General features: G+C 39.3%; 7 protein-coding genes across 20 annotated transcripts; 3 read left to right on the top strand and 4 right to left on the bottom strand.

The window, feature by feature from the left end:
• Nucleotides 1–30,137: 30,137 nt before the first annotated feature.
• mapk13 (mitogen-activated protein kinase 13) lies at nt 30,138–40,154 on the top strand. The gene is made up of 12 exons (XM_067527837.1): nt 30,138–30,359; nt 32,357–32,486; nt 32,629–32,687; nt 33,876–33,981; nt 34,826–34,855; nt 35,813–35,860; nt 36,459–36,573; nt 37,216–37,287; nt 37,698–37,777; nt 38,648–38,726; nt 39,251–39,424; nt 39,759–40,154. The coding sequence occupies exons 1-12, from the start codon at nt 30,247–30,249 to the stop codon at nt 39,842–39,844; spliced, it is 1,092 nt and encodes a 363-aa protein (XP_067383938.1). The 5' UTR covers nt 30,138–30,246; the 3' UTR covers nt 39,845–40,154.
• Nucleotides 40,155–42,509: 2,355 nt separating this feature from the next.
• On the top strand, nt 42,510–52,364 carry brpf3b (bromodomain and PHD finger containing, 3b). Of its 5 annotated transcripts, none has more exons than XM_067527824.1 (13): nt 42,511–42,848; nt 44,311–45,860; nt 46,124–46,280; nt 46,435–46,566; nt 46,892–47,020; nt 47,503–47,815; nt 48,119–48,421; nt 49,102–49,686; nt 50,447–50,528; nt 50,609–50,697; nt 50,944–51,038; nt 51,218–51,372; nt 51,537–52,364. In XM_067527824.1, exons 2-13 carry the CDS (start codon nt 44,335–44,337, stop codon nt 51,718–51,720), a joined length of 3,750 nt encoding a protein of 1,249 aa, XP_067383925.1. In that variant the 5' UTR covers nt 42,511–42,848; nt 44,311–44,334; the 3' UTR covers nt 51,721–52,364. The 5 variants fall into 5 exon arrangements, 4 of the variants coding, with proteins under 4 accessions (XP_067383928.1, XP_067383925.1, XP_067383926.1 ...); XM_067527823.1 differs by having other exon boundaries at nt 42,512–42,848; nt 49,099–49,686; XR_010916409.1 differs by lacking the exon at nt 51,537–52,364 and having other exon boundaries at nt 49,099–49,686; nt 50,944–51,125; nt 51,218–51,359.
• A 634-nt stretch (nt 52,365–52,998) lies between these two features.
• Nucleotides 52,999–65,247, bottom strand: nr1h5 (nuclear receptor subfamily 1, group H, member 5). 4 transcript variants are annotated; one of them, XM_067527834.1, is made up of 11 exons: nt 65,088–65,247; nt 61,597–61,732; nt 57,457–57,855; nt 57,222–57,362; nt 57,016–57,140; nt 55,926–56,024; nt 54,525–54,621; nt 54,300–54,416; nt 54,048–54,137; nt 53,823–53,936; nt 52,999–53,530 (listed from the first exon to the last, which is right to left on the bottom strand). In XM_067527834.1, the coding sequence occupies exons 2-11, from the start codon at nt 61,691–61,693 to the stop codon at nt 53,328–53,330; spliced, it is 1,482 nt and encodes a 493-aa protein (XP_067383935.1). In that variant the 5' UTR covers nt 61,694–61,732; nt 65,088–65,247; the 3' UTR covers nt 52,999–53,327. The 4 variants fall into 4 exon arrangements, with proteins under 4 accessions (XP_067383935.1, XP_067383937.1, XP_067383936.1 ...); XM_067527836.1 differs by having other exon boundaries at nt 57,457–57,820; XM_067527835.1 differs by having other exon boundaries at nt 57,457–57,820; nt 61,597–61,736; nt 65,088–65,241.
• Nucleotides 65,248–66,310: 1,063 nt separating this feature from the next.
• Nucleotides 66,311–72,328, bottom strand: slc66a1 (solute carrier family 66 member 1). Of its 2 annotated transcripts, none has more exons than XM_067527839.1 (8): nt 72,184–72,328; nt 70,138–70,331; nt 69,917–70,046; nt 69,450–69,537; nt 68,413–68,567; nt 68,217–68,309; nt 67,530–67,715; nt 66,311–67,159 (listed from the first exon to the last, which is right to left on the bottom strand). In XM_067527839.1, the coding sequence occupies exons 2-8, from the start codon at nt 70,326–70,328 to the stop codon at nt 67,067–67,069; spliced, it is 936 nt and encodes a 311-aa protein (XP_067383940.1). In that variant the 5' UTR covers nt 70,329–70,331; nt 72,184–72,328; the 3' UTR covers nt 66,311–67,066. The 2 variants fall into 2 exon arrangements, with proteins under 2 accessions (XP_067383940.1, XP_067383939.1); XM_067527838.1 differs by lacking the exon at nt 72,184–72,328 and adding an exon at nt 70,776–70,933.
• A 601-nt stretch (nt 72,329–72,929) lies between these two features.
• Nucleotides 72,930–101,644, bottom strand: trim33 (tripartite motif containing 33). Of its 5 annotated transcripts, none has more exons than XM_067527828.1 (21): nt 101,036–101,644; nt 95,990–96,108; nt 93,503–93,656; nt 93,030–93,162; nt 91,907–92,023; nt 91,640–91,754; nt 90,529–90,675; nt 89,296–89,413; nt 88,689–88,966; nt 86,572–86,769; nt 84,628–84,684; nt 84,195–84,395; nt 83,487–83,619; nt 83,277–83,340; nt 81,081–81,234; nt 80,101–80,534; nt 79,610–79,721; nt 79,453–79,527; nt 76,120–76,272; nt 74,680–74,730; nt 72,930–73,682 (listed from the first exon to the last, which is right to left on the bottom strand). In XM_067527828.1, the coding sequence occupies exons 1-21, from the start codon at nt 101,607–101,609 to the stop codon at nt 73,458–73,460; spliced, it is 3,612 nt and encodes a 1,203-aa protein (XP_067383929.1). In that variant the 5' UTR covers nt 101,610–101,644; the 3' UTR covers nt 72,930–73,457. The 5 variants fall into 5 exon arrangements, with proteins under 5 accessions (XP_067383929.1, XP_067383932.1, XP_067383930.1 ...); XM_067527831.1 differs by lacking the exon at nt 101,036–101,644 and adding an exon at nt 99,822–99,979; XM_067527829.1 differs by lacking the exon at nt 74,680–74,730.
• Nucleotides 101,645–105,590: 3,946 nt separating this feature from the next.
• Nucleotides 105,591–108,828, top strand: bcas2 (BCAS2 pre-mRNA processing factor). The gene is made up of 7 exons (XM_067527234.1): nt 105,591–105,780; nt 106,756–106,848; nt 106,941–107,011; nt 107,418–107,579; nt 107,668–107,718; nt 107,812–107,892; nt 107,977–108,828. The coding sequence occupies exons 1-7, from the start codon at nt 105,688–105,690 to the stop codon at nt 108,101–108,103; spliced, it is 678 nt and encodes a 225-aa protein (XP_067383335.1). The 5' UTR covers nt 105,591–105,687; the 3' UTR covers nt 108,104–108,828.
• A 1,749-nt stretch (nt 108,829–110,577) lies between these two features.
• Nucleotides 110,578–114,802, bottom strand: otud3 (OTU deubiquitinase 3). 2 transcript variants are annotated; one of them, XM_067527232.1, is made up of 8 exons: nt 114,647–114,802; nt 113,689–113,992; nt 113,153–113,301; nt 112,435–112,547; nt 112,207–112,329; nt 111,974–112,106; nt 111,550–111,743; nt 110,578–111,266 (listed from the first exon to the last, which is right to left on the bottom strand). In XM_067527232.1, exons 2-8 carry the CDS (start codon nt 113,892–113,894, stop codon nt 111,102–111,104), a joined length of 1,083 nt encoding a protein of 360 aa, XP_067383333.1. In that variant the 5' UTR covers nt 113,895–113,992; nt 114,647–114,802; the 3' UTR covers nt 110,578–111,101. The 2 variants fall into 2 exon arrangements, with proteins under 2 accessions (XP_067383333.1, XP_067383334.1); XM_067527233.1 differs by having other exon boundaries at nt 111,556–111,743.
• Between the last annotated feature and the right edge of the window lie 2,512 nt (nt 114,803–117,314).

The raw sequence follows: 117,314 nt of genomic DNA, 5'->3' as shown, positions 1-117,314 counted from the left end.
TACTGTAGTGAAGACCTCTCGTCATTGTATTTCTGTTTTGCCACTGAGTTCTTCTCGTTTACAATAGATCCCTGGCCGAGCCTAATGAGACACTAACACACCCCTGAGGCCCAGACAGACTTGCTAAACACAGCATAGTTGAACAGCGCTGCAGTTCAGCAAATTAGCATTTATACCCACATAAAAATCCATTTACTGATTCATTAGCTTAGCATAGTGCTAATGAGTTGACGGTGATGACTCGCATGGGACTTTGGTTAGCTCGCAAATTCTCATTAAATAGGGCAACAGCTTCATATGTATGGAAAATACACTGTCTGTGCTCTAGTACTAAAGCTTAGTATCAACTTCACTTTTCATGTGTATCCTTTCTAGACTTTTTCATTCTGCCAGGTCTCAAACCTGCATGTTTGGCCTGTGGGAAATGGAAGTTCTGCTGTCGCCTTAAATCTGTTCTCATTATGTGTCAAACTAACGATGAGGAGGTGGCTGCATTTAACAAATACAACCGGATAAGCAGAGCAGCACTGGCTGCAGAAAACCCTTTAAACTCTTCATCGTAAGTGAAAGGTAGAATTTAATCAAAGGTATCAATGCCCTGATCCCTAAGCAGCTTATATCGACCAAGAGATTTCTGAAGAGATTCCTGACTTTTATTTTCCCGCCCCCTACTCTCTATTACAACAACGGACACAATGTCAAATTCTGACCAGCTTAAAAGAAGGTGCAGCTCACCACCATGATACGCCCGTTTGATATGAATTGAATGTGAAAAGCAGACATGCAGTTGAATTAAATGTCCCTCACACCACTGAGCGATTTTCAGTGAAGAGGGAAGTGAGCAGAAAAATATCGTCATCAAGCTTTCCTCAGTGCCAAAGCCTCTCAGTCCGGGGCTCTTTGCCGTTCCTCCACAGTGAAGGGGAGTCAGCTCCGGGGGAGTGTGTGGGGAGGGGGAGCTGAAGGTATAAAATGGTCGTTTTGCTAGAGCAACACAAGCTAATTTATCATTCTCCAGGGGTCAGGCGACGCTCCCTTGGTTGTGAATTTTAATGTTGTTTTTTATGGGTCTTAATAAACTCTATTTTGCTGCAAGCGTTTATGCAGAAGAGCACAACATCCTTCACTCGGCTCATTTAGTGAGTCAAGGAGAGTGGGTCCAGAGCCAAATTTAACCAATGGAGTCATCGTTTTCTTATACTAATAGGACACAGTGAGGTGAAATATTTAAAGTATTGGTAAAGTCTTATTTGAAGATTTGTGATGCACTAGTTAACAAGTCCTGTTTCAACAAGTAATATTTCATGTGATCATTATGCAAACATTATATATTGTATTCCAACTGAGCTAAATATTTATGCATGATTCCTCTCTTGAGTTCCAATATTTTTATTGTTTTTAGCCATGCTAGCAGTGCAGTTATATGGATGACAATATTGGCCTGTCTGTTAGTCCACCACTTTGGGCCAGACTGAACTATCTTAATAACAAGTAGCCCAGTTGCTCAATCAGTTGCCCATGGACCACAGGGTCAGTAGTTCAATCCCCGGTCCCAGGGTCAAATAGTCTAAATTTGTACAGTTCTAATATCTGTGAAACAAAATACATTCTTAGACTCACACTTTTGCTAAAAGAACTGGTGTTTGTCAAGTAAAGCTTACAATTAAGGTTTTATGTTTTATTTCGTATTATGTTTAACAAGGTTTTATGTTATTATAATACTAAATTCAACACAAGCAAGAACTTTTCTGCAGTTAGATAAGAGAAATTGCTGGCATAACACAAATTTTGAATTTGTAGCTTGGAAAAGAATTAGTATTAGTGCAGCTGCCCAGAGCTGATAGTAAATTGTCTCTTTAAGTGTCATGTTCGGCTTTGGAACCATACTGAAAAGGGAAAGTCAGGGGTCGCATTTTGCCATTGACCCATTTACGTAGCAGGAAATTCACAGTGATGAGGGTCCAGACCTCTATGCAGACCTACTGACTTGTTTATCGAATTTTAAAAGGTTGAGTGGCACCATTTAACACTGGGGTTGATTCGTCACGATTGCTTCCTGCCACATCTGTCTCACTGATCCCCAGCCATGCATGCAGACAATTAATAGGCCTACTGCTGAGGATTCTGTTGTTTATTTGACCACTTACTGCCTTTGGACTCAGCAGTGGCTACTCGTCCCTGGGACACACATAAAAAGGAACATCCAGATGTCACAGAGGACACTGGGTACTCATGTAAGGCAAAGAACAAATGTTCCTTTTATTAGGGCAGCAGTGGTGAGAGGTAATAGGCTCAAAGTCAAGTGCAAAACCTCATCACGAGTCAACAGAAACTCCATTCAAGGACGACATTCAATCAAATGCCTGTTGATGAAATGAAACATAATAGGCGAATCATGAATAAGGAAATAAATAACACTGGAGCTCTAACACTGTGGATGTATTATACAAGATTGAAGTGTAACATGTCCATAGAGAAATAAAAACTGTGATATTGTATGCTTTTCAGTTCGTCAATAAACCCCATGAAAAGATGAATCAATGAATGTATCCAACTAAGTGTTGTTTGTGTGGACAACTGCTGCTCTACCTTATTCCCTGTGCCATAGAGCGCCATGGTTGTCCAGAAGCTAAAAAACTGTAAGGCACATTGTTCCACTCAGTGTCTGTTCCTTTAGAAATATTAATTGTAGTTTATTTTGACTCAATCCAACATTGATTTGCTTGTAAGTAGTAACTGGAGCACCAAAATCTAGAATAATGATTTAACTTGTTTTTACAATAAAATGTAACTTTATGACCTTAGCATGTAGCTAAAATATAATGAGAATCGTGTACATTCAACACAAGAGAAAACTACATTACCTGCAATAAGATAAGTTGTAGAGTATGTCATTTATGTATTTGGAAAAACATTTAGTAGCTTTAAATTTAGTTTCTTTGTTGTTTTGCATTTTATTGCTAGAAATTTGTACCTTTTGTATAAGTGCAGCTACCCTGTGTTGAATTGTCTTGGAACATCCTGGCAAATACTTATAAAACGTCTTCACTTTTGCATGCATTATTTTTAATTTTTATATTTATTAAGGAGTTTCATCATAATCCTATTCTCATGTTGATTATACTGGAGGATTGAAACCCATTCCTTTAGCACTTTTTAAAGAAAAAAACTTCATATTATGCTGTTCTTTTAATCAGTGATTAAAGCCCACAATTCACTTTGAGCTGTTTTTTTTTTCTCATTAAAAAACTGCTCACGGGAGTGACCTGCTGTGATTGTCCTGCACTGTTGCTAAACCAGAAAGAACGAAATGAACAATAAAATCAAATTGTTCATGTAATTATTGTCAGTATGAATGTCTGAATAACCCAAAGCTTTCCATCCATTAAGACTTGTGCCTCAGCTCCTTGAAGGCTGATTAAGAATGATCCATATTTGCCCACCAGGACAAACTCACTTTTCCATGCCTCCAGCTACAGAAACAAGATATCCTCATCTGTGAAATATACAAAAATGAAAAAAAAAAAAAAAGTTAGTGATTGCAGGCAGTCTGTCTTTGCCAGTCTTGATTAGCTCAAACTCTGCTGAGCTCAGTGTACTGTCCCAGCCCTCCTGGCTTGAAGACAAGGTCCTCTGGGTTTTAGCTGTGACAGATTGAGGGTGTCATGAGGGACTCCCAAGGGTGTATGTGTGTGTTTCTGTGTGAATGTGCATTTGTGTATATGTGTGGCACCCGTTTAAGTGTGTGTACATGCATTTGCCTTTGTGCAGCAATCCATGTTGTAATATGTGTTCACTTGTGTGTTTGATGCTCTCTGCCCACATACAGTACAGTACTGTAAGTGTGTGTTAATGTGGATGTGTGTAGTTAGAGGCTGCATGTACCAGGGCCAAGACTCTGTGTCTGTGAATCACATGTCTCCCATCAGTCTGACAGCATTAAGCCGGGCCCAATCAATACCCCAAGGCTCCCCGATCCCTGCCACATAACGACACAGAGGGACAGACATACTGGAGGGGGACAGACAAAAGCTGAGAGGGACATACAAGAAGATGGAGATGTGTGATGGCGATGTGAGAACTGTGATGGAGAAATGAGTCCAGTGATGGAAGAAAAGTGCTGAGTTCAAGGGCATATTTACATTGCAGGTTATGGTTTAAAGCGTCCCTTATACAGTGTGTCGTCACAGTTTAGCTGACAGATCTGTCCCAAGCCTTCACAGCAAGTAATACACAAACACATTTCTATCCAAATATGTGACTGCTTGAAAAAAGTCACACTAAAAATCACAGTTTTTCTTAGTTAAAAATAAAAAAAATAAGAATAGTTAACACTTTAGTGGAAACAAAGCGCAGACAGATGCCATACACCTGCAGAAATAGACAAACAGTCAACTTTGGAACTTCTAACAAAGAAATAAATTAGCAGAATACCAGGAAAACTAAGCAGGGGCACTCCTCTGGCTATGCTGCTAACAGTCCTATCAAGCGTGAGTAAGGAGTTTCTGCAGCATGTGGTGGTCACCTCCTGCTGTTTAAACTCTCACTCTGTGCCTCCACTTTTTCATTTTACCTGCTCTCCGGTTCCTCTTGGCAAGGTTGTTTGAAAATGAAACAATTCATTTTTCAAAGCAAACTGAACACTTTACACAAGAAATTGGATTTGTGCAAGTGGACGTGAACAAATTTGTGTGGTCCAAGTTGGCGTGCACCTGCTCAGGTTGAAAATGTTTCAAAAATGTTGCTTTTCCAAGCTACGATTCCAGTGCATGACTATATACAGACAATAAGAAAAAGTACAGACAAAAAAGTTTGGGAGAAAAACTAATTTACTGGGTTTCCTGGTAAGTCCTGAGATCATTCAGAAGCTTCTTTACATCTTTACAGTCAGGATTTAGTTTTTTGTGGCACATAACCAGGAGGGTACAGATGGTGAAAATAAAGAGGTAAAAACTGGCCTACAAAAGCTATAACTGTCTTTACATTAACTTTAGACTGATTACTTAAAAGACCACACAGCAAACAGACAAAGTTTGTCTGCTATTGTTCCATCATTGAGAATTTGTTTTTTAATTGTAACCTGCCAAAGAGACTGCAGATGAACATTAGCTCCGAGCTACATTGCATAACATCGTAGCAGTTATGTTTAATGTTTTACTTAATGATAATACTGTTCTTACAAATGGTAATAATAAGAATACAAATCATCATCATCATCATCATCATCATCACCACCAACATTTTTACCACAGTGTTTTCACTAAAGAATAGCCATGTATATATTTGGTTAATATATATTCATACAGTATCATTACTGTTGCATTGTGTTGTGTAATTATGAGATTTTGTTTTGTAGACTCTGTCTCATTTTAGTTTCCCAGTTTGTATCACAACAACATTTTTGATGGCATGATGAAGAGGAGGATTTTTGTCCTTATGATGACACATCATTTTGTTATAGTGGTTTTGATATAGACCATGTCACCATATTGTGGCTGTGTTTGATAGATAAATAAAGAGATAGATAGATGGATGGAGAAGGAGAGAGGAAGACAGATCAAGCATGTTTTGCTCTGTGTCCCCTGGGGGGGGGCATGTCCAGATGGCTCATTGGAAAGTATCCTCCGCCTTCATCCACAAGAGTCCTGTCTCTCGTGTAACACAGAGGGCTTGTTATTCCTCACTGTTTCTCCTCACTGAGGTCTCGTCATGTATTTGATGCACTCACAAGCTCTTTACTCTGAACTTGTGTCAGCTGCTTTTCATTCCAACCAGAACAGTACTAAAGAAGTATGTTTTGTTAATGAGTAAAACTGTATGTTTGAACATAAATGTCAGCTCTAATACACCTTGATGTAACACATTACTCTGAACAAATGTTTACAAGTCTTTGTAAATGATAAGGTAGCCTATTCATTCTTCAGTTCACAAATGGCTCAATAATTCTTTCATTCACTATCAGGATGCAGCATGGGATGAAATTTTAATTCTCTTCATCCTTTGATTACACAGAATAAATAAATACAAAATTCCCACTCAGCAGTGTTCCCTTTTATGGGGGGGGGGGGGGTATTGTGTTGGTCTCTGGCATGCAAATCAATGAGTTAGCAACGAGGTGATTGGAAATCTACACATGTGAGTATTTGATCGAAAACCAAGATCCATGGGGCAAGTCAATCAAGGGTAATTCACTATGAAATATCCAGAGTTACGCTTCGACGGGCACATCTGGGCCCCGCAATTCATTTTGTTTAGCCATTCCAATGTGGCAATCAAAATGAATTAGCATGACAATTTTATTTCTCAAAAGGCTTAGGGCAGCCCATTTTTATTGATGAATTTCAATAAGGACTTGACAAAAGGTCCTTTGAAATTGACTGCACCCCCCCCCTTCCACTTGACCTTCAGGTATTTGTGTCTTTTCTATGTATGAATGTGGGCACAGTAAATGTCCATATCAGCCGTAATCATTTTATATCATCATCCTGAGCTGTATTAGTCAGGGCTCGAGAACATAAGCACCTGAGGGCACCATCATCATCTGTTCAGGTGTCTCTGTTCAGCTGATGATGATAGTCATAAATCTCCCAGTGTGTTGTGGTAGAAAGCGATACTGCTCATTCTAATCCTTTCCTCAATTTGTCCATGGATTTAATATATTGTAATTTGGATGATTAATGGCTGGCTTCTGCAGTACTAAACATGATGGAAGTATATGGAATATCACTTCTAGTTATGGAAAAGGTGCGATGTGTAACCAGATTTTAGCCAAAGGAAATTATTTAGCCTACTGAAATTGTCACAGCCCAGGGTTTCAAAAATCTTTTATATGCTACATCCACAAAATGACATTTTTATCTAAAAGTCCCATCTCACTATGACCCATCGAAGGAACATACCAACCCATAACCATACCAAGCCCTTGTATTTTAAATGAGTTGACCCTAATGTAACAGTAAAGACAGTAAAAAGTGTCAGGCTTTGTGGTCCATAATAAATCATGCATTATGGTTGTAGATTCAATGTCTTCTACTTGTGTGTGGAAAGCTGCACCATACTTTATCATAATCCCCTGGTTCCTGCAGTTGAAATGTTCATATCCAATGAAGAAAATCAATCTAATAGTAGCCAAAACATTTTACAGAATCCCATCTATGTGGACCTTCTGGTGCTTAAGTCAGGGGAGCACTAAAGTCATTTGGAGGCCTACTGTTGTGACCTATACAAAATTTCATGATAATCCTTTCAATACTTGTGCAGAATTTATACTATAAACAGACTGACTGGCATCTCCTCCAGTCACCTGTAACCCATAACTAAACCCAGAATAAAAGGCACAGTGTCAACCAAGTGCTTAGGCATCATTGTTTCCCACTGTTACAGACTTGTCAGAATGACTGCAGTAGTCTGATTTTCACTCATGAATCATTATGATTCATCCTTGGCTCCACTGCTTACATCACCGTGTACCCTCAGCAGAGCAGTTCCTCAAACACCCCAGGAAGTGTAACAGCCAGCAACATGTACACATTATGCATCACTACAGTTAGGCAGTCATTTATTGTGCCTCCTGCTAGGAGCCATCAACGGCACAACTGCAGGCTTGCTGCTACAGGTTGATAGGGTTTCCCAGTGATAAACCAAAGGGAATCGATGCCCTGGGATCCTTAGTGCTACCACCATCTCTGCTATCTTCAAAGGGCAGCTGTTATTTGATATGGCGTGGATCAAAAAGTGAAGGGCAGAACCTTCCTGCAGGTCTACAACAGGCTTATGCTTGTGATGCACAGAGAGATAGTGACTGAAGAGAAGGAATGATGTAGTACAAAGCAAAGCTGACATAATTGAGACTAAGTCCATTTGGGGTCCGGGAGGATATCCCAAAAGGCGTCATCTGTATGATACCAAAAGCAAAAGTTACATCTCGTTATCCTCCACAACCCTTGAATCTGAAAGGGGTACAAGCAGACCACATCTTGGTCGGGAAGTAAAGAAGACTTGAGATGGCCCTTGACTGGCTTTCCACTTCACCAACTTCAGAGTAGAATGTTGTTTCCTCTTTTTCACAATCTGACCCCTGTTTGTGTCCAACTGGCTTTGTTCTATCGATGTTCATTGGCCGAGGAAGTAGCTTTTGGCCCTAATCGTTTAAAAGCACATCATCTCCGTCCCAAAGGCACATTCTCATTAGCTTTAAAAGTGCATCAAAGAAAACAAAGTCAAGACTGTGTAAAAGAAAGAAAGAGCGCAAGAAAAAGACAGAGGGGGGAAAGAGGTCTGGTTTGCCTCACCATTCATCATCATCCATCTGTCTTAAAGGATTGGCTCAGATCCCTCATAGTAGTATATGTTGATGAGGAAGAAAAAAAGAAGAGCAGCAAGGGAGATAGGAGGAAGGAGTGATTAGCAGAGTGAAAGGAGGAAAGGAGGAGGGGCACTGGATGAAAGACAGAAAGAGGAAATGAAGCAAGACGAATAGAGGACAGATGGATGAAGAAAGGGGGCAAGTAAAAGATGCACAATGTTCTCCATCAGATCAATGCAGCATGTTGGAGGCTGCTGAGGGCAGAGATGCTGTCTATAGACAATTAGACGAGCTCCTTCACCTTATGTTTTCAGACACTGGTTTAAGCTCCCAGCAGTCATGCCGTGTCTTCCTCTTCTTCTGGCGGGGTAGAAAACTCCCACTGTGACTTGACAGCTAGTGAGACAACCAGTTGTTATGGATGTTCTTTCCCACAAGGGGCAGGTTTTCACATGCCAAAACTAAGGACACGAACAAAGAAGAAAAGTGGAAAAGTGACAGCTCTGAATCAACAAAAATGCAAATTGCAAATGCATTTTTTTATATACTATGCAGGGTATATATGCAAATAGTTTCTTGGGTTTCTCTTCCAAAAGAGATCCTGAATGCAGTGAGATTAAGCTTAAATAACTGAAGCTGATCCTAGCTGACATTAAGTGGGGACAGGGTACATTGTGGATAGATTGCCAGTCTACCACAGGGCTACACATAGAGGCTGACAAAAAATTACAGTCACATTCACAACTACAATCTATTTAAAATCAGACCCACTGGAAGCAACTTAGGTTTCAGCCACTCGAGCCACTGATCCTGTGGTCTATGGACGTCTTCAGCCGCCGAAAAATCAGTCCCACAATCATCGAGCTCATGATAAACACACAACAAGCTCAATCCCCAGAACATGTTGTGTTGTGTCTTATTATGTATATGCAACAAAGACAAAACATTTTTAAATAAATAAAATGTTACTGGATTTAGTGGATAAAACCTCATCAGCATCACTGAGTTTCAAATTGTACATGTGTAAAAACAGCTCAAACTGGTTTGTCTGACTAATCCTACCTTGTATTGTATTGTTTCACCTGTTTAAAAGGCATACTAAGTAGATTTCCACTGTGCGTGTCTTGTAAACACAGCTTGCAAAGTGACCCATCACTCTCCAGCTCAACAAGACGCGAAGGTCACGGCCTCTTGAATGCAGCTGCCAGAACTCAGCAGTAACAGTGCCTCCAAAACCTCAGGGAGCTGCTCTGGAAGGACGTACCTGAACAAGCCTGAGTGATGAGGTGATACATATAATAGTACCAGCTATTCAGTTTCCATGCTGTTGCCTATATCCAGTGGAAAAATGGCCATTGAGCGGTTAGCACATGCTGCGCAGTGAAGCCCTTTTGGTGTAGTGGCCAGAGGTGGTAGTGCATGTCTGCGTTTGATCATGTGATGCACACTGGCCCAGAATTTTTATTCTCATAAATAATCATTGAAAAAGGAGTGGTTATAAACAGAAAATCCTTTTTTCTGACTGTCACAAATCCTGTGACTTTTTCTCACCAGAATTTTACTCGACCTAGACCTAGTATTGTTAGAAAAGTCTAGAAAAACAGCAAGATTATTTTATTTTATCCCTATTCATGTGCGCATGGAGTTGACACACGTGAGTGAGTCGGGGGGGTTACTGCACATGCTCTATGGACCCAAAAAAACATGGATGCATGAGGATCATCATGGTCTAGAAGGCTAGAATCGGCAAGAATGATAATTTTTTTTTAAAGGGCATATACTCCACTAAGCAACTTTTGTAGTGGTAAATAGGCACCATGTGTCGATCTGGTGTTTGATTCTGATAATACATGCTCACAACCCTGAACAGGTTTAATGGTAATGAATGAGACCTTGATGGAAACAGACAAAGAAAAGAACAAAGCACCATTTCCTCAATGAAAAATGTCATAACTTTTATAATTATTGATCACACTCACTTAATGTGATCTGAAGAGATTCGTACAAAGAAGCGCATTTGCATATTACCACTTTAATACAATAGATAATTGCGTGTGTGTGTGTGTGTGTGTGTGTGTGTGTGGATATCGTCTGTTTTTAGCACAAGTGGTCACCAGATAAGACGACGTGAGGGGAGTTCATGTGATTGATTGAGAGAATGAGTGAGTCTGACTTAGTTTGAAGGAGTGCGTGCGCACCAGTAGCCTCTAATAAAGTATTAGCAGGACAAGCAATTTGCCTCTTTGCCAGGCTCCTTGGCATGAAAAGAAGGACTTTTACAATAATGAGAAAAGCAGTGGAGGCAGTGGAAATGAACTCTTATCTCAAGTAAAATAGGAAAAGAGGGAGAATTAAATAGCATAATATATCAGCATAGCACAGAGGGGGGGCAGAGATAAATAGAAAGAAAGAGGAAAGGCTGATTATTCATGCATTAGCCCTTTTTAACCTCTGGTTAAGATGAACCAGTTACACTGCAGGAACATGTATGTAACACCACGCTGATGTCCAATATGTCTAAATTACATTTTGTTTTTACATTCACAAAGAAATTCAAACACATTATATGGAAAACATGAACACACTCCTACAACCGGATCCATAAATCAGAGAACCTTGACATCAGACTGTGATGTCATTACAATTTAAAATCAAGAGCTGCTCTCCTGATGATAAATGTGAGCCAGATTTTATTCAAACCACAGAATATTTTAGCGTGTCACCAACTGCTGAATCAAAAAAATATCCTGTTCTCTCTGGAAGACACCCCTGGGTGCTCTGTCATCTTTCCCGATGTATTATTAATGCTTCTAATTTTACATTTGAATGCAGTTCATTCAACTTTCAAGCATTATTCCTCTTTATTGCAGCTTGCAAGTTTTTTTTTTCCACAGTGTTTGTACATGTAGTTCATTCAACTTGGTAATGATATAATTGCATTAATCAAGTTAATTGCCGAGATCTGGGTTAGCTTTAGCTACAAGCGTTCTATGGGGAAAGAAACAGAAACAGCTGAACAAAAAGAAAGATTTTAAAAAGTGTTGTCAGACTACAGTATCTTGACCTCTTTAAATGGGGAAAGGCTTCTCAGCCCAGGAACACCGTTTACCTGACTATATGAGGAGCTCAAAGTAGAAACTGTAATCTTTATTTTTTTCGTCCTAATTATGTAATACAAACGTTTTGGTTGGTTTTAAACTCTTTATGATTGTGTGACAGCTCATGTCTGTTGCCTCGTCTTACCGTTGCAGCATTAGCTCATATCAGGAACTATGGTGAGTTTGTTGGTGAGATTTACAGGTAAGAATGAGAAAAAGGAAACCTTATATTAGTCTGACTACTTTAACTATTTATAGCCATGTAAGCAAAATAAGTGAATTAATCTAAATGGCCTGGCCTGAATATTTACAAAGATTAAAATATTTAGCAGGTTTTCCCTCTAACTTGTTTTTAGATTATTATTATATGGTCTCTAGGCACATTTTCCTCTACGAAAACTTCCTGTTTTTCATGCAAAATTAAGCCCCACTTTTTAGCTCAAACTAACCACTGGTTTACTCTCTAAAGTACAGTAAACCCCTGTATTTTCCTTTAACCACATTTTCTCAGGGTTTTGTACTTTAAATTTTGATGTATTGAGGGACTGTGGAGTGGAGGTGGGTGGTTAGGACCAGAACAAATGCTGGAAGTGAGTCAGGCAAGCTGGATGTCAGCCTGCATTCAGGAACAGAGGACTCCAACACCCATCACACCAGGTACTGAAAGACTGGCACTGCAGGAAGCTGAGGGGGAGCAGGAAGTTTTGTCCTGGGTTTGAGGTCAAAAATAATTAAATGTACTGCTGCAGCCATGTGATGGAGTGTGGGGATTGATGTTTATTGAAAAACCTGTCGTGGTGTAAATGATTTGAAACATTATGTAAACCTACGGCTGCAGCACAGGTGCCCACATGCTGTTTTTTCTTTAATATCACTGGATTTTACAACACAGTATAAATAAAAAGTGCATTACTGCCATGTTCATAAGAGAAACTTAGATCAATTAGTCTACCTTCTGTTTGGTTTCTGTTTTGTAGGATGTTGCCAATTTTGGGGATTTAGCTTGAAAAATTGTGTTTTGTAAATGCTGTTCCCATACAAAAACAATAATATTAAGTAATGCTTCTGCAGCATTTGATTCCTGCCAGAGTGGAAATAGGGCTTCAGGTAGTATTGATTAATTCCACGCTGAACATGGAATCAAACAAACGGTATCTTGCCAAAAGCAGACTGCACTGACTGGCAGAGGCCGGATCTTTAAAGTCTGTCTAGGAGCCACATATCACATCCAGACTTATACTGTACATCTCTTTGAAACTTTTTTGCATAAAATGTCTATTTCTTTTGCGGTCACATAGAAATCTTTCAAAGTCATAATGAAAAAAAAAAGATGTATAAGTATAAGCAGCCTGTAAAATTGTATACCTATGCAATATCTCATCGAAGCTAACTTTATTGTTCATTGTCATGGCAAAAATAAATGAGAAAAGCTGGCAAAGAAAGGTCCTTTTTCATGTCACTCTTTATCCCGTCCCCTCTCTTCCTTCTTTTTCCTCTCTCACTATTCCTGTCTCCCTCTTTCTTTTCCAAACTTTGCAAATGCAAGGCTGCAGCTCTTTCATTTTCTCCCCATCATTCTTCACCTCTCCCTTTCCCATCCTCTCTTGCCACCTCTCCTCTCCTCTTCTCATCTCTCCATCTCTGTCATCATCTCGCTCCCTCCTGCCCTCGTCTATCCTCCCTCTATTAGCCTTCCTCTCCCTCCTCTCTTTCCTTTTTCTTTCTCGGCGTGAAATGTGTAGCTCATTAGTTTGCTCGCCACACCGTCTCGCGTCAGTCTGTCCTTCACATCTCGCTGCACTGCTAAGAAGTCATTTACGCTGCCGTGTAGCTCCCCATCTCCCCCTGCCACCCCCCATCTCCCTATTTCCCTCCTTGCAAACCCCAGCCCCACCAGCATCCATATGGTTTCATCATCATTTTGCACTAGCACAAGAAAAAGACATCCCAGCCCCTCCAATCTCCCCCCACCTCCACCTAACCCCCCAACTCTGAACACTCTGTAAAACAGAAAAATCCGAGGGTGAGGCTCAAGACTTGAAGGAGAAGGGAGGAGCGAGGGGATCAGGATTATCCCAGGCGTAATGATACAGCACCTTGATAGAACAGAAGGGGAAAGAAGGAGAAAGGAAAGAGAGTAGAGAAAGATGGCAGAGCTGAAGGAATAGTGGAGGAATAAAGCTTTAGGCTGCTCCTGAAAATCATGTAAATGCAGAGATAATAAAGCAACTGTTTGGCATTCATGAGAGTGGGTGGCGCATCAGTGGGGAGAATCTCAGTGAGAATGTTGACTAATGCCAGCTCGCTCTCTCTCTCTCTTTCCTGCTTCAAAGCCGGCAGGGTGTCGGTATTTTTTTAAAGCAGGCGATGGGCAGGAGAGGTGATGCGAAGGTTGCCTGGAAAACGGTTGATGGCATAAAAGTCAAATCATCCCTGTGATGAGTTAAAATAAGATGAGATGAACCTTTATTCGTAAAGTGGCCAAATGTATGTACTTTAAAAGTGTACTGCCAAACAATCTGTGATACCAAGCGATGGAAGACAACTGTGCTTAATTCTTTTGAATACAGCTTTAAAGTACTTGTATATATTTCGGTCAAATTTCCCACCTTATAGTTCAACTGCTCTATTGCTTAGTTAGTTATCATGTAGACTAGAGGAGAAGAAGAAAACAGTCAAGCTTCACATGTCATGAAGACTTGAATAAGATAGAAGTCGTCTCATCTTTTGGCAAGAAAATGAAGTAAAGGTTCTTTTACATTTGCTTCAATTGATTTTGTTTTATCACTTTTGCAGCAGGATAAGCTGAGAACCCAACATCTGACATACTATTAACTTCTGAAGTTGTAAATGTGTGAGCACAGACACACAGAGACTCAGACACAAAGCAACCAACCACCTGATAGGAAGCCTATTATACTGTACACTCTCCTTTTAATTATTCTGTTTTATATCAACTCCTGAAATAATTTTCTGGCTCCTTAGCTGCTAAATGCTCCGTAATGTTAATTGCTAACTGTGTTTTTTTTAATTGCAAGTAGTGTACAATGGGTTTTGCTAGAAAAGAAGTTGATAAGGGCAAAGGTGATGAGAGACAAACCAGGCAACACACGCACAAAAAATGGTTTTGTGGGTTTTGAAAGGACAGCATTTTAACCACTTTAAACCTTGAACAAAGGCACTGTACTGTGGACGACAGCTGCCCCCCCCCAAAAAAAACAATATAACAGATGGATACCATTTGTTAGAACAGTCAGCTATTTAGCTCTTGGTAACTGTCATTCATACATCCTTTGGTGTAACCGTCAGCATAGTGAAACAAGAAGACCTGTCTAGTAACCAGAGATAAAAGCATAAAATATCAACCACCCAACCCCAGAGTCTAGGCTCGTCACTGGTTGCAGGCCAGAAAGCAGAAAGTGAGCGTGTTTGTAGGCTGAAATAACTTTTAGACAACAGGACTTTTACTTTGAGTATTTCACCTTAATAAGTTTAACCTTGTATAACAGAAACGACTTCTTAAATGTTTGCAAGTCTCATAAATCCTCTGTGTTATGAAAGTATTCTTCTCTCTCATTATTGTTGAAACCATTCTGAGTGGTTTTAATGAAGAGCCAAACATGTTCTGTATTCTGAATAGTTCTTTCTATTGTATGTGTTGCCCACTTCTCTTGTAAATTACTCTGATATCGTTGGCTCCATTTGTCCCTTAAAACAAATGTTGCTATTAGCTAATAGACCAGGGGGGAGAGGGACTGAAGGCAGATTTCCTGCCAAATCTTACCTTCTTAGTCATGCTGGTGTTTGTTTACAATATAAATACTTGCCTCACTGTAATATCTATTGGTCTATACATAACATCGTCTGATAATGCAATTTCTCTTTAATCTTGAGATAAAACAAAAGCTAGAAGCTTTGTGTTTAATGCATTTTGGAGTGCAAGCACTGAGTTTAAACACCATGACTCACCACTCTACCAGTGCACGTGTGTGTGTGTGTGTGTGTGTGTGTGTGAGATGCATGAATAAATAAAATCGGGACATGGTTTCAACTTACAGAACAGTCAAAGTTCTTTTAAACATATGTATCAATAGCCCTGGGAGAACAGGAATACACAGACTTTCAGTGGAAGGCAGGATATTTGGTATCAACAGATATTTTCCTACATTATTAGAACATAAGCAGCAGGCTTTTCTGTTGACTTAAACAGACTAGCAGCAACTGAACCACCCAACCGTTCTGTGTTAAAAGTGTCCTGTATTACTTCCTCATATTGACAGGAGTGAGTGGTGGTGATTGTGGGACCTTTCTTGAGCTTTAGACACAATATGTTGTGAGAATCATTTCTAAAATTGTATTGAAGAGTCTGACACCAGCTGATACCATATGTTTATCAGGTCAAGTCAATTTACAAACACTATATTTGTAAATTGCCGTTTACATCATCCCACACCACCACTATTGCTTTCCCACCTTGACAAATTACTGAGACCTGACATATGAAACACATAGTCACATTTAAAGCACAGTATTGGTTACTTCAATATAGCGACAGCATCTAACAGTGCAGTCATTCAAGCATAGGCGTTGTGCAAATAGCAAAATATTATCAACTTTACTTTAGTACCACAGTTCAAAATATTTTATTAAGTCAAAGAACTCTATGTTCTCCGCAAGGTACAATTCTATGCTCAACATTTTATTTATTTCAGTTTTACTACACAATAAATACACCTCAAGGCACTTTACATAGTAAGGCCAAAACCATACAGAAATATAGTGGAAACGTGAAATATAATGTTGGGTCAGATTAAATAAAGTTGATTTTACCAACAATATAGACAGCATTGTATTTTAACTGATATGATTCATGTGCAGATGCAGATTGCAGGTTCATGTGTGCTTACTGAAGGAAATCAGTGCTTCTAGCAGAATCCTCTTGGCTGCTCAGATTAAGTATTCACTCACAGGGTAGAGAGAGCCTTCTCTGCTGAAACTGACTATGTAACCATTTCCAACTCTAAGGTCAATCCCTTAATGCAAGTAACATCTTTGACTGAAAACACAGTACTTGAGCATGTAGTTAATTGCGTTCCGCCCCTGTCTGTTTGTACTCTACAAAACCAGGGTGAAGCACAGACAACAGATTATGGACAAAAGATTGAAAATTGTAGACCAACTAAACTCTAGGCTGCAATGACACAGTCGCACTGAAAAGTAAATACCGGTCTGCCTGTTTTGCAGTCTCTGAACTACCGGAAGGCCTCTAATTTGAAGACCACCCTGTATGTATTAATATAAAGAAATGAACCTCCCAACTCTACTTGCATGCTTTATACTTTATTTACTGTCTCCGACTCACTGTCTGTTTCATGGTGTTACTCTAAATGATGAGACGCCCCTATTAAAGGGAATACTCAGCATATTGCAAAATGTCAAGGGCAAGTTGGAATAATGTGAAAATGAACTAGCTTCATGCACATTTGGTGAAGCTGACATTTCAGCGGCACAAGGTGACCAGTCTACTCTCAACATGCTGCTTTCACTCCTTCACCATCACCAGGGTCCATTTATGAATATTTTTCTTCCGCTTTTTTACAGAATTTGGTCACGGTTTATATGTTCATTGCTCCATTAACCAAGAAACAAAGAACGTGTGTCAGTCCTTAACAATATGTGACCCATAATACATGCATGTTCCCTGTACATTTTTCCTTTGGCACCTAAGAGTCTCAGGCTTTAGAAAATGAAACTCTGTATGGCTCAATCCATTGCTGTCTTTCACAGAGCACTTTCTCTCTGGCTCTTGAAGAGCATAACTTAATGACACAAGTGTTTGCACAATAAAACAATAAGGCACATGATCTATAAATTGTATTGCTGTTATTTAGGACAGTGTGTGTTTGAACTAGGTTTCCTTGATTGTGAAAGATGACTGTTATTCTGCTGTACCTGCTCAACAAAGAGGGATGTTTATGACTGTTTGTGAGTAGATGTGTGCACTCAATCATGCGTGCATTCTTGCCTCTGTATGTGAGAGTGAGAGTCAATCAGAGCGACAGTCTGCATTAGGAAAGAGGAATTATAGAGATAAAAAGTGCAGAAAGCAAAAAATAAGAAAAAAAAAGGAAAATCTGTCTAATGTCGAGTGTGTGTAAGCAGATTGCTGTATTTTATGTAAATCTTAACCTTTTTACCAGTGCTGGCTATCAGGCTTGTTGACAGCGTGGTGCATATCTGTCCTGTTGTCAAGACGAGCAGAGAGGGAGAGCGAGAGAAAAAAGACCTGTCACCGCTGACTAATTACACTGCAAGAAAACAGTTGAGTCTTCTGTTTACATTTGGACAGCCAAGGGAGGCAGAGATGAGTATCATTAATCAGATTTTCTATTGCATACTACCAACACACACATGCACTCAGTAGATTACAAATAGCCATCAGTCATGTTTGTGATTTGACATGAAGGACGGCCTTTCTAATTACCAAAGAGTTTTTTGTGATAAATCCCAGTAAAAAGCGGGACCAGATGTGGTTAACCACAACTCTCTGGGGTTTCTGGAAGCCGGCACAGGGCTTAAAAGCTACAGTGAAAGTCAATGGGGACACACTTCATTTCTTCCAAAATCGGCCCCAAACTGTTCCTCTAGATTGGATAAGATAGAGTTGGATGAAATGTCCTGAAAAAATAAATACATTTCCCACTGACTCGCATGGGTATAACCAGGGACATAATAAGCTATTGACAGCATCTCCAAAACACCGGAGAGACTGTCTTTTGGACTAAAAGAATTTATGTGTTTAGATCAGTCACAAAGACTTGAGAGAATCCTTGTGCGTGACAGTGCAGCATTTCAAAAGACTGTGGTTCTCTATATGTGCACAAAAAAAGGCTAATTACAGGCACATTTATAATATTAATATAATGATAAATAATTGAGCACATTCCTCCAAAATGGAAAGAATTGTTCATTTGAATGAGGAGAATTTAGCTCTTTTTTTTTTTCATTTAACTCAATGCTGAGCTAAATAAACCTTAAGTACTTAGAGCTGGAAATACAGTATGTCTGCAATGCTTGTTCTTTGTTTCCTCCTATAAGTAAGAAATTGCAGGTTGAGTGCACCAGGAGTGGGTCGGGAAAGTATTATCAGCCAGTATTAACACTGATTTTGGTTTGAAATAGACATCAGCAATAGAAGGAAAGGAAGAAAAAAATAAATAAAATAAAAAAATAAAGGTGATCAGAGGTGAGTAAAGAAAGTACAGTGAGGAGAGGAGTCCCCTGCCTTGTCATTTTATCTGTGGACCACTGGTCATGGGTGGCTTCAGGTCATCTGGCACTAACACACTGGGCCTCAGTGAGGGACACAAATACACACTTAGACCAGGGCCACTGGACAGGAGAGGACAGGAAGAAGCGGAGGAGGGAGCCATGAGAGAGAAAGAGCGAGTGTAGCAGGGTCCATGTGCTGCAGGGATGGAAGGCAAAGGTTTGGAGCAGGGCGATCCACGAGCACAGAGGAGAAGAGAGGTTGGATGGAGAAGATAAGGAGCATTAAGGCAAGATAAAAGTCCCATGTGATCACAAATGTGTTGCAGATACTTGAATATAGTAAAGCTAAATGGGATTGGAAAGAAGAAAAAGGTTCAAATTGGGGTGTAAACACATGGCAAATTACAATTCATACAGCACGAATACTCATGCTGTATGCTGTATACATCAAAGAATACAGCACGTTCGTTGTGAACATAATTAAATGATGTGATTACAGATCATTTGAGTTCAACACTGTAGTAGTGGACACTTGTATTATCATGGCAATTACTGCTTTGTACATATCTGTACATTATTCTTTGAATAAACAATTTTATGACATTCAACAAAAGGTGAATCCTTTTTCCCATTGTCACGGTAAATAAAAAACAAAATAATACATATCACAACACATCAAAAATAGAGTCAGGCCATTTTGATTAATGATCAATAAGTGTTGATATAAATGATGATATAAATGTTCTCATCACTCCAAAATGTCCTGTCCTCAAAGCCCTATCAATAGATTGATTTAGCAACTTGGGGCAAAAGAACAGTGGTTGTCGAACATTCATGGGGATGGGGGTTTGGGCGCTAGCTCGTACTGTCTATATGTCAAAGTGTCCTTGAGCAGGACATTGAACCTCAAGCTGCTCCCGGTGGTCATGCCAGCAGCTTGCATGAAGTCAGCTCCTGTCATCGGTGTATAAATGGATGAATATGAAGCAAATGTGCTTTGTGCTTTGTGTACTGGTAAGGAATAACAGTGCTGTGCAGATCGTTTACCCTTTAAGACTGGTAATGTTTTTTCAACCAGTTATGTATTTACAAGTCCAGCAGACAGAGACAATCATTAGCATTCATTTGGAGTCATGCCTTTGATCATCTGATGAAATTAAGTGCAACCTCCAGTTTCCTTTGGGCACTGGGAAATATCTATAAATGCACGGTAAGTTGATTCGTTAACGGCGACTGCTGTGAGTTACAGCATGTTTTAGAGCGTTTTTGCTGCAAATGGCCATTAATGACTCTTCAGCATGAAGATTTTGAGACTGAACAATGATTGAAAATAGACAACGAGGGTCTGAGGAGTTGAGTGATCATTTTCTGTTGGCTCCTTGTTTAATATAAACCAGAATACATGTGGTGATTTTATTATTGACAAAAGTATATTGATTATTATTGATATAAAACTGTTTATGGACATGACATTATTATTGTGACGTTTTGGATAAGTTCTTTGTAGTAGCTTTGATTTTCAGGAATAGAAATTACATATGTAAAATGTTTCATTTAAGTTGTACCTTAGACTGCCATTTATTTTTGTGAAGATCAGCACAGACTGCAGCATTAGTGTATGACAGGTCATTTTAAGGGCAGGACATTGTGTTAATATCGGCTGCCAAGTCATCAATATTTGAAACAATTAAGGGCAGCTGGGAGGAGGCAATCAGCCAAACCACAATGGAGCGTGAGTAAAGCTTGATGTACAGGTGAGCTGTCATTCTACATAAAAGCACTGTAACTTACATTTTGTTATGTGATAGTAGTAGAAGATTTTGACTTTTACTAGCCCATGTCACAACTGTGTGTCCTGCTGTGTGTGTCAGTTGACAGGTCTTCTGGGCCAGCGAGCTAGAGACAAGGCACGTCACTGTCACCTCATGGCTGGTCTGACAGGCAGCCGTGGCAGCCATGACAGGCGTAAGTAACACGTTTTAGCCTGGATGCTAATACACACTGACATATGCTCTCTAAAACACACGCTGCCCACTCACCACTCACTGTTTCCACGCTAATTATAGGCACCTCACAATGTTTTCGATGAAATGCCAGTTGTTGGAATGATGCCTCTTGCATGTTTGTCAGTCATGTTCAGCCAGCTTTGTTCTCAAAAATATTCGGGTCTTTTGTTTTTTCCTTTTTTGGGGGGTAGGTGGGGGGGATATTATGCCTCTAATGTATTTGTCACACCACTTACTGAGATGACAAATGAAGTATTTGGAGTAGAAAGATGTTACAAGTCATTGGTTTCCTTTAATCAACTTTCAATTTAGGAAAGAAAAAGCCTACACACTTTATTGCTGGTAAACTCAATCAACAAGCATAATGAGAGCTAATGAGCTCTATCGCCATGCAAATGCAGACTACGGGAATGGAAAAGTCAAGAAAATTTCCACCCAAAGAATGTCATCTACATTTAAGTGTATCATCAATATATAATGTTGAAAATGTGCTACTTACTGTTGTAATTTTCTTTGTATCATACCTACTTTACTTTGCCTTGTCTGCTTATCCATCTGCTTCTCTCACATTTCCCAGAATAAATGTCAGTAGTGTAAACAGGGAAAATTAACTGTTATTGATGAACAGATCACATACAACCTTTATAAATATGTACATTATAATAACCCATCCGTCAATCACTGACTGAGTACCCATTCAGCCACAGCAGTACATATAAATTAACTATATATTGAAATGGAACAATTAAGTACCCTGTATATTGAAAGTACCTGGTAGGGTGGCCTTCTCCCAGAGGACTTGACAGGGCCAACAAGCACCAACACAGTTGTGTTTTCTGAGGCTCTAGATATTCATTTACAGGTGCCCAAAGCTCATTTCCATTCAAAAACTGTTGCCTGTACCTCAAGCACACAGGGAATCCTATTGTGCACTAGTTATTTTTAGTTTTACTTCAGATTTTTTGCTGTTGTCAGCTGTCTCAGCTGTTTGTACAAACTCCTGGATGTAGACATTTGTTTGTGACTAAACCTGACTAAATTAGTTTACTGCTGTGACAATCTCACAACTAACGGACAACAATATGTTACATGCCAAGACAAGACCCATCAAACAAGCAAGAGGACAGTTTAAAGCTCTCGTCCGTCTGCAGAGATTTTTTACTGTCATGACTGCAAACTAATCAATCCACCTGCTGTACATTAACTTTATAGATATTGATTATGTAAAACATGGAGTTCTCAGCCCTGTCTCAAACCAATTATCTTTATATTGGGGATGTAAGAAATTTAACTGCATCTACTGTAGATTGCATTCTGTATTGTATTACATATGTTTTAGAGGAAATGACCCAAACCACATCTGTGGTCAGACAACAAAAGCACAGATGCGCTCTGGTTAAGGTTAGGGAAAGATTTTGAACTTTCAAACATTTTTGGTGTCATTTTCTGTATTACACCAGACAATGTTGCTCCCGTTGGTTCACACAGGTGTAAGATATGCATATTATAGCTTAAATGCCTGTTGTTTTAACAAAGCCAGACTCATTTCAAGTCCTATCTACACCCAGAGGAACATGTTGTACTGTTTTGTTTTTCATAACTTTACAACAGGAGACATTTTCTGCCTTTGTTTTACTCCTAAAACTGCAACCTACGATTCTCTTTCATTAAGCCTCCCAGGAAAGCTGTCGAACCAGCAGACTAAGTTATATCCAGTTTACAGTTTGTCCGGACTTCTTTCCAGACACTTTCCTGATGGAAGCTAAGTGGAGAAGACAGTCTAATACTGCATTTTAGCTTCACTCCATTGGCTAGCAAGGCAATTTAGGATTGACTGTAAAATTTTATTGATCAGCACTTGCTGCACTTTCTTCTTGGAGTAGCCTAATAACACCACAATGTTCCACTGTTGCTGCAATAAAATCACCATTTAGGCCACACCGAATGTAGAGACAGGCTTTTTGTAGACATGAACAACTGTCTTATTATAGCCTCTCACTAACATGGTTCTCTAACCTCTGACACAATTTGGGCCATTATTCTACCAAATGAATACACTAGCCAGGCTAATGCTCATTATTATATCCTTTTTCCACACTTTCACACTCATGAATGAAAAGTCAATGTCCTGAATACTTCATAAGGCCTGCGCTGGGTCATTATGGTGAGGGTCACTCCGGTAACAGCCTCCTGTAGCCCATTATTGCTACATGCTCACGAAATGCAGCAATTACACACCATGTATTCTACTGAAACTGGCCAGCTTTGTTGTAGTGGCAGCCAGCAGACAAACAGTGGCAAAGCTGAGGTCTGTCATGTGCTGGCCAACAAGTATCATTAATGAGAGGATGAGATGAAATATGGCACAGTGACATGCATGCCTATGAGGCTCGGTAAAGTGGCACTGTAGGGACATCCTGTACAGTATGATGAGCTGTCATCATCTGGGCAGCCCCCATACAAGATGACTGTTTAGACTGTTGTTCGTGTGTTTGCTAGTGCTGGCTTTGTTTGCATGGGTGTGTATTGAGTAATGCTAATATGTGGCAAGGCAAATGTAACATCTTGTAAAGTTATTTTAACTAATGTATTTCCATTTCCATCCTCATTAGAATATGATATGTGCTGACCTGATGCTGGGATAGACAGAAGGAGAACCAGGTGGCTGTCGGAATGGAATGACACAGTTGGGATGGTCCATCCAATATCAGAGTCCTGATCACCCGAGAAGACAATGTAAAAGTTGAACTTCAGTTACAGCTGACTGATGATCACAGCTCCAGTTGTTTTAATGCTACCTGCAGTTAAAGGTTACATCACCAAGATGAAAAAGTACTATAATAGCTTAATAGGTGATCCCCTTGTAATTATCTACTTTTATGAATAAAGTTGTCTTAAAATATACACAGATCCTAAACTAAGGCACAATGATTTAAAATACTGTTGTGGTTAACAATTAATACATCATTCAAACATTGACAGTCTAGACGAGTAAAAGTTTGTCAGAAGTAAGTTAGCGTCCAGTCAATGAAGATAGAAGTTGTGAATTAGATCTACTATGACTTTTAAAATCCGTCAAAGTCAGCATTTTCATTTTGGTATTGACAAGAAATATCTGTTGATGTGAAGAACAATTTATATTGTAGTGACCATAGAGGTGCAGTTGCTGAGATTGTTGGAGTTCTGTTCTCTTCTATACTGTCCTGTTCTGTTCTGTGGGTTGTTCTGTTGGGTGGCTGGGGTTTAGCCAGTGGGGGGAGTTTGTGTTGACATGACTGTGAGTGCTGCAGCAGCTCCTGGCCTCCAGTCACTGTTCCCATTGTTCGGGCGTGTTGTACTGAAATAAATCTGTCTTTTTGTGGATGTGTAGTGTATGTGGCATGAGAAGCTCAAAAGGAACCTCTCTCTCATGTGACTTTCTTTGGCACAATGTCCCTCAGTATTTTACATAAATTCATCTTAGAGCTGAAAACAAATGAGTAATACTACAGCATATTCACAGTATATGTTGCAACTACAGTCAGTGATTGGTTTAGTAGCATAGAAGTATATTCCAAGCCTCCTTGCTGAGCCCTTCCATGTGGAAAAGTTTTCCACTGTAAGAATGAATATAGCCTACATGCTTCACTTGTCCTGTTCTAGTGGGAATGGCACCAATATAAAAATGTTAATGCCATGCTCTACCAACTGAGGCCCATGGGACAAAATATGGAAATTTCTTAGGAGAAGTCTTTGGGCAGCCATTAATTTCATTATTGTCACCACAACTGCCACAATCCCATTTGCATGCCTTTGTATGGTGATTTAAAGCTTTATGGAATACTATCAGTCCACTTTGCTCAAATGTGTATAATTTTCATATGTCAGAATCAGCTGAATGTGAGAGCCAATACTAAATGAGGAGCGATTAGATGTGACTTCAACAGACATTAATGCCTGAAGTTTTGCATTCGCACAACTGCCCAGTCCTAATGGTGAAGGTCGTGTGTGTGTTTGTGTGCACATGGTGGTTTTGTTGCATTTGGATGCTGAGTGTATGGGTGTTCCAACCAGTCATCGCCCCCCCCAGAGGTCACTTTGAAATGGAATAGATTTTTCTAGATCTCAGCCAAGGCTGTAGGGAAGGTCACTTCATTAATCACAGCTAAATGCCACTGTCTGCCTGTCTCCCTTCTTAACCAAGTAACAACCACAGATAACATCATTGATTAATACTAATAATTAATTCTCCTTCGGTACAGAACGACAGAGAGTATCATTCCATGGGGGACCTTTAATTACTATGTAAAGACTCATTAGGTTTGCCCCCTGTACTCCAGTGGCACAGGGGGCAAATACATGTCTTCCTTTAGCAATGGCCTTTTGTGAAACAAGCTGCTATCCTCCTCTCTCTCCTCCTCTCACTTCCTATGTCTCTCGAGCAGCACCCGTCTACGTGCTAGCCTACTTTCTCTGCTGATTCAGTGTTGGAAAATGTCAAGTCAAATTTTGCTTGGGAGGATTTTGGCAGATGGGTTGAAGCACGAATGACGGGGGGCAGCACAGACATGCATGAGTGTGTGTCTGTGCAACTGAATGACTGTCTGAGTGTGTGTGTGTGTGTGTCTGCATTTATGTTTGCAGTATGTATGATGTGTGTTTATGTGTCTAAGTTTGTCACAGAAATGCCACCAGTCATGCCGGTGTATCTGCATCACAAGCGAGAATAGAGGACACGCCATGTTATTTTATTATCTACCAATCCCTGCTGTATGAGGGAAGCTGATGCAATGTACCACCTAGAGGCTTTTACTTTTAAAGTAATACTCTTTGACATATTCACGCAAATAAATGTGTCATCCACTGCTATTTCATTCAGTGTCTTTGTTTCAGTTGCCAACTCTTAAAGCAGACTAATGATTAAACCTATGAATGTTCTATGATTTGTTGGCTTTTACGGTTAGTGCCTGTCAGATATCTCCTTGGAATAATCCTCTTTCCCACAGGAAGTGAGGTATTTTACATTTCTAACTCATCATTAACAAAACAATTAGCATCAGCCTGGATAGCCACGGTTGCTGAAACCTTACAGAAACTGCAGCAGAAAGAAAATTCAGACAAAACATATGAACTTTTTGGACATTCAGACTTCATTCACAACAGTCAGGGGTTAAAAAGTTTAACAGAAATGAATATGGTTTTAGTTATCAAACTGTCAGCATATGAATGGCATTAAACAGAACACACAGTCAGACCTAAACAAAGCCGCAGTGGTCACTGATCTGATTAAATGGCCTGAATGCACCATTCAACTCCACCCGTGGCCCACTGCAAGACTTTAGCTCCATCTTGTGGGCTTTATTTATTTTCTATTGTTTTTTTCCCTGTAACCCACATTTACATGTCCACACTTCTCTTGTTTCTATAGCCACCTGAACTTGATTTGGACTGTGAAATGTGTGCAGTAGGATCAAGGTCTGTCTTATCTAGTGAAGGTACCATTTTAAAATTGGGCTTACACCTCAAAGCATTTTTGGTGAGCTCTGAGAGTATGAGGTGCTTGGCTTTAAAAATCCAATCAGCATTTCATTGTTGAATGGATAAACACAAAATCCACTTAGACTTTAATGACTGTAGCTGCTGTTTGCAGCCTTTATAATAAAAAGTGTGTGTGGGGCTTTAGTACATAAAGCACATCATAATTTTACACAATCTACAGTATTTTCCTTTATATGACCAACAAACTGCAAGCTATTATGAGCTGATGGAAAATCACATTCTAAGATAGAATACAGTGACATTGCTTTTACTAAACTCTAAATAGTAACTCTAATAAGCCTCCATATGATTTAAAATAGGTTTAACTAGAAAAAAACTTATTTTGTGTCTTAAGGAATATCTCCGAAAGTTTGTGTTTTAGTGCCATTTACCCAAAAAGACTGGCAGTGGCCCTCTCTTTTTGAAGTGACCCTGAAAATGTGACAAAATGCAAATAGATAGAGGAGAGCGAATGGATTTATAATCAATATTGGCAACATCAAACACACAACAGATGTCTGTCGAATTAAATTTGTCGTTTCTGGCTGCATTAGTCAGCAGGTGGTATGTAAAGTAATTGTATAGAACAATGTAAGGTATGTGCACTAACTCATAATCTGTATCTAGAATAAATCTAATGAATGCACATTTCACAAAGTCCACAGAAGGACAGAGGTAAAATGTGGCTGCTGGAATATACTTAAAACTTGGCCTTTGGTCAAGGTGGATGACAAGGTGAAGGCAACGTTTAGCTCATTTAGTTCATTTTACAGAGAACTATTAAAGAGACTATTAAATGAGACTATTAAATTAAGCATGTGCCAGGTGCTAAATTGTCCTTCGAAAATCACTGACTACAGCCATTAGTGGATTATTCTTTTTAATGCTACTTTACAAGAGAAAGCCCCTCGTAAAACACACGCATTAGGATTATATCATGGCACCAGGCTTTTGCTGCATGTTTTATGTATTGAATTTTTAAAAATCATTGTTGCTTTACTGTGTTGTGTTGTGCCGCAGTAAGGTTTAGGGTTAAGGAAGTCAAATAGGTCGCTTTGACTTGACCACATCTTGACTTCCCCGAGTTTGTTTAGAGATATTTGTGCCCTACAGCTGTCACAGTGTGGTGAATGTTGTGACAGGGGTTCCCACAGCCCTGCAGCCTTGATTTTAGCAGCTTAGAATGGCATTACTATACATTTTATACAGTTTTTATGTTGGGTTTTATGTCAAATTTAGATTTATGCTACAATTGTAGTTAATGTTTACATTGTTTTGGTTTGTATTGGTGAATGTTTTTTTGTTTTATATTTTTCGTGCCTATTTAAAGGTACACTCCATTTTAAATGAGGTTAGCTGTTTGTTGCTGTTGTTATTTGGTTATTACAGCTGGTTCTTTACTCAGACAGTTAAACTTTTACTTATTTTTTTTGGAAGAATGCTAATGACTCTAGTGATTTCCTTCTACCCCACCACCTGGTAAAAGCTTTCCATACACTGAAAAATTTATCAAGAGATTTGTGGTCCCCTAGAACAAACAGAATATGAAAGATGGCATCTGTGTGTTTGGCTGCTCGTCTCCTGCTCCCTCTCTCAAGAACAAATGACTTGCTCAATCACTTGGCTGATTCGTTAGTTGCCCCAACAAGCCAAGTCATTTTCGAGTGCGATATTTGCAAGAACCAGCTGCCAATTACAACAGCGCCTCACAAAAAAGAGGGTTTACGATTAAGAAACGTTGATTTGCATGAAACTGGAAGGTAATTCCTCACATTTTCTTAGTCCTCTGTCCCTATAATGGGTGCGTGGATTAAAGGTGTGATGCAGAATGCTCAGCTAGGTACATTAAAAAAAAGAAGAAGATTATATTAAAAGCTAAAGGCTTAAATGACTCATTAGAGCGGGTTAATATCTCTGTTGTTGAGTCTAACACACACATACAGTATCATGGTGAATGGTCACGTAGACTGTAGTGTCCACACCGGATGGCAGGAAGAGCAACATTTGAAAAGAAAACCACACGTCAATGTAAAACATCATTCCTGCTGTGAAAAATGGTTTGGATGGCAATATTTGGGGTTGCTTTGCTGCCTCTAGGGCCAGACATCTCGATATCAACGTGAGAATGATTTCCTAAAGCTACTTTACTTTACACCAAATTATTTTACAGCAAAAAGTGAGAGTGGCTGTCCAAGCTTAACCTTAGTAGCAGCTGGATGATGCTGCAGGACACCGACTCTTAACATCAAAGTACATTTACTGCAGAATTACTTCCAGCAAAGCAAATCCACAATTTTGGCCTGGCAAGGCCAGAGACCAGACCTTAATTCAAAGAAAATGCTGTGGAACGACCTCAAGAGAGTCATTTACTCCAGACATCCCAAGAATATGGTATAACCCACGTATTACATGTTATTTTTACCAATTCTACCAGCACTGTTAACATTCAATGGCAAACGTAAGTGTTAAAAAAATAAACAAAAGATTACAGTTATCTGTTTCTTAATAGTTTCAGCATAATTTGTTTATTTGTTCTTGTGACTTGGGTAGAGACCTCCTCTCATTTTATGTTAAAGAAATGAAGGAAACCAGGTAATCCCAGTTGTTTCACATACTTTTCCTTTCCAAATATGTGGATTCTGAATCACTGTGAAACTTTTTGTAATAACTTATGAGGGTCATTGTAACTTTTGACACCTGACTGTTTAATCAGTGACACTGTGGTGTCTCAGTGTCTGCAGATAGGCTTATGGTGGACTGCACTCACTGAAATTTGTTATGCAGAAAAAAGGTAACTGACCTTATGCTCATTGCACAGATAAATGAGAACTGTCAGCATCACTGTAACTGGATCATATGTAACATAATATTCACAAGGACGGTCTTCAATCAACTCCAAACAGAGTAGCTCAAGGTTAAATATTCTGATGCTGCTGCTGATTTTCTGGCTTTGACGGCATTTGTTCTGCATAAATGTGTCCAAGTTACTGTAAAGCAACATTATTGTTTTGATGTTTTACACATAATACTACTGAATTTGTGAAGTATTTAAAAAAATAACAAAAAACATGTTGAATAATTACTCTTGTGCAAGTAAAAAATCTCCAGGCTTAGGGTACATGTTTTTCTCCATCCCTGTAAGTGTGAATGTCCTGCTGTAGGCTGTCATGATTCATAAATTTCTGGCAATGTACAGTAATTATTCATGACAAGTAACAGCTACTTGTGTGGGTGGGAGCAAATCGAGTCACACTGACATGTTTGAGCAAGCAACTCGTCGGATTTTTCACTCTAGCCACTTCATGGTTTCTATGGTGTAAAAACCGCTTAGTTATTCCCACACAGTGCACGAAGCTTTTCTTCTGAGCTGTTTTGCTGCAAACCTACACGAGGCCACGTGGGAATTGGTGCTTCGGGCTACTTACTGTGTCCCGTGGGCTACTCTAATGCTGGGATTATTTATTTATTTGTTTATTTAGAGTCGCTGTGAGTCTCTAAAGTCCTGCAGAGGCTTAGAACGGAACCAGGGTGATTTTGCCTTCCAAATAAGACTTCGATTCATTACTCTTAAAAATACAGGCTGTTTTTACAGCAGTGGACCTTAAATTAAAGCCCAAAGTATTGCACTTAAGTACATTATTTAACTATTTCGTTTGTATTTCTGCTATGTCATACTTTCGTTTCATTCATGTAAGAATAAAAATAACTTTACAAGCGAAATTTGCGAAATTTACAAGCTACCCAGCATAATGTAAAGTTATTAGAATTAAGTGAGCCAAAACTTATGGTCATCAAAACAGTGTGTGAGGCCATTAAAATATCCTCCATTGTTACCTGCTGCAACATTATGGTCGGCGAACACGTTAACGCATCAATAATCACAATACGTCAGTGGTGCATTATTTTGAAAATCCCTAACGGAAGCAAGGTGAGGGGTAGCTCGAACTTGAGCAGTGTTTTGCTTTGCCTTCTGAAGAAGTGACAGACGATCAGGAGGAGGGAGAAGTTTTTTTTTTTCTAGTTCCTTACCTACCTTCTCCCCTTCATCATGGAGGCTCGGGCACATTTCTCCCGTGAGGAAATCAATAGCACGGTGTGGGAAGTACCGGAGAAATACACACGGCTCAAACAGATCGGGACTGGGGCGTACGGCTCTGTGTGGTGAGTGACATGTCATTTACTCTACGCTGCGTGAACTGTGTTTCGTGTGTGGGACTGGGGTGTGTAGAATTACTGTTGAATCTGAGCCCAGCGCTCGTTACTGTTAGCTTCCTCAGTGCGTGCACGCAGCTTGTTGCGGGCCTGGGTTATATCCTGAACTCGGTGTCAACACTGGTGGAACAGGGTAAGTCGTGAAGCAGTCATAACACCTGACAACTGAAACCAAGGCCAAGGAACGTGAGCTATAGGACATGTGTTCATAACATGCACATTTTAACCCTCTGTGTGCAGCATTAGTGGAGATGTAACCGTTTTAAAGATGGCCACTTTTATGTGTACATGCAGTTTCACACAAGGTGCAGCGATACTTCACGAAAGCCACGTAAAGAGATGCATTTTGCAAGATATTTATGCACAGAACACCTGTGCTTTTGTATATTGGTTCTTATGTCATTTGTCTACATGTTTGTACAAGTATTAGTACACATGGTGCAGAAGTGAAATCATATTTTAGCGATGCACATAAATATAGGGGATCAATAGTCATGAGATGAGCACAGCTTTCAGTGGTTACATGTACTTGTGTTTAAACAAACACATCCAACATTACTCAACAACATTATTGATTCATAGATACCATGTTGTCCCCCCCCCCCCCAGAAGATTAGATATATATAACCAGTGTTAATTTGTTGTGTTTGTTTATTAATGTGAAATGTTCTCACTACATTACAATCCTTTTTTCATTCAAGTCTGTTTTATTGCGATCAGTAATAAATACTGTCTTTGTAGAATGTAACCCACCCACGCCCATTCCCAAAGATAATACACACGAAACAACTTACAGTTGTTCCTGTGCTATCACTGTTTAATTTCATTGCTGTGGTAGACCACACATACTTAAGTCAATCTTAGTCAAAGTAAGTTTTGTTTATTTTCTTAACTGCATTTCATTATCTGTACAATGACATATATTTTTGCACATTGTAGCAACATTCAAAGGATATTTTCATTGCTAAGATGCTGGATGAGATCAGCTGTTTTATTCAGCAAAACATAGCCACTGAGTTAAAGCCAGTTTTGGTGATAGGCCACACACAGTCCCTGGTCAGTTTTTTTTAATCTCATCCCCTTGGAACTTGTTTATAGTTCACTCGTCTGTGTACACGCATCAGTGAAGCATGAAAGAAAAACATTTTGAGAACTTTGGTAAGGGGGAAATGATTTTTTCTTTTCCTCCAAAAGTTAAAAAAAGTGTAATGACAGCCAAACTGGCCTTTGGTGCTTCTGTTGTTAGACCCTGCTGACAATGGTAAGCAATGCATTAAGAACTGTATTGCTGGAGTGATGGTGCAGTAAAGCTTAAAATGGCTGACATTTAAATGAAGCTCTTTGTGAAAAGCTTGGGTCAGCTCATCATTATCTGTAATTTAGGCAAATAGCGCATATTTTAATAAACCATCTTGCAAGAAATTGCGGAGAAGGAACACATCAACACAATTATGGTCATCAGTTTCATTGCTACTATATTTGTGGTTTGTACTGTCTTATGTTTGTCTGGCATAGATCAAAAACTGTATGTGAAGTTGACTAATACCCGACATTAGTGCACCAGTTTTTCCACAACACCATGTACAAGTGATCTGTGTAATTTGTGTTGGTGGATGCAGCTCCAAATAGCCTATAAGGCTTTTCCTCCTACGACTTGGTGCCCTGCAGATCACTACAAACATCACAAGCTGCCAAACATTTACATGTTGATACGCTATAAACCACAACCCCGACTAAGTTAGAGAATGAGTCCCACGTACAGTATCTCCATCAGAGACCCACTGTTGCATAGGATTTCATACAGAGCATCAAACCTCAAAATAGACTGGCCTCTGTCGTATTCTCACTGTTCTGACTTCAAAAGAATGGAATCATAATGAAAGTAGCATACACATGCAGACTCAGAGTGCAAAGATAATGGCCTCTTGTTCCATTATTCACCACAGCTCAGCAATAAACGAGAAGAGCAAAGAGAAAGTGGCCATCAAGAAGCTTCACAGGCCCTTCCAGTCAGAGATCTTCGCTAAGAGAGCCTACAGAGAGCTCAAACTGCTCAAACACATGAAGCATGAAAATGTGAGATATTTCCTCTTTTTTTAACGGACTTGTGTTTTACATATTTTACTTTTCTGTTTGGATTTCCAGTAGCTCAAAAGTTGTAGGTCTCGGATGTGATGATGTCTCTGGTTATGTCATCTTTCTGTTTCTTTCTAACTAGGTGATTGGACTCCTTGATGTGTTTACACCTGCCTCAAGCCTCAGTGACTTCCAGGACTTGTGAGTATTTCTTTACCAGCAAACCCTCAGGTAGAGGCAGGTAACGCCTCTAATTAACTGCAGGTTTGTAGTCACTTGTATACAATGCTGCTGAACCTTTGGGAATATGGTTTTCTGTTTGCTGTTGCGGGTACTTGAAAATAGGTCAGTCTCAGCATGATGAGAAAAACTGTATCAGGCCTGCATTCTCACTTTCTGGACAGAAGCTTAGTTTGTTTGACATATAGTATTTGGAGAGGTTTGAATTCATTTTAATGACCTTAAAGACCTTGAAAATACCTCCTTTACAAAAAAACTTGGTCATGGACAGAAGGTGCAGAGAGTGTATATGAAGGAAAAGACCACTGTCATGTTATATCTGTAAATATGTAGACACGCATAAAATTACACCCACGTGATTGTTGTGCATGCCATTACAAAAGCCCCATTGGCATAATCATTTCTCTATGGGCCTGCCTTTGTGCATGTTGCCTTTGTCATTTTGAAACAGGAAGAACCCTGTTTTCCTAAATATTCCTATATGCTTCAGCATTACGATTTCACTTCACTGCGACTGAGGGGCTCAGAAGACCAGACAGTGTGTGCTTTTGTTGAATAATCCGCTGCACAGTGACATCAAATAGCATATAAGTGAATTGCTCTAAACAGAGGCCAAAATCTATCAATGACTCGAGAACATAAAATCTCAGTTCACCATAAGACCGATCAGTCACTTAACAATATGAAGATTCTGCGTGTTCTTCAGAGAGAGTTGAAAAGAAATCTGTTGTGGATCTCTTTCCCAATCTTATCTTATTGGTCTTTCCACTAAGTGTTAGAGAAACTTGGAGAATAAAAAGCACTAGCTCTGTTAGTTAGTTTAATTTATGTCTTCCGTTGCAGTACGAAGCACAATGAACACTTAAAGTTGTTGCAGCAGCACACTACGAGGAAACAATAAAGAGAGAGTAACCTCTATATTGTTAGCTACATAAACATACACAAGAACCCTACAGCTCCTTAATGAAGGTATGAATAGACATGGATTACAGCTTTTGTGGAAAACATTAGTGTGATGTCTTGTGCCAAAGGAAAATTACAGTCTTGACCGACTGAATTAGTTTTAGACTGTTGAGCGAAGATGATCATTTTACTTACTGTCTCAGTGTCTTTTCACTTTGCTTTTCTCTGTCCCTCTCTTTGTCCCAGCTACCTGGTAATGCCTTACATGTTTACTGACCTGTCAAAGGTGCGAGGTCATCTCTCCGAAGACAAAGTCCAGTTTCTCGTCTACCAGATGCTCTGCGGACTCAGGGTGAGCTGGGGAACCTGACCATTCAGAAGTGTCATAAGAATCTTTCAAGTTTTTCTCATAGATCACTGAATAAGTAAATATTATAATACATATAGGGGAAAAAAACATTATCTACTGTGACTAATTGTAATATATAATGAAAGTATTTCTAGGTATTCAAAATTTTAAAAAAAGAAGTACAGATCAAGCACTGCGAAAATATAATACATTGTTTGCTTTGTGTTAAGTCACACAAAAAAAATCTTATAATAGGGAAGTTTATTTTGAGATAACTTTATGGTTATTACAGTATATATGTGATTGGAAACTTAATTTGGTTAAATCACAATCACATAAAATCAATACATAAATGAAGCATTTTAAAACATAATAACATATCCTAAATAAATGGAATAAACCTTAATAGACACTTTGGATCTTATTTGAATATAAAGTGCCTATTAAACATAATAATATATTACACTGTTAAATCATGTTTGATTTATTTTGGCAAAAATTTACAAATAGACTCTTAAATGTCAAAGTAAAACGAGTAAATTATTATAAATAATAATTAATTTATTCAACATAAAAAAACTAAACATAAGTAATTGCACAAGATTCACCTCTTTTGAACTTACTCACTTAATTCTGTACTGGTGCAGCCACACTAGTCACACTAGCCGTTATCTGGACATCAGTGTTTTTTCGAGAAATGTAGTATAAATAAAGCGGTATCTGGAAGGTTCAGTTTCTGGTGAATCAGTATTCCTGCCAAAAACTACACCATGAAGACAAAAGAACACTTCAACCAATTCAGGTAGCTGTAAATGGCTCCTTGTTCTGTCTCTCTTTTTTTCTGCAGTATATTCACAAGGCTGGAATCATCCACAGGGTAAGTAGTCAGTATGCGGTTTTAGAGAGCTGACATCATAACATTTGGGTATGTTTTCAGGTCTTATTTCTGTTTTGTGTGCAGTTATTTGTACTGCGTGTTATTTTGGCTCAGATTGCAAATACGCATTTCTTCCTGAACTACAGAAGAACATGTAATGTTAGTTTAATTTGTCATTGTTATGGACTCAGATAAACCATGTCCCAACAGGTAGGATAGGTTGACTCACAGATGTCAGACTGCGTGTCTGGAGGTGTTCAGCCACACCCTAAAGCACAGTTTGTGTGTTTGTGTGTATAGTGTGTGTGTGTTCGAAGTAGAGGAAGTTACATCACCATCACGTATATACATAGTTAGGTAAGGTGGGTTTGGTAATCTGAACCTGTGTGTGGCACCATTAATACGCACTGACATTGTTAAGAAAAATAGCAATGCAAGACACATAAAAAGACAAGACACAATAAAATCTGTGGAAATGTGTGTAAAGTAATGCAATAAAATATTCGATGTACTAGAACAGTAATGGTCCCTTTTGTTTTTAAGATTTAAGCGTTTTATAGCATTTTATTACATGTTTTACCTTGGACATATTTATGAACTGTGTTAATTAAGCTTATGGTGGTTGTACTTTGAACATTTGTTAGAGATCACTTGTGTGTTTTTGTGTTCAGATTGGAGAAAACAGTTGTGCACACTCTGACTCAGTCCCCTGTGTTATTAAGTGTTACTGTGCTATTACTGTACTTATTCATAAAGCAGCGAAAGTGTTATCAACACTCACTAACAGACCAATACTTATCACACATTATTGTCACATTATTTTATGAATTGAGCAGTGTTAGGCCACAGGAATTACTGAGTCCCAGTATTTGTTCTGCCCAGTAAAAAACCCTGTAATTTCTTGTTAATCAGTATGTGCAATAAATACTCATCAGTCAGCTCATTTTTGCTTAACAGGATCTCAAGCCGGGAAACTTGGCTGTAAACCAAGACTGTGAACTGAAGGTTTGTATGAGAATTACGATGAAAAAACATGACTTAAATTATAGGGCCGCTGCAGCAGTAAAATATTATTACTTAACAAGTAAAGAAGCATGAAATTAAAGTAGAATATACACACACACACACACCCATAAAGTTGTAATAAAATATTTTCTACATCTTCTAATTGTGACAATGTGATTTATTCTTGATAGATCAAGTGTATGTATCTTCTCAAAACTTTATTCATAAATTCTTCCAAACATATCACATTGAAAATTCACCACAATTTAAAAAAAAAGGAATGTGTCTGAAAACAAAATTATTCATAACTTTACGGGCAACAGTGTATATAGTATATGTAATATTTAAGAAAAAAACGCATGGATTTATTTGCATGGTTGTGTTGCAAGTCGTGTTTTAAATCTCATATGTCTCAGTCTGGCACATGGAAATACATGTATTGGATAATGTTACTGAGGATGTCAAATACAGAACTAAGTACTGAAGTATTATAGGGGAATTTTTCTATGTAGAGTAAATTAAGTGTCTGTCTTCACATGCGGATGTGCATGTAAAAATACACTTTAATCAGATAATTATCATGTTTCCAATTGTCCAGATCCTGGACTTTGGGCTGGCTCGCAGTGCTGATGCCGAGATGACGGGCTACGTGGTGACTCGTTGGTACCGGGCACCTGAGGTCATTCTGAACTGGATGCACTACACCCAGACTGGCAAGACAATCGTAGCTGTTACATATTCTTACCTGCATCCTTTCTGTCACCTCAGTACTCTGTTGGCCTGTCAGTGTTGTTACTGTTTGCTGTTTGTCGTGTGGAAATGAATTTTTTATTTTTACTTTATTTTTTTATTTTTTTTGCTGTGGCTGTGTATGGTACTTTAGAGGTCAGCAGTTTTTATAATCCTGTTGCTGGTGCATGATCCTTAATTTGAGGTTGCATGGTTGTCATTCTGAAAATAAATCTTATTCCCTTAATCTGTGAGCAGTTGACACAGATGGGCCTGACAGCAGCCTGATAGCGCAGAAGCTTGATGACAGAGCTGCCACTGCAATGAAACTGGCTGTGCAGGGTTTATATTTGTTTAGGAGATGGCGTTTTGTTTTTTCATTTTGTAAACAACCTCTACAGGAAGGACTGTAGCACGGAAACAAGCTCTGATTTACACCCTCCATAGGATTGTATTAATCACCAAGTATTCCTCAGTGCATAAACAGCACAAAAGCTTCTGCTCTCTGTTGTGAAAAGGAACTGTACTCTGGCAAAGTTAATGCCACCTTCCTCATTTCAACACTGCTAGTGGTCTGTATTCTGCTTGGATTCTTAGTGATGTCTTCTCTCTGCTGTTTATTCTAGTGGACATCTGGTCTGTCGGCTGTATCATGGCAGAAATGATTAATGGAAAAACCCTTTTCAAAGGGAAAGACTGTATCCTTTAATCGCCCACTTTTGAAGCTTTTATAATGCAAAATAGCAAGACAAAGGTTTTGGAATACAGAAATGGAAATGTACTATTTGACCGCCCCCCCCCCCAAAACTACCACACATTTTTATATCCTCACTATTAAACCACTGCAATGCTAAAGGAAATGGAAAGTTGCTTACACAGTGACAATTTTATTTGATTCTGCGCCAAGTAAAACACAAAAGGCAATTGCAGTATATTACAATAACTTTTTTGCACCCTACTAGGAAATAACACTCACTGCTGCTTCATCAAGAGACCTTATTTCTCTGGTTCGGGGCCTGTTTGGAAACCCTACTCTCTGTGTGGACACTTGCTGATTGAACCACAACGAAATCCCATGTTTTAAAGTCCTTGATTGTAACCCTATCAGACATGGACCAGCTGACTCAGATCATGAAAGTCACTGGAGTGCCTGGGTCGGAGTTCATACAGAAACTGGACAGTGCAGAGGTACGACTAAATGTCATAAATATATTCGTAACTAACTATTTATATCTGGTGACCGTTGTGAGTGGAAGAAGAAAAATCAGGGAATAGCAAATAGTTTCTGATTTCCCCTGAGTGAGAGTAGAAAAAGCCTCATAATCATAAAACTAGTTGGACCACTAAATAATTCTTTGAAACTCATGAATATTAACAAGGTTAGTATCACATTATTACCCATTAGAAGTTGCAGCATACAGCACACTGCATCTAACGGTAATAATATACTGAAGCTTTGCCAATAATGGTAGCAAAATTATAAAGTTTGTCCTGAGGGTGGCACTAGAAGAAAAGTCAAGGTATCAGCATTCAGGATGTTAAGAATATTAACCCTGTGAGTTCAAGGTCAACACAGTGGATCATTAATACGCATGTTGCTTTGGCACAGTTTTTACGCCGGATGTCCTTCCTACTGCAACCCTAGAATTGGGTTTTTACCTGTGGAGACTATTTGTTGTCTAAAAAGGGTCAATCAACATGAAGAGTCATAGTTTGGGCTTGGCTGCATCTCAAACATGCTCACATTTATATTGATCATACTGTATAACACATGATGGTAGCAGCAAAATAAATACAAAGGAGACGGAAACATTTTATTCTGCACATGTACAGAGAAATGCATTAAAACAATTGGGAGGAACTTAACCATGTATCAAGACAACGTGGAAGGTTTTATGTACTTTAAAACTCTGTAACACTAATTTTGCTCACTTAAAATGAATATCAGCTGATATGTGAAAGTATGTCTGCAAAACTGGTACTTCATGACGTTTGTTCGGTATTTATTATTTAATGGATTTTTATTTTTATTTTATTTTTTTGGGTATTTGAAAACAGGCCAAAAGTTATATTAAGTCCCTTCCTCGCTATCCCAGAAAAGACTTCTCAACGTTGTTTCCAAGGGCAAGTGCATCAGGTAAGTTAAGACACTGTAAGAAGCTCTGTCCCTGTAATCTACAAGTTTACATTTTTATTGTACAATAATGCAAAATAACACTTAATAGAATCAGCAGTTACACATTGCTTTTAAAGGCAGACATTACAGAAACCATCCAGGAGGTCCCAACCTGAGGACCTGAGACTGCTGATAAAGAAGGATAAATTTAGAGATGTAATCTGGTCATAGGTCATAAAGAGCTTTAAATTAAATCATCAAGTTTAAATCCAACTTGTAGCCAGTGTAAGGACTCACTTCTTTGTCTCAGTTTGAAGTCTGGATAGTGCATTTTTGTACAATTTGGATCCTGAAGAGTTTTTCTGCAGGTTAAATGGCCATTACAGTCGACTAATTTTAAAGAAATTAGAATATGGCGAGTAGTATGGAAGTTTTTAAAATGTTTTTAAAAATGTTTTATAGGCTAGATTTTCAGATTTTTTTTCAATTTCGTGATGTTTATGTTCGCGCAAATTGTATTATTCAGTACCACTGACTGTTTGCAGGTATAGACCTGCTGGAAAAGATGCTGGTTCTGGATGGAGACGAGAGGCCCACTGCAGAACTGGCTCTGGAGCACCCGTACTTTGACAATCTGAGAGACTCTGACGACTTCCCTGAGCCTTTGCCTTATGACGACAGCCACGATAATGCCACAATGTCACTGGATGAGTGGAAGCGTAAGTCAAAAACAACAGCCAAATATAGAAAATTAAGAGATTATCATAATATGATCAGATACAGATGAGAGTCATGTACATGTTTTTACTTGTGTGTCAGAGTGGATACAAGTAAACAATGAAAAAGGGGTTTTGAGATGATAATGTTGGCCATGTTAAATGTGTTTTTGCTGCACAAACATTCTGTTGCAAGGCTTCTGCTAATGTGGTAGTGAATGATTTGAGTTAAAATGTTATGTAATATGTCTGTAATGACTTTCTGTTTAAATTATTATCGGAGTTGTGAAAAAACTGCATATGAAGAATACTAATGGTGATCCTCCTTTGCATGCAGGATTATGTTTCAAAGAGATGAAAAGCTTTGTGCCATTCCCACGACGGGACTCAAAGAGGAAAAATACCCTGACTATGACTCCTTAACCTGGTGAATACTAGCGCCAACCAAGACAGAATACTACCAATGGTGCCCTTGTATATTCTTACCATGAATTCTCTCTGTTTTTTTTTTTCAGTCTAGGAATGTTTAGAATTTTAATGTGTAGAGAACAGTTTTTTGTTAGTTTTTTATTTGGTTTTGTAATGTGCAATTATTTCCTAAATGTAAATTTCTTTTCATGTTACACATTCCTTAACATTGAAATGTCTTGCAAATATACTGTGACCAAATATCACAGGATTTGCTGTAAAATGCACTGCAGAATTGTTTTCCAATTAAACAGGGAGACAAGAAGTGTTTGAAGATATACTTTATTGCAGTGCTGCCAAAGAGGAATACACCGAAATTTTCTTATCTGACCCATAGCCAAGCAGTATTGTGTTGAAAAGAACATCAATATATGTTGATAATCAGCAGGGTTCCATATTATGTATCAAGTTCACAGTTAGACACGATGTTACGCCCTCATTTTAGTAAATAGTAGCTTTTGAATATGTACATAACTGGGAATATTTTGAGATCATTCATTAGAATTAGGATAATTATTTATTGCATCATCTTTATGAAAAGGGAAGCTGCACTGGATTTCTTGCCGCCAGCCATGTAGTGCCTTTAAAATATGATGCTCGTCTGAGTGCTTGAGTGCACCTGTACATGTGTGCATGTATGTATTTAACTCCACAGCATGTAAATGTGTGTGTACGCTGGTGCCAGTACAGTCAGGTTTCACACTTCTAAGAGCACTGTGTCGAAAGAGATACATTGATTTAAATACTACACATTCAAAGTGCATGAAGCTTTTTGTAAGATAAAAACACACCTGTCATCTGTCAATGATCCTGTTAAATAGCTTGCGCGCGAAAATCATGGCCCAATGACGTCAGTAGGGCGGGATAAACTTGTATCAAACTGCTGTCATTAAGGTAACGCTCAGGCGACCATAAAACGGAAGTGAGGCGTTTTCGCCGTCAAAGTAATTGTGAATACGATTAACTAATGACTCTCTGTCACAATTGAAAATGAATTAACTCAATAATAGTTGTTATATTATTTATATCTTTAGCATTTGTCATAGATCGTGAAAGCATTCGGAATGTATGTTCAAAAAGCACTGCATCACTTCAAAACAACTTAGAAGTGAGCATTGTATTCACTCCTTATGTTAGATCACAGATGCAAAAGGCAGTCATGGACCGTTTACATGCACCTAAGTAATCTTTTTTTACGGGAAATCCGCGTTTACGTGCAGCAGAAGAGTAATCTGATTTATTTTTTATTATAACTATAATGACGGAAAACGCTTCTTTTTGACTTTTCTCTGTCTCTCTCTCTGTGTGTGTTCATGTAACAGCAGGGGGGAGAGAATGGAAAGACACATGAAGCTGATCCGCGACAGTTTGAATTTTAAAAACCCCCGGGGGAAAAGTGACTTATTTAGACATCTACGAGACACTTTGTGTAAATGAAAATTTCTCTCGGATATTATGCGTACTTTGAGGTGAAAATTAGGGGACATTGCCCGGTTAACTTGTTAACGATCTCTGCTTTCATTCATTCTTGTCTGCAGCCTTTTTATGCACATGCGCAGTTGGAGAAAGCCAATTAAAAACCTGGTTACGCGTATACATGGGAGAGTAATCTCCGACAGATATTTACGTGTGGAAACCAGGTTTCTCTAATCCCCTAGTCCATTTTCGGAACCAGCTTCCCCGTATACAGGACAGCTTTCCCGAGAAAGCCGAGTGTAACCTGGTTACAGGTTACAAAATCCTTTACTTATGAAAACGGGTTATTACAGTGAAAAATACTGGTTTAGAACTAAAAATCCTGCATACAAAATGTGGAATTTTACTTATTTCACATTAATTAACATATTACACTATCATAATTATTGATGCATAGTTAAATGATGCTGTTTTGTCAAGTGTTTATGATGATTATTATTTAAATTACTTTATTTATTGAGGTGTTGAATTATTCATTCAAGGATAAATAAAAAGTTATTTTGGGATTGTGCTGTATTTTGTGTATTAATTATATTCCTTAAAAGTAACAGGTAAAGTTATCAAATAGTGGTGGAGTACAAGCAAAATATTTCCCTCGTAATTGTAGTTAAGTAAAATTATTAGTAAAGTAGTAGTAGTAGTAGTAGAATTGGAAATAGGCCAATACATCCCTCAAAATAAATACAGTACTAGTAAATGTACTAATTTACTTTCAACCACTGGGAACACATAATCAAAAACCATTAAAAAAGGTCGAAAGAGCAATATGTAAGACAACACTGAAGAAAACACGGAATTTGACGACAATAAAACACGTTTCGACCAAGAATTATCTAATCGTTGATGGATACCAGTCAATTACAACACATAAATCTCTAATAACAAGTATGGGAATAACTTTGCACCCTCAAAGTATTTTTGCTGTCCTGCTTAGTTCTGCTTAGCTATAGTTTGACACACTTTACTGTGTGTATTAATAACTATCGATCATACACAGGAGAAAACAAGTGCATTTAGCTTTGTTTTCACATTTCACGTAATTGATTTCAGTTGAATGCATTGAAACGTTTCAATAATAATGACTTTATTTTGAAAGGTGTAGCCGGAAGTCCCGTGTTTTTACTTTGGCCAACCGAAGGAGCACTTTGAGCTCCAAATAGCTAGCTAGCCAGCTAGCCGAAGGAGGCTAGTATTTCTCCTCAACAAATTGGGTCGACAGTGAGTTGGTTTTAGATTATTAATGCAGGTATACTATTCATGTTCTCAGTAAACCACTGTGATTGACTGCTTGAGACCCAAACGCTGTATTCTGAAAAAATGATGCGTTATGGCATCGAAATATACCGGGTGTAGTAGCAAAGTGTAGCTGGCTACCAGTCGCTTTTAGCTCCGGGAGTACAGCAAGTTAGGCGGCTGGCTAAGCGACCATTTCTACAGACCCGCCGGCTGTCGAGCGACTTGTGTCAGTCAGTTGCCATAATAGGTAAGATGATTTTCGTATTATACCTTGTGTTTCTTTGTATTACAGTGGTTCAGAACTTTTAAAACAGTTTAACTAACAACGATTCTGCGCCTTGTCAACGTTGAAAATAACATGCTAGCTTACTAGTTACCGTTAGTGTAGCCAGCGTATTAAACTTAGCAAGCAAGCTAACGTTTGCTTCTGAACCTTTATTGTATTAGTATCACAATTCTTTCCCACGCTATTCTCAGATTTACACCTTGAAACACTGCTTTGAATTTACAAAACAACTAATGAGATTCAAATGTTAGTGCAGCTTTCAGCAGGAGTTTTAAGACTGTAAATATGGCTGACATGTTATTCGGAATAAGGACACTGATCTGTTGATCTTAAAAAGTATTGGCTCCCTAGTGGCTCAATCAAACGTCCTCAAAGCCGATTGGCTGTTTCTGTTCTGTTCTGTTCTGTTCTGTTCTGTTGTGACTAGGTCCTGATAGTAGTTGCCAACAGATAAAATGTCGAGAATAATCTACAGATTATTTTTCTCTCTTTGCAACTTGCTTCTTGAGAGCCAAGAGTAACCCTCAGCATGACATTTGTTTAGATGTCAATACACTGGTCTGTGCTTATCTGCTGGCATTAAGAGTTTTGTGAGTTGAGGTTTGTTTAGAAATGTTGACACTGCAGATAATGCTGACTATATCTATACCTAATGATACTTATGCAGTAAAATATCACCATGCTAAATATATTTTTAATATTGGGAAGTTGGAAACGCTTCATCCTGTTACAAGGGAAGTAGAGTTTGCTTAATTCTTTTAAATATTATATAATGAAACCAGAGAATGGAAAGTTGTTGGAGCACCAAAGAATCCATATAGCCAGATATAAATAAGTTAAATAACAATTTAAGAAAAGCAGACAATAACAAATATTATCACTGTAAAAGCCAAAAAGCTGCTCAGAGCGACTCGTTGAGGAATACAACTCAAAACGTTTTGTCTGGGATTTGGTATTGATAAGAATAAGTGCGAGCAATCACTGTTGCAATCGCCAGTGTCCTGAACAAATGTCGGGTTATACAGAGCTCCTCCTGAAATCCAGAAAAATAAAGTGCTTGTTTTTGCTGTTGCAAAATTACAAGTGCATCACCTCTCTTGTGTTCTTTTTTGACAATTCCATATAAATACTGACACACCCCTCTAGACCACTGAGACAGTATTTTCTTAGACCCCGTTTCTTCTTTTTTGTTATGAACATCTAATACAAAGACATTTAAAAATGTCTTGCCATTGTTACTAAAAAGACAGACTGTAATTGTACTTGGATTTTAGAGGGCTAAAAATGGCATAACAGCTGCAGCTGCTGCAGCATCATCAAATGCTTATTCTTGTAAAATATAAATATGTAGTTTTGTGTTGATTGCTATTTAAACTCTGACACTACAGATTTCTTATTATTTTGTTTCTTATATACCCAACAGGAGGGAAAGTGTGATCAGTGGTCTATGAGGAAGCCACGTCGAAAAGGCCAGGTGGCCGAAGGAGGTGGGGCAGCTGTGAAAAAGTCCAATGGGGTAGTTTGTGGGCGTGGGGGTGCGCGCCAGCGGTCGCCATCCCCATACAGCCTCAAAGCATCTCCAAGCAGAGAAACTCTGACCTATGCACAGTCACAGAAGGTGGTGGAGGTGGAACTAGATGGTAGGCTTCACCGTATTTCTATTCTTGACCCCTTGGAGGTCATTACTGAAAATGAGTTGATGGCTCAGGACATTAGTGAGTGTAACAGCAACAAGGAAAATAGTGAGCACTCACCACCTCCCACTAGCAGTGCCCAAACAATCCACAAACCTATTACACCACGTGGCCGCAGGAAAGACTCAAAATGTTCATCTATGAAGTCTCCACCACCCTCCAAGAACCATTGCGCCAGTTCTCTTCCACAAACACCTGAAAAGTTGCATGCATCAACTCATCATCTCACAGCACTTCCCGAACCCAAGTTTCGAGTGCTAGAAACCTTCACTCCAGTGGAGGCGCCGCCACTGCCTACAGCATATTACCGTTACATTGAACGATCAGCTGAGGAGCAGGAAACTCAGGCAGAGTATGACATGGATGAAGAGGACACTGCTTGGTTGGATATGGTCAATGCTGGCCGGACGTCTGAGGGTTACTCTGTTGTGTCGCAAGATACCTTTGAGCTGCTGGTGGACCGGCTTGAGGAAGAGGCGTACCGGGAGGCCCGCAGCCGGGCAACCTCTCAGAACACTATTGACGATGATGCCTTCTGCTGTGTGTGCCTGGATGATGAGTGCCTCAACAGCAATGTCATCCTCTTTTGTGACTCTTGCAACCTGGCTGTACACCAGGAGTGTTATGGAGTACCCTATATTCCCGAGGGACAGTGGCTGTGCCGCTGCTGCCTCCAGTCTCCTCAGAACCCTGTTGACTGTGTTTTATGTCCCAACCGTGGTGGTGCCTTCAAACAAACAAGTGAGGGCCGTTGGGCGCATGTGGTCTGTGCCATCTGGATCCCTGAAGTCTGCTTTGCCAACACAGTGTTTCTGGAACCGGTGGAAGGGGTCAGTAACATTCCCCCAGCACGTTGGAAACTGACCTGCTACCTGTGCAAGCAGAAGAACCGTGGTGCTTCGATTCAGTGCCACAAGGCCAACTGTTACACAGCGTTTCATGTCACATGTGCTCAGCGTGCTGGCCTATTTATGAAGATTGATCCTGTGCGAGAGACAAACATCAACGGGACCACATTCTCTGTTAAGAAGACAGCTTTCTGTGAGGCCCATTCACCACCAGGACAAGAAACTGGCTCAGATGAGGAGAGTGACGGAAGAGTGGTGGGGAGCAGAGGGAGGGCTAGTAGAGGACAAAGTGCCTACACAGAGGGTCCGACAACACCGAAAAAAGGGAGAAACTCTGATGATGCCAAGACAGATAAAAAGAAGGGGAAAAAGAACACAGTCGGACAGGCTGCTTCACCACAATTGATAGTACCTCAGATACCCACAAGCAGGTTAGATTCTCAACTATTTTCAATTAAATATCAAATTACGTGCTTCTGTTTTTGTTTCGTAAAAAAATAAACACAGTTTAGAGGGTTTTCATTTTATCTTTAACCAACTTGATCACACAAATGTCTTTTCAAAAGCAACTTTTTTTTAACACTTTACATATTTGGTGGTGCATGAGTATAAGCCAAAAAGAAATACTATTGTGTTGATGTCTGCACTGGTCATATTGACCATACAGCTGACCTGCATTTTCTCTGTTGTACAGGCTCAATATCATTTGCAAAGGTATCCTCCTCCAGAGGAAAAACCAGTTCATTCAGAGGCTGCATAGCTACTGGTTATTGAAACGTCAGTCAAGAAACGGTGTGCCGCTGGTCCGGCGTTTACACACGAACATCCAATCCCAAAGGAGCCCTGAACAGGTCAGAGCAAGTTGAAGTGTAGCTGTGACTCGTTTTGATTTTTGTGATGTTTTTGGTTATTGTCACCCCTGTTAATTTAAAAAAATGCATTGATTTCTTTTAGATACATATTTGGTTCAGTTTGTACAATGGAATATTTTGTTGTTTTTTGTAGCCTGAGGTGGATGAAAAGGTTTCTGCTGCAAGGGAAGCACTAAGATACTGGCAGAAACTTCGGCATGATCTTGAAAAGGCAAGGCTGCTAGTGGAGCTCATCCGCAAGAGGGAAAAACTTAAACGCGAACAGGTAACAAATAAAGGACGAGCCTCCCATGCTCGCTTGCTTGTTTGTTTAAAATTTACAGTATACCTTTTGAATGCATAAGCTTTATTGTCTAGAGTACAGGATTTATCTACAGATCTAAAGTATATAGAAATTGCAACTATTAAAAAATGTAAGTCGTCATTAAATGTAGTCTGAGATGTTTTGAAATTGTCACACTTTTCTTAGCTTTTACTATCGAAAGTGTACACGGACATTTTAGCGGCATTTCCAGGATGAAAACATAGTGCTTTACCTTATTTATTAAGATAAAGTCCCCTATCAGATGCATATCCTCTAACAAATGCAGGTCAGAGTTCACCAGGCAGCACTGGAGATGCAGTTGACCCCGATGTTGATACTGCTCCGCTCCACTCTGGACCAGCTACAGGAGAAGGACACAGCCCAGATCTTTTTACAGCCAGTGGACATAAAAGAGGTCGGACATTTCACTGTCAAAACACTGACACCAGATCCATGCAGACAGTTTATATAGAGATGAAAAGTGATCGCTGGTTGCAGGAGTGTTTTCTCTATTCTGTATTCCCATTTCAGAAATGTCTTGAAAACACATGCTCTGTTTTAATAAACGAGGAACACAGGAGTCTATCAGCAAATCTAAAGAGTCTTCCTGCTTACCACTAGTTCCCATTATTTCATATCAGTTTCTAGAGTTTTGTCTGGTATTTTAAGGTACAGTTGTAAATGCTACCCAGACGTGTTTTTAGTGAGTCATAGTTTGAGTTTAATCAAATCTCTCCTGAAACCTACAGTTAGAAATGATTCATACACAAAACAATGTGCACATCAGGATACATTGCAAACAGTAAAAAAAAAAAAAAAACACAAAAAATAAATAAATCTTGAACTAATTTGTCATTACATTCTTAATTGGTTAAAATTTTGGAATTCCATCATCAGGTCCCAGACTACCTGGAGTTTATCAGCAAGCCCATGGACTTTTCAACCATGCGTACTAAGCTGGACAATCATGCCTACCGCTCAGTGGTTGACCTGGAGGCTGACTTCAACCTTATGGTGTCCAACTGCCTCCTCTACAACTCCAAGGACACTATGTTTCACCGAGCAGCACTGCGACTTCGAGACTTGGGGGGGGCCATACTGCGTCATGCACAGCGTCAGGCCTCCAACACTGGCTTAGACATAGAAACTGGCATGCACCTTGCAGAGTCACCACAGAAAAGAGACTTTTACAGCTGCTCTTGGGAAGATGGTAAAGTATTACAGTGATGATACTTGAGAACACACACGTGCACATCTTTAATACTTTAGATGGCAGACTGGTGGTGTTACTAATATACAGCAGCACTGTTGCATAATTATTTAGTATTTTGTATCTGTGTTTTGCATCTTATTTCTAAAGCTCTGCAACAACAGTACCCCAATAGTTAGTATCTAATGGCAGGTTCAATGTAAAAAAAAAAAGTTGGTATAAAACTAAATTTGTTATCTATTCATGGATTATAAACAGCATGCTAACTTTACTGTAAGCTTAACTGCATTTCGTAATGCCCAGTTGACAGTGTGCTGGACCCAGACAATCGGCTTCATATGACAGTGGAGGAACAGCTGAAAGAGCTGTTAGAAAAGCTGGACTTTGTCACCTCCATGCGATGTAGTGGCGCCCGAACTCGACGAATCCGCCTGCTGCGTCGGGAGATTAACAACATCCGGTACAGGCAGGGCCAACCTCCCCGCCACAGCCTTCACAATGGACATTTTAAAGAAGATGACGAGGATGAAGATGATGACGATGATGAAGATGACGAAGACAACAAAGACCCCAAGGCAGAGAATGGCCTATCGTCTTCAGAAAAAGGTGGGTGGTGAAAAAGCAGAGGCATTTCAACAGTATGAAATTGCCAATGCATTTAAACACTTTTTTTTTTTTCAATGACACCAGTTGTGAACATGAGCTAACGGAACATTGTCCTCAGGTAATTGAGCCAGGGTCCCCCCCACGCACCAACCCCAACCACCCCACTGTCTCCAGTCTAGTAAGTAGGGGCCCACAGAGTCTTGTTAGCCATGGCTGCCTCACAACTCCTCTCTCCCAGTGCACTCTATGTCTGCACCTCTTTTATACATCACTCTCATGGACTCACCACTCTCATGGCCACACATGCAGTCATGTCATATCATTCCACTTCTGAGTCCAAGCTAGTCCAGTCTTCTTGTACAGGAGGGCGGCAGAACACCTGTGATTTGTGTCAGTTGATTCATAAATTAGTGCCATGTTACCGTGTTGCTGGTGTACAGTTGTGAGAGCAAAGTTCTTTATTCACTTGTCTTAATACAGTCCTCCATTTCTACAGAATACCTCAACTCTCTTTGGACTGTAGAATAGGCTGTTAGAATAAGATGTAAATCATTATGAAGTGACCATTTTCAAGTGTGAATATTACACCACCACATCACAATACATACTAAATGGGCATTTATTTCCCATAAATTCTAAGTGAAACGGAATTTCATTTTGCTCTTCTGGTTTTCCAGAAGACCTCAAATCTGCTTCACCACCAACACTGGAACCTACAGGACCGGCTCCCCCTCCGAGACAAGGGGACACCCCTCTTGACCCTCCTACCCTGCGGCCAATCACGGGGGAGTCCAAGTCTCCCAGCTGGCCCTGCAAGCGCCTAAAGATGGACAGTGACCTCTCAGACAGCACCGCAGAGGAAATTCATTGCAAAAAAGCACAGGAGCAACTTCCCATTTTGCACAGTGAAGGGCAGGCTGTGGCCAACGGCTTGTCAGAACACAGCAATCCCCGACAACTTTCTACTGGGGGGGTTGGACGACGAACCTCTGTGTTATTCAAGAAGGCCAAAAACGGAGCCAAGCTGTTCAGAGACAGAGACAATTCATTATTGAATGGAAAGGGGCTGCAGGTCGAGAATACAAGCAACACTAAAGAACCCAACTCCACAGCTAGCACCCCATCTCTGACACCTTTGTGCACTCCATCAAAGACCCCACACAAAAGCCCAGGACCCCCCACCCTCAAAAAACAGTGGACCCTGAGTCACGACACATGCTCAGATGGTGAGCTAGAAAGGACACAGAGTCATACGCTGGAAAGTGGTGAGCAGCTTTATTTCCCGCCCACTCAGGGTGTGTGTTAGAGCAGACTGCTCTTGGCAGTGATGCACATAGGATGATGTTTGGACTATGCTAACTTTACATTTACGTTTATTAGCTATCAGTTAACACAGTCACCTTACAAAAAATGGCAATGGTGGCCAGCAACAGCAATGTGGACAGAAGTATCAGTGCAGTTGTATATCTCAGATTTATACACATTAAATTCTGTGTGGATTTTGGATGTTCACCCACTGTTTGCATGGGTGTCCTCCAGTTTCCTAACAGTCCATAGACTTGCATGTTAGGCTACGTGGTGACTCTAAATTACCCATAGGTGTGAATGTTATAGAGATAATCTGGTGACCTGTCCAGGGTGTTACCTGCCGTTCACCTAATGAGTGCTTATGTCAATGGATGGATGGAAATTTTATTTATTTTTTTGCTATCATACACCCTTTTTATCTATTTATCTTTCCTGTGACATGAGGAAGCAAAGTGTGCTACCTGATCACTACATCAGAAACTCTTTATGTCCTCCCCAGTTTACATGATTATCAAAAAACCTTTCACAGAATCCCATTATGCATGCACCACCCCAGTGCTCATTGTCTGTGATTAAGGGGAGCTGTGCATCTCCCCACTGATTGTTTTGACTATATAGATATAACTTGGAGTCAAAGTGTAAGTGTTTCTGTAGTGTAGCCGTCCTCTTTTTTCCGTTCTCCTGGTATTGGTATTTCAGCAGATGTTCTGTTTTCAGGACTGACCAATGGCTTCAGCAAGCACAAGGACGAAGGCTCCGACTCTGAGTACAGTTCCTTCCCAGTCCTACACAAAGAGATGTAAGACGTGTTGCATCTGTTGTCCTTGCTTGCGCTTGGTTTGATTTTAGTAACTGATATTAAAATATCCCTTCTTACAGTAGCTCGCCACCCAAACGAAGCCTCGGGAAACCAGCTCTTTCTAAAGTTCCATTCCTCGATATTGTCAACGGTGACTCAGATTACACTGGTACATTTCTTTTTTGTGTGTGTGTGTTAATTTTGGCAGAGGAATTGAAACTTGATGTCATTGTACCCGCATACTGCTCCATAAACTGAAGTTCCCTTCTGTGAAAAACCAAATAATCTTGCAGCATGTACTTTATCTGTCCAAACTGACAACCCTTGCATATAGCCAGTTGAAATGCCTCAATCTGATTTTTTTTTGGGTATGGATTTTTCATAGCTGAGAATGCTGTCTACTGTTGTTTCACAGGGAACAGCAGCCAATTATCTGAAGATGAGACAGAGCTGGAGCCCCTTGATTTGGTTTGGGCCAAGTGTCGTGGATATCCCTCCTATCCTGCCCTGGTAATCCGTCATTTAAAATTGTATAAATAATATGAGCAGTCAGCAGCGGATCGCTTTTACCAAACCCACATCTGAGAGTTAATGCTAGTAAGAATACCCTGTGATTATTTGCATTTTGAATGTGTAATAGTGCAGTGCTAAGAACAGACCATATACCCTTGTTAATTATATCTGTTCAGATCATCGACCCAGAGATGCCCGAGGAGGGCCTGTTGCACAACGGGGTGCCCATCCCTGTCCCACCCAAAGACGTCCTCCGTCTGGGGGAGCAGAGGCAGGAGGAGACCAATGAGAGGCTCTACCTGGTGCTTTTCTTTGACAATAAGCGGACCTGGTGAGTTTCAAACAGAAAGTTGTTTCTCAAATGAAATGGCATTATAACATCTTTTATTAAACAACAAACAATATATATCACAAACCAGTCTAAAGCAGAGCAAGCGGGGATTATTAGTCCTTTTTAATGTCAGCTAACAGTTTAATTTGTGTCTACTACTGTAGGCAGTGGCTTCCACGTGAAAAGGTGACACCTCTGGGTGTAGACGACACAGCAGACAAGCTGCGGCTAATTGAGGGCCGCAAGACCAGCATCCGCAAGTCTGTGCAGATGGCTTATGATCGTGCCATGATTCACCAGAGCAGAGTCACCCATAGCCACGGCTTTGTGGCCTCTAACTACCTGTAGAGGGTGACAGTGAGCCTTGTGTGCACCCACAGTCAGCCACTATGCATTTCTCTTACAGCAGCAGGTAGGCCAAGTCCTACTCGGAGTTGAATTTGTATTCACACTGTGGTCTGTAGAAGTTGCCAAGGCAGCACAGAGTCCTGGATTGTGGTTCCTTACCAAACCACTAATGTCTGACACAGAGCAATGGTGTATGCCTTCCCTTGTCAGTATCAAAGAGGATGTGAATTAAGTTACCTTTAGGTCCCATGTTGCTGCAGTCAGTAAGCAGGTATCTGCTTACTTGCATCTAGATTTGTTGAAGTTTTATGTCTAGATAAAGTGTAAAAGAATTCCCCTCTATTTTCTATAATGCTACTGCCAAGGAATCAAATTGTCAGGAAAGAGATTTGACATATTTATATGAACCACAGAAGACAAATGAATGGATCACTGCCATCTTTTATACAATAGCTTTTTTACATTTTAATCTTTTACAAAGACACTTGTATATTATAAAGGCACATTTTGTGTACATATGTATGTGTATTATCAAACTTGGTTTAATTTAATGTTGCTATTTTTAAAATGCGTATTTCAATCAACCCACAAGGGCCAAAATGAGGCTGTGTATATTTGTGAAGATAAAATGATTCCCGACTTGCTGCAGTGTACTTAGCTTGTCTTTGATGTAATTTCATTGTGCTCTGTATATGTGTGTAACCATTAAGAGCACAGAGTACAATGAGCCGTTGTTCTTTATATTTGAATTCTCTTTTTGATACAGGGAGAAATAATTTATTTATGGAAGACAGAATTATAGAAATAAAGCTATATTGGTTAAAGTTGAGAATTACATTTTATTTAAAACAACTGGAGTGAAGTTTTAGGATCAAACAGCCAGCGTTTTAACAGATGGGCTCACGTTACCCCAAACCAACTGTCATTATTCACTGTTAACCCTCAGAAGACTATTTATTGTCAAGAGCCCAATTTTATTAAATGGATAAATACACCTTTATAAGCTTGTACTATCTGCATATTTTACTTGCTCACCAAATATTTTGTCTGAACCAGTATTTCCACTTTTTGGGAAATAAACGCTCAATCAAAAACTTTTTGGAATACTTAAAATTGCGTCGTCGTTTTTTTACTTGTTATAAAACAAAGAGGGAGGAAAAATCTCATCCTTGTATTTTTTTGAAGATCCCTGTGAAGGATGCAGGTTCAGAATCTGTCCAGAAGTTAGACAGGATTAGTAAAAGTGATGTCAGTTGGGTCATGAGCCTCAGACGCTAGTTAGTCTTCATTTTCATTTTATTTTAACATTATTCAGCATAGTGAAAAGTAAGCATACAGTAAAGTAAGCGTACTGTAAGCATACATGTTTGCTGTACAACACAGGTATAAAAAGACCTACAAATGTTTATATCCAACAAACTGGCAGCCCACAAGCACATTTAAGTCCCTTTGGAAGCTTAAATTTAGTAATGACTGCAGGACTAAGAAAACAGTTGAAGATTTGTCCGTTTTGCAGCCTCATACCATGTGAAAACCTTACATTTTGTGTTTGTACAATTTCTCAGCTCATACTTAACAGAGAAAAGGGTAGTGGTTCGTCCTTTCCATCAGTGTCCAGGCTGCTGTCTTGTCAGGAGGAGGTAGTTGTGATGGAGGGTTCTGAGCTCTGTCAGCCTACCTAGCAGGCGGCCGAATCGCTGCGGTCCCCCTCTCGCAGCTCCAGCCTGGGCCCCACACATCCTGGACAGCAGGTCCAGGATCAGTTCCTGCATTTTCTCAACACAACTGGCTGCCTGCAGAGATGCCCGGTCTGCAGGACAGAGACGGAGACTAGATCAGTTTTTTTGTTATATAAAAATGTACATTTAATTTAACAAACTGCATCTGCATGTTAAAAGTCAAATGTGTTGGATGTGCAAGGTTGGACATGGAAAGACCAATGTTATAGAACAGCAAAGATGTGATCAAGTCTTCAATCAGACCTTTGTGTGAACCATTCGGAGGCTCCATAGTATAAGAGCTCCAAGGAATTTTACTGTAATTGTTTACAGTAAAGCATCTGAGTGTTTTGATTTCAAGATTGATAATTGATCATTTCTGACCTGAGCAAAGCAGAGCAGTAGCTGTGAGCAGGGCGTATTCAGGCTCGGTCACCCTCATCGTTTTCATGCTGTGGAAAAAGTTGAGTACTGGCCCAGAGAGATCCTCACTGGTTCCTGTTCACAGGAAAAACATCTTTTTAGGTTTTATATTTTTAAAAAAACAAAACTTTTTCACAATTTAAGAGTTCAGATATTTTCCTAGTACATTTACATTTCTGGACTCACCTGAATTGACCAGCATCCTAGTGTAGATGTTTTCCTTTGACTCTGCATTTCTCAGCCAGTTATGTGTTGACATACCAAAAAGCTGCAAAGCTGATAATAGAGCAAGAGAAACATGTTTTCTGAATGACTGACTGAATGCAACTTCAAATATTAATCATAAATCCACATTTTCTAAAAAGCCAAGTGGTTGTTTCTTTTTTGATTGATAGCAGTGTTTTCCACGGCTTTGTTCTGTTTGTGTGATTTATTCACCTGGACAAGGGCCTGATGGGTTATTGGAGAACTGCTGAGCGGAAAGCAGGAACATAACCTCCAGTGAGGAGACGGACAAGAGAGAGATTTGGTCTGAATAATCCAGGAGATCAAAACCTGTGATGGCAACATTGTTGGATTTAACATAGTTTTAACAAATGTGCAATTTTTTGTGGTGTATCGTTAGTATTATTAATTAATATTGCATATTGGAATCAATGTTACCTGGAACTGTCCTGGCAAACTGCAGCAGTCTTTGCAGATGGGGTGATATAACATCAGACAGGCCCTCGCCTTTGTCTGCACATGGCCACTCAAACAACTGAGCAGATAAAGGAATCATGAGAACATGTACAGAAAAAAGTAATAGCACTGTTTGCAATTCCTGGCTTTCTGCATAAATCGGTCATGAAATGGGACCTGATCATCACAAAAGTCATGAATATCAACAAACACAACATTATTTATCTGATCTTTCATGTCTTTAGTAAACACACCCATTAAACATACAAAGTGATGATGGAAAAGGTTACTGCAACCTTAGGCTTCTGATGCCACTACCAAGAATGGAGGTGTGGTTTAGAATTACCCGACACAGGCAGCATCAACTGATGTGGGCCTCGCAAAAGAGATCTCAGAAGACCCACAACCAGTAGTTGTTGATTTGCAAAGGAAAGGGTCAACGTAATCTTAAAAGACTTTCGATATTGATCAGTTTACAGATAAATGAAGAGCATTTAATACTGCAGCTACTCTCCAGCCAAGGTCGCTTCAAAGGCACAGCGCAAAACGATCAGTGAGGTAAAAATAAACTCTAGAGTAACAGCTTAAGACTTGAAGGATTTCACATCTCTGTTCATGAGTCCACTATACTCAACACTGAGCCGCCATGAAATCCATTGCAGGTCACCACGGAGGAAACCATTGCTCTCCAAAAACAACACTGCAGCATGGCTGCACAACACTACAGGGACATTGACTTGTGGACAGATAAAACAAAGGTACTATTGTTTGGGAAGAACGCACACCACCGCCTATGGTGCAAAAAGATAAAAAAGTGTGCCAACACTGACATTGTGGAGGGGAAAATGAAGTTTATCAGGGAATCCAACGGGATTATGTCAGGGTGGTTGTCAGCAAGCTGAAGCTCAGCAGAAGCTGGGCGACGCAGCTCGACAGTGACTGTAAACATTTATGTAAAACTACTACAGAATGAATTCAGTATCCACCTTTTGGAGTGGCACAGACAGGGATGCTGTGGACTGAGGTCAAGAGAGCCAGTCCAAAATTCCTCCTGAACATTGTACTGGTCTAATCCACATACACAGGAAGCACTTGCTTAGGGTTATTTCTGCAAAACATGGCTCAATGAGGTGATAAAACACTGGCCATTACTTTTTCCACCATCACTTTGTATATTTAATGGGTGTTTTCAATAAAGAAATAAAGGATCATTGATTGTGTTTTATCAGATGAGAAATATTGTTTGTTGATATTTGTAAAGATCAGGTCACTTTAAGGTCATTTCGTGACCAATTTATGTGGAAAACCAGGAATTGTAAAGGTGCCATGAACACCTGTGTTTTTTTTTAAAAATAAAAGTGGAGTTTCCACACTGACACTTACCCTGCACTGGCTGCTGTCCTGTGCTCTGTACAGTCGATGGGCTTCCACCATCCGGTCCACGATGCATTTCTGTTCTCGGGTTAAAGTGGCAGACAAAACCTGGTGCAGATGGAGGATTATACTGTTAGTAGTTTTACTGTAACTCTTCCTAGTTTTAAAATTACAAGGCAGACTGTTTTGAGATGGGATCCCATCTGCTATATACGTATATACTGTATGTATACACTGAATGACAAGACCTCAGAATATATGTTCATATCAGACATCCTATAACATATGTGAGGTAGAGCAGTTCCGTAAGGAGTAGCGGTCCAAAATTCTCCCGAATATTATGCAAGTCTGATCTACGGCTGCTAGAGCACTCGTTTGGGGTCATTTGTTCCACCTGAAGTTCTTTTTTTCCACCCATACTGTGAATAATTAATGGATGTGTTTGTTTTTTTAGCTTAAGGACAATGTGTTAGTGTCTACTTGTTATTTAGAAGAAGATCAGATCACAATTTATGACCAACTGAAGGGTTAACATCATTTTTGGCAATGTACCAAGTACATGAAAAAATTAAATAACACGCTGCAAAAGAGGATTTTATCCTTATCTCTTAAACCCTTGATAGTTTCCACTCACACACAAAAGTGGGGAAACTAAAGATCTCTGTGAATATGTAAATAATTATTTACTTTTACATGTTAAAAACTGTCACTTAATAATAAATAGGGTTCCAGAATCTTAAACTTGGAATGAAAATCAATTAAAAGGAGGTGGTCATACGCTGTCTCCGGGAGTCTGAGGATAAGGTGGGTGATGCTATTTACTCATCATCATCTCATGAATATCTTAAAACATGTACCAACCATCTAACTATTGAGATATTTAAATCTAATCTGAACCTCATGGTGGTGCAAGAGGAAACGTCAGGGGATTGCAAACATCAGTCAGCTTCAACCTCTTTGTGCCATAAATGTTTGTAACAGATCTCAAGGCAAACCAACTAGAAGTTCTTTCTCTACATGAGCCCTGGCTAGCGTTGCTAAAAGCTGCCATCCTCTCCAGAAACAATCCAACCAACCACAGAGTGTTGGTGTCTGGTACCTGTGCAGGTAGCCTGCTGGTAGAGGTGACCCTCCTGCTGTCTACGTTCTCCTCTTCCTCCTGTCCTCTACCTTTACCTCCTTTCCTCAGTCGTTTGGATTGGCACTGCACCTCTGTCAGAAGGCCTGAGGTAAGGAAGAAATATGCATCACCAATGCACTGACTCCTTTGTGATAAACCTTTGATTTTGCACTTCGATTCCTTACACTCAGCCAGCATTCCCACAGCGTGACACTTCCTCAGCCGGCAGTCTTGGCACTTCCTCCTCATGTACATGTCCATCTCACAGCCGCCACCACTCTTGCAGTGATACACAGCTTTTTTAGTCACACTACGCCTGAAGAAACCTACAATAAAGGTAAAAAAAAAGCCCCAGGTGAAGATGAAAAAAACAAAACAGGAAATAGAAATGGAGTCTACTGGCTGCAGAGTAAGAAATACCTTTACATCCCTCACAGGTTAGAGCATTGTAGTGATACCCTGACGCTTTATCTCCACACACCACACACAGCTCGTCCTGACCTCTGCTCTTTCCTCCCGCGCCCACCCGTGACCTCCGCCCAAAAGGCAGTCCTACAGATCCAAGCTCCTGAGCCAGGCCTCCACAGTGGGGCTCGGGGCTGGGATTGCAAGGGGTCTCCAAGCAGTGAGTGCTGTAGTGGTATGAGGGGTGGTAGAGCTGCGACGAGGGAGAGGAGGAGGAGGGAGAGGAGGTAGAGGAGGGTGGAGAGCCGTAGAGGGAATAGGGTAGGTTGCCAGAGCTGTACTGTTGTTGGCTGTAAGGGAGCAGCTGGAGGTCAGGGTCCTGCATGGGGTGGCACAGAGGGTCAGCCAGCATGTCTGAAATGGAAAAGTGTGAAGACTCAGACCATCAAAGTAATACACACACCACATCAACAAATAACCTCATGAAAAGACCAAAGTCATCATCACAATGATCCAAAGACGTGTTTTCCATGTTTCTGAGTCCTTATAGGTCTTTATTCTTACGAGCTATCGAGCTTAAGGCTTGTCCCTAAAAATATTTAAAACAATTCAGGTTTTCATTACAGTGAATAAGAGCACTGTCGTACTGTATTGGTACTCGTATCCAACTGCTCGAAATAGTCCCTGGAACAAATATGTATTAATCTGCAGCAGAAAAGATTCTTCAACAAATATGTTCATTCTGCCTTTTCGTTTTTGTTTGTAATTGTATAAGATAATTTTATTTGTGCAAGTATTTATTTTCGTTTGTGTTACTCCGAGACCAACTGTGTTATAATTTTTAGTGGGATGAATTCATAAATGGTGTCATAGAGGCCATATAAAAGACACAAAAACCACTAATTCTTCTAACAATCCTCCCTTATGCAGAACCTCTCCTTCCTCCACTCTGTGAAGCCAATGGCTGTGAAACAGCAGTTAGTTTTACTGAAATTACTGCAAGGCAGGACAATGAGCCGACATCGGAAGAGATCGTCCATATGACCCCTCAACCATCTGAGGCAGGAAGGAGTGGACCACTCCGAGTTGCAGTCTGTGTCTCCGTTCCATTTATTTATATTTTTGGGGAGCTGCAGATCAGGCTATGGCACAGGGGTCTGCATGTGGTCCACGGCTAGAACCGTGCTCTGAAGAACCCTCAGAACCTTCTTGAGGCCTACATAGTATTGAGACAAGAGCACAGGCCCCTCTCACACCAAAAGCTGATGGAGCGCTTTGCTGATATATGAAGCTTTAATATACCAATTAGCCATTAATGTTTCCCAAAGTGACCGGACAGAAGCATAATCACTGTCTTGATACTTTAAGGTGAAGCAGGTTTCATTTCCAAAATCTGTGAAAAGGTTTCACACACGTGGAGAAAACTGCAATAACAGAAATAATTAGAATAACAGAAATGTGAATGAACATTTCAGGCAACACAATTACGTTGCTGCGCGTCAAAGAGCTTCACAAGAATGTGGTGTTACGTGACTCGTGTGACTTCACTGCTTTTATGGCTCTTGGGGGACAGGATAAAAAGCTGAGCGAGACCTTATGAACTTGGTCAGAATGCTGAAACAGGATGCAGCTGATAGCTCCCAGTGCTATATAGGATTTTTTTTTTGCTCTTCTCCTGCGGATGCTTCATTCAGTCCGTAATGCCTGTTCAGTCTTGTGACGGCCTAAAACGTCTTTGAATGTGTTTTGCAAGCCTTGTTTCCACTGAGAAAACATTTGTGACCACTGGCACGCTTTTAAAGTACAGCTGGAGCAGGACCGCTGGGACTGCTCTGGGATCTGATTTCATAGACAGAGCCCACCCAACTGTCAGAAGATAGAAATGATAAAAAATATATATAATAATGATGAAGAAGTGTCGATCTGATTATGTGTGAATAATGAAATGAAGACCAACTTTAATCAACTCGCCATTCTTGCAGCGCTGTAGTTTCAGTGATTTGATAAAAGGGGAATCATACAGGGGTATTATCAGTGTAGAGACGGGCTTACACATGTCCAGTGGTCCGACAAATCCACTCCAGAGTATGTTGTAATTTAAAAAAACACACAACATTTATTAAATTCCAGTATCCACAGCTGAGGATCACTCCAGTCCACAATTTTAATAAGCATTAGAGCTCAAAAGCACATTTAACTTAAACATTTAGTGCTAAAAAAAAGTCTCAGTTTACAGTTTTGCTCATACAATCAATCGGTTTGTGTCAGGCTGTAAAAACCTCTAAGCTATTTCTGCAGGTTTTTTGGGAGTATTATGCCTTTGCTTGACAATCAGCAGGGCAGAGAGAGACTTGTGGATGCTACAGCTATGAGATGAGGCTTTGCACCCAAACCAGCAGGCTAACAGGGGGTCCGTCATGAAACATCTCTCCCCCTCAATTTATCAGGGCTCAGACATGTCTGTCCTCTGACTTGCAGAAGTCAAAATGCATAATGTCAAAATAAAACCTAAACTTAAGTCTTATCCTGTATATGGATGACTGATGCAATAAAAATTTTTTTAAAAAGAGCAATATTGTACCATAATGAGAACTTGTACTAGTGCTGATGACTGATGATAGATCTCTGCTATGATCTAATAAACATGTGGGTCAACAGAACTATCAGTCTAAGAGACACACTGTATTAACCCTCCTTACTCCATCCGTTTGTCTTCTCTCTTTATTCTCTCTCCAGATGTTTCCTGTCCTTACCAGACTCTGGTGGCGATGGTTTGGGGAGAGGGTCCTTGCTTTCTCGACGTGTGACAGAGCTGTGGTCCACACTGTTTGTAAACCATTTGAACGCTGTCTAAACACTCCTCAGCCTCCCATCCATCCCACGCAAGCTAGGGAGCCAAACAACACTAAGAAATTACCCCCCATAGCGCCCCCTCCAACCCTTGGCTTCCTTTTCTACTGAGGGCAAGAGAGGAGACAACAGAGGGAATTTGCTGATGATACATGTCAGTGTAAATATGTCCTCTGATGCACATTCAATCTGCCTGCATGCTTTGAATGCAGTGAGCCGGCTGAACCTCCTCAAGAACTATTTTCTCCATGTCACTGAGTTCTCAACGGCGGTAAATAAACGTTTGGCTTTTATTTGCCAACCGTGCGAGTGGATGAGATAAGGTTGTGTTGTACAGAGCACAGTCACATCCTCATTATATAAGAATGTAATAGATAAATGAACATTAAATCAGAAGTTAAGTGATGATTAAGGAAGGGTATAAAACATGCAAACATAATGTTACCGTAGAATTACAACAGTAGACAATATTCACAAAGTCACGGCGCAGTGGAAATTGGTTGCCATATGTTATTGGTCACATCAGACAAAGCAAATCTGAACCAGTAAAACTTCGGAATATAATAAATCAAGCAAGCACATTGTACTGTTATGAGTTCAACTTTTGCATTAGTGAAAAGACGACTACATTTCTTTTCTTAATTTAAATCAGCACCATGCTAATTTGAAAAATCAGATCAGAAAGGTTGGAAAAATGTCCTCTAATAGAAAGTAGTCAAATGTCGTGGATGAGAGAAATATGAGTAGATATAAGAGAGTCTGTTAGGAATAAGGTCAAAGCAGTTTATTAGGTCTGTTCACCAGACGTCCTCAAATCTTGTTTTATCTTAAATGTCACTCACCCTAATTAAAACCAGTAATTAATAGAACATATTTTTCCTCCTAAAAAATGCGATAAATCTGACCAGGGCCCCAGTCAATCAGGCGAAAACTGTGAAAAGGTTGCATGGTAACGACTTACTGCTCGAGAAATAGTTAATAGCTCTTTGCTTTTTGAAATACTGATTTCATCCATATCTTCTCTTTTAGTTTACTCGTTTCCTCTGTGATGTTATACAGCACCGTTTAAATTCACATGATTAAATGACGATACTGAATAATATTCAAATGATGTACCTCCTACACACACTGATGATTAATCAGTGTTCACTTCACTAATATGTCTGTAAAACCCTTGATGCTAGGGCGTCATTTTAGAGAAGCAGAGAAAATAACAGAAGTATAGAAAGAAGCGAAACAAAAAGCCTAAGCAATAGCAAAAAAAAAAAGAAGAAGAGAAAGAATAAGGTGTCACTGTGGACTCACCATAGTACTGAAGTTGCTCTGTGGAGCAGTAACCATCCGAGGCAGAGAGAAACCCCCCTGCCGAAAAGTTCATCTCCAACTCAGTCCACTCTCTCATCTGGACAGAAGATCTTCTCTGCTGCTAGTAATTCGGGATCTGTCTTCACGCACACATACAAAAACATAAACTCACACGGATGCACCGACAATTGCTCAGAGAATTCACATATTTTCATATGGGAAATACTGAGACATTCCACAATCCCCAGGATGTGTTCAGGTCTCTTGACTGTCCGTGCCGATATCTCAGTCTATTTTTAACAAAGCAAAGAGAAGGAGTGCAGCTAAGGGTCTGTGGTGGATGATGTGCTAGAGGACGTCTTAACTGTCCCCCGAGGGAGAAACAAAAGGGAAAGCAGGGATACCCAGGAAGGACAGGGGATGCAACTGTGGTCCAAACAGCTGGACCTGGCTGGGACTTCACAGATCAGAGCCCGTCCCTCATGGTCAGAGAGACTGAGACTCCTAAGTCATGATGTGTGTGTGAATATGTGTTGAGATTTGGCCTGGGTGGATGTATCCCACAGCGTAACAGCTGGGCTGAGCAAATTAAATAGAAAAAAAAATTTTATCTAGTGAGCTGCAAATAGTTCTCATCATTTAATAATAAGTTACATATTTTGTCTGTGTAATGCCATAGATGAAATGCTGTCTCTGAAGCTTTAACAAGACTCAATCTAACAACAAAAACTTTATCTTACACTGATCTGTTTTCTATGCTTATTTTGTGTGTGCTGTGCATGTGTGTGTGTGTGTGCGCGTGTTTGTCCTGCAAGTTTTGGGAGTGTGTTTACTTTGCCTTTTGTTTACCGCTGCTCTGTTTGTGCTGCAGTTAATATTGGACAGCAGTTAGATTTAAGAGGCTCAGGGACCATAGCCTCCCCCACAGACGGTTAACCAGGCCGGGATAGAGCGAAAGGTGTCGAGACCTGAACCACCCACGGGAGACAGTGGACTGACCTTAACACTGGCCTGTAAATCTCTGAGCAGAGCTGGATGACATGCAGCATGCTTACTGAAAATTAACAGCCCCCCCCGCCTCCTATCCTCCCTTTCACTGGCTTGTTAAGAGGGCCAGGACTGGTGGATAGCAAAGGGCGAGCGAAGAGCCAATCACTGTCAGTGAAGCTGTAACCTTCACTGGACTGATCGCGATCGATCTCGATGACACATGAAAAAGGAATCTGATTGCTAACTACACTGTGTCTTTCTTTTGAAGATCGTGTCCAAAGGGTAAATTGGTACATGTGTGGTCATAGTTCATGATGACAAAACTGCTTCAAGGTGAACTGTTCTCTAGGGAAAAGTACTAAATTTGTTTTTTAAAAAAATGTGTCCTTCATGTTGGAAAAACTGTAATAAACCAGACAAACATCTGAAATTTGTAAGATTGCAAGTGATAATGTTCACACAGTAACTAAAATAAACTAAATAAAAACACTAAAACATAAAATATGAAAACTTAAAATTAAACATGCTTAATCCATAACTTCACCAAGTATTAATATGTTTTTAGGTTTTCAGATCATTAAATCTCTTATTGGACCAGCCGTGAGCCCAGTAGGAGAGTATCTGTTTAACTGTAGACAGTAAACAGCACAGATTAAGGTTACTATGAACTATGAATTATAGAAGTGATCCAATGTGTTTTATTTCCATAATATTGTAATTCTGTTTCTCCATGTATTGCTGTATTCTGCATAAACACCTTGCTGTTGGAAGGCTCATTTTGTTTCCTCTTTTTCCTCTATATTAATTTCATTGTTGCACAGATTATCAAAGCTTGTCAAAGATTGTCGTAAGCTTTGCACCACTTAGACAAACGCCGTAGATAACTGATATGTTCAATTCAGATCATCAAAATGTAAGAAAAAGCATCTATGAGGCTGTACACACAGTGGTGTGTCCAACAGGTGTATTTACTATGTTATTTTAGCATGTTAACGTGTTATGATGGAGATTAGTTTTGCAGCTAAGAGAAAGTGTGACCTGATGATAGTGCTAGATAAAAAGGTTACTACATTGCATTACATGGATTGAGTACAAATTATCAGAGAAAAGAATGTTAATTACTAATTACCTAATGTCCTCATCCTGGTCATCTGCATAAAGTGTATCATGATGCCTGTATGACTTTCCATTGCTATACAATAGGTAGTATATTGTTATTATTCAGTGGAAATCCGTGTGTCCTCTTCCCACCATATGTGGCAAAAGAAGCCATCAACCATTCCTCCAAGTGTCTCTGACCTCGGAGGAGTGGATGGAGAACAGCGGGCAGGCAGGAGCACCGAGAGTGACACTGAACAATGGGGACAATGTCTGCGAGCGTGCAAATGTTGCCATGGATCTTCTGGAGGTGTCACATAGTTGGACATGGGCCTGACTAAGGCTCGTCCCAGGGGAGATGAATGTGATGACAGGATGAGGAGAGGGTTACGGAAAGACTGTTGAGTGTACTCTCACGAAGAAGGCTTAGTTCAACTAGATTCTGTGCAACAACTAACCGCACCAAAATGTGTGCACAAACAAGAAGGCTTAGGATGAGATGAACACCAGACAAATGAAGAAGGAATGGGGTCCACTGAGATTCAGACCAAAGAAAACGAACAAACCCTTAAAAGTCATCAGTCCTGCATCACTCGCGGTACAAGAATGAAGATAAATGCAGCACATCATTAATCCCATTCAGGGTGTCCTCTTAACTTGAACAGCTTCTCTCTTTATCAGACAGCTGCTGGCTGGTAGCTGCAGCTCGATAATGGCCTGGACTGTTTACTGATCCTTATGGGAAACTGACATCAGAGTGGCCTCCGGATTTTGTCAGTAAAGCCCTAGATTATGCCTAAGCATATGTGAATTCGTACGGTCGGAGTGTATCTGGCTATCATGAGGAGGAATGTAAATTGTCCAGTTTTAGTAATCTCTACTTTAAACGTATGTTGAAAATCAGCTTCTCAGCTCTGTGAAGGTTGGTGTAAGATTGGACTTTTAAAATACATTGTTTTTCTTTGGTCTCTGTTTTTTTGATATAGAGGTTATGTTTACTGGACTGATTCAAATATATGAACAACTGATGATGATGATGACGATTATTCCACCAAGCTGTTTGACAATTATTACTTTTTAAAACTTTTTTAAAATTCCCTTTGGTCATGTTAAGGTTTCTTGTTGTATGAAAGCTCAACAAAACAAATTCCTTTAGTTATGAGTTATGTTGCACTGACAATAAAGTGTTGAATTTTGAGTCTTGAAGAGACTCCACATTAACACACTGCAGTGAAAAAATTACAAATTTGGAATGTTAAACGTGTAATTTCTTAAAGCCGGCAAGTTTGATCAATTAGTTCAATTTTGAAACTGACAAAGTCAGAATACCGGGCGTCAACCAGATTTTTACAGTCAAAGATTAATAAACATATTCCATATTGGAGCAGAAGTTGTGGACTTACCGCTGATGATCTATCCTCTTGTGTCAACCGTCCAGACGTCCTCTAGCTCCGTCCAGTTCTTACTTTTTGTAATGTTCACTGCAGTCCAGCCTCCATTCTGTGTTTCAAACACACACACACACACACACACACACACACACACACACCCACATACGCCCACGCGCACACAAAGTAAACAGTAACTTTCAAATGGGACAGTAGCTCCTGATGTGTGTTTTAGCTGGACATGCAACCAAGATCTTCTTGTGCTGTAAATGTTCTGTTGTGGGACATAAATCTGTCAGTGAAGAGAGAAAACAATTAGATTACATTTTGTAGTCATGCATTGAAGACACGTGAAAAACACAGGCAGGCAATAGAACTTCAGGTTCGTGTGTGTGTGTGTGTGTGTGTGTATGTGACCACTGAAAAATTTGAAAGTAACTTAACATAACATGTCCCACTATGGGCTGTTGTAGTTGCAATATAGAATTTTTATTTGCCAAGTTTTAAGTCACAAAAGCCCCCTCCCCATCGCTGCTGAGAAACTGGAATCATCTCATTAAGGAATTCCCAGTATAGAGTGTTTATAAACAGCCTCTTGTTCATCCCTAGTGATGGATGGATGCTCCCTATCACAGGCTCTTCCTGCCAACTCCCCCAACCCGCTTCACAATCTCTCTGCCACTGTTTCACAACCCCAAACTGCAACACCCCCAATACATATACACACACTTACTGAACCTATTAATATCTTCCGTACTGACCTTGCTTCCTCAGTGGGTGGGCCCTTACTGTTTTGAGTGTATGTGATTGCATTATGTTTAATAGTTACAGAAAATGTGTGTGCAAGTGCGTGGGTGTTGGGACAGCAGACGATAGTACTGAGAGTTGTGAATCTGCTAGAGAAGAAAAACAACGTGGCTGTCAAGGCCTCCCAGGAGCAGGTCAAACACAGTCACTGGGGTTAAAGGTCAATAAAGGCAAAGGGTCAAAGGTCAACATCAGGGCCAAGAGCACATCTTGACCAGTGCAGGGCTGAAAAACAGTGGGAGGCGACTGAATAAACTGGCAGGGAGGAAGCTCTCAAGAGTGTTTTTCTTCTCAAGAAAAGCAGATACAGTTAAATAAAAAATAAAAACAAAAAAATCAAGTATAAACGAAGAACCACGATTATGAAGGAAATTCTGCCAATTGTATATGACTCGCTCAAGACTTCAACCACAATAAAAGGAACCAATAAAAAGTGTTAATCAACTGTTTAATGTTTACAGTACAGTACAATGACCCACCAAACATATTAAACTTTTTTACAAAACCTCTATGAGATGTGCAAATGTGTACATTAAACAAAGAAGTGAAAATCTGTGTTAAATGATGCCACTTTCATCACCAGTGCAAACAAAACTGGTGCAGTGAAAAAGGTAAAATACCCCGCAATTAAAAAGGTATCTAAAATACAAAATCTTTTGGAATCATGGCACTTAATGACTGACTGAGTCAAATGACTGACTAACTGCAATTTACACCATTACAAATGTCACATTTTTTAATAAAATATGACTGCATTTATGTCTTTCTGGAAAAACAAAAAGATTCAAGTTACAGGAAGTACTGTCGCATCCGTCTTTGGCAATTTAAAAATACACACAATTTAAAAGAAAACCTCCGAGTGTCATTATCAAACAGATCAGGCGGTTTCTGACATCTATTAGTGATAGAAGAAATTTGGGCTGTGAACTAAAATGAGAAGGATTTCAGGTTGACAGGAAGATGTTCCATCCATTTCTGACATCTGTAACCGTCAATCGTCCCTTTTACATTAAAAGCAATGTAAAGAACTAATCTGTCTCTGTACACTGCAGAAAAATTATTTTGTAAACATTACAATTGTAAATAAAACTACATTGTTACACTAAAATGCATTCACATTTTACTTAAGCCCGATTTTGCACTGGAGATATGATTTTGTTCCACCAGAACATTCTGAGTGTTTTGGTTTAGGAGTAACTGTTGATCAGCGGTGCTCTCTCATTGCAGCTGCCATCCACCTGCACTTGAGGTTTGCGATAAATTATGAACTGGATGGTGATCTGAACCAAAGCGTCAAGAAAGCAAATGAAAAACTAAGAGTCAGCAAAAACAGTTACTGTCAGAATATAGCAACATTTTTCTTTAGAGCTAGGCTATAAATAACTAAAACATCTATCATCTATCATGTTTCACTTGCTTCTGCATCATTAATTCCCTATTAAAATAAAAGAAGCAAGCAGCATGATGCTTTAAGTGTTAGGACATTTGATACTCTATATTGTGTTTCCAAGCATATAGTCACGAGACCTTAGCTCGCTTGAAGAATTGCCCCCTTTACCACCTAGCTACGGCCTAAAATGTAGCATGTTCGTGGGATTAAGGAGAACCGAGTAGTATTCTCAGTTTTTATGTTTTTGCTTAAAAGGATACAATGAGATCTAGGGAGAGAGTACCAAGGCTGCCAACGAGCCAGGGAAGGTGATGGATCAGGTAGCTCCTTTCTCCCTGGTCTGCCTCTGGGTTTTTCAGCAGAACACTGAGGCCATATGTAGAGTTTCCCAGGATGACCAGAGCAAAAAGGAAGTACGATACTCCTTCTGTTGATTTTCTTTTTAACTATGAGTAGAGATTACAGGACAGGAAGGCAAGCAAAGACATGTCAAATAGGGTAAATAGCCACCAAGTAATTTACACCAGATTGATACAGGAGTGCTGTGCAAGATGAAAGCACACTTTTCACACTTGTCTGGGGTGAATAACTTGTATTTTCACCTGCTCAATGTTAAGGAACGCTGAGTTTGACCTCTTTCACATTGGAACTTTTTCATCATCGCCTTTTTCTTTTTTGCAGATTTTAAATGTACACTAGAGCAAAAAATGACTTTAGTCTGCATAATTGTTGTTTTATCTGTGGCACATCCTCATCTGATTCATCTTCAACAATACCTGTCAGTTTTAAACATACATCCTTTTACTTATGGTTACTCATTGGCCAACCCAGGACTTTGTTTTCCACCACGACATAAAGATATGTGAATTTTATTGTGTAGGACTTGTTTTAATAAAAAAAAAAAAATATTATCTGCTTTTATTTGTAGTGCACCCACTCATACTCACATTAGTGTAGATCTGGGGTAGTCTGGAGCAGAGGTACAGCACTGATGATATTGAGCCAATGCAGAATCCAATAATTTCTTTAGTAGTGAATTTCTAAAGAGAAAATGAGGCAGAAACATTACAAAAGAAAAAAAATTGACAGAACTACCAAATCAATTTGCTTCAAATCACTAATTAAATATACGAATAGTCTCACCTTGATAGAGCTATCAACAGAAGTTGCGAGCAAGGCACGACTTCTAAACCCAGAAAGACTGATTTCCTGCTGGGTGCCTAATCCAGGGAGATGAATGAGGTTTGCGCTGAGGCCCAGGATGCAGGTTACACCCAATACATATAACACACTCCTACCTGGGGAGAAAACAAGACCTATGTTTACTGCTAATACTGGAAAAGAAATGTCAGCATATTTCAAGATACAAGGGTTACTGTGTTAAAGGTCACGGTAAGGAATAAAGGTCAAAGCAAAATGACTCATGTAATGTCATCATCTCAGGGCACATGCATTACTTTCTTCCTATGCATCGCCATCTGGTAATTAAGCAGCTCATAAAACTGATTTCAGAAAAAATAAATAAATAAATAAATAAATCAATGCCTTTTTAGTAGATGAATAATTGATGCCTACTAGGCTACAGTATCTAAATGGGGATGAACAGCTTTGGGCTTGTCCCTTCAGGGGTCGCCATGGCAGAACATGTTCCGCACGTTGATTTGGTATGAGTTTTTACACCCGATGCCCTTCCTGCCACAACCCTCCCATTTTGTCCGGGCTCAGGACTGGCACCAAGGTGGTCCTTGATGGCTGGGCAGGGCCACATCGGGTATAGTTCGATTTGAACCCGGGGCCTTCTGCATCCCAACCCAATGCGCTACTCTACCACTGACCCACCAGGCTAGATTTTAAAAACATTCAGTTAATAATGTTTATTCTATCTCTTAATAAAGGCCTTAACAAATGGATAAGTTTGCCTTACAAGCTATGTTGTTCAATTTAGACTTTTTAGTCCAATTTAATCTTTTGCAGATTTCACATTTATGTTTAAGTGACATGTATCAGGCTCTGGTAAACATTATTTAGGCCCGAAACAGCCAGACATACACAGGTTACTTGGAATGTGAGCCACATGCATGCAAGAACAACAACAATAATAATAATGTAATTTGTGTGACAATCAGTTAAGTGTGGCATTTGTAAAATTTGGAAGTAACAAAATAAACCATAACACTCACTTTCAACCATTTTGTTCCTTGTCTTGTAGTATGCATACATTGCCAGCATTAAAAAGTCAGCCATCACATAATAAATGGCTGTATACGTCTAGATGACAGGGAGAAAGACGAGGGAATATTATGATTTTAGTCACACAAAGTCTTTTCTATGGAAAAGCTATTTGTATTATTACTGCCAACTATAATGTTGACACAATTAATCAAGAGACAGAAAATGACAAGTTAATCAATAAATTTTCACAATTATTGATCATGACACAAAGTGAGTTATCTGATAATAGTGCTAAGGTATAAGCATTTGCCTATGCACACTTTTTTCATAACATCTGAGCATTTTTCATTTCTTTTGACATTACACAGTGAAACAAAAAACAACCAAAATAACAGTTTTCAATTAAGTGATACTGAAACTAATAACCCCCCTCCCCCTCCCCTCTCAGACTAAGCCTTCTATCACTACAAGTCACCTGAAGTGGAAGTTGGTCTGCCAAGAAGGAGCCCACCAGGTTGCAGGTGTCCCCTCCCAACCACAGCAGCAAAAACCAGATCGAAAGGGCCTTGTCCATATTCCTTGTTTTGCAGGAGCTATAGTACTGCCTGCAATCAGAAAAACAGACAGAGCTCTAAACACTATCTAGATAAAAGTCAATTTCTCCCAACAGGAACAGACACCAACATAAACACTTACGGGAGTGAAGACACCATGAAGCAGACAATAGACAGGAGACCCAGGTAGACACTGGCCATATCCCTCGCATCCTGGGCACATTCCCCAAGCCCTTCCCAGACCCACTTCGACCCATTAGGACACAGAGAGGTGAGGTTTCCTTGACTGGTCCATCCAAAGGCACCCCTCGTCAGAACTCCATCTGTCAACATATTCTGATGGAGAAAAAAAGCCTCTGTAATTAGCTAATTTGTTATGTATACCATCGGTGTGATGGCAATGGGGTTTCTAAGAAAACATCAAATCAAACTGGAAAATCACTCAACCATATGGGACACAAGGGGAGCCAAAAGAGCCTTGTTAAAATCAGCCACAGACCATGACGTTAAATAAATTGGTAGTATGTGGAGCTTATTCAAATGTAGACATTTGGGTTAAGTTAAAAAACAAGCCTTTCGCACAAAATTCACTCAACAGAAACAATTAAACCTAAATAAGTTAGCCACTTAGCTAGCTAGAAGCGCCGGCGGCAACAGCTAAATCACGGCCAAAAGGTGGATTTTGGTCCTGGGCTTTTTGTGTCGAGGACGTGTAAAAGCCTACTAACGTAACGGTGGTAATTATGAAAAGATAGAAAGAAAGCATCAATAATATCTTGCCTGTGTGGCCGTCGACATGCTGACAAAGCCGTCGACAGAGCAAAACACTCTCCGACGCTATGTGGAAATAAGGAAGAAAACGAAAAACCGATAAACAAGTTAGGTCAGCATCTGTGAGCTGATTGGGCGTTAAGGAACAACGTCACTCCTAAAACACGTGACTGCAGGCTCACGAGCAACAAAACAAAGCGGGCCTTCAAAATAAAAGATCAAGCTTTATTGCCATTAAGCATAGAAGCACGCACGCAAACGTTCTACTACTTGGACCAAGACGCCTGTACGTACCACATTTAGTCCCTTTAATAACAATTAAAGCAATAGTTACGTTCATAAAAGAGTGAGTTTGATTTTTTTGAAAACAAAAACAACACAACTCCACCTGAGGAAACATAAATACGCTGGGAATCGTTTCATTAATAAACAGGGGCAGTACTTCTGTTACATATAAAGATGTTTGAGAGAGAATACATGTTATATGTATACCTTTTTTATAATTGCAATTATAATATACAGTGCCGATCAAGAGCTTCCAGTACACACGTTTTAAGAAAATAATAAATGTATGTGTATATATATATATATATATATATATATATATATATATATATATATATATATATATATATATATATATATATATATATCTATTAATAGTTGTTACACACACACACCCTCAACTATTAATTAATATAATAGAAAATGTCAGGAAATCGTAAAGACCGTCTCTCTTACTTCCTAATTCAGGTAAATATACAGGCTTCCATCAAAAAAGACAAACGTGCACTTTATTTTCATAGAAAACATTGAAATCAGTACATTTACACTCGTGGGTTTTTTGTTTATAAAATCGCCGATAAGTTTAATCCGTTATCCAAATTGTTAGCAGACAATTGTGTATTAATTGACTTGACAGCCCTATAGAGCCTTGTGGTTTGATTTCAGGTTTCATTCTCAAGGTAGAGTATAAATCATTATTTGTATTTCTTTTGTAAAGCTGTTGAACACGATAATAACATGCTTTCATATATTTACTGTCGTTTAGAAGTGGGACCAAATTAATGCTTCAGCGCTCAACCATTTCACATACTCCCATCACATACCAACAAGGCTCGTTAAACTGGATTATATCATAGTGCTCACAGTAATTCACTTAAGATGCTATTAATCATGGGGCCTTTCGCATTCTTCTTGTAGCTTTGCAGTTTAGTGTTCAGCCACGAAAAGCTAAGGTCTTTATGGAAGCACACTAACGTTCTGCTACTTGGACCAAGACAGCATTACTTCGTTAGAGGACATTTAAAAGTGCATCTCTGATAGTAACTTAGTGACACGTTTTTGTTGCGAGCTGTTGTTGACAGTATTAAGGATGTATTATAGCTACATACAACTATCGAGAAAAATCTCTTACCTGGAAAACTTAAATCCAACGTCAGGCTTTGAACAAAGGATAAAGAAAGTCTAAAACTTCTGAGGTGATTCAAAACGAGTCACCTGATAAGTTTGTCAGACTGACGACTCAGCAACTCGACTGTGCTGATGTCAGGTCATCAAGTTTTATTTTCAAAATTGCTTCAGCTTAACTTTCCACTTCTCATAAATTTCAAATCTGTGGAGACGTCCTTTTATGAGCACAAAGTGATTATATAGCGACATAAAGAACGGACTGAAGCTGATGTAAGTAACAAAGTCTGCATTTTTCACTACTAATGTTGACAGATACTGTAGCAGTTTTCATCCCAAACTTGAAGCCAGAAAATGTTTCATCATTGCTTCAAAAGCTCTGTTCACAGCCTCACAATTTATTTGTGTAATGCCCTCAAATTTCTGTGACCCAGACCTAACATATTGATGGTAGTTTAAAATGAGTAGGACTCCTTTTGCAGGTTGCTGTGACACTACATCAATTATTCGTTTTCATGTCACACACTAAAATGCCCAAGTGTAAATAAATTAATGATGGCTGCATTGCATTCAGCTTTACCAATTACAGGCCCCTGGAATTCTCTATATGCAACATGTATGTACCTTTATGTCAAGACTGGGACATATTGAAAAATTAACCAAAACTTAAGGCTGTGTGAGAACATAATTATAAATGTGAACTCATCCTTCATCAGCATACCAATAATTCCCAAACCTACATTACATCATACATTGTCTTTGATATAATTCAAGAACAGGTTTTATTGATGACGCACCCAAACATCTATACTGTGGGAATACCTTTAGAGGGCTAGATTCTCTTATTTACATAACATTTCCACAAAGTCATACAAATACTTGGTAGGTTTCATGTCAAAGTATAGATATTATACATTAAACAGAACAGGGCAATTAAATGTTCTATAAAGCATTTGTCACGACAAATATACAAATGAAAATGGATAAAAAGAAATGACCAATCATTAACTACTCCAAAATAAGTCCTACTTCAAAACAACTAGTTTTTGGGTGTCCATGAAATAAGGGGGGATGTGGCTCTTCTGTTTCTCTCCTCAGGAGTTCTGATCAAGGCAGACTTCTTATGTGGTTGACAGTCAGTTTTTAAAGGCAAGAATGAGATAAATCAAGCAGTTTGTACAGCGAATCTTGTCCTTTTTATTTGCTGCCTCAAACACAGAAGAAGTGTCGGACGTAAGGAAGACGGTTTTGCACTTCTCTTATTTTATTCGGGGTGGGTTCTCACTTGATATGGAGCACTTTTTCATCCGTTTTTAATCGTTTGCGTCTAGGCTGTATAAACTCCTCCTCAGAGTCATCTGTGTCATCGTCCTCCTTCTTTTCCTTCTCTTCCAGGGACTCAGATTCAGGTGTTTCAGGGAAGCTCTGGCCAGGAAACATCTCTTGCAGCTTCTCCTCAAAGTACAGGCTCACTGCCTTGCCGGATATTGCCATCTCTGATCCCGCCTGCCAGTGGAGGACGAGGGGGTGGGAGAAGGAGGAGAAGAAGGCGAAGAGTGATATGTAGTAGGCAGGTGTCAGAGAACCATTGAGCACGAGGAATGAATGGGTTGAAGCAGAGGAGGCAGAGGAGGAGGAGGAAGAAGAGGAGGAGAAAGAGGAGACAAATTAGATCTGGTTAAGATTCTCGGTGGCAGGAGGTCCCCGGCTCAACCTTGCTGTACAGAGCAGAGATATCCTGCTCCCACCCATCCCACTGTGGCTCCATGAAGCATGCCCAGAGTTAGTAAGGCTGGTTTTAAATACTTACATGCAGTTTAAGGACAATTACCCCAAAAGTGAGGATGAAATAAAGTACTGCAATTTTTAAAGATCGCTGAAAACCTTTAGCATAAAGTTAAAACAACATTTTTAATAACACTGACACAAGAAAGCTTAGAAGTTACATGTAAAGAAAGACCTACATTGTCCAGCCCCTAATGACTTCCTTAGTACTCAACTAAAAACAGGCCTGGCTATTTGGAGCTAGCACCTCTGTGAGAGAACAACCTGTGGCCCCAGGAAATTTCAGATTTAAGGTAATTTCAAACACACTGCCATTCTCACTTCCATATACTTTCATACAATGTGCAGTGTTTGTATACGCTGCGCTTAAGCTGAGGTGCTTTCTTTTGCAAATATACACCTTACGTATATTTTCATCTACATAATTTGGGAATCAATTTGAAATCTCAGACTTAAGCTTTGCACAGTCCCTCATGAGTCGAGAAACAAATCTATAATATTTTTATTGTGCAAAGTAAATGTATCAAAGTAAGAAACTTGCCTTTACTGAATCTTCAGAGTCAGTGTTACCTGTCATACTGGCCTTACCACCAATCTTGTAAGTTGAACATGTAAGTCTACTGCTCTTACATTTGGTATTTTAGGGAAAAGGGCAAACATTTCCTGGAGCCTCAGTGGGAGGGGTCAGGACATTTGTGCTCTATTTGAAACTGCTTACCTGCGAATTAATCTGTTTCTCCTCATCATAAACCTGGATTATTCGAGACATCTAAAAAGGGGCAATAACATTACAACAAAGACAATGAAGCAGTAAGGGGGAAGAAAAGAGTTCACAGCACAGGCAGGTTAGATAACAGATCAGAAATCTGTTTACGGCCTACTGTGCTCAAGGCTATAAGGTGTGGATTTCCAAGTCATTACTGCACTAATTAACAGCAAGTAAAGCTTTGTATAGTCCCATAGGGTAAACACAATTACTGGTAATGTGAATATTTGGTTAGTCTAGAGATTTTCTTATCTAGTTTACTTTTCTGAAGGCTTTTCTCCTTTTTTATTTAGTGCTTTTTCACCAATTATGTGTAACAGACCTATATTACTTAATAAGAGAAAATACTATTGACCCCCCGCATAGATATTTATACCATACACTACATGTAGGATTCTCATTTAAAAATGCACAAAGCAGAAAAAGTATTTCAATCAAACTAAAATCTAAACCTTTACATGTGTTAAACTTGACATGGGTAATGTCCTCTTACCACCTGAAGTTATGTGTAATTAAGTAAATGTACTGGCATCAAAATGTTGATGCCCTTCTGTTATGGTTTTGTTATATGCTTTACTATTGCAATCTAAATTAATTGAACTTAAAACAATTATTTAGCATTAAAAACAATCACCATGCTTGCTGTTAATTTCAGTTTCAATCATTGCATGATTTCTGATCACTAATAGCCAAACAGGTCTCTTCTGTATAAAATAGAAGCTCCCTCATGTGGTTGGAAGATATATTACACAGGCATACACTGTGTGGTATGCATACTATGTATTTCGCTTCCAATATCAACAGAGGGTATAATTCAACATCATGACTGATTTAACTAAAACCCACAACGGCAACAAAAAATAAAAAAATAAAACATCCAATAAACTTTAAAGTACATCATTCCCCTAAAGAATAATCTACTTGAAGATGAGGTGAAACGTAATATACACCATTAAGTTATCACACACACACTGGCCATTCAAAACGGAATGTGTCATTTATCATTGTGATGCTGGCAGTGTTAACAAGTCAGTGTTTCTGCAGGCAGTGTGAAAAGAGACCCCTTTACACCCCATCCTCAGCCAGTGTTAGTAAGTTTACAAAACTGTGTGCACAATGCAGGCTGCAAGCACCAAAATCCACTTTCTTTTCAACACGTGGCTTTGTCTTTAAAATAAGGTTAGACTAATATCGGTTTGCCAACTCCAGCCTCATTGAAGCCTTGTTTTGTCATTTACTCATTGCATTGTTTACTTGTGTTTTATTAAATTATTTATCTAGTAACTAATATTTCAGCCTTGTTGTCAATCTTACCCATACCAGTCTAACCCTTGCATGCACACACAAACAGATGCCATTCCCTGAAGCAGGCTCAAAACTCATGCTGCTCACCTCATTGTACTTTGCACAGTTTTTGAAGACCAGGCGCATATCAGATACAAAGTCCTGGGTGGACTGGTAGTGCTGCGAGCTCCGTAACTGCAGCTTCTTCTTTATCCTTTTCAGGTCCATGGGCTGCTTGATAATCTTGTAGTAATTGGGCACCTAGATTAAATAACACAGGGTCAGGCAAAATCAGTTTCAGATGATGGCCAAAGGATAAATGGATGCGGGCTATGGCCAAAGAACTAAGGTATGTTCTTTCTGCATATAATGGTATTTCATGAAACACATTTCTAGGGCTCTGCTCTATCAAATTATACCCATATGTGTGAGGAAATTTGCATAAACTGCCTATCAAGAAAGAGCCAAGATATTCTATAAGGTTCAGAAGTTATGAACCAAAATCTACAATTGTTTTTATTGTGCCACCATGAGTTCAACTGCTCTAGCTTGAGTTGTCTACAGTGGTTGACAAATTGACCCTCTCTGTAGTCTTAGCTCTTACTGTTTAGAACCTGATACTTTTAGAACAAAGATTCGTAAACAAGGTGAAGAATAATCCAAACAGTTTCTTGAGGGTTGCTAGCATCAGCACTGTTACACTGAACTCACACCACTGATTACGAGCCTAAATAATCCAGTAGTGTGAGGGGTTTACAGACATCATCACAATACTCCTGACTAAGAGTCTCTATGATTTCAAATAGTATATATTAAACATATTTGTCATTTGAAATCTGAAGTGTGAAAGAAATAGCAATACAATATTCAGCCGAACAGCCATAATAGCCAATCATAGCAAGCTGTCAAAGAAACAACCAACTGGGCGTAGTTGTAGCAGCATCTTACACTGGTCTCATTTGACACCTGCAATACAACCTTTTTATCTAATTCCTCACCTTCAGCTCATCCTGTAGAATTTATAAGCTATGCTGCTTTCAGGCTACTCAATAACCTTATACAGTTTTTCCTCCTCTTTTTTTTCTCAGTGCAAAAAATAGCACACAAAAGTTCTTCTTGTTCACAACAAGTTTCTGTGAGATCTCTGGAACGGGTACACAACAGGTAAAATTGGTTGTTATAAACAGAGTGTGTTGTGCTGCCTCTTGACTAAATCATCTAGTGTGTGCATTCTTAAGAATAAAATATTGAAATCCTGTCTCTGTGTATGTGGTCTTCCACATAAAAAAAAACAAAAAAAAAAAACAACATTTAAGATTTCACAGTCAAAAAATATGAACGTGATTATTGCCTCTTCCTCCTGCGGTAAGCGTATTGTGTCACTTCCTGTTTCTGCACACTCTTGGGTTTCTGTCAAAAGACTGTTCACTGATTAATTGTAGCTGTTATTTTATGAAAAAAAAGTTTCCCTACACAAGAATTACTACTCGAGACGTGACATACGCTTGTATTACACAAGCGCCCGCTCTACTAAAAGATAACTAGCTAACCTTAACTAACACAGCACTTATCCTTTAGCAATGGCTTCTCTGTCTCTCCTTCTCTCACTTGCTCAGTGTGTATCATGTTCCGATTTTCCTCTGCCTCCTTTAGCGATAACATTATGTGTAATCAGTGCAAGGTTTGTGCAGCTTTAGAGGCGAGGCTCCGTACCATGGAAAATATTCCAGCTAGTAGGTGGTAGGTGGTGCAGGCCAACCTAGCGTGGCCCCAGACTCTTAGATGGTGCAGCTGTCTTATCCAGAATTATGGCTGGTTTTATTAGACAACCGACAGTATAACAATCCAGAGTTGAGCCTAAGATGCAGAGATCCAGTCCTACGCGCCTCTCTGCACTGTCCTTACAGCAGTCCCCAAAACCCCCAAATGCCTATAGAGACTGTGTCTGTATCCCGACCAACTAAATTACAAAAAGTCTTGCTGAAACTAGGTTGCATAAGGAATATGTCGGTCTAAATGAGTCAACCCAATGAGTCATATTAAGTCCAGTCCTTTATTAAGAGTTTTTGATTGCATTTTCTGATCTTCTAACTGATTTAGTGCTTAGTACAGATAAAGTCATCATAGTGGGTGACAGTAGTCTGTTAACTCTGAGCAGCAATAACTCAATCTTACCCATAGATCTCGCCGAGCTAACTTCAACTATTACCTCCTCAAAACTAACAACCTGTCTGCTAGATCCTATTCCAACTAGACTGCTCAGAGAAGTTTTAATTGAATAGATATGTTCGTATTAGATATCAAGAATCTATCTTTAGAAACAGGTTATGTACCACAGGCCTATAAGGTAGCTTTAATCAAACCACTACTTAAAAAAACCCTGTTTTGACCCAAGCGTTTTCGACAATTAGGGACCCCTTTATTTCTAAAAATCCTTGAAAAAGTAGTCACAAAAAAAATTATGTGACCACCTTTACAGGAATAATTTGTATGAAGACTTTCAGTCAGGATTTAGAGCTCACCATAGTACAGAAACAGCACTGGCAAAAAGTCACCAACGATCTTCTCTTGGCTTCAGATAATGGACTAGAGTCTATACTTGTTCTGTTAGATCTTAGTGCTGCATTCGACACCATTGATCAAAACATTTTATTACAGAGACTGGAACATGATATTGGGATTAAAAGAACTTCACTAGGTTGGTTTAAATCTTATTTATCAGATAGATTTCAATTTGTTCATGTTATGAATGAATTCTCCATGCAGTATGGCCAGTATGGCAACATGTGCCACAGATTACTAGGCCAGTAGGACAACATCGCAAACACTAAATGAAAAATGGAATCTGTTACATTGCTGTGCATATACAGCATAGCAAAAACAAAAATAAAAATAAAAACACAGCATTCATTTGTGAGAAACATAATACTGCATATATAAACAGCTGCATTTGCACTGAATTTCTCCCTTAACTCATTTATCACTCATTAATAAGGTTTTAATATTCTTTTCCAACATGCAGGCTCTATGAAATTAAGTTCATTTGTACAGCTAGAATGAACTAATGAATTATTAATCAGAGAAAATAAATGAAACAAAACATTAGCCAATAAAAATGGAGAAGCGTCAGCAGCCAAATTAGGTCACCAAATTTTTGTCAGATGATCTGTCCTAGTTTGCACTTATATTTTGGGAACTTCAACTACATGTTACCACTGCTTCAACAATAAACTATAAAACCAACTGCCATTTATTTTGCTTTATGAGTTGCCATGAGATCTTCTACAAACTTAACTCAGAGTTTAACTCAATGTTGAGAAAGACTAATAAACACAACTGAGAAATTAAGATACTTTCCCACTGTGAAACAGAAAGAAGGGAATCACTGAATACTGCATACATAATAATGTATGTAATAGTGTGTTTTGTAGAGACACTTACAGAGTTAGGAACAGGTTCCCTAAAACCCACACTGAGCTCATGACAGAAGATGTACAGCAGGAGGCGTTCACATCTCTGCAAAAAAAGCAAGAGAGAGAATTAGCTGCCACACAATAATCATGAAGTGCTCCTGTTAGGATATGGTGGCTGTACTAACCCTTTGGTCCTCAGGACTTAGGCCCTGCTCTCCTTTAACTTTCTTGGTGTCGTCACAATACTCTATCTCAGGGTTGGTCAGACTCCGGCAAAACGTGCAGAGGAAATCACCCCTGAGAAACAAAAATCATACAGAGGACAATGTGGTACCACCATACCTGTTTGACTTTAGATCTGAATATTCAATAACAGCCTCCAAAAGAAATGTTTCAAACAAAATTTAGAATATTTTATCACAAACTGTTGAAATATTAGGTTATAACTTGTCTAAATCCTCTTTCCTTTTTCTTTTCGGTTTTCATGATTTTCTGTTTTTTGCTAATACAACTTCTCCATGTCTCAACGTCACTAAATAAAACGGTTTATAATAAGAACTTCACAAAACAAAGAAACAAAACAAAAATACTAGTCATAGCCTTACGATCATTAAGATGTGGTTTTTAAAAGAGTGCTTTGGCGGTGTTCAACAACAAGTAAAGAGCTGTTACTTACTTCGGGAAGATTTTTATAGTAGGTACATGGCATTTCATGTGAAAAACTTTGGGACAGTGGTCGCAGCATAGCAGGTCGCCACCATTGATACAAACAGCACACCAGTCTTCATTAGGGTCATCGTCTTTCCCACCAGAATTGCCTGATACAGCAGAGGCACCACTCTCTTTGGCCTCTGTCCCCTTATCTACATTTCCATTAGTGAGTGGGGGGGCTGTCGTGGTGCTGCTGTTGTTCTCAGTCGACAAAGAGGTAGTGGAAGTCATAGTGGTAGCGGAAGAAGGGGATGTGGCTACAGTGGAGCCATTTAGTTCAGAACATGGGGTCTCAGAGTGGGGTTCTGTTTTGATGCGCTCCCCTAAAGCCTTGACAGGATCTTGGCCTGCAGATACAACCCCTAATACGGGGAGTGGGCTGTTCTCAGGACTGCTCATCTGAGTAAAAAATAAATAAATAACATTGTTATTTTTTTAAATTTTCACACAGAGTTAACTTGTATCTGTTTGTATATAGCCCCAGAAGCAACAAAACCACAAAAAGGCATTCAGACAAAATAGGTGATTACATTTCAGTATAATAATATTCGGTGCATAAGTTAACTTCCCCTCATATTTAAATAGCAAAAAGAGTAGAAACTATTATTATTAATTGAAATTAATTCAAGTAAATTTGTAATTAATTTAGGGGGTTTAAAACCTTTGCACTGGCATATCTGACAAAGTACATTTGTTTGTTTTGGAATTTACATTTTTGGTCAATTATCTTATCATATTCAGTTTAATTTACTTGTTCAGGTGCTCCTGGACTAGCTACTAGATGGAGACTCCTTGAAACGAGGCGAGTCAAATCACAATAAAAGCTAACCACAAGAACAAAGTACTACAAATAACCAGGATTGCAGATCAGTGCAGGATGGTGTTATTGCATTCCTAAACTCTTCGGCTTGTTATAAAACTAATAAAAGAAGAACTCATTCATACCATGCAGGCACTTCTTCCAGTATCTTTGCCACGCTCTGTCTTCAGCGAAGAAGCTGGGCAGGTGTAGCCATCCTCCGTTCCAGGCTCTTGCTTCACCCTCACCTGCTCCACTGCAGAACCACTTCCTGTTCCCGCCCTGCCTGCCGAGCTACAGCTTAAACACAAAGAAAAACAAACCACAGAGAACATTATTGCAGTTGTTTTAACTAAATAACAACATCAACCCCCTTAAATACTGTGACGGCCCTCAGACTTGTCAAGTTGTTTTGTGGTCTACTTGCAGGTAGCTGGAGGGGGCACTAATTAAGGTGGTTATAACCTGGGCTTAATGTATTCTTACCTATAAATCCATGACGTTCCTCAGCTGTCTTAATGGTGTATTTGAGAAATAAAATAAACAAAGATCAACATCTTTCGGCTTGTCCCTTCAGGGGCTACCACAGGGAAATATGTTCTGCACGTTGCTTTGGCATGTGTTTTTACACAAGGTGCCTTTCCTGTCGCAACCCGCAGCCTTCTGCATCCCAACCCATGTTCTACCAGTGATCCACCAGTCCCCCCTTAAGAAACGAAATAAACAATTGTGGTAAATTAGTGTCCTTTGTTGGGCTCATTGGTATTACCTCATGTGGGTTCCATCTTTTTTGTGTGGATGGTTAAAGTTTAGGGTTGTTTAGGGGTTTTAACCAGTTTCTGGTAGTGATGGTGAAGAGACGATCTTACTCGAATCTGATGTTCCAGCAAGTACTTCACTCCAGAGATCATTGTATGACGAGCATTGACCATTTATTGTATTTGCTTCTCAACTTAGCCAATGACGGAACAAACAGTAAGCTCAACCACACTTTCACAAACAGTTTCATACATACAAGCTTCTCAAAGTATGGCAGAATCCACAAAACTCTGTGAGAAACAGTGTGCCTCCACAGCTACACACTGAACCTTTCACTTCTACCTTGTTGTGGTCCCCACTCCCAGGTAGTCAGTCCCTGTGCTCCAGTTACCGTGTCATGTATACTCCCTTCATTAGCTCAGCACTAGCATTGTTCCCTTGACCGATAAACCACAAACTTAAAAGGTAAACTACCAAGGCAACCAACAAAGCCAAATGATGTTACTAATGACATCATCAGTACGTCTAAACGTAACACAATACATTACAGTACAGAATACACAATATAAAGAAAAACAGAGGAAACCCTCATTGGCTCATACAGATGGGTCAAACAATCCTGAAGGGTCAGTCCATGTATCAAGCACAAAAAGCAAAACCCCGTTTCGATGAGTGTATGGCTTTGAGAAAAAAAATACAGTGACCGATACTACAGTGACCGATACGACAGTGACGTAAGGAAGTGAAACGCCAAATTGTGAATATCGGGAAATGGTACTTTTGATTCTATTCGTACTGAATGGAGGAAAGGAGACCAATATCCACTGATATTTATAGAACCATCAAGAAAAAAGGAAATTTTCTCCTGTCTGGGAGCATCTTTTTCCCTTTCCTCTTTCCACTTTTGCTCAGTTTTCATTTGAGTTAATTATGTTTAAAATTCCTTTCTGAAGGACTCATTTAAAAATATTTTTCACATGACTGACCTTTCCATTTTATTTGCAAGTTTTTTATTTCACGTTTTTCTCTTATAATTCCTTGTAAAGAAGGTTTTTGTACATTCTGCATTTGACATACTATTAGTCATATATTAATTTGGTTATATTCAAACTAATTGGAACACACACAGACACACACCTCTTTCATTCAGTTAGAACTTTATTATTAGCTGGTTATTTAAACAGGAACATTCATCTACATGTCAGATGGGATAAACCACATTCAGTCTCCACACGCTTCATCCACGTTGCCTGCAATATTTTTGTAACCCAGCAGGCGTCACTATTGAGTGATACATCAACACAGTATGAATACTGTGTCAGCACAGTTAGGGAACTTTGCCATACAATCCATGAAGTCTCATCTACCTATCAATAGTTTCTGGTTGCTTTCACTCACCATCAGATTCTGGTGGTGAATTTAAAGCGAGGCTTAAGGTCTATCAGGGCGACTATGCCCTACCTCAGCTGAGAAGTTGTGTCAGTGTATTAAGCACTAACACAGCTGTTTATTTATGTTTATTAAACTACTGACTTGGACTCTGGTGTGTTAGAATTTTCTAAAATACCTTCAGGTCATCTTACCTGCCTCGGCTGCCTGTACTGGATGTGCTTGAAGGTCGTGCTGGTGTATGAGCATTGGACAGACCTGTAGACAGAAGTGAGACAGGAAACAGGTGAAAGGAGGAAATAAAGCATAAAACAAGTAAACAACACCTACACAGGAAGCTATGTAGGTCTGAATGAGAGTCCCTGCATGTGAGTCTCTGATTGTGTATCTGAATGTCCTTGTACCTGAAGATCCAGGTGAGTGTGTGGACAGTCCAGGTGAAGCATTCACATCCACTGAACCCTGCTGATTCTGCGTGCTGGCTGTGATGTAACGAGACAGGAGATGCCCAAGGTTGCTAGAGCCCGCATCTTCCAGCTAGTGATGACAGAACAATGGTAGTGAAAATATCAACAGAGAATCAAGTTGGTCAAAAGTAATTCAGGAAAAACTAACTCTCAATCAAGGAAAACACAACCCATTAGAGGACACATTGTTAGAGCTGTGTTACTTCTGATGTTTTATGTACTTCCTAAGATTTTATGGTTGTAGATCTTTTCTAGTCATTATGGCAAAATTATTGCTGCAAAATTGGGCCACCACCAGTTACCTAAGGCAGTGAATCACATACTTTTGGCACACACAAAAGGATTGTATAATTTCCAACAAGAGATGAGAAAGTCATTTTTGTATCCCGTTTTAGGACTTCGGGTCAGTATCAGAATCTGATCTAGCTTTAGATCATATTTGTGTAGAGAGAGACATTTCTAATAGGCTTCACGAACTGTCAAGTGCTACTGAATATAAATGTATCATATTTTATTGTCTGTTGTTTTGTTATTGGTAATTCAATTTCTAACTTTCTAACTGTCATGTAAAGATTCATTTGGCTGACAAAAAAAAAAACAGCAGTTGAAGATTTCTTGTTGAGACTGACATTAGAACGAGCGTACCTGTATGGGAGGGATCTCAGGTAGACAGGGCAAGTTTTCAGGATTGGTGACGGAGGGGATGAGCTCAATGGGACCTATGATGGGGCTCGCAGGGCCACGGTGAGCATGTGCTCCGGCCATACTGGCACTCGTGGGGCTTGTGGGGTTTGCGTTATGGAGGGGCGCCACCGGGAAAGGGCCTGCGTGCCCAGGGTTGGAATGCTGCACAGAAAAAGAGAGGGAGAGATAAAGGAAGAAACGATTGTAGGAAGGAAAGAAGTAATAACGAGTCAAAAGGAAGTAAAGAAAAATGGGAGCACAGCAACAATAAGAAGGTCATTCACTGACTTTTAGAAAGATTGTTGTTAATCAACATGGTTGCATGATCATGCATTTGGGTGACGACTCATGCTGCACAACACACAAATGACAAAGTAGGAAAAAGGTGCCAAACCCCTGATTGTAGTAAGAAACGAAACCTTTGGTGGCTCATCTCAGATTCTATAGACATCTGGACAAAAAGAAAAAGTGGCTGGATATAGTGGAGTTTTCTTTTACCTAGTTTTACATGCAAGCATTGAATGTACAACTTCATTTAGTACACATTACTTAAACAAGTAATTAGCCTTGTTAGGATAGATAGTGTATTTACATGCATTTAAGTAAACTGGTTACTCAGAAAAATAAGCTTACTTGTGTATTTGGGGAACAGAGTTTACATGCACTTAAGAAAATTGGGTACTGGAAATTGGAGAATACATGCAGCATACGAATAGTCAGATTTCTCCTCCACCTTGGACATATTGTGGACAAATTGTATCTGTATACTGACAGTAAACACTGCATTCTGTTTCTTTCTTTTTTTTTTTTTTTGCATTGGTTTTGCTGCAAAGTGACAGCGAAAGTGGAGATGAAGGGAAAGAAAGTGGAGAGACACAGGTGATCCACAGAGCAAACTGTCGAATAAGAAAAAAAAAAACTGCGGTGCAAAGTGACTAATTTAGACTTCTACAGATAATTTGCATTAGTTAAATTTTCAGTCCAACGTTGTGCAGACTTGAAAAAGTGCCAGCATTGCCCCATTTATGTGTTCCTCATACAGCCTTCAATACATTCTCTGGAGTATTTTGTTATGCAAATGAACTATGGAGAAAGCTGATTAGAAACACAGTCAACCATATATACACATCAGAAAAAGAAATCCATAATTCTCTACCCTGATTTCAGAAACCAATTTTCCTGTTGATGTAAGAGTTAAGAAATCAGCTTTCATGAGAGAACCGACTGATCTGTTACTTAAGTGCATGTAAAAACAAAGATACCTTGGTGAGGAAGTACTAAGTTGAACTGAATGAGGAAACAGCACATAAGCACTATTCTCAGGGGTGTTGTGAAACAGGTGTTTCAAAATCAAAGACCTGTTGGTTTAGTTAGAACCTAAGCATAGCAATTCAGATATTCAAGTATTTTAATGATGTCATGTAATCTAAATTCAAGTGGCAAGTGGCATTTGTGTGGACTAACTTAATTAAGATGCAATGCAAGCTGAGAAGATACCACTACTGCCAAGCACAACATTATGCATTTTAAACATTTCAGCTTCCAAATTGGCATATAATATTCTACCTAAACACAAGAAAGAAAATGCAAACTGGGCTCTGTTTGTACAGACAGAGCCATTTGCATTTTCATTTGAATAATTGCTACCTTCACCCAGGTAACTTTATAGCGAATAATGCCTGTTTTATATAACGATAGTTAGTCATCTAGTTTTGTTTTCACTTTTACATTTTGACACTTACGATAGGGTTACAGTAAGGACATACTTTAAATGTATTTGTTAACTTTTGAATTGAATTTGGTCTATAATAAGGCAGTTTTAAAAATTAAAACAGGAATTTTATTTATATTATTCACACACAATAGCTAATAAACACCCACATTGATTAAATGATTTTATTTTAATAAAGGCAGCTCCAAATCCCAGTACTATGAAGAATTAAGATTGCAATTAAGAGCCACTAGACACTAGATCCCTATTCAGGTTTTAACTTGCAATGTCAAGAGAGAACTACAGCCTCACTTTACAGTCTATTAGTAAAAATACATTTGGGGGTTTTCTTTGTTATGCAATTTGAATTAAACAGATAAGGTTGCACAAGCAACATAGTTAAAATACTGTACATTTCTGCTTTAAAATCTTTGGGTCCTTAAGAGCAACAACACCTAATTTATCCCAACTTTTGGGATATTTTGGTTATTTGGGGTATTATGTACACCAACAAATGTTTTACAAACACAACAGAAATCACCTGGTAATTCCAACCAATCAAAATATGCTGTAAAATAACAAAATAACATTATTTGCATTATGTGAATCCAGAGCACTTGTACAGACCTGTCTCTGTAGTTGAGGCTGCATCATGGGGGGATACTGCTGTCCATTAAGTCTTGGCTGAGCTGTGGGCATTCGGCTTTGTGGCGGACCGGGACCTGGAAGGCGCATGTGATGGGAGGGGTACATGGGAGGACCTGGTCCACCATTCATACCCCCAGGCCCTCTTGGTAGCTGCTGCATACTGATGAGCCTTGGAGGCTAGACAAAAAAAAAAAAAAAAAAAAAATCACATATACAACCAGACAATGTGTAATAAAGGAAATAAATGGATAAACACAGGAAGCACACTCATACATGCATACATATTCAAAACAAAACTCAACCATGAATTCCATAAGTATAAACAGCACATTAACTGCCCCGTTAGAGACAATAATACACTGGATCACTGCTACAGTGTACTGAAAGATGCATATCGCTCTGTTCTCAGAGAGGCTCTGGGTCACTCAGATCACTGCATGGTTCATCTCCTGCTGACTTATAAGCAAAGGCAAAATCTGGAAAGCCTTTAGTTAAAACTGAGATGGGCTGAGAGGCAAAGCAACAGCTGCAGGACATCTTTGACTGCACAGACTGGAGTGTTTTTGAGGCAGCAGCTGAAAACCTGGGTGAACTGACTGACACTGTGAGATCATGTCAGTTTTTGTGAGGACATGTGTGTCTGACAACCAAGACCTATCGCATATACACCAACAACAAGCCATGGTTCGCAGCTAAACCCGGACAGCTTCACAGAACTAATGAAGAAGCTTATAGAAGTGGGGACAGACTCCTGTTCAGGCAGGTCACAAATTCACTGACAAAGGAGATCAAGGTGGCAAATAGAAATTATGCTCAAAGCTGAAAAACAGCTTTTTCTGCCGGTGATGCCACAACAGTGTAGAGAGCCTTGCAGGACATTACAAATTAAAGGAGGCCCTCCCCACCTGCTGAAGAGAACAAAAAACTGTCTGAATGCATTTTTTTGCAGCTTTGAAAATACAGCCCAACACCCTCCCACCTGCATTAGCTCAGAGATCACTGCCACATCACCTGTATCCACCCACATACTTCCACTTCAAGACACACAAGGTGCACACTCAACCAAACAGCTCCCCTTCAGGCACCCTGGATACCCTCAGGATATCTCAAGAGGTGGTGAGCAGACACTTCCACAGACAGAAAACCAGGAAGTCTGCAGGCCCAGATAAGGTCAGCCCCACCTGTCTAAAGGTCTATGCTGACCAACTGGCCCTAATCTTTACCCGAATCCTCAACAAATGGGAACGATAAGTGTTGAACCACCTGAAAAACATCACAGGGCTCCAACTAGACCCCCTGCAGTTTGCCTACAGGGCAAACAGGTCAGCAGAGGACGCAGTTAATATAGAACTGCATTACATCCTGGACCCCCTTAACAGCCCTGGGACATACGCGCAGCTTTTGTTTGTGGATTTCAGCTCAGCGGTCAACACCTTAACTCGAGAAATTCAGTCCTCCAAACTTTCCCAGTTCTCTGTATCCCCCTCCCTCTTTCAGTTCTTTACCAGCTTCCTCACCAACAGAACACAGCAGGTAAGGATGGGAAAAGTTACATATGACATACAGGTTACTAGACCCCTCATCATATCCTCCAGGCCTGTGTCAACTGTGAGATCCTTCACATTTTTGGAGTCCCATAACTTGAGATGGGAGAACAACACTGACTATATCCTTAGAAAGGCTCAGCAGAGGATGTATTTCCTACTACACACTGAACCTGGGCCTGACAGATTGGGCCATTCTTATGTGTCAGTAGTTTTTACCCCTCGTATGTAATTTGTCATTTTCATCTTGTCTGTATTGTTACTCCATGAACATGTCCGTGAGAGCAACCAATCCCTGAAGCAAATTCCTTATATGTGTTAGCAAACTTGGCCAATAAATATAACTCTGATATTGCAAAATATATATCGCCCAACCCTATGCTCAGAGGTCTGGAGAAAATCTCATCCAAATCAGAAATAACAATTAGTTAAGTAATAAAAATAACTTTAAATTTTCTGTGGCATTAATAATATTTTGATGAGTTGGATGGTAAGATCACAGATCCAAGATCTTTTACAGTGGAACCTTAAGTAGTGAAGGTTTTTTTGTACCTGCTGCTGAACCATGGGTGGGCCAGCCTGCCTGGGGTGCTGCTGAGACATTTGGGAAGCAATGCGCATCTGTTGCTGGATCTGCTGCTGGTGGTGTTGCTGCTGCTGCTTTTGCTGTGCATAGGCTGCCTGCTGCATGTGCTGCAGACGGAGCTGGGCTAGGTTTATCTGTCCTGGGTGTTTTCCAGGATGACCTTGCCCTGGTGAAATAGGAGGGCCTCCTACCATCACACTGGGCGGCTGTGCAGGTGGTGGCGGTTTCTCAATTACCAAATTACCTACAAGTAGAAGAAGAGATGACACTAAGCATAATTTATAGAAGTGTACTTCATGTGGAAAGCTGTGAAACATCCTTTGTTTTATTTATACAGCAGGGACAGGATACATTTGTAAACTGGTTACATTATTCAACAGGTTACTGCATAATTTCAAGCTGTTTTGCGACCAAGCAGTTAAGCAAGACTTGTATGAATTAGAGACTGTTATGAATTAGAAAGACAGATGCAAAGGTTATATAAATATCAGATGAAACTCACTTCATGAACTAAATATGTCTTATAGTTAAGTAATTATTCATACAGAGGAATGTTGGCTGTAACAACCTTACCTAGATTCACCACATTTTTGGCCCAGAAGGTGGGGTCACAGAAGAAGCGCACAACTCCATTGGCCTGGGGAGCTGGCTCGAGTCTGGCCTTGAAGAGCTGGCGTAGCTGGAAGAGTATCTACATGCACAAATATACAGATATAAATGTTCTCTGGTAAGTAAGCAGTACTATGAGAGCAACAAATAAACCATTTGTCAAACAAGTGCCATGAGGGAATTATTCCACAATCACACAATATAAGTTATCACAATTATCTCATTTGCTGACTGTCTTGTGGTTAAGTACTCAAATCCACTTTAAAAAGTGTTGCAGAAAAGAAACATCCACATAAAGTGGGGGAAAACTGGTTCTGCAACTTCAACAATGTATCTAATAAACACTTGGCCAAAAGTATACAGGTGAGAAAAATAGCCACAGTACTAATTCAAGGTACTAACTAACTTTTCAGTAGTGTGTGTACCTGCTTGTAAATCTTTACATTTTTCAAGACATTTCACCTCTCATCCAAAGGACTTCATCAGAACTTATTGGCTGGTTGGGAGTGTCAGGTATTTAAACCTTGACTAAAATCAGACCCACAGGTGGTCTCAAAAATGCTAAAGGTGCTAACAATTTAACTCCCCAGAGTTTAAATGAGTGGGACACAACTGGTCAGTGACTGTTTTAGAAAGAGAGAAAAAAAAAAGGACGTAATCCCCAGTGGTATAAATGAATTTTAGAAATCTGTGGAGGAAAGTGATTTAGAGTTCTACGAGGAATTTTGTGTTAGTTACATTTTCTGTCCAACTTTAGATCAACTATGTTGGTATGACCCCTTATTAATCTCTCCCTTCAGTCAGCAGTGTGTTCCCATCTGCAGCCTTTTTTTTGTGCACGTTTAGTTGGAAAAAGCTGATTACAAACCTGTTAAGCGTATACATGGCAACGTTTCTGCTTAACAGCATCACTAGGATCAACATGACCTGTATGACTGAAAAATTTCCAGACAACCATGTAAAAGCTACCACCCTACATTTGACAGACAGGTCAAGTTGTATAAGGAGCAGATAGATAATCAACGATTCCAAAAAACAAGGATTACTGTTAATTAGTATACACCTTCTCATGTTTGGCAACAATTTGCAATTCAATTACAGCACTTCTTCAATCCTAAAAGACATTTAAAATTATAACTTGCTGCCTGCTTTAAGCCTTTCAAATAGATCAACATCTGGGACTCACAAGAAACATACCAATCTCTTGCTGTAAAGTAGTGCTGTGCTGCTGCCAGTACCGATGGCCCATTGGCAGAAGTTGAGCACATGGTGGATCTGTTGGGCCAACTGGGTGGTATCCTTGTGTTGAGCCACAAGCCTCAAACTGCGCTCTTTGGTCACACTCTAGAAAGAAGGGTTAGTTTGTTTTGGTTAAAAGAGAGCTATTGAAATAGCCTGAACACCGTAGTTAAATGAATGAAAATAAACCACACCGAATCTCATTTGAGGGTGTAATGACCCCATTGGGGTGAGGGGGTGGTTGTCTGTGTGTGCATGTATAGATAGCTACATAGATATCTAGAGAGATACACCTGAGCAAGTTAATGCAATCCAATACAGTGGCTCTGCCATGAATTACACTGTTACAAGTTTGTAATTTCAGTTTTTTGGTTGAAGGGTGACAATTCTACTAGGTTTTTTATTACTGAGGTCAAAGTATGTAGTGGAGTCGTACTGGAGTACATTATATTTTTAATCTCAATTTTTAAAAATGGTGGCATGCAAACGCACATGCGCACAGACACACACCCAATGGGGGACAGTGTAAATACCTTGACAACTGTGTTGTTGGATGTGCCAATGTATTGGGGTTTTTTTTGTGCTTTCGGCTTATCCCATACGTTCAGAGTCGCCAAAGCGAATCATTTGTTTGCATGTTGATTTGGCACAATTATTTACACCACATGCCCTTCCTGATGCAACCCTCCCCAATTTCTACTGGGCTTGGGACCGGCACTGCGTGGCTAGGGATGGGGAGATGGGCTGTTGGGGGTTCGGTGTCTTGCCCAGAGACACTTCGACATGTGTTTGGGAAGAGCGAACTTTCGACCCTATGGTCAGTATGCAGCCACTCTACCAACTGCGCAACTGCCGCCCCGGATGTGCCATTGTATTTGTATACCTTATATTCATACCGGAAACTCCAAACACACAAACTTCAACAGTTAAATTTGCATGTTTTGATGAAGTCAGTCAGTTAGCACATTAGCAAACTAGCTTTTTAAATCTATTGAAGTTAACAAATGCCCCAATAATTTGGCACTATATGGCCAGACTGAGTTTGAATACTCTTCAATACTGCTCTTACCTCTAACTGCTGCAGCAGTGACTTCCCCTTCTTGTTGATCTCATTTATGAGAGTAAATACTGCAATTTTGATCTCATGCTCCACCTTCCTATGTGTCTCATTCAGTTCTTTTAACCTAGATCAGAAAAACATAGCAAAACACTTCTTTTAAAGACACTACCCACTAAACCCAATGCTGTTAGACCATCACCATGGGTATTAACATTAACAGAAACTGTGCTTATGAGTAACAATGAAAAGAAAAACCTAGAGATGAAAAACTCGCACCTGCTTTGCACCTGAGAGACAGAGTAATGGACATAGTTTTTCTTTTCCTGTAACTTGGCTATGGTGGTCTCAATGATGCCTTTCTGGTTCTGAAAAGCCTCCTCCAAGAACTGGTACCTAAGAGCAGACAGGTAATCCTCTTAAAGTCATAATCATGATAAGGCATGATTTTACAAATTATGAAAAAAGTAAAAAAAAAAGAAAAGAAAAAGGATATGACATTAGGTTTAAGTAGGAAAATAACATTGTCAGCTCACAAATGGGCCAGACAGAGACCCTGTCAATTAGGAAAGTACTAAAGTAGAAGAGAATTATGCATCCTGCTGATTCATCTGCTGACTCCAGCTTTGTTTTATATCCTGCCAGGTAGATTCTATCCACCCTGCAAGATGTAAATCAGCCCCTAATTAGATAATCACAATAATGAAAAACCAGCAGGACTCCACATTCTAATAACATGGTTTACAATCTACTGTTATTATCTACTGAAAACCTTGTCTGTAACCAACCTCATGATTTGGATGATAAGCCAGCTGACAACTTTAGTTGTTACATAATGTAAATATTGATAACAAATGCACTTGTGGAACATAATACTAGGAATATACCACTGGAGTAGACAGCATGTGTGTCTCAAATTACACCGTGTATGATTTATTTCCCTTGTGTCCAACTCAAATCACTTTATTTGTCCCCTAGAGCCAATTTAATAGGTTGTCCTTAGGATTTGTGGGCTGGATTGGTACTGGTTGTCCACATGGACTTGAGACACTGCATGTGATAATGGACAACCATAAGTTAACAAAAGCATAATGTGAGAAAAATTTCCTTATTGTCCTATGCGCGTTTGTAATCACAGTTCCACGAAAAATAAACACAAAGCTAATTGCTATAACAGGAATGTTTTCAGCGGTCTGCAACTCATTTTTATAATGTGCTGAAGTTAAACAGCAATGGTTTCTGGCAGAGCTGACAATCTACCTTTGGAAACTAGTTGCCAATACAGGACAGTACCTGCAAACTACAAAAATGGCCTAAAGCATGCCGAACAAGTTCAAGCAACAAACAAATGTCCATTTTCATCCATAAGTATATATAGTATGTGCAGCCTGAGCTCAGCTACCTGTGCTCCTTGTGCTCCAGTAACTGGCAGTCCCTACAGGTCAACGTGTCACAGGTCTCACAGAAAAGCTTCAGTGGCTCCTGCTTGTGAATGGGACAAAAAACAGGCCTCTGTCCTGATGTACCAACAGCTTCTGCAGATGTACAGAAAGAAAAATAATACCAAATAAGAGAAAGAAGAAGAAAAGAACAAGAAGAAAGTTATGTTTAACTAAATCAAAGGCCCAGTAGTTATGTTGAACTAAGGATGCAAACACACAGAAAAGGCATCTGAAAACTCTGGTAAGAGATTTTGTATGTATGGTCTCACCAGCTAAATGTATTAACTAAGCAACCACATTCTGCAGCACTGTTACTATGGCAACAGCCTATCGGCACTACCGCAATGTGCTTTAACAAGGGTGTGCCTTATTGAGACTTCTGCAGATATGGTTTCATTAACCAATAGCTCAATGTGTGCATCACTTTTCTTACCAGATACAGCATCAGCATCCTCTTTTGTGCGAATCTTGTGGTCCTTGGTAATTTTGACTCTCTGATGAGCCTCCACACAGGTTTTACAGAGCCATTCTCCGCACTCCACACAAAAGCCAATGGTTCCTGCGTTGTCCTCGCAACTTGTACACACCTTGAGAAGACAACACCAATAAGCATCCACAATAAATCAATACTGTACTCAATGCTGTACAATGGAAATACCAGTCTGCCATATAAAATCTAAACTTCCTCTTTAATTAAATGCTTTTATAAGCTGCCAATAAAGTACAATAGGTATAACACACATCTGGTGTCTAAGGAATTAATAATGCATGGGAGATGCATTAGGGATATACTGGTGAAAACATACTAAAGAACACAAGCAAACGAAAAATAAGTTTCATTATCACAGAGAGGGGAACAATCAAATGTTAAGCCATCCATTTTTTTGTGTTCACAAACAAACATATGCCTGTATGGCCAAATTAACTATGATTCTTTGCAGATGTTTCAGTAGATCAGTGTTGCTATGAACAAAAAAAACAAACAGTGAATATATATACACATACACATATACACACACACACACACACACACATATATATATATATATATATATATATATATAGATATATAGATATAGATATATATATATATATATATAGATATAGATATATATAGATATATAGATATAGATATATATAGATATAGATATAGATATAGATATTTTTTTTTTGGGGGGGGGGTGGGGTGGGGGGTTGTGCCCATTTGGCTCCATTTCAGAAGGATGAAAAAAAGTTGAAAAGTTATTGAATTTTTTGTTGCCATTTGTTTCTGTCATCACTATAAACTCTGACAGTAGTTAGGGTAATTGTAAACATATTTAAATGTTACAAGCTTTACTCTTTTAGTGGGGGGATTTATTAGGGGCAGGTTGGTGAACCTTTAAAGCTGCAAACAAATTAAAGATTTTAAAAACCCCTGAAATTCAGTCGATATACTATGCTAAAAGGAAATGGGAGAGCTTGGACTAGAGTTGTCTGTAGAAGATTTAAATAATATATGAAGATGACTAAATTTAATCCAAGTTAATGCCTTGCAGATATGCTGATAAACTTTGTAAGACGGAACCAGTGCTGGCTGCAGTGTGGTAGAAACTATAGACAATTTCCCTGTTTTCTAGAATTGTGCTATACATGTGTACATGTATTCACAAACACACACTTTTATTATCACACAAATGTTTATTTATTTATTGGTAAGACATTGCTATGTAGATGAGGTAAATATTTGAAATAGAGATTGACTGCCATCTTACTCAACAAAGTCCGAGACAAACAAGTCTTTAAACCCTCACTGCAGTTATCCCAAATGTTCTCACACTAAAATGGCTGCAGGCTTTCTCACACAAAAAAGACTAGACAGCAACAACTAATGATTGTATGAATAGTATAACTGTTATTAATGATTGTATAAAGAGTGCTTTATGGGTGACATTTCAGTAGGGATGTCCCGATGCCAAAACCAGTATCAGGCCCGACCTTGTCTTTGTGTAATTGAACTCATACTCGTAAAAGTTCTCAGATACTGTGCCCAATACCACGTTAACCTCTGCACATAGGCAGAGGTGGAAAAATGTCGGTGGTTTAGAGCCGTTTTAAAATAACTGATGATGACAAAACTATAGCCAAAAGCAAGCTCTGCTGTGCTAGTGTATTAGATTATACTCACGTTTCTCAAGACCCCACCCACATCCCCATCAATTAATTTCTAATTTGTAATTCATTTTAGTGCACTTTACTCTTCTAGCTTTCTTATTATAGTGACCTGTAATAGCTAGTGATCGCGTGTTACAACCTCAATGAGGCAGTAAAAACGGATTATTGAGCAAATAAGTATGAGTCTGGCATGACGTTTAATCTTCTCACAACTTCTGCATTCACACTTAGCCACTTGTTAGCAACTGTTTCTTGAGATAAATAAAAGCTCAAAAATAGCATGAGCGGGGTATTTACTTTTGACTTTTACGTCAGCCAATAACACATACACAAATCTTAAAATTGTCTTACCTACAGACTTTATTTTAGTTATTTAAGCAAAAATCAATTGAATGAAGGAACAGAAAAAATGCTAAGAGCAAAAATGCTAATTGCTTTCTCGGAATCAGTTTTAGTTTTTCAATTTAGGAATCTCAGGCCACAGGCCACTAAATGCGTTATTTCCCATTATACTGCTAAAAAAGATTATTTCCTTAATGTAACTCTATTACCAACACACAAGTCTTAAAATAAAGTTTAGGGGGATTAGTTCATGACTAAATAAATTTAAAGTGTCTAGAAAAAAGTAAGAGTTAGTCTTTGCATTACCAGTAAATGAAAAACCCCAAGGTTATGCCAAGATCCCTTCCAAACAGTACATGAGACTCTACAAGCATACACCTATGTCCAAAGCACTGTTACCTCTTGGCCAGTTGTTTTGACATACCTGTGCAGCCTTTTCATCAGATGTGCTGGTGGTCTCTGTGGTATCTTTGACAAAGTAGTTGTCAATAATGTCACTCTGTTTATAATCCTGGTGGCACACTGTACAGCGCATAACATTTACTGAGAAAAAAAAGAGACAGAATGTGAGAGGTGATACAACTCAAAGGAAGTCAAAAGGTCAAAAGTGAAATTTCACTGGTAGCTGACCCACAGAATAAAAACAAAGCCAAATAAGTTGTTGCCATCAGGGACAAAACTGTATGTAAACTACTACCTTAAGCCCCCTCAATTTTCTGCTATTAAATGTGATGCTATAAACAAAAGAAGATTAATATGAGTCTTTCAGCAATACGTCCAGCTAATTTCCATAATTTCCTTTAGGTAAATTCCTGCTGATGGAAATTCTTTGCACAGTGGGATACTCACTGTGTATTCCTGGGGGCTAATTGATTTAGTTCTTGTCTTCACAAGATTCAATCTGGTCATCCCTGGCTTTTTTATTAGAATATTAAATCACATGGCCAAACAACAAGCAGAACTCACTTAATCATTTAAAAGACTTTGTTAATGGAATTAGTTGAATAAATGCTATAACCATACACCCTAACAAACAATTAGATAAGCACATTAACTTAACTACAATATTTTCTCAAGTCTACTACCATTATAATTAACAAATGATGATGAAGATTAAAACTTCACATAAACATTTTAGTCAGCATAATAGCTGACCCTCCCGTAACTCATAAACCCATTAATTCTACCCATTCTACCCAGCTGAGGTAAAATAAAAAAACCGGGGTAAGCCAGTTTGAGCTGGTCTACACTGACTTGAGCAGAACACAGCCAGCTTGTGTAAGCTCCAGCTGCACAGATCCCTGAGTGATTGGTTGTGAAAGCAGCTGGACTGGGATAGTGTTAAGTACCCTTCAAACCCCCCCAAAACACACACAAACACGCATGTAGGAAAACAAACGTAGCACACAGATGTGATTTTGAACCCACAACCCAACCCCATCCACTCACCTATAACCTCAAACACACAGAAATGAAACCGTAATTTTAACACGATTAGCGACGTTTTTCTGTTTCCCTACATTGTAATTACAAACATACAGTACACTTATCTTTTTCGGAAAATATCTCATTTCTCCTCAATGACATAGGAAGAACAAAGAGGTGATTTATGGATGTAGTGAGAGAGGACAAGAAGTTAGTTGGTGTGAGAGAAGAGGGTGTAGAGGATAGAGTTAAATGAAGGCAGATGATTGGCTGTGGTGACCACTGAAAGGGAACAGTCGAAAAGAATAGAATAAGAAAGGTTGGTTTGGTCAATTAAGCTTAATGGGGGACCAAACATTAACCCTGGGATTAAACTTACTAAGAATAATAACAGAATAAGATGAAATCTTACTGAATTACAGAAAGACAAAAATCTCAGAGGACATCACTTATCTTTCGTTTCCTTTCATTTAATTGTACAATCAATTAGAAAATCCACAAATAAGGTTTGGAGATTTGGAGATAAACCCTGCCTAAATGTATTTATGTTATAAAATTAAACTGACAAACTCTACAAGAAACCGGCTATGTAGATATTCTAAAGCCAATGATAAAAAATAAATAAATTAAGCCAAACAACATGTCACATTACAAACTGATGCCAGCTAAGTTGAAAGGTGATAGTTCTACAATGTGATTATTAATTAGGTCACAGTGGATGGTGGAGTTTTACTGAAGTGCCTTGTTTTATTGTTTTGGCCATCGTATTTAAAATGTACGAGGGGCCCAAAACATTAGAACCACCTGTAAATGTACCTGCAGTATAGCTCCACAATGCATTACAACCTCAATAATATTTGATGTCAAAGTTGTTATATTAGATTGCATTTGATTCAAAAGCTGTAGCTAATAAAGTGCCCAGTGAGTGTATGTGTACAATAACTGATTACCTATCATGTAACAGCTTTTGCAATTATACACAACATTAAATAAATTATCATTAGCCAGCAGTTCTTCGAATGAAAAGATAACACTATCAATCAGTAGCCTGGATAAGTGTTGTAACCAGGGAATGTATTGAATAATTTGTAATTCTTTATGCGAAGCCACGTTAATCAGTGTTACAAATCTATTTGCTAACTAACTTTTTGCAGGTAGGTTGATCGTTAATTTTCTGAGATGTCAGGAATTTACTAAACTGAGGAAAGACTTGGCATAATGTGCTGTAGATTAGAACAGAATATATTCAAATATTGCACTAGAAGCAATTGTTTGTTGTAGGGGACAGTTCTGCCAATAGTTCAAACCATGTGATATGGGACCTCCACAGAAACCAATACTAATAGGATTCCTGAAAACAGCCCTTAAACAATGTGATATTAAAAATCTGCACTGAGACTGAGACTAATAGTTATATTGATCTTTTTGGCAGGTGCAGTAAGGTTGGAAAACTCTACACACAGTTAAAAACTCAAGTAAAATGACATGTCAACATGTGACGCTGGTAGTCCATGTACTGGAGTCTGCTAGACATGGGTGCAATATGTGCATCTTTTATTAACTGTAAGAAAACGAACAAAACAAACAAGCAAGAGCCATTTGTGCATCAACTGACACTGCATTATAAATCATACCAAATACTGATGCAATCCTCAGATAAAAATGTGGACATTATGTTATAATTATTACTTACCTCCTTCGTTGTTAGACTTAATGACTTAAGGCACTACCTCAAAATCATGGGAAAAGTTATCACTTCAGAGATATGGATCTCCAACTTGCAAGATAAAAGCTTATTATTTCAATATGTGGCTGTAATTATGAGAAATTAAATATGTTGGAAGGTTATATATCACAGTCGTATTTGGATAAATGCCATTTATACATCAAATGACAAGTCAAGAGTTTTTGCAAATTTTTATATTCAATAGTTTCTTTGTTATGAGCACTTTCACCACTGAAGACTGTGGCAGAATTATGCAGCAAGCAAAAAACCATTAAAAAGAGTTTCATATTTTACATTCCTCATTGTTTTCACTATTTGCCTTAGCAAGTGCTTCTTCTACTTTGGCACCATCTTAACCAGTTTTATGAGGTAGTTGCCTGAAAAGTTCTAATGAACAGATGTGCCCTGTCAAAACTTAGTTGGAAGTAATTTTCCCTAAATCGTCCCCAATGCATTTAAGACAATCAGTGTTAGCATACAGCAAAGAGCCCTATCGGCCTACTGTGGTAACTCACAATTTTGCAAGAATATATATGAATTACTACTGCTAACTTTTAAAAGAAAAAACAGTCCATCATAGCTAAAAGACAAAGTCTGGAAATTTTTAAGGGCAACTCTTGCAGCGCTGCAATTCAAGTCTTAGGGGCATATATTCATACTGTCAAAAGTTAGGACTTTTCAATTTTAAATCTGTATATTATTTCAAATTTTAAAACCAACTCACCATGACAAATTCCTTTTCAAAACTTATGAAATAAATCTATTTTTAATGCTGAATATGAAAAACCTGGCTCTCGTGAGGCGTTACGTTAATTAGAATGACCTGCCCCTGAAATCACAAAATATGAACACCACAGACCAGAGCCCACGATAATATTTCCCAAACTTCAAGCAGCAGACACATCTCATCATGCACTGCCTGACAGACACACATGACATGACCTAATAAACCACTGTTTTGTTTGAGAAGATGAACAAATAGTTTCTGGTACATTCATGGTTGCTACCATAAATTACTGAATTATGGTGGAGGAGGTGTAATGGTATGGGACTGCTTTGTTGGTGAAACAATCTGCAATTCATTAAGAAATTAAAGCACACTAACCATCATGGTTACAATAACATTCTGCAGCAATGCGCCAGCCCATCTCCCTTGCGCTTAGTGGAACCATCATTTGATTTTCAACAGGACAATGACTCATCATCCCAACACATCTTCAGGCTATGAAAGGCCTGTCTGACAACTGAGTGTGATGGAGTGCTGCATCAGATGACCTGGCTGCCACTATCACCCAACATGACCCCAATGAAGATGGTTTGAAATGTGTTGGAGCAGAGGGTGAAGAAAATCAGCCAACAAGTGCTCAGCATTAGTGCTCCTTCAAAACTGTAAGAAAAAGTATTCCAGAATAAAACCTCATGAAGGTTGCTGGTGAATTACCAAGTGTGCAAAGCTGTTGACAAAGCAAAGGTGACTACTTTGAAGATTACAAAATGTAAAACAGGAATGCTTTTTTGCCTATTACTGGTTTAGTTTACCAGATTATTCCATGTGATTTCATAGTTTTGATGTTTTCAATATTGATATACAACGTAGAAAACTGCAGAATTAGAGAGAATAAATTGAATTAGAAGGTGTCCAACCTGTTGACTTGTACTGGTTCTATAACAAGTTAGCATACCATTTAAATATAGAGGAATCATATACGAATATTTTGTATATTACAGTATTAATAGTCCAGCACTCATACTAAAAGGAATATTTTTGATGAAAACTGTAGTTTTTCCCTTTCCATAAAAGAGTTTTTTGCAAGCTTGAAGAAGACTGCCATGTCAGAAGACACTTGAAATGTGTTAAATTAATACTACTTCGCTGAGACCGAACACGTTAATTCTGCAGAAAAGGCGTGTATGCATGAAAAGTCCTTAGCACTTTTCCCAGTTCCAACTCAACTAATCGTTTCATTGCTTCATTATACTCGCCCGTTTTCATATTATGGTACAATAATCTAGAGACGTACGAGATGGACCATTGATTAACTCCCGAGAGAGAGTTGAGTGTTTTTAACCACAGATACTCCTGCCCTTATCTTCTTCCTGTCCAGTAGCCTAAAATTCAAAAATACTGGCGAGATACCATCAATATATTTAGATATGTTTCATCGCATCACTTGACTGTCGCTTGGTCAATTCAATCACTACTATAAATTTGTTTAGATTTGTTATGCAACTGTTGCGACCCCCAGAACCGAATATCAGATGACAAAGCAGAAGACCTGTTTACAGCTGGATCTTCCAAGTTACGCGTTACACACTCACCTATGTGTGTGTCAGTTTGTCCGTGTGGTCCAGGCACCTGTACGCTAATTTGTCTGTCTGGTTGTGGGATGCATTTTAGGCAAAAGGAGTGCAGACAAGGCAGAAGTTTTGGTTCGCATTCTCGGCTTTGAAGACTTTGTTTACACACTGCGCATGTATCCAATAAATTAATTGAAGTCGATACCGGCGTTGCCGTTGCAGCTGTAGGAGTGGGAGACATTTCAGTGGTGGGTCCGCTAACAGGAGCATCGCTTGGGGCTGGTGTTTCAGCTGCCGTTTGCTCAGTATTGGCACTGCCAGCCGGGCTGACGGCGTTGCTAGCGCTACCGTTGGCTTCCCCTCCCGCGCCGACAGCCCCTCCGTCGCTGCAAACGTCCCCTCCGTCGCTGTTGAGTGTAGGTGCCTCGTTAGCCTTGTTAGTGGACTCTGTTTCTTCGCCGCCCTTTGTGTTCGCTTCCATGACTATAGCTGCATTTTCTACTTTTGTCTCTGGTTGCTCCTTCTCTTGTGCTGAAGGTACGGAGTCCGAATTAGCAGACGGTTCCATACCCTCCTCGCCTTTGTTGTCCGCCATCTTCCTTCCTCTTTGGACGGCTGTACGTCCTGCGTAACTTCTCGAACCAGGAGTACGTGCGATGCGGCATGACGTCGAACAAGCGCCGACGTTTAACTTTAGTTGTGAGGACCGTCTTTCTTGCATACACAGAATAAAATATAAATAAAAATAATAAAATAATATGTGTCCTTTCCTTTACTGATACTTTAGTGATACTTCACTACACTTCTAAGGCGCAGACGTCTACTTTGTATTTTTGATTTCTCTAAGATCTTGATATTGCACGGCGGCGCACTGCATTCACCTTAGATGGCCTTAGAATAATCAGGATTTTAGGATTTTTTCAGTATCACAGTAGTTTGGGGATAGTTTTTGATACATTTAAAAATCTATATTAAAACACATCTGTCGATAGATAAGTCGGTGGACTTTACAAATTGTAAACACATTGTCTACAAAACAAGGTTCAATTTGCAGCAACGCTGTTAGAGGAATTATTTTCTTTATTGACTTAACTGAACACGTTAAATATACATTTCCGTGTTTCATTTTCGACATAGAAGTTTAGAAAATGTCACATTAAACGTTAAGGACTTGTGTGACCAACGTCTATGGGAAACGGGGAGTATCTTGTTGCCATGGATACGAAGAGTCCCACCGTCGGCTGCAAATTAAATCTCGCTTTATGGTCTAAAGCTTTATGGTCTAAAGCGAGGCTCAGTTTACAACTTATTTTTTTGACATTTTGAAAAGCTAAAACCTCCTATCTATCGAAATTTCTATTTTACTATAAAGTATTCGAAGTATTGAAAAACTATCACAGAACTATTGTGATACTAAGGACATCCTAAAAACCTGGTTCATATAAGGCGGGTTCTGAAATGTCCTCAAATTTATGAGCTCTCTAAGTGTCGTATCTCGTAATTATGAAAAACATAACTCGTAAATAATTTTTTTCTTTGGTGAATGCAAAGCGCCGCACTGTATTGGATGATATTAACTAATCGATTAAAGATCGTCGGCTTGTCCCTTTAGGTATCGCCACAGCGGAACACGCTACGCTTGTTGATTTGGCATTAATTTTTACGCCGGATGTCTTTCCTGCCGTAACCCCCCATTTTCCGAGCTCGTGACCCCGTTGGCTGGATCACCTGGTGGGAAGGGATTCGAACTCGCGGGCTTCTGAATCCCAACCCAATGCTCTACCACAACATATAATTAAATTGCTATTCACGTTTACTATCTGCAACACTAACAGCTAGACAAGCGTCCATATTATCTGCGCGTTCACGTGTGCTAATGTTAGTGGTGTTTACATTTAACCGTCGGATTCTCCTGACGTAACATGTGACGCCATCAACACCGTTACCGCTAACAACCTCGTGCTTCTCATCCCGACCTTGTTCAGCAGCAGACTGTGACCATGAGTACCATCAGGAGGTGGCCCCTGGAGGCTACTGAGACTCTGCAGGGGTCCTTTGAAGCCACAGACTGGAATGTGCCCGATGGCGACAACACTGACTCCAGGACAGACTGTTTCACATAGTACACAAACTTCTCTGTGGACAACACCATCCCAACCAGGGCAGTGAGGTGCTTTCCCAGTGATAAACCCTGGATCACCAGTGACCTGAAGGAGCTGCTCAACAGAAAGAAGAGTGCCTTCAGTGATGGGTAAAGACCTGTTGGCATCTGTGGAGAAGGAGGTTAAAGTGAGACTGGGGCAGAACAAATACTCCTACAGGAGGAAACTGGAGTACGAGCTGCAGCAAATCGTCATGAAGGACGTGTGCTGGAGTATGATACAAATCGAGGGCTTTAAGGAGAAGAAGAATCAAGCTAAGAAAAACCTCGATAGAGGCTATGAGCGTAATCAATGGTTCAACAGGTTCATTTCAGGGCCCCCTGCTGGCTTCTCCCCCCTTGCCTACATGCACCCCCCCCCCATTTTCCACTTTCCAACAGATAAGGGAAGCGGCAGCTGCAGCAGCTGAATGAAAACAAGGCTGCGGGCCCTGATAGTATCAGCCCCAGAGTAGTGAAAGTCTGGGCTGAGCAGCTTTGTGACATTGTACAGCACCTCTATAACCTGAGGCCTCAGGTGGTCAAACAGCCGAGCAGCTTCAGCAAGAGGCTTCTTCAAATCCGCTGTGACAAAGAACAGTACAGGAGGTGATTCCTGCCAACAGCAACATGCAAACATATGCACACGAGTACAACAGTATACAGCATGCACTGTCAAAAGTTAGGGTTTTCGCTTCTTTTGTTAGATGTTATTTATTCCTGTGTCTTTTGTTTGTTTGTTTTTCATTTTGTGTCTGTATGTGTCCCCTCAGTTCTCCTCCCCACCAGCTGAGGCTTCCCACCACTCAGTTCCTGTCTCCAGTCCCTCTTGGCTTTCCATTCCTCAGCTGGCACCGGTCAACACACCTGATTCACATCATCCATCTATTCTCGTCTTATAAGGACTTTCATTCCCATTGTTTATTTCTACTGTGTCTCTCCATGTGTCCTTTTTCCTTTTTAGTCTGTCTTTTTAGTTAGGTAGCTGTTTGGAGTGAGTTAGTTCTTCCTACCTTCTGAAGTGAGCATTTTTGTTTTTCCAATTGTTTGTTACTTCCTCCTACCTTCTGTAGCAAGTGTTTTGTTTTCTAAATTGTTAGTTGTTCCTCCTGCCTTCGGCAGTAAGCTTTTTCAGTTTGTTTTATTTCCTTTGCGTGCCTTGAGGGTTTATATTTTTGTTAATAAATCTTCTGTACTTCCTGTCTGGTGTTTGCTCTTGAAATTGAATCCCCGTGTTTGTTGGATTTTCACATGCAGCAAGGCATTTCAATGGACAATACAGGAAAAAATCTTTGGCTTTGTGGACTGTTTACCTCCCTAGTTTTTTAATTTTAATATTAAATGTATTACTTTATGTATACTGTATTATGTGTAATATGTACTGCAAAACAAAAATTTCCCTCTGGGGATTAATAAAGTATATAACTATGTATCTCTCTATATTTAGAGAGAGAGCCAGAGATACAAATGCATATATTTTACTGCATTGAATAATTTGATCATTTCTCCATCACTGAGACTGAAGATTGAGCAACTAACAGAGTGCCAGTTGAGGAAGTATGAATTGATTTACACTTCACTAAAATGTCAAGGTACAAACCTTTCATTGAGTTGTGTTATCTGTGATTGCATTAGTAACAGAGGCAAAACGCAATGCAGCTAATCAGAAAAGTGGTTGGGCAGACAAGCTTAGAAACAGGTGATTACTAGCCTTGTCCAAAGTGGGGTCATACCACTGTAGTTTTTTGCTGAGTATGCACTCCATAGTATGGTGTGGGAAATGACCATTAGGGATGCACTGACTTAAAACGATGATGACATGCTTATCAAAACATAATGAAACAAAATGAATATCTAAATGGTTTTATGGCCTTCTGTAGTGCTTTTTGTGTTTTTTCATCTGTGTGTGCCTTTATACACAACAATCCTCAAAAATGCACAGTAGAACAGTGAGAACACAAACCTTACTAAGCAAGCTCATATTATTTTTATATTTTTTCTGTATACAATTTCTTAAATAAATAGTTTCACAACCTTCATAAGGATTGCCCTGTAAATTCCACGTTGTAGTACAGAAGCTGCACCTATCTAATTCTAAAAGAGTATATGCATATGTCAACATCATGGTATGCATGCCTGAAAATCATTAACTGATCTTAACCCAAACCACCTCTCCAGGTTTCAAATAATCTGTTTTCCCCAATAAACGGTTTTGAATTAAACACATTTTTTCATTTTCCAAAGGCAAAAAGTCAAAATATGAACAACGTTTACTAAAGTACCTCTTACTACATTTGCAGTGTGTTTTTCATCATGACATTTGTCCTTGTTTACGCCTTGTGTTTGTCAAGCAGCAGTTACATTCCACTCCACTAGTCGTCGCTAACAGAGATTCACGTGTCAAGACTATTGTTTTATTTCGAAAGTCTCAACCGGAAGCCTGGAAGATTCCTTTAGCTACCCGGAGAAGTCGCGTTGTAGTTCCAAACACACAAAAAAATTAAAGAAAGTTAACTTTGTAGACCGATAAAAAATGGCTGGAACGGCTTCGGTAGCTGGCGAAGTGTTCGTCGATGCTTTGCCTTATTTTGACCAAGGTTACGATGCAGCAGGTGTTAGAGAAGCAGTAAGTAAACGTATATTTGTTGTAGCGGCAGCATGGTAACATAGCTAACCATGGAGAATGGACACGGTACCTGGGGTTGTCATCGGATAACTTCACCGTTTACATATAATTAGCAGTTATACACTACAACATTTAATTTTGCCTGCAGTTACTTATAGCTACTACTTTAACATATTAGCAGTACACAGTTGGATTGTGTAGTAAGGCAGTGTTTCAATTGAGCTAAAACGTATTAAAAGTAGGAGAATGCGTAACGTTATGTTTAAAGCCTGTGTAGTCGGAGCCCGTGGCCGTTAGGAAAACCAACCAATAAATAAACAAATAAAATGGACGATGCGTTAATTTTCCTTCGTTAATAGTTTCAATTACTTCCATCATCGGAATTGTATTGTTTTGCTATTGGGAGCCTAAGTATAATGTGAACCGCAAATGCACAGTGACTAGCACAAAACAAAAACAAAAAAAAAACAAATGAAATAATCCTTTGGTTTGCCAATATTTTGTATTATTTTGTAATATTTATTTAAACCTGGGAAGCCAACGTGATTTGGCCACTGTTATGTATTCTGATATACAACCAATTAGCATAATTAGCAAATTCTGAATAAAATATAATTAGGCGTCTTTAAAATATTCCATTAGGTTAATGTCTAGGCAATTTATAATATAGTCTCTAGGAATTCATACTAAAAACTAGAAAGAACTAATTACTTCTTGTCGTTTGATTCAGGTGTAGTCATGTGTGCTTGCAATTATCAGGTTCTTGTTATGCAGAATCTCTCCTTTACATGATATTGCCCCTTTTGGGTCCAAATGTCAGTTTTCGTTATGCTTTTCCACCTCTTTATATGTAATATCATTGATAAATAAAACAATTGTTCTGCCCTGCAAATTCGAAACTCGTGTATTAGTGGATGTTTGGATAGAAAGTGAAAAGAAGTAGCTGCCAAAAAATAAACCTCCTTTATTCTCCAGGCGGCAGCATTGGTTGAGGAAGAGACCAGAAGATATCGACCCACCAAGAACTACCTGAGCTACCTGCCCACACCTGACTTCTCTGCTTTTGAGGTGATAAACTCCTCAAACATGTGAAACTTTCTTTATGGCTACCGCTAGTGTTACATAAATAACCACATTTCCTATTTCCCATGACTCCTCAGACAGAGATTATGAGGAATGAATTTGAGCGGCTTGCAGCTCGTCAGCCAATGGAACTCTTGAGCATGAAGAGGTAAACCCACCTATCAGAGCCGATCAGAGCTTTGTTGTGCATTTTCAGAAAATGTCACAAAATTGTCAATTCAATGTCAAAATTGAAGTAAACCACTTGTGAAGCGAAAATGTTCTGCACGTTGATTAGCCAGAGTTTTTACGGTGGCCACACTATATGCACATTATGCCATTTAATATATCTAGCATTTTATAGAATGTATGATTAATGCAAAAATAATCAAACTTGACAACAATAAGATGATTGTAGAGGCGACATTATTGAATGAGATTAATGGTAATTAAAAAATTCCACAGAACACTTTGCAGTGCATTATTCCTTTATCTTTCAAAACCTCACTATGGATGTATTTGCTCAGTAGCTTTAAGTGTTTGCATTTACATGCTTTTTTTTTAAACCTGTGGAGATATGAGCTGCCTGCACCATCATCAGGACAGAAGAATGACATTACAGCGTGGCAGGAGTGTGTGAACAACTCCATGGCCCAGCTGGAGCACCAGGCAGTTCGCATTGAGAACCTGGAACTCATGTCACAATATGGAACCAATGCGTGGAAAATCTACAATGAGTATGTTTTACAGCAGTTACTTCTCACAGACTAACTCCGTGTACAATTAGTCTAAAGACTAACAGGGTAATCTGTCTTCCTCCTGCAGTAACTTGGCCTTGATGATTGAAACGGCACAAAAGGAACTTCAGAAATTCAGGTGAATGGTCACTGGAACACATTTTTGTCTGCAAAAGTGCTACTAGACCTGTTCCACATGTTCCAATGTTCCATTGTTTTATTGTATACACAGAAAACAAATTCAAGATTTGAACTGGCAGCGTAAGAATGATCAGTTGGCAGGGGGAGCCAAACTGCGAGAGCTGGAGTCAAAGTACGTTGACCTCTTTATAGCCGTACATTCAAAAATTATAGCTTAATTTCCTCTGTCGTAACATGTCTACCTGTCGCTCCACAGCTGGGTGTCTCTGGTCAGTAAGAACTACGAGATTGAACGGGCCATCGTCCAGCTGGAGAATGAAATAACTCAGCTCAGACAGCAGCAGGGCGACGAGAACAAAGAGAACATCAGACAGGACTTCTAGACCAGCACCCTCACAAAACTCATCTACAAACTAATAATCCCTCAGTAGGGTGGTCTTTACAGTGAGATAAGGCTGACTGGACCAACGTACCTGAAGAGGGAGAGTTACCTGTGTAGAAATTTGAACTTGCATCATTCAGTGACTCTTTCTTTTAGAAAGAACTGCCCAGAAAACCCGGTGACAGCACCCATTTTAGGGGACTTCACGTCACTTATTCTAACGTGGAAGGTGGAATATTGTATAATGCCACTTATTCTTTTCAGGGGCCACATATTTTTAAATCAAGGCTGTGTACAGTTTGCAAAAGATTGAAGATATTTGTCTAAAATGGAAAGTTTAATTTCTTCAATAAAACACATTTTTCCTCAGTTAATTACAGATTTTGCAGCTGCATCCTCACATATGGTTTGGCCATGGCCAGTAACGTTAACTAAATTTGCATAGATAATGCTATGTAACTGACATTTCTGAGTCAGTTTGCTGGCTTTAACATTATTTTGAACATTATTTTATAAACTCCACCTAACATTATTCAAAAAATTTACTTGGCCTTGTTTAGAAATGTAATTTATTCCAGCATGTTGACTTCAGTCTTTAAAGTAGCTTACTCACCAAGGAGTGTTTAGAATTAAGTGTACATAGTTTAAGCTTTTCAAAGACAAAATTATCTCGTGAGTCTTTTTTTAAAAATTCTCTGTTAATAAAAAGTCTTTTAATACATTGAACATTTATGGTCTAGTTCTTCCAAAAAAATAATTTCTGTAGGGACTTTGGTTTTGTATGATTTGAAATCTTTGGTCTCCTTTGTGGAGCAGGCCAGTTGGTCTTTTTGCATGAAGGCATAGCATATTCAAATTGACAACCCACCCTCCATATGTTGAATATGCAGCCTCTGAGTGTGTTGACAGTATAATAAAGTTAGCTTGAACCTCCTCTGTAAGGTTAAATCTCTCTATGCAGTACTGGCAGGGGCACTGCAGCAAATTCAACAAATGGTCTAGTTTTGTAAGGAGTTATGGTTTTACTCTTATGGATATTCTGAATTCTGAAACCCAAAGGCCCAATAACCATTTTAACCATTAAAAATGCTAAACATTATATTGTGTGATAAATCATCAGCATATCCTCCAGACAGAGTTATCAGGCCCATAGGCTGAAAGGTTAGGGGTCCCCTGGGCCTCTGTATGACCTGAGTATAAATATTTCTTCTTTGGAAGTCAAAGAACTCCGCTAGAGAAACAAAATGACCACACAGAGTCAAAAATTACAAGAGACACGTAGCAACTATAAACAGATAATACAACTATATATATAAATGCGTTAAATGTCTACAGGTGGTTAACAAACAAAAGGACCACGGCAATTTGGAAAATGATGAAACACATTTCTCAAAATCCATTCATGTCCAGCACCATACAGTGGTATTTTATTATCAGTCATATCTGGTTTGATAATTACACATCTACAGTGAAACAGTTTGACCGCACAAGACTCATTCCTGGATATCTCTTATTCAAATAACAGCCAGTCAAATATTTGATTGGATGTTGATTCAATATAATGCAAAGTTAGAAAATACTTAGTAAAACATCAACCACAGTCACTGAGGGGTTGAGCGTAATCCTTTCTGACCAGCAAGCTGAACTTGGTGTTCAAATTGTTGTAACTTATTTTCTCCAAAAGAAATTAAAACAAATAACTTGCCTTTTAAATTTAAATGTGAAATACTTAATTTGTGACCAAGTGGAAAATAAATACTAAATATCTTATTGACTTACCTTTAAAGTAAATAACTCCTTATGCAGGAAAATGGTCTTTTCAACAACAGTGGTGACCACAACAAAAAATGTCAGTGTATCAATAACTTGTTAATTGTTACGTGTTGTGTTGGTCTCATGATGTCAAATTTTGAACAGCCTGATGCAAGAGGACAGTTTAAATACAAATTGTCATTGAACCAGAACATTTTGTGGTTGCGATTTTTGCAGTTAATCAATTTGTTAGAGTATGTTATACAATAAGTACTGAAACACTGAACAATTGGACATGTGCATTCAAAGGTTTAGAGGTCAAAATAAGTTCACCTGTAAAGGTTATAGTACATTTCAGGTGCATTATGAAATTTCACTCGAAAGTCAAATGCACTACTCGCAAAAAAGTTAGGGGCTGGCTTTGTTGTTACTAAATGCTCAACAGTGTTTATCTGTTTTGCCTATTGTTTGGTGCTGAAGACATAGTGCAGTGTAGTGGGGTTTTGGAGCTTTAATTTAATTTTATTTATTTATTTATTTATAAAAACAGCTGCCTGGTGTGGTTGAAAAAAAAGGACACTGAGAGCAGAGAGTGAACCAAACCAGTGATATAGCAGACTTGAACACTGAGCTGAACACTGCTACAGATTCAGTTGATACATTGTAATAACAAAATCATGCCACCCCTGCTAATATGTAATACATTCTAAAAACAAAAAAAAAAACAGTAAGTTATCATTTATTAATTGTGTTGCCACATTCCTTACACAGTATGCAAAACCATCATTCATCTCCTATTCTTCGTTTACTTTCTTCTTTGATCAGATTGAACAAACAAAACTATCTGAACTTATGAATAAACATTAACTCAGTCTGTGGCAAATCAAAAAGCCCAGCGGCACAAGATTATTTGCATTGTAGACGTGGAAAGCCCGAGGTCCAGCATAAAAAGGGAATAGGTCTGACAAGCTTCTACATACACTAACACCAACAATGGATTGAACTAAATCAAAAACCTTTAATGAAACACTGGAAGTAATTCCCTTTCACTGTCTTCTTCAACTTTCACACATCTTACGCACACACATTTGCAGGCACTGTTATACTGTTTGCGAAGGAACTAGAAGGTTCTCTTTAGGAAAAGTCATCCGCTGTAACTGATAAATTTGATATTGTGCAAAACTTTATGGACAGCGTCAGCCACCAGTGGCTACAGTAGCAGTAGGTAGTTTTGGCCATGCTCCAGCCTATATACTAAGAGTGTTAAGAGCTGGTACTAAAGTAACAGCCTCTGGCAGGTTTTGGTTTTGGTCTTGGCCTCCTTTGCTCTGGAGAAACTTCTGCCGATGCCTCTCCTCCTGACGCTTCTTCTTCTCTTGCCGTTGCTGCTCTTTCCTCTGCTTATTGGACACCTGGGAATGAGGGAAGGAAAAAATGTTTTCAAGATTTAGAGTAATTCCTTTAGGCCTTTTCTGAGTATTTGTTTCTATGTGCCCATTCATTAAGGAATTAATAATTCTGCAACCTGTCTATATACAATAGTATGAGGACTGTGATTTAATATTTAGCGAATTTATAAATCCAACAAATTTGAGCTGAAATTGAACTGGCGAGACAGGCGGTGGAATATGCTGGCAGTAACAAGGAATCCCTAAAACTGCAGCTTGCAATACAAAGTACTCTTTTAAAGTCCACCTTAACTTTTTGTACATTGCTGCCCTCTGCTGACTGCTTTGGTTCACTGCAGTCTGTGGCCTCAGCTGTGGCTCTGCAGGCGGAGCAGGATCCTAAGGCACACTGGCCCTGGCAGGACTGGTCCAGCACTGAGCCAACAAGCCACTCAGCATTTATGGTTGCCGCACTCAGATGAAGCAGGTTCTCCTCGTCACCTAAGACAAAAAACATACACATACATTAATAGAAGAAATCAGCTCGTGTTAACATTACTGTTAATATCAAGCAAGCATTCTACTTAATTAAAGGCTGACCTTTACATTATTAACAGACCTTTAGTTGAAAACAGACAAACTTAAATACATAATTATAAAGTTACAAAGTTGATTCCTCTTGTTTGTCAGTCTAATCTCCTGTAGCTAAAAATTCAAGTTTAACTTCTGACCCTGGATTCCTCGATTCTTGATGGAGCTCAGGATCACACTGTCCTCTTCTGAGGCTGTGGGGGAAGGGTGTTTCTGTCTGCCCCTCTGACCGTCCCCAAACTCACGCTGCTGGCCACGTGAATTCTGCAGATTCTGGTGACAGCAAAGGTGAAAAAAAAAAACACCAGACTGTAAGATGGGCGAGACTGCTTTTAAACGCTGGTTCGTTTGATGTCCATGTTTTATTATATACCTCTATGCGGAGCTGTGCAGGACTCTCTGAGTTGTCTCCAATCTGTCTCACACTGTCATAATGATCTCCATAGCGGTAGGCAATGTGAAGTTCTCTGCACACCAGCTTCTCAGCACCATTTATCTGCAATAAAAAAACAAATAAGCTATAGTGTGCGACTATGGTGTTCTCTATGACAGGGTAATAGAGTATGTGTGAAGTCATTTGAAATATTTAGTCTATCCCGACCTCCCACAGTGGTGTGTTCAGCTGATGGATGACCACTTTCACTTGCTGACTGCGAGCAAAGGCCACAATAGCGTCATTGCCAGCAAACGTACCAGGCTGAGAGAGATTGGACACTAGGTCGAAGGACAAAATCACTTGTAAGTTGCTTTGGATAAAAGCATCTGCTAAATGACTAAGTGTAAAATAAAAATATTAAAGATCCTTCCCAACTGTCATCACATATCAAATGTACAGTGCATCTTCTTAAATGCTATCATTATTCTAAAAAGTAATTTCACATTTCTGAAGTATACACATTGTACATACAAGTTGTTTACTAATTTTGATTAGTATAATCAAAGCATGTTTTCCTAGTTTTATTTTGTTTTTTCACATTTTTAAGACAAAAAAATAAAAAATAAGTCTGAATAAAAAAATAAAAAATACAGCTTTGTAACAAATATTTTATTTTATTAAATATTTTTATTTCATTTTTATCTTATTAAGCATCTTGCAACTTCCAAGTTGGGAAACTACTGACATTCAGTATGTCACTCCTTTGCAAGAAAATCATGGACTACCACCAGGAGTCAGTGCATAGTTTCTAGTTAAAATTGTTTCCATTTGTGGACCTATCATGCAGAGCAACACTATAGAAATGGTCATTATGAATGTGTTATTAATAGGTTGTTATTTTATTTAATGAGTTAGTGGATTGCCAACTAGGTCATTTTCTTACAGTGCTGTGCAAAGGGCACGTCATCCTCAACAAATGGCTCAAAGTCTTGTCGATGAGACATCATATACTGAACTGTCTCCTGGCGAAGCCGCAGGTGACCCCGGGAGTGACCCTCTAACTGGTCGCCTAGAGCTCGGAACAGGCAATTTCTAAAGGAAACAAAGCCAAAATGAATGTTTCTCAGTGATAAAGTTGCCAGTATGTTTAAATCAATGGTTTACAGTCTTCTGTTGCTTTCTTTGTTTTACACAAAAACAATAGCTTAAGTCCTTCAAAACAGAACATCCTATGACCCATTTTTCAGCAGTAAACATGACTAATGAAGATTGGAATATTATGGCACTAGTGACATTTGCCTTTACTAAAGGCTGGATACATTTTGTTTTCTTTAGTTACTAATGGTGGCAGACTTGGTACCAGGTTGTCTCTGTGCTCTTTTTGTATAGTATGAGATTTTAGGCATATGCATTACCACATCAGTAATGGTCGAGAACAACAAAGACAGAAGATAGCAACAATTTTTTCCTGGCTCTTACCCATCTCCAGGTACTTCTCTCAACTTGAGCCCCAGTGCTTGAAGCTGATTGGAGAAACTGGCAAACTCTGCTCCTTCATCACTATCCTGAGGCCGGTTCTTGCGGTCTTTTACAATGGCCCGGCGTGCTGCCCGCTCATCCCTCTTGCGTTCCATTTCGCTCTTTTTATTGCTCCGCACAGGCTTTGACGATTGTTTCCTAGACATGTTGCCTGATGTTGATCCCGTGGGCCTACAACACCAAAGTATGCCTACCTATGGTAATGAGCTACAACTTGCATCAACCACTGCCATACATCTGGAACCTATTTAAAAGGACATAGCAACACAAGTGGGGTGGATGAGATGGTGTCAGGGTAAGTAAAAAATATAGTTTAAACTTACAGTGAGATACTCGGAGTATGCACATAAACAGAATCTGTTATCTTGGCAAACCGATCAATTCAAATTAGAACAATCTGGCCTTGGTTCTGGGAATCACCAAATGCCAATGAACACAAGGGGAATGTCATTCGTCATTTTTGTTCCCGGCGCTGCTTAATGAAAACAACACGCTACCTGATACTTCAGTAAGGCAGTGTTTGCAGTTTGAAGACTGCATCACAATTAATTTCTCTCAGTTTCTTTCATATTTGCATCGATTTTATAGATATGACGCGCCAGATGCTAGCACATTCCCAAGTTATTCAATTAATATTTTGTGCATGTTTTGCCTGAAGCTGTGTACGCTACACATAACAATAACTACATCATAACTGGCACAAGTTAGTACCCAGGAACATCACTTTAACTGACTCAAACGTAGTACTTTTTTGTCACGTTAGCTTAGCTGCTGGCGCTAGGAGCTAGCTAGCAATCACGGATGGATATTATGTAACAAATCCTAGCTTCCCTAGTATATCACTCTTCGCGTAGTAAGAAACTGGAGTACTTAAGGCTGTAATTATATTTATGCTTACCTTTAACACACCGCTTATGGGGAAATGTGTCTTGGTTTCGTTTTTGTTCTTTGGAAAAAGACCCTACTGACGGTCGTTTTTGTTTACAACCGAAGTTCCGTCTACGTAATTCTCGTACGTCAAAACGTACGTAAAACGGAAAGGGCCAAACTGCGTCGATTTTAAATTTATTTACGCTGATGGCCGCAGCCGTTGGATTTAATAAAAACAACCAACCTTTACATATTACAGCAAAGCTATTTCAACATTTGAAAAGTTTTTAAAAAAAGAGAAAAGTTATTAATTATTATTGATTCATTAAAAGTGTGAACCATTTTATGAGCGTTTGACATATTCAGTTAAGCTCTATGATATTTATAACAGGTAAAACAGCTCGGACTTAATATTATATAGAGTTTATATTATATTTAATATATGTTTATAAATGTATTTATATATACTGTGACTCAGGGCAAAGAAGAAACATTTTTGGAGAGGTTTGGCATCTGACAAACACTACAATATTTGCTCTCTTAGAAATCCTACTCACCACCAAGTCCTTCTGATGACTCCATTAAGAAAATAACGTGGGGGAGGAGTGGACTGAAAAACAGCAAACAGGATATTTGCAATGTAAAAAGTCTAGCAGACACACTAACAGAAAACAAAAACACAAAAAGGCTCAAGAAATGAATGACTGTTATATATCCTAAAAATAAAAATACAGATTTGTTCCAAGCCAGCTGGCACAAATGGTATGGGACACACATCTACAGCTGTTGGTAAGTTGGTTAATTAGTGTGTGGTTTATTCTAGACATAGCTGAGTGATGGCATTGTGTATGAGCAGATGTAATGTTAATTTACACATACATTTGCCAGAGAAACAATTGTATTCATCACAGTTAAGCTCATGGTTTACACTGACTTTATGTTTTGATTATCAGTTTGTTTCCTCCCTGCATCTGATCTCTTACTGGTTTGCCTACATAACCTGTCTTCTACCATGGCTGGCCCGTTTTTGTTTTTTTTAAACCGTCTGCTCCACACTGCTCCTCCCACACTCATGTGTTGCACTGATTTTAACCAACCCTGTTTAAGCACTCAGTCAGCAGTCACTACTTGCTGGCTGGGATATCTAAGCAAGCCATGTTTTGCCCGTGTCCTCACTCAGCTATCACTAGTCGGATCCTCCTGGAAACCATGCCATTGTTTGCTTCATGCTCACACTGTACCTTTTGTATCAACTGTTGCTGAGATTGAATATGTCTTCATCTCACCGAACTGCCTTTTTCCCCACAGTGTTTTTGTTTCCCATCATTACGACTTGTTTCTATTAAAAGTGAGCAGAGTGATTATTTGCTGGACATTTATGTCCTGCTTTGTGTATTGTGGAGGTCCACGGTGTTGTGCTTTATCACCAGTCTCTTTGTTGCTTCACCTTGTCACCTTTGTTTATGCACCCATTCATCTGTGGCATTGTCTCACTGTTAATTTCACATTTAGAGTTACACGTGTCCTATTAAGAGTGACTTACCTTACTCGCTACCTGCTAACCGAGCTTCTGTTTCCTATACCGCGCTTTATGTTTAGATTACCATCTTTCTGGCCATGTAACCTGCTTAAGTAGCCTGCTTTGTTGGGTTTACTTTCCTCATTTGGCTGCTTACCCAGTCAAATCTATTCAGCTTTCATTGCACAACAACTTTATGTTGTTAGATCGAAAACTGTTTTCTGTGGTCTCTCTGTGGCCCTATAGCCCAAGCCAGTTAGTCCAAAAAGGACAGGGGAATGGTGGAAGTTTTCTTCGAAGCTTTCATTTTTACTATAAATAGAATCAGGCACAGGAGATAAGTACACTGCAGCTAATGCTCTGTATACCAGGCGGGTATCACTTCTCACCTGCAGCTGCACCTGAAAATGTATTTAAAGTCAAACTAAAAGCTTGAAATCAAAACTTACACCAAGTCTCTTTCCTCTTCTTCCCTAATATCTATTGCAAGCATTAGTACAAAGCAGGTTTACTTTGTTTGTTTTGTTGTACAGCTATGCTGATCTTTTTTGTTACGCATCAGAGTGTCTGTGATTGACGGGTCGATAATGTTAGCTTACATTGAACCTTGTGTTTGTAGCTGCACTTACCATTGTGATGAACCAAATCCTGTTACTGTTATATGTTTATGGTTCTCCTGTGCTGCCCCCTGCAGATTTTAATTAGACTGCTGCACTGATTTCCGGCCTGACTGTGTTTCTTCACTTGCGGTCGAAATGAAGCAACAGCAGTAGTGTGCCTTTAGGTGACAGGAGCAGATGCTTTCTAATTCAGTACTACCAAACATAAAGAATGCCATTATTAGTTATTTTATAAGTGTTTCGAGTTTAGCTGTTAAAACTTTTATTTGAAATGGTTTTTATAATGACTGGTAAATGCAAGCTGTTTTGGAGCTGCTGTCCATGGTGCTGAAACAGTCTTTTTAACGGATCAGTGATGTTCCAAATATTAATTTCTCTTTCCTCTTGCTGTTGACTGAGGCAGATTTATCTGGCTACTTTAGAAAGTACTTAATATACATTTGGTAAAGGTTAGCCTGTAATTAGATTTTCTTCTCTGCCCCACATGTTATAGGAAGGCTATAGTTTAGTTTAGAATAATTGTCATTGGAAGCTGCAGTGCAAAATAAATAAGTGCA

Source organism: Channa argus, chromosome 13 (assembly GCF_033026475.1).
Source record: "Channa argus isolate prfri chromosome 13, Channa argus male v1.0, whole genome shotgun sequence".
Lineage (NCBI taxonomy): Eukaryota > Metazoa > Chordata > Actinopteri > Anabantiformes > Channidae > Channa > Channa argus.
The sequence above is the reverse complement of the archived record's forward strand: the minus strand, read 5'-3'. Positions and strand labels throughout refer to the sequence as shown.

Coding starts and splice junctions, on each gene's coding strand:
- mapk13 (XM_067527837.1), top strand. CDS start 30,247: ATGGAGGCTCGGGCACATTTCTCCCGTGAGGAAATCAATAGCACGGTG. Junction 32,487..32,628: donor AACACATGAAGCATGAAAAT/GTGAGATATTTC, acceptor CTTTCTAACTAG/GTGATTGGACTCCTTGATGT. Junction 38,727..39,250: donor TCCAAGGGCAAGTGCATCAG/GTAAGTTAAGAC, acceptor GACTGTTTGCAG/GTATAGACCTGCTGGAAAAG.
- brpf3b (XM_067527823.1), top strand. CDS start 44,335: ATGAGGAAGCCACGTCGAAAAGGCCAGGTGGCCGAAGGAGGTGGGGCA. Junction 47,816..48,118: donor CAGCTGCTCTTGGGAAGATG/GTAAAGTATTAC, acceptor CGTAATGCCCAG/TTGACAGTGTGCTGGACCCA. Junction 48,422..49,098: donor CCTATCGTCTTCAGAAAAAG/GTGGGTGGTGAA, acceptor CTGGTTTTCCAG/AAGACCTCAAATCTGCTTCA.
- nr1h5 (XM_067527834.1), bottom strand. CDS start 61,693: ATGAGAGAGTGGACTGAGTTGGAGATGAACTTTTCGGCAGGGGGGTTT. Junction 56,025..57,015: donor CCAGCAGGCTACCTGCACAG/GTACCAGACACC, acceptor CATCTGCACCAG/GTTTTGTCTGCCACTTTAAC. Junction 54,138..54,299: donor CCCATCAGGCCCTTGTCCAG/GTGAATAAATCA, acceptor CTCTATTATCAG/CTTTGCAGCTTTTTGGTATG.
- slc66a1 (XM_067527838.1), bottom strand. Junction 70,047..70,137: donor TTCATGGTGTCTTCACTCCC/GTAAGTGTTTAT, acceptor TTCTGATTGCAG/GCAGTACTATAGCTCCTGCA. Junction 67,716..68,216: donor TACCCCAGATCTACACTAAT/GTGAGTATGAGT, acceptor CTCTACTCATAG/TTAAAAAGAAAATCAACAGA.
- trim33 (XM_067527828.1), bottom strand. CDS start 101,609: ATGGCGGACAACAAAGGCGAGGAGGGTATGGAACCGTCTGCTAATTCG. Junction 88,967..89,295: donor CAAAAATGTGGTGAATCTAG/GTAAGGTTGTTA, acceptor TTCTACTTGTAG/GTAATTTGGTAATTGAGAAA. Junction 79,528..79,609: donor TAAGTCCTGAGGACCAAAGG/GTTAGTACAGCC, acceptor CTTTTTTTGCAG/AGATGTGAACGCCTCCTGCT.
- bcas2 (XM_067527234.1), top strand. CDS start 105,688: ATGGCTGGAACGGCTTCGGTAGCTGGCGAAGTGTTCGTCGATGCTTTG. Junction 107,580..107,667: donor GCGTGGAAAATCTACAATGA/GTATGTTTTACA, acceptor TTCCTCCTGCAG/TAACTTGGCCTTGATGATTG. Junction 107,893..107,976: donor CTGCGAGAGCTGGAGTCAAA/GTACGTTGACCT, acceptor GTCGCTCCACAG/CTGGGTGTCTCTGGTCAGTA.
- otud3 (XM_067527232.1), bottom strand. CDS start 113,894: ATGTCTAGGAAACAATCGTCAAAGCCTGTGCGGAGCAATAAAAAGAGC. Junction 112,330..112,434: donor TGAACACACCACTGTGGGAG/GTCGGGATAGAC, acceptor TTTTTATTGCAG/ATAAATGGTGCTGAGAAGCT. Junction 112,107..112,206: donor CTGCACAGCTCCGCATAGAG/GTATATAATAAA, acceptor TGCTGTCACCAG/AATCTGCAGAATTCACGTGG.